Source organism: Amblyomma americanum, chromosome 8 (assembly GCF_052857255.1).
Source record: "Amblyomma americanum isolate KBUSLIRL-KWMA chromosome 8, ASM5285725v1, whole genome shotgun sequence".
In the NCBI taxonomy this organism is placed as follows: Eukaryota; Metazoa; Arthropoda; class Arachnida; order Ixodida; family Ixodidae; genus Amblyomma; species Amblyomma americanum.
In genome coordinates this window covers 24,588,840-24,731,881 of record NC_135504.1, presented here as the reverse complement: position 1 = coordinate 24,731,881, position 143,042 = coordinate 24,588,840, and the positions used below count along the sequence as shown (strand labels likewise).

Sequence of the window (143,042 nt, the reverse complement as noted above, 5' to 3'; positions counted from 1 at the left end):
ATCTGCCCGTGGTTACCGACTCGTATCTCTGTCCACGATAAGCCGCGCCTCGTTGTGACGTGAGCACTACGCCAACACGCTATTTAGGCTGTCGTTTCATGTGGATTAGTGAAATATGGCGAAGGGTGGGTAGGCAGCACCAGGAAGCAGAGGGGAACTCTTAATTGCGGGAGAAAGAAAGCTGGGCGGGAGTGCGAGGATATGTGACATTTATCCTCCAGCTTGATCATAATGCGGCCGAATCTTTAACGTGCACTGACATCGCACAGCACATGGGCACCTTTTCGGTTTTTCGTGCATCGAAACGCGCCCGGCGCGGTCGGGTCTGAACCCGGGTACTCCCGCTCATTGTATATAGTGGGTGCCGGCTCACTCTGGGAACCCTGGAAACGAGGCTGCCGATAAATTGGCCCGAGGTCTGATTTGCCGGGCTCAGGACAGTCTCGATCCAGGATTCTCGAGGAAGCGGGCGCACACCTTTGCGGAGCTCACGCAAATACCCCGTTAGAACCGTCGGACTTACCCTCCCCCCCACCCCTCTTTTACGCACTCCCAACAGATCCTCTTCAGACGCCACCAGACCCGCTCTCTGTCATCCCCTCAGCTTTTATCCCACTATTGCGGCACATCCCCTGCATGCTCCCTATGTGGTGACCCCCACGCCACACTCTCCCATATCCTTTTCGGCTGCCCTGCTGACCCTCCCCCGCGGGGACAGCGCGCCATCTCGAGATGGGAGGACTGGGAGGTCCTACTTATGTCTGCAGACCCGACATCGCAGCTTGCTGCGGTGACTCGGGCTGCCGACGTCATGTCCCGGCATGACCTACTTGATGCAGTGCGGGACCGCGCAGTGGCCCAGGGAGCCAGCTGGGTCTAAAACTCACTTGCTCAATAAAGTTTTTCTGTCTGTCTGTCTGTCTGTATAGAAGAGCGCCTTTACCATTCAGCTACCGCGGCGGGTCTGCTTACGTGGAGGAATGAGAAAGCATCGAACATTTTCGAACGCGCGTATTTTCCAAGACGTGAGTACGTGATATGTTTATATTTCTTATTTTTATTTTTATTTTTTACTTTTAATTTATTTTATTTCGAATTATTTTTATTTTTGCTGTTTTTATTGTTTTATTTTTTACTTTATTTTACTCTCCTCTCCCAGGTGCTATGTCGACGTCTATACGTGTCTATCGCGTCGTCGAAGTGCAATTACCTAATCACAATTAATCAACCAAATGTTTTCCACAGCAAGATCGCATCGCGGAATATCTAGCACAATCAAACTTTTCCACATCCATTTTCACAGAACGACGTAATCGTGCGGATAAAGTTTTGCTGACACGAAAAACGCCACATAACCATCTAATGCTTTCGCATTAATAATAACAAGAACGTCGTGGTATGCCAGATCCGCCCACCGCTACTCCCTCCGGGACTCCTGCGGGTGTCGTACGGATTCCTCGTCCGCCTGTCCACCGCGATGGCCGCGTCGCCCCAGGCGCACAGTTCGAGTACGTTGCTCGGCGCCAGAGGAATAGCGCCCTCAGCCGGGAGAGCAAGACAGCCTCTCCGTCGGCCGTCTGGCCCTTCCAGAAGCACGACCCGCCATCCTGGCGCAGTCCTGCGCATGTGCAGAGAGGGGTTGCCTGCTTCGAAGACACAGCCAGCAGCCGGAATCACGGAGCTTCTCAGTATCACTACCGCAAGACAAAAGAGACGCTGACGTCTGATATCATGCACCTAGGGGACGTCGGGAAATATGAACTCCGTACTAGGTTTGGCTAGTGCTTGGCCGAAGTGATCGAGCCAGCTCCTTAAACACAGCTGCGCTTCGGTGCTCCCGAGAGGGCAGATGAAAATATCTCACTTGCACGTCTTTCAGTCCTTTTATAATTTATTCTGAGCAAAGGTATGGTTTTTTATGAGTGCTTTTAACGTGCCAAAGTAATTAAGGTTATGAGAGACGCCACTGTGAAGGGCTGAGAAAATTTCGACCACCTGGGGTCCTTTAATGTGACCAAAGGTTTGGTACCAGCCGTGCATGGAAATTACCAGCGTATTGCCAGGTGCGTTGTCTCAAGAAGTCTAGTTCTTCCTACTGAATCCTCGTTTTCTCGGCCAGTATCCAGCCAAGAAAAATAAGATGTTTCCCGTACGTTGTGCGATCTACTGCAACGTCATTTTTCACTCTACAGGTTTTCTTGAGAATCTCCGTGATAATAACAATAATAGTAATTAGTTTCGAAGGAAGGAAATGACGCAGTATTTGTCTCATATATCGTTGAACAACTAGCCCGTCCCGTGAAGGATGGGACAAAGGAGGGAGTGAAAGAAGAAAGGAAAAAAGAGATGCCGTAGTGGAGGGCTCCGGAATAATTTCGACCACCTGCGGATCTTTAACATGCACTGAAATTGTACAGCACACGGGCTCTTTAGCGTTATTCGTCCAGTGTGCTGTGCGATGTCAGTGCCCGTTGAAGATCCCCCGGTGGTCGAAATTATTCCGGAGCCCTCCACTACCCTCTGTGCTAATAATAATAATTGGTTTTTGGGAAAAGTAAATGGCGCAGTATCTGTCTCATATATCGTTGCACACCTGAACCGCGCCGTAAGGAAAGGGATAAAGGAGGGAGTGAAAGAAGAAAGGAAGAAAGAGGTGCCGTAGTGCAGGGCTCCGGAATAATTTTGACCACCTGGGGAACTTTAACCTGCACTGACATCGCACAGCACACGGGCGCCCTAGCTTTTTTCTTCCATAAATACGCAGCCGTCGCGGTCGGGTTGGATCCCGGGAACTCCGGATCAGTAGTCGAGCGCCCTAACCACTGAGCCACCGCGGCGTTGAAATCAGCTCTGTGCTCAGAATGCATTTCAGGGTGTACTGAAGGCTATAACTACATACCAGGGCAACATGTATAATGTAACTGGAATGGAGGAGGATCATGTAGGGAGATTAAACCACGGAGCTAGCCTATTGTTAAGCTGCCCAGAGCTGAATCAAGAGCGAGAGAGAGAGAGAGAGGAGGATAGACCACACAAACACACACACACATGCACGCACGCACACACGCACACACGCACACACACGCACGCACGCGCACGCAGAAGCTTCGCTGCAGACATGCCATCTTAACCAGAAGTATAACAAAGGAAAGGGGTTTGCTTTTCAGCTGCATATTGAAGCACGCACGCAAACACACACTCACAGACACACACACGCACTCACACACACAACCACCCACACACACACACACACACACACACACACACACACACACACACACACACACACACACACACACACACACACACACACACACACACACACACACACACACACACACACACACACACACACACACACACACACACACACACACACACACACACACACACACACACACACACACACACACACACACACACACACACACACACACGCACACACACACACACGCACGCACGCACGCACGCACGCACACGCACACACACAAACACACGCATGCACGCACGCACAAGCGTCGCTGCAGACATGCCATCTTAACCAGAAGTATAACAAAGGAAAGGGGTTTCCTTTTCAGCTGCATATTGAAGGTGTCAGGTTACCACCAGACACCAAAAGTCCTCCAAAGGTGAGAAAAGGGTCGTCCTAGCAGTGACTTGGAGATGAAAGGACGCGACAAGTGCTCCCCCAAAGTGTTAGAAAAAAACTGAGTTTCTTGGTTGCTTTTGGCAAAGAACGTTCACTGCGGCGTCCCACATATCTGAATTGTTTTGGGACGTTAAACCCTTTAAACAAGCCAAACAAAGTTTTCTTTTTTTGATGTTAGCAACGCTTGACGATCATGGAACCTCGTTACCGCAGCGTTATGCTCCCGCCACACTCTTCAAAACCGCTTCGGTTCGAATGTCGTGTAGTTCGCATACTGTGAGACCTGATGCCGTAGCGCTGGGCTACGAAAAAATGAGTTTGAAGAAAGAAAACGGCGAAGTAATTGTCTCACTTCTCGGTGGATAATCCGCTTTCAAACCATAGCGTCCGTTGGAAAATAGAAGCGCTGGCACCGCCGTAGCGTTCTGCCACAATAAGATAGTGGTTAGAACTTTATTGCCACAAAATGGAAGCCTGGATTAGTTGGGGCTTGTGCGAGGCAGTGTGACCTCGCTCGGGGGCGGCCTCTCGAGCTCGCGTGATGATGGCCAGCTGCATTGTTTTCTTGAACTGGCCAAGAGCTTGTTCCAATCTTCCGGCGAGGGAGGTGGCAAGAATGTCATCGAAGAGGGTGGGCTATCGCATTCGGGCAGTGAGGGCGCCCTCCGACCAGAATTTCACGAGGGACGGGTTGATCTCATTTCATGACACCACCCATCACTTTAGGCTGGAGAGGCGTGCATATCCCCCTCCCCAAAGATCTTTAACAAAAGCGCAGGAAGTTGCCTGGCGCCGACTGCAAACACGCTCCTTTCTGAATCCGGCAGTGGTTTCCCTCAAGGACCCCGGCCAGTACGACAGAAACTGCCATAAATGTGGTGAAAGGGCCACATACGACCCCATTCTGTCAAACTACGCAAATGATTCGCCTCAGGCGGAGTTGTTACAGCTCGCTTCTTCCGAGGAGTGGGACGCCGTGCTGGTCAGCCCGGATCCCAAGATTCATCATCATCATCATCATCAGCCTTTACTACACCCACTGCATGAGCTAGCGGCCATCTAGTAAGTCGCTCATGCAACCTGCTCTCGACGAAGTAAATGTTTTACGTAATAATAAATATAATTATTTTTGTGGAAAGTAAATCGCGCATTGTCTGTCTCATATATCGCCGGACACCTGAACAGCGCCGTAAGGAAGGGGATAAAGGAGGGAGCGAAAGAAGAAAGGAAGAGAGAGGTGCCGTAGTGGAGGGGTCCGGAATAATTTCGACCACCTGGAGATCTTTAACGTGCACTGACATCGCACAGCACACGGGCGGCTCAGCGTTTTGCCTTCAAAAAACGCAGCCGCCGAAGGATGGAAGGAAAACGTTTATTGAGCTCTAGAGAGTAGGTGAGCAATTTGGCGGAGTCAGATGGTCTCTTGCATCTTCTTAGCAATGTTCGTCTGCCCCTAGTCCAGGGCTCCGCTGGATGCCGTTGCCAGCTGTGCTCGCCGGATTAGCCCAAGTTGTACGTCCTGACGGTCGCTGGAGAGCATTCCTTCCCATTGTTCTGCACTGGGTTTTTTTATTTTTGGTGCCACCGCTATTTTCTGGCAGGCCCACGTTATGTGATAGAGCGTGGGTGGTTCATGGAGCCAAGGGCATTTGTCTGCGTATTGTGTGGGTTGCATTTTGTTGAGTGTACTTAGATTCGGGTATGAGCCCGTCTGTAGCAGCCTCCAGGCGACGGCGTCTTCCCTGGAGAGAGATTTATGTGGTGGGGGGTAACGTTTCCTGCAGCCCTTGTAGTGGTTTAAGATTGCCGAGTAATCTCTATGGTCAGGTTCGGCTTCCTCGAGGTCGCTTGTTGGGGGAGCTCGGTAAAAAGTGTACCCTCGAGCTACCCTGTCGACCGCTTGCCGAGGTCGGCTTAGAACCAGGGAACTCCGGATCAGTTGCCGAGCGCCCTAACCACTGAGCCACCACGGCGGGTAAATGTTTTACGATCCAATCCAAACCATAAAAATTGAAAATTGGCTGTTGGGGAAAGGATATGGTGCAGTATATGTCTCAAATCTCGACAGAAACCTGAACCGCGCCGTAAGAGAGGGAAAAAGGGAAGGACTGAGGGAAGAAAGCAAGAAAGGAAGCGCGTAGTGGAGGGCTCCGGAATAATTTAACCACCTGGGGAATTTTAATGAGCACTGAAATTGCACAGCACAGGGGCTTTATCTCGTGTTCCGGAAAGAAGCGACGCTGGGTCCAATAGTGCTGCCGACCACAGCAACGCCAGCTTCAAGGAAGCGCCACGTGACAACGTTTTCTTCATTTTTTAATGTTAGGAACAATAGAATATGGTGAAACTCCGTTGCCGCTGCGTTAATTTCTTGCTTTAATTTTGACGTCAGGAACGCTACATAAGGGTGGAACTCCAATGGCGCAGCATTGGACTGCCGCAACACCCTTCCAGACCGCTTCTGTTCGAATGTCGTGTAGTTCGCAAAGTGCTGAGACCTTATGCCGCTACGAAAAAATGTTTCTGAAGAAAGAAAACGGTTCCCCTATCCTCTCTTCCTCTCCCTTCACCTCTTTCATTTCATTTTTCAATTCGGCCTGCTATCCATTATTTCCGCCGCCACAGCTCAGGTGCTTCAGTATCGATGGCAGATGCCGGGGCTCGCAAAAATCTGTTCATTCGTTTTTATATTATTTTAATAAAAAACCACTACCACCAGAAAGGAAACGGCGAAGTAATCGTTTTTACGGAGGAAAAACGCTAAGGCGCCCGTGCGCTATGCGATGTCAGTGCACGTTAATGATCCGCAGGTGGTCGAAATTATTCCGGAGCCTACCACTACGTCACCTCTTTTTTCCTTTCTTCTTTCACTCCCTCCTTTATCCCTTCCCTTACGGCGCCGTTCAGGTGTCCAACGTTATATGAGACAGATAATGCGCCATTTCCTTCCCCCTCCCCCCCAAAAAAGCAATTATCATTAAGTAATCGTCTCACTTCTCCGTGGAACAACCCGCTTTCAATCCAGCGTCCATTCGAAAATAGAAGCGTTGGTACCGCCGTAGGGTTGTGCCACAATAAGGTGGTGGTTACAACTTTATTGCCTCAAAATGGACGGGATAAGTTAGGGCTTCGGTGAGCCCAGGGTGGCCGGCAGACGGGGGCGACTTCATGAGCTCACGTGATGAGGGCCAGCTGCGTTGTTTTGCTTGAAGTGGCGAAGAGCTTGACCCATTGCTCCGCCGAGGAGGCAGGCAAGAGTGTCGTCGGAGCGGGTTTGCTAGCGCATTCCCATAATATATGGTCTTGTGTGGCATGCGTCCCGTCACCACAGTGCGGGCATGCAGGGTCCTATTCACCGTTGGTGATTAAACATAATCGGTAGGGGCTAAGAATGGCCTTTGTTAGTAGGCGTCTGAATGTCGTGGCTTGCGCCCTGTCCAAGTCGGGGTGAGGAGCGGGATACATGCAACTTGGCCCGCGATAAAAATTTGTAATCTCCGCGTGCGAGCGAGGCGCCTCTGTGGGGGCGTCCGCTCCCCAGGGGTCTCTCGTCCCCCGGTTGGTTAAACCTACAGTAAGCCACTTTCAACTGTGCGTTTCTTCGAAAGTCTCGCAGTTGCCGCGACACTGTTCAGATTCACTTCTATCATCCTTAGCTTCGAATGCCGCGCTGTTCCCTTTTGGTTTTTCTGTGGATCGCAGGTGTATTGAGGGTTTTCAGCTGTAGTTTTGTGGAGAGCTATCCTTTGCGGAAACGGTGTTGCTGTCGGCGTAATATTGGATAACAGGAAAGTTTCAGACCAGGGAACATCCACATGTCCATGAGCGATAAAGTGACCCGTGGCCCTGGCAAACGGTGCCTCCGAGATCGTTCCTTCTGTGGCCGCATAACCCCGCTATACTATTCTGAATAGGCAGGGTGTCGGTATAGTTAGCGTAGGCTGGGAAAGGGAACGGTTAGATAACACACTCCTCCGTGGCCTATCCGCGCTGTAAGGGAAGGAACGAAAGAGGAAGTGAAAAATAAAGAAGTGCAAAAGAGGCAGCGCAATTGAGGGCTACGCAGTAATTTCGATCGGTTGGCGTTCTTCAAGGAGGACTCATGTTGTGCAGCACACGGGCGTTTTTCGATATAAACAGCCCCTGAGGTGTCTGAAATAAATATAGTTACTCGATTGAGCAGCGTAACAATCCAAGGGGCGCCGATACACTAGATATAAACGCAGCACTACAGTGTTCCAAACGCCCTACGCCACAGCTGTTTCCGGCATTGATAGAGCAGAGATGAAAAGGAGGATCTTTTGCAGATACAGCCGTCGCCGCTTCTGGGGACGCAGTTGATGCAGCGCACCATTTTCCTCTCAGTAGTTTCCCTGACAGCACTCTGAACTGCCCTTTGTTTGCACGCGGCAGTGGTTAGGCATAGCTGGAGCCCGTCGGCAGGCCCGTGCACTTTCCTCTATCATCCTATAATCGCAACAACATGGAAACCTTAGGGAATGTATATCCTCAGACATGGATGTCTGCGATAACCTTACAATACCACCAAACGCCGGCGTCGGAGATCGACAGCGAGACGCGTATTAGTTATTCCGACTGAGCTAAGCCTGGGCTAGCGTCGCCGACTTGATTTTTTTTGTCGTCTCGCACTCAGGGAGACGTAAAAGTGTGGCGGCTTCTATTTATCGAGCGAGTGCTAAGGTTGTGACCGCGAATCGTGCATCGGGGCCTCCTTTGAGAGCAATGGCCACCGCAACGACAGAACCTAAACTCTGAGATTGGCGCCCGTGTGCTGTGCGATGTCAGTGCACGTTAGAGATCCCCAGTTGGTCCAAGTTATTCCGGAGCCCTCCACTGCGGCACGTCTTTCTTCGATGATTCGCTTAGTCCCTGTTATATCCCTTCTCTTACAGCGCGGTTCAGGGGACCGCGGATATGTGAGACAGATACTGCACCGTTTCGTTTCCCCCAAAACCAATTTTTCAGAGTGTCGCCTGGCTTCACTGCGCACCGGACGGCGGCTCGCTGCTGCAGTGTATGCATCTCACCCGCGCTCACGAATGGGCGCGGCGCTGCTCGAGTATGAGCAATTGACCCAAGGCCCAACCCCCCTACGGCTTCTGCGCGCCCTGGCCTGCTGCCTCGGAGGTACAGCGAGAGATCGTCGGCATTGCGGGAAAGCGGAGCACACCCCTCTGTGCTTTGCAGCAGCTGGCCAGAGCCGTCATACACGAGGAGCTCCAGGACCATCTCCTCGTGTACACCGACGGCTCAGTGGCCCGCGACAGCTGCTCCCTTGCTGCGGCGGCCACCATCCCCGCCCTGCGACTGCACAGCCAGCAACACGCAGCCTTCCTGGACTCCTCCACCACGGCGGAGTTGATGGGGATCCGGCTCGGGCTGGACCTGCTGCTCACCATCGGCCCTCCGCCGCCCAGGAGAGCTCTGCTGTGCGACTCCCGCGCCGCCCTCAGCCGCCTGCAATCTAACGGCCGCGGTACCCCACTAGTGCGAGAAATTCGCTTCCGCATCGAGCGCCTCGCGCATAGAGGTTGTGTTGTGCGTGCACAGTGGGTGCCCGGTCACTGCGGCATCGCCGGCAACGATGAAGCTGACGACCTCGCGACCGCTGCACACCAACTACCTGCCAGCGACCTGCCCCTTGCGCTGGAGGACGTGCGTGCGGCCATCCACGACCATCTCCGAAAGCAGCACCCCGACCCACGCATCGCGGGAGGTGAGCGCGTCGACAGTGTCACCGGCTGTCGCGCACTTACACGGTCACAACGTGCAATGATCCTCCGCGCGCGTTTCAATACATCCTTTGATGGCACGTGCCAGTTCTGTGGGGAGGTGTCTGACACCTTCCACATGGTTTGGGCGTGTCAATCTAACCCATCTATCCCCCCCAACCCCAACCCCACCAGAGAGGACTGGGAGGCGGCCCTGCTCGGCTGTCAAGACCTGAGGAGCCAAAAGGCCTTGGTTCAACGGACGCGGGCGGCGTTGCTTGCCAATGGGGCCCGGAATAGGGGCTCCACCTAGTACTGTGAGGGGAAAGGGCCAATAGGGTCCTACCCCAATCACCTTTCTGTAAGAAATTTAATTGCTTATAAATGTTTTTCACCACCACCACTACCGCGCGCGCATTGGCTGCGTGTGGCCCGGTGAACGACGGGTGCGTCACGGAATCGCGACGAGTGATGTGTGTGACGGATGCGGTGCAGCGGAAACACTAGAACACCTGCTCCTTCACTGTGCCGCGTTCGCCGATGCTCGTCGCGATATGCTCGTGGCCTATAGGGCGCAGGGCATACTACCAGACTCCATCAAGACGCTATTGTGGCCGCAGGGCAGTGCGCGCACTCGTGAGCGAACTTTGGTGAGCCTCTGTGCATTCCTCGAACAAACGGGCTTGACGTCCCGTCTGTTCTCAGTCAGGTAGTTACACGCAGTGACCGAACGCTCCGCGAGTTCTACCTTGAACGATTAATAACTGGACGCCCCACTTCAGTTGTAACCAACACAGTGCTGTGTGCGTGTGTGATTTAATTCCTCTAAAATGAACTAATCACGCGCACTACCTGGACACATTTCTTATTGTGTATATAGTTTGTACATATTACTTCTCCCCCTATCCTCTCTTCCTGTCCCCTCACCTCTTTCATTTCATTTCTTCATTCTGCCTGCTGTCCTTTATTTCCGCTGCCCCAGCTCAGGTGCTTCAGTATCGATGGCAGATGCCGGGGCTAGCAAAAATCTTTTCCTTCCTTTTTACTATTATTTTTAAAACCACTACCACCACCAGTGTCGCCTCACATGTGGGCAGTAAAACACATTACTTACTCCGAGACTTAACCACGCTAGCACGAGGGAATAAAATGAATTAAACGGATGCATTAACAAATACATATAGGCATAAATAAAAGCCAGAAATGTTGACAAATCGCTACAGTTTTTTTATTTGCCGCATTCCGGTGGCTCAGTCATGTTGATCTCGGAGCTTAAACCACGGACTTGCACAAAATGGGAAATGAATGCTAACAGCGCTCGTAACTTTTTCTCACTTTGTACGTCCGTGACCTTGGTATGCGCCTCTGTATTTTGCGAACTATACCCTCTCAGCAAAGTAGCTTGTAGGAATAATTGGGTTTCGAAGCGGAGTCACCCTCCACTACTTGTCTTCGACTTCCACAGCGCGCGTGTTCGAGACGCGCCGGGACCTTGGGTTCCCATAAGGAGCAGTGGTAAAGCGTTATCGTACGACAATTCCCTTTGGTTCCATACAGTTTTTTTTCTTTATGCGTTCTTGGAGGCAGAAGCGCCGGCACGCGCATGACGTCTCCAAGCGTAGCCAATGACGGCGGAACACGTGCAGCTCGTGGCGTCGCATATGAGCCAATCGCAGAGCGGAAAAGGCCACTATAAAGGAGAAACAGCGCAGCCATTTTGCCTTTCTCCAGGTGCTCGGCACGCAGTCACGACGTCCGTTCTGGTGATTGCCTTTTGTGTTTGTGGCCTGCTATCTAAATGGGGAAAGGAAAGCGCAAAGACAAGAAAAACGACTCAGCTGCTGGACCTCCAGGTGCGTAGCGAATTTCCTTTCGGTTCTGTGGCCTCCGCCGCAGTCTCGTTTCGGTGCTCGATCCCTTTGTTCATCTGGCGTCACTTGCCGGTCGCTTTAGGCCTAACCTCGTGGGCTAGGATGATTGTGTTCTAAAGCATTAAATTTTTGCGAGAAAGCTCAACGAAATGCACGAGCTTCGTTACCCGTTTGTTCTCGCTATTATGCACCATCGTTTTTATGTGAGCGTGATTGACCGCGACTTGAGAGAAAAAAAAAAATACCTGGTTCGGTTGAGCCGAAGCGACCTCGGCAGCCTTCTAATCGCGTTAAGGTTGGTTCACGTGCAAGCGACTGAGCGAGCAGAGCGATAGAGCGGCGCGTTGCAGCGAAGAATTTGCACATTTATTGAACCTCTTCGCTCTGGCCGTTCGACGCGCCGCGACGTCTCGAAACGGCTTTGTGCGCCGCGGCGGCACAAATTGCTAGTGTTTTCGCTCCTATGTGAAGTGGCCTTTGGACTGCGTGCGACTGCGCGTCTGCCGTCCTCGTGGTTCGTACAATGTCGCGATATGCAACGCCGGTATTGGGCGCGCTGCCCTCAGGCTGCGAAGAGCCTTGCTTTGTTCGAACAAAGCCCGCACTCTTAGTGAAATTGCAACGCCTTCAGCTTGCTCAAGCTCCAACCTGCGTTGTGGACAATGCACTCTTTCGATATCATTAATATTAGTCCCTCTTGTTAGCACAAGCAACGTTTTGCATTAATGCTGCAGTCTCGGGAATACTTGTTGTACGGTAGCATTGCTATACGATGGAATGTATGCGAAATGAACAAAATTACCAAATTCCAGGGATGCTACGAACGTCAGTGCTAACAGGTTATGTGAAGTACCTAACTGAAACGCATAACCCAATACAAAGGATCGCGTCGCTTCGGATCACGTCGTTTTTTTTTTTCTGAGAGGACCTATAAAAAAAGGGGTCCAGCCGAGCCGCGCATTTGTGACCGGCGGCGCGTTCCTGCCGTGAATGCCTTGCCGAACGTTCGCCTTGCGCACGCGCACTGTTCGTCTCGACGCTCCTCGAGCACGCGCTGCTGCGCGCGTCGCCCGTGCGCCTGTGTGTTCCGGCCATGCTGCTGACCTGACACGGGGCGGGTGCTGTGGAACGCTCTTCCGCTTGGTCAGTGCCTTGATCCACGGCACGTTTCCGAGCGCTGCTGTCTCGTTTTAGCCCGTTCTTCTTGGTGCACAGCAATCCCTCTGCAGCTCCGCACAACAATCTCTTCAGCGCATTTACGATTCCTTTATGGTTTATTTGGGTTTAACGTCATAAAGCGACTTAGGCTATGAGGGACGCCGTAGAGAAGGGCTTCGGAAATTTCGACCACCTGGGGTTCTTTAACGTGCGCTGACATCGCACAGAACACAGGCCTCTGAATTTCGCCTCCATCGAAATTCGACCTCCGCGGCTGAGATTGAACCCGCGTCTTTCGGGCATCGTGTTTCAGCGTCCTTACTCTGTTTCCGCCGCATTTTTGGCATGGGCTATCCGCATTACCCGCCGCGGTGGCTCAGTGGTTAGTGCGCTCGGCTACTGATCCGGGGAAACGGGTTCGAACCGGACCGCGTTTCGATGGAGGCGAAACGCAAAGGCGAAAGTGTTCTGCGCTATGTGAGTGCACGTTAAAGATCCCCAGGTGGTCGAAATTATTCCGCAGCCCTCCACTACGGCACCTCTTTCTTCATTTCTTCTTTCACACCCTCCTTTATCCCTTCCCTTCCGGCGTGGTTCAGGTGTAAACCGAGATGTGCGAGATTTTTACTTCGTCATTTTCTTTCCTCAAAAATCAATTTTTTTATTTTCAGCTAATGTCTCTTTCTCCGGATTGTGACCGCTAATTATCGCGACACCGTGTCTTTTGTTTCAAGGTTAGAGTGTGCAACCTATGGGGCTGCCGGGTTAAATCAAGCCGGATTAACAGCTTGGCGTCCCGCTGTGTGGCGCGATGAGTGGCACGGTATTGCTGTTGTTGTTTTGACTGAGGGAATGATGAAAAGTTAACAGGCCCGCCCACTGGTTCCAGCTGATGCACAGTCGCTGCCACGTGCAGATAATCGCTGCCACGTGCAGACAGTAGGAGAGTTAAAAGATATATGAGAGGAAAGTTGGGAAGAAAGGACGCGCGTCTCAACAGCCGCGTCACCTGAAGAAGATGACGACGGTTTAGCAACAGGTACCCCCGGTGGCAAGCAGCCTTCGCCACATATGCGAGAGCCCCTGCATCATTGCTCATTAGGGCCAGGCAGCCACTTCATCGTCCCCTTAACGTGAAGCGAAGGCTTTACTACTACCCTGCGTAGCTGCTTCGCCGTGTACAAGAGTTTGACCTTGAACCGAGGAGAAACCACGTGACAGCTATGACGTCATTCAACCGCCACCGCCGCTTTCATTGTGATCATTGGCATTGGCGCTGCCGATGTTCTGGACTCCGTCGATTTTGAGGAAAAAAAAGGAAATGGAGAAGCGCGTTTCCCGCAACCAGCATGTGCTGACATTCTCCGTGACAGCAAGCGTTATCCGTGGCAAGAAACGTGTATTCTTTACACCCGATATATAAATGAAAAAAAAAAAATTGAAGGCCGATTTCGACAGACGGTAATCCGAAAGTTGAGCGCAGCTCTTCGCATGCCGCCTGCTACCGCTTGGCAGGTGTCGTGTTATGTTGCTAGCCACCCTCCGGAATCGTCCCGTAGCAGCCGCCTTCCGGCTGTCCATTCCTCTCGCGATGGCAGGTGGCGCTTCGCTCTGCTGCTCCCTGCCAACACGTCACCTGTCACACTCCGTAACACGTCACTTGTCGGATAGCATGTTACACCGGCTACGACGCGGAACTCAGGAACGGGCGAGCTGCGCTCTAAAATGAATGAAATGATAGAAGTCACTGCCGTTGAACACGAAGCGAAAAGCTTCACCACGTTTGGTAAAGGAGTCGTCCCATAGGCCGGAGAATAGCCTTGAACGACCTTCAGCCCAACAACTTCAGCCGTGCATGACCGTACGTGGTACAGATACGGGTCGAACTCTTTACCCCTGACCTTGACCCATGACCTTTAGTTGACACCTGATCTTTGGCCTTTGACATTTGGTGAGATTTGGGTTCATCTTTGAGCTTAAAAACATTCGATGGGGGTCTAAGCCCCAGTGATAGTGCGTCTAAGCCACCTGGGCGTGTGGGTATATGCTATAGAACGGCTGTCCATGCAGGCGCTGCCATGGACGAGCCTGAGACACTCATCAAGCGTCCTTGCTTTTCGCTGTATTCCAGGGTTAGCCAAGTTAAATTGAAAATTGTTTTTTTTCTTCTCAAATAGCGAACTATAGGGAAAGCTTGCGCGTGTGTCGCAAATTTATTGAATACGGCGGGGCTTATCGCTTCTTTGTTGCTGTGGGGGAGGGCTGATCCCGTTTGTGTGAAAATTAAGACCATGTGCGCCAGCTAGGGCCGAGCACTCAGTTCTTCAGTGCAAAGGGTTTACGACGCTGTTTGGGGTCGCTGCGGGTTTGGTCGGGTTTAGTCACGGTGCATGCCACTATCGGCTTGCACAGCTGTCTGAGTTGGGACGGCTGTTGCGACATATGCTCTCGACCACTCTATACTGCATTTTCGGTCACTGACCATGTCAAATATGTTAATTGCAGTCAGCTGCGCACTTTAACATGGTCAGTAAACCGAAGACTGATTCTGCTGACCTCTGTGCTGACCTGACCAGACGGCTTTCGATCAAACCATCGACTAAGTACTCTATACCAGCTGTCTTTTCCCGTTGAGCAGACGAGGGAAGGGACAAGAGGTGCTCGTTATGACATGACAGAAGCCAACAGTCACCGAAACCAAGAAACTTAGGGGATGCCTTCTTAAATAATTTGTGGTGTTCATCAGTGGAGGCTTAATAGGGCAATGACTTTTTAAATAGTCTCTTTGCGACTTTAAACCACCATAAAGAAGCGAACCTTTTTAAAGATAATTCATTAGAAAGCAGAAGAAATGCAACCACATGCCGCCGGTGGGATCCGAAACCCACGACCTCTGAATTTCGCGTCCGGTGCTCTACCAACGGAGCTCCGGCGACGGCTGTCCAGTATTCTGCTTTCGGCAGTGTATATATGCGTGTCGTAACGATCGCTATGATCGCAAACGCAGCCGATATATAGAGCCGACGTTAAATATGCATTTTCGGCCCGCAGCGGTGCCTTCGGCCAGCGGTGGCAACCAAGCCACCCCTCCTGCTCCGTCGCCCGCCGGTCCCTCGCGGGTTTCGTTCGCGCAAGCACTCCAGCAGGGCGCCGCGGCCAGCCCGCAGCCGCGCGCCGTCAGCGGCGGCCCGACCACGGCCGCGGAGCCCAGCGCTCAGCCCAGCGCCTCCCGTCCCAGCTACGGGGCCGCCGCCGCCTCGGGTTCCGCCAACGTAGCTGCCAGCAACCCCCGGCCTGCATCCGCAGCAGCCGCCGTGAGTGGCAGTCAGCCGGCAGCAGCTGCCCTACCACCGTCGCCACTATGCACGCCGCCCGTTGCGGTGACACAGCAAACCTCCGAAGCTGGCGACCAGGCCACTCCGGGTGACGATGTCAGGATCAAGGTGCGTACTGTTTCACGGAAAGGGCTTCTTCTTGAGGCATGCCATGTAGCTCGTTTAACCTCGTTATAACGAAGCTGAAAGTTCGTTCCCGGCTTTTGCTTTGTTATATGCAGTGTTGAAGGAGCTCCCGAGGGGAATCGTAATTCGTTCGTTATATCCATTATATCGTTATAAACCATGCTGTGCAGCTAGTTATGCCAGCGGTCCAAATACAGTTGAACCTCTTTACAACGAAGTTGAAGGTTTCCGGCAATTACTTCGTTATAACTGTAGCTTCGTTATAGTCCCTGTTGGCCGAGCTTCCACGTGCAATCATAATTTCTTCGTTATATTAGTTTCGTTATAAACCGCTTCGTTTATAAGTTTATAAGTTATAAGTTAGGTTATAAGTTATAAGTTTGCGACGTAACAACCGCATATAAATGAGTGGTTTGAATCCGACCGCGCTGCTTCATTTCGGTGGAGGCGAAGCGCAAAGGCACCCATGTGCGGTGCGATGTCAGTGTACATTAAAGCTCCCCAGGTGACTGAAATTATTCCGGAGCCCTCCACTACAGCACCTCTTTCTTCCTTTCCTCTTTCACGCCCTCCTTTTTCTCTTCCCTTATGGCGCGTTTCATGTGTCCGCCAATATGTGAGAAAGATACAGCAGCATTTCCTTTCCCTGACAATCAATTTTCAATGTTCACAGTTTCTTCTGTGAGGTTCAGGGCCTCAGTCATGGCCTGGATAAAGGGTGGCTCAAGCAATTGGTGCGTCGTCAGGTTTAGCCATTGGATTCAGTACTTGTACGCCGGCGGCCGAGTGTTGTGTTGCCAGCGTATGAAATATTTGTTTATAAAGCGAAAGCTTTACTGGCCGCAGGTTGCGCAGTTTCGCATGATTCCTGGAGAGCCGTGCTGCGCATGCACGAGGAGCAGTGATGACACACGGCCCATTTTTCTCTCTCGCTCTCTACCCACTACTGCGCATGCGCCACTGGTAGCACCGAGCCACAAGTGTTCCGCCGCTGCGCACCGCCTCGCCTTTCCTCAAAATCCAACTTTCAATTTTGTTTTCGCGTTCCTCTTTGCCTCCCTCCTTTATGCCTTCCTTGTCGGCGCGGTTAGAGTGTCCGCCGAGATATGCGAGATGATTACTGTGCCATTTCCTTCCCTCGAAAAGTAAACAAAACAAGTGAGCCGACGGCGTTCATAGTTCATTGGCGTTGACAACTTGGCAAAGACCGTTTTTTCACGAATGTAAAGGCGCACAACCGACTCTGTGGGTCAGTGGAGAGCTCAATATCGCTTTCGCTTTGTATATTCTGGATTAGCTGGGCTGATCCAACCCGCCGCGGTGGCTCAGTGGTTAGAGCGCTCGGCTACTGATCCGGAGATCCCGAGTTCGAACCCAACCGCGACGGCTGCGTTTTTATGGAGGCAACACGCTAAGGCTCCCGTGTGCTGTGCGATGTCAGTGCAGGTTAAAGGTACCCTGGTGTTATTAATTAATTGGTTTTGGGGGAAAGGAAATGGCGCAGTATCTGTCTCATATATCTTTGGACACCTGAACCACGCCGTAAGGGAAGGGACAAAGGAGGGAGTGAAAGAAGAAAGGAAGAAGAGGTGCCGTAGTGGAGGGCTCCGGAATAATTTCGACCACCTGGGGATCTTTAACGTGCATTGACATCGCACAGCACACGGGCGCCTTAGCGTTTTTCCTCCGTAAAAACGCAGCCGCCGCGGCCGGGTTCGAACCCGGGAACTCCGGATCAGTAGTCGAGCGCCCTAACCACTGAGCCACCGGGGCGGGTGTGCCCTGGTGGTCGAAATTATTCCGGAGCGCTCGACTACATCACCTCTTTCTTCCTTGCTTCTTTCACTCCCTCCTTTATCTCTTCCATTACGGCGCGGTTCAGGTGTCCAACGATATGTGAGACATACTGCGCATTCTTTCCCCAAAACCAATTATTATTATTAATTATTATCGGGCTCATCCACATTAATTTTTTCCGGGGTGGGGGGGGGAGGAAATGGCGCAGTACCTGTCTCACATATCGGTGGATATCCGTAATCCGTCATAAGGGAAGGGACAAAGGGGGGGTGAAAGAAGTGAAGTAGTGCCGTAGTGGAGGGCTACGGGACAATTTTGACCGCCTGGGGATTTTTAACGTGTACTGGAAACGAACAGCAAACGGGCGCCTTAGCGTATTCTCTCTCCAAAGAACCGCAGCCGGTGTGGTCGGGTTCGAACCTGGGAAACCGGATCAGCATCCGAGCGTTCTAACCAGTGAGCCATCGCGGTGAGTGTATTGTCTTTTTCAGTCACTCGTTAAATAAGCTTTTACTCCAAGCTAAATGAGCCATCGTCGAGTCCAAACATCCACTCTGGCAAACTGATGTTTCCTTGGGCCGTAGCTGTTTATTTTTATAAATTATGCTTCTGCACATTCTCTTTTCAAGGAAAGAGTCCCGTATGTTGCTCATCTTTCGCTGTTAATGAGCGGCTGGCGCGTCCTTCCGACCTCCACGAATGCCGAAATTTCCACGGTAGTTCCTTTTGCCGAGCTTCGCCGCCGGGCGCTGGTTTTGTTTCATGAGGATTAAATGTTTCTAATTTTGTCGCCCCAATCGCGACGAGTGTGTGAGTGAGTGAATAAACTTTAGTGCTGTAATAAAGGAGTCTTGCTGCTTGCTCGAAGATTGCCGATGTCTTCCAGGTTGAGCGTGGTTGGCGCTCCTAGTCCAAGGCACCACTGTACCTGGCCATCCGGCATGCGTGGCTCACTAGGTCTCTTAGGACCTTGAGCTGGCTGCTGGTTAGCCGGTTCCCACTGCTCCACACTTCGCTCTTTATTACCTCGGAAAGCTACATTGTGTATGCATTCCCGTGTGATATGATACAGCGTGGGGGTTGCCCCGCACCACGGACATGCATCACTATACTGCTCCGGATACATCTTATGTAGAATGTGAAGGTTGTGGAAGGCTCCTGTTTGGAGTCTTCTCCAACATGTCGCTTCATGTTGTGTTAGCAGAGGATGTGGCGGGGGTATTTGCGTCTTCTGCCTTTGATGAGGTTGAGGATAGCTGCGTACGTGAGCTCTACCGTCATCTCCGGGCCGTCCGAGGCATTTGACGCACCAGCTCGGATAGTCAGCTCGCGAGCTAGCTTGTCCGCCTTCAGATTGCTTTCGATTCCGGCGTGTCCCGGCACCCAGTAGATCCTATGTTGATCTTTTCGTTGGTTCGCTGCGTTTTCAAGAAAATTCTTAGTGTTTTCTTGTTGATTCTTCCTACCATGTAGCGTCTGCACGCTTCTTGGGAATCTGTTGTGATTGTGAGAGATTTGTTGGTGCGATAAGCCTCGGCTGCCGCTAGAGCTACGGCTATCTCCTCTGCTTTAATTATCGTCCCATCTCTCGTGGATGCGCCGCTGATGAGGCAAACCTCCTTTGTTGTGACAACCGATACCGTTTTCTTGATGTTTTGGCTACGAGTCCACGGGTACAGAGTGGCGTTAGTGTAGACTACCTGATCTTGTGTGGCTATCTTCGCCTCTACATATGCAGCTCTTGCCTGTCTTCTGGCTGCGTGTAGATTTGGATCCATATTCCTGGGTATTGGGCTAACCTCGTAGGTTCGACGTATTTCGTCTGGGATGTCTGCCGATCTATCCTCGATGTCGTGGACCTCCTTATAGTTCAACCTCCGTAGGAGCTCCCTCCCTGTTGCCGAGTTCCTTAGCCTTTGTATCTCTGACATGACTTGTACCCTGCTTAACTCGTCGAACGTGTTTTGCAGCCCCAGTTCTGCCAGCTTGTCGTTCGACGTGTTTCTGGGTAGGCCCAAAGCTGTCTTGTAGGCTCCTTTGATTAGGACCTCTGCCTGATTTTCTTCACTTTTCAGCATGCTGTGATATGGAAGAAAGTAAGTTATTCTGCTGATGACTAGGCTGTTCACCAGCTTCAGCGTGTCGCCTTCCTTCCACAGAAATAGGGAAGATTTCTGTGGGCGACAATGTACTGTGACGTCACCAGCTGCATGCCCCTCGATATTTTCTTGGAGTTTGCTCAAGAAAAAAAAAAATAAGACCTCTTTCTATGGTCACTTCACACAAACAGTGGTCGGTCGCTTATGGTCTCCAGTTTATTCAGTCAACGCGCCGAGAGGTTCTGTGACAGTATGCATGACGACAAGCTTCTGTCTCGATGTCACACTTTAAGGGAAACCCAGTTTTAGTTTCGGCGTTCTTTGTTTTTGCTGTTTTAAAGGGCTTCTACTGAGGATTTTGAAAAACGGTTTCTGAGGCACGGAGAAAGGTCTTAAGAAATGTGATGCATAGTGGAACACAATGCCACGTCTAAAAACATTCAAAACCGCCCACAGTTGAACTTTGAGTGGTTTATAATCCTTGCAAGAAATGCTTCTACAGCTCTTGCGCCACCATGGCCTTGGTTCCCTGAATAAATAAGTTAAGGCAGGGAAAAAACTAGTAATTACTGTCTCGATTTTGATGAACACACCGACCACGCAGTGCGGTTCCTTGATTTTGCAATCGTCACGATCGTCCATGTCATATGTGCGCAAGATAGCACAAGGATCTGAAATATATTCTGAGGAAAGTGCAGGGTCGGTCAAAAGTTCCCAGGCCACAGGGACTGTTTTTGAGCTGTATAATAAGGCAGACATGACACCCTCAAATACTCAAAATATCCATTGAGGGCGGAAGAGGCTTTTGTTTTCTGCGAACCTTGATAGCTTTATTCGCGTCTTAAATGCCATGATATACTGCTCAAAAGAAGCAAGCCCTGTGGCCCGGAGACTTTTGACCAGCCGTGTATATAACCTAGCTCAACCACTATGTTCTCTCGTCATAAACACCTGAACCATATATTTCTACATTGAGCACAGAAGCCACAATCCCGAGCGAAGGTTGGCGAGCTTTTTTCAGAGACTTTTTCACGCACGCGCATTTCTACGCCTCGCGCTGCTGCGTATTTTTTTTTCAGATTTGTCTGTCAGTTAGATTCAAAAGTAAGGCAGCTGCTATGGCCACTGCGAGTAATAAGCGTCGCTTCGGCGGTTCAGGAGGCCCCCCCCCCCCGACCCCATTCTACAGGGGATAACTACCGAACTCGTCGGCAGCCGGCGGTGGGGCCGATTGGGTAGGGCTGGATGAAGAGCGCCGACCTGTGAGCATGAAAAGAGTGATGAAAAGATATAGGAAGTCTCGAATATGCTGAAATTTAGATATTGACTGCAGATAGCTTCGCTTGCACGAAACATTTAAAACATTCTCACTGGAGCATATCAATGATCAAGCGCCGTCCTTTAATGGGCTCGCTACAACGCACGGGGTGCAGGAGGCTTTTTTCATTAAGACTCACCGGAACCGGTCCTGCAGTGTAGTGTAGATCGAAGACCATTCGGTCAAAGTTAAGTGACGCTCAACACACGAGACAGTGCGTGCATCCTTAATTGTTCATGCTCTGCTCTAATTGCCACCAATCACGGCGCAGGAGCTCGAGCGAACCCTGCCCTCTCACTTCCCGCGGCGGCCCGCCCACGGCCAGCTGGGTCGGACCATACAACTTCTTGCCAACCACTTCAGCATTGAGATACCGACTGGCAGCGTCTATCACTATGACGTCGAGATCTCCTCTGAGACTGCCCAGGAGACCAAGGTTCCTGAGCAGAAAAAGTACCGATGTCTCAGCACGAAGATCAACAGGATTGTCATCGAGCTCCTAGTAAAGAAGTACCGGCAAGACCTGGCCAACTGCATCCCGGCTTTCGATGGCCGCAAGAACCTGTACACGCGCCGCCAGCTCAACTTCCGCGAGCGCACATTCACAGTCGACCTCGAGGAAGACCAAAGATCCCAGAAGTTTATAATCAAGATCCAGTACGCGGCCACAGTGAACCTGGACGCCCTGCATGGTGTCTTCCAAAAGCGCGTACAAACTGTGCCGCAGGAAGTCCTCCAGGCCATCGACATCGTCTTGAGGCACAGCCCTTCGATCAACCTTGCACCGGTTGGACGCTCGTTCTTCAGACCGCCTGGACCCAACGAGAACAATGACCTCGGAGGAGGCCGGGAGGTGTGGTTTGGCTACTACACGAGTGTTCGACCCGCCCAATGGAAGCCCATGCTTAACGTCGACATGTCAGCAACAGCATTCTACGAGTCGCTTCCACTGGTCGACTTCATGTGCAGGTTCCTAAGCGACAGCCGTCGTGTGTTGACGCCCGCGGACTTCCGGTCATTGCGCGAGAACCAGTATGTGCGCCTGAATAGGGAGCTCAAGGGACTCCGTGTCAAAGTGACGCACCTTCCGTACCCGCGCAAGTACAAAGTGGTCAAGATCACGAGAGAACCTGCTAAGGAAATCTATTTTGAATCAGAAGGTAGTCAGATCTCCGTCGCAGACTACTTCCAGAGCCGCTACAGACGCTTGTCGTACCCGAACTTCCCTTGCGTGCAGAGTGGTAGCCCGACGCATCCGGTCTACATTCCTCTGGAGGTGTGCGAGCTGGCCGAAGGCCAGCACTGTCGGAAGAAGCTCGACGAGAGTCAGACCGCCGAGATGATCAAGCGCACGGCCCAGCCGCCAGCCAAGCGCTTCCAGGAGATTCGTCAGTCTGTGCGCGACATGGTCAGCAGCTCGGACAAGTACCTACGAGAGTTCGGCGTCAAGATCAACACTGAACCCACTCAGGTTGTGGGCAGAGTGCTCGACCCGCCATATCTGGTTTTTGAGAACAACACCATGTGCAAGCCGCGCAACGGTACGTGGGATCTCCGAGGGCAGCGCTTCTGCGAGGCGATGTCCATGACAAAGTGGATTGTTCTCAACGTGAGCCGCTTCGCGCACAAGGATTCCCTGGAAAACTTCGTCAGGATGCTCATCCGTATCGGCCAAGAACTGGGCATGCGCATTGCGCAGCCGCTTGCGGTCATCACGTTCGACACAAACCGCAAGCTCATGCGGACCGTTCTCACGGAGCAGCGCCAGCAGCACCCGCAGTTGGAGATGGTTGTGGCTGTGATAACAAAAGACACGAACTACGCTGAGATCAAGCAGGTGGCAGAGACTGAGCTCTCCCTGCGCACACAATGCATATTGGACAACAACGTGGTTCAAAAGTGCAACGCAGCGCTCATCCAAAACCTGTGCCAGAAGATCAACGCCAAGATGGGCGGTATCAACAATAGTCTCCTGATGCAGGAGAAGCCGAAGCTGTTCCATAGCCCCGTGATCGTCATCGGAGCAGACGTGTCGCATCCATCGCCTGGAGACAAGGTCAGGCCATCCATCGCTGCGTGCGTCGGAAGCCTAGACGCTGTACCGTCCAAGTTTCACGCCACCATTCGGGTACAGATTGAACACTCCGAGGCTAAGGCGCGTGTGGAAATCATCAGAGACCTGAAGGACATGATCAAAGAATTGCTACTGGCTTTCTACCGCGCCACCAGGCACAAGCCCGAGCGGATCGTCTTCTACAGGGACGGAGTGAGCGAGGGGCAGTTCTTGGAAGTCCGTAACCATGAGGTAAGCAACTGCGCCTACTACAATAGTGTGCCCACTAAACGCTCATCTCGTTAAGACAGTTTTTCCCGCATTCAATGTCACTCGTGTCATTGGATAACCTTTGTCTTTTGAGAAGGGGACAAGCTGTGCATATACGTTAAAGACACCGAATTGATCTCCACAGGGTTATAATTTCAGGACATCCAGGATATTCATTTCTGGAGACGTCTTCTCGGCGTTAGTTGACCTTAGGTTGATCGCTTCTCTTCAAAAGGTGGTAAACATCCAAGACTGAGGCCTCTGGCGCGGTTTTGTACGTATCCGCTCTGCCTCTCACCCTTCTTACACACGGGTGATTATAACTGCTGCGCAGTTGACCGTCCGTTGAACTGAACGACAGCTCGAGGTGTTATACCCGTGCCACACGGTCAAGTTTTATGTCATTAATTACTTAGTAAATCAATTTTTAACGCAATTGGCGCGGTGCCACGCACTCGTATTTAATGACATTAGACAGACTAACTGGCTTTTGCGACCTTCTGAGTTCGCCACAACTCATTCGCCCGAGCACTGTATACTCTTTTCCCCATTCCGCATACAGGAAAACATTTTTTTTTGTGTGAAGTTACTATACAGAGGATAATGGTTTATTCAAAAAGAACAATATTTTTACCAGCAATTCATATGTACTGTTATCATTTGAGCTGACACACGAGTTCTACTTTTACACTATTGTCAAGCAAGAACAGTGGCCTATTCTACAAATTAATTTTTAAATTATATCTGAATAGCATTGCTGGGATATTGGCTCATTAACACTGTTTATGTTCAGGGTTTTTTTTACTGCCTTGAAGGCGGTATCTTCACCGTGAATAATAAATTATTTATTTACTTATATAGAGATACCTTATAGGCCTCTGGAGAGGCATTGTGTAAGGGGTCGATACAGAAGTTAGTGAGAAATAGGCCAGAAATCCAAAAATCATATTAAATGTACAGCAAAACAGACAAATAAGAGGTGAGTTCAGATAAGATATCGCAATTCATTAACAGGGATAAAAGTAAAAAAAAACACTCTGCGTCATGAAACAAAACAGGAGAAATGCACGAAGATTTATACAAAAGCCAAAGAAAACATATCAGGCATAAATGAGCAAAGCTGCGCATCCACGAAACCAAAGAGGCAATAGTCTCAAGCTGCTGAAAACGAAGTTGTACGAATCCTGAGTATTTAAATGACATGCTAACCGTTATCAACGAAGTATTTGGGTAGATGTTTGCAAAATGTGTCTTGATTGCCCTGCAGGGCGATGCAGTCCGGAAGATCATTCCAGAGACGAATGGCACGCGGGAGTGACGAGAAGTTGAAATCATGTGTGTTGCCATAAATTCGGCTAAGCTGTAGTTATTATATAATCTATGTTATAAGTAGGAGGGACGTCGTAGATGTGCTTGCGGTGAATCAGTGGCATGGACGCATTTGTGAAAGATAGATAAAAGGGCAGTCTCGCGACGAATTTGCAAAGGATGCTTGGAGCGAAAGTTTGATATTCAGTTTGGTTGCACTGGACTGATAACTGTAATTTTGAGAAATGAGACGACAAGCCCGATTCTGGACAGCTTCCAACTTCTCTATTAGATATTTCTGATAAGGTGACCAGATGGATGAAGCGTACTCTAGCTGCGGTGCTACAAAAATAATGTAGGCTTGTTTATGCACGTGAGGGGTAGTGCATTGCAGGTTACGGCGAAGGAAAACTAGTGACCGGGAAGCATTGGCGAAAGTGGTGGTTGTGTGTTCAGCCCTAGAAAAGTTTGATGAAATATGGACGCCTAGATGCTTATACTGCGTAGTCCGAGCCAATGTATCGTTATTATTGTGGTATGAAAAATTGGAAGTCACTAATTTTCGGCTAAAAGTAATTATCTTACACTTAGAAAAGCTTAAAGTCATTAGATACGTTTTACACCAGTCGTTTATGCAATCGAGGTCACTTTAAAGTTCAAGGCGGCCATTAGTAAATTTTATTGGCCAATAATTAATGCAGTCGTCAGCAAATGTGTGTATCTAAGATGAGATTGTTGCTGGCAGGTCATTAATGTAAATTAAGAACAGTAATGGACCGAGGAGGCTTCCTTGCGCCGCGTCCGATGTAACATCGGAAACAGGAAATTAATAATTGTTAACAACGTCGAGCTGCTGGCGATTAGAAAGAAAACTACGGGCCCATGACAGAGTTAAAGAATCTAATTTAAGCGCATAAAGCTTAGATATTTGTCGGCAATGTTCTACCCGATAAAATGCTTTGGCAAAGTCCAAAAAGGTGCAAGTGGGCAGTTTTCGTGCGAGTGTTTGTTGCCACTTTTGAAAACCGGTACAACATTTCCTATTTTCCAATCGGTGGAAACCTCACCTGTAGATATTGTCTGCTTAAAGTTATGAAGAAAGATGATGCTGGAGACAGAAATGGCATTTCTTTAGTATTTTGAATTGATTTCATCAACACCAGGAAAGGAGGGTACTTGGTTATTTATCAGGAGTACTAAGCCATCAAGTGTAATGTCAACCGGTGCCATGTACGGGTAACCAAAATCAGGTATATACGAGATGTTAGGATTATATTCTTGGGTGAAAATATATGCGAAAAACGAGTTAAATGCTTTAGGACATTCGGCATCGAAGTAGGGGAGCTGTGAACGTCATGCATTGATATATCATTACTGACACTGTTCGGACGTATTGTTTTGAATGACTTGCTTTTATTGTTCTTAAGTAGCGCAGTAAGGGCTTTTTTTCGTCACAAAGGCCAGGACAAAACAGCTTTAGGTTGGTTTTATATTTACCCCGCGCGCAGGGCGAACATTCTTGCTTTGTATTTTTGTACAACCGTTTTTTCTTATTTCTCATGCGTTGATGCTTTCATGTAAAGCAAGGGTTAGGTTTATGATTTGATAGCGTGATAAGCGGGACATGTTTGGCTACTATTTCTGCGAGCTTGTCTCTAAATTGAACCCGCGGTTATCTTCTTCTGACCTATATTGAAAAGAGGGTGTCAGAATATTATCAGAAAACATTTTAATATCGTAATTTATTGGATTGTAATCTCCTCTGTTTAGTCGCGAATCTGTAATGTCAATAAATCTGCCAATAAATGATAATGTCGTTAAATCTGGACGTGTAGCGCCAGCTCCGAAAATAATGGCATAGGCAAACTTAAGCCTACAATCATCTGCGGTTATTTCTAGTGCGCGTGTGGCACGGGTAATAAAAGGCAGCGCCACCTGCTGTTGAGATCTCAGCTCAGTAGAGATATGCAGTTGGACCAGTCTACTGACCCTCTGAATCGCCCAAGTCGGCGGCATTTCCGGCTGCCACATCTTGCTATCCTGGCTAATATAAGTACAACTACAACTTCCATTATAGTCGGATACAACTCAAGAACCGAGCGGCTTTTCCCCCTGAATGGACTATCTTGCAGCCAATGGCGTAGACCAATTCTCATGAGCCTGCTTGGGTAACCACGTAGGGAGTTGTAGATGAAAGGGGTTAGTCTCCCCCCTCACAGGGAAGACTATTGTCACTGTCACGGCGCTCACCGCATTGTCAGCCTTGAGGGTTCGTGATAATAAGCCGAAGCCATTGGCTGGAACGGGGTCCTTTTACGGAGAAAAGCGGCTTCATTCTTGAGTGTATCCGACTATATTCGGATTAGTGCATCCAGAAAAAGAATACCGCGAAGTGGCACAAGGAAAACAACGGCTGAGCGGTGAAGCCGGACGTTCCTATACTGAATTTTCTTAGCTCTGTGTGCTTGTTCACTTTAGGCATACTCAAACACCAAGCTTGCACAGAAATTTTAGTTCAGTGAAGTCAACTATAGGGAGTCAATGCCCAGAGTTATGTACAAACCGATCACGTGATCCAGAATGTGGACCGCGTGAACTAAATTTAGCGGAGTATGCCGAGTAACTGCAGCCGACTGTTATTCATTTCAGCGTCAGTTGGAAAATCTGCACTTCCGTTGAACTGAACGGTAGCTTAAACGGCTCACTTAACCAGAGTACAACCGATAATAGCATTGCTAAAAAAAAACGCTGCTCTTCGCCGTACACTTTTTGTCAAACGACAATTGTATAAGGTACGACAGCATAGTTCGTGAACGTCCAAACTGTTTGGTTTACATTCTGAACTAGGTAGATATCGTGATGATTCGAATGGCCTTTCAGCCTTGACCGACATTTTTGTTTCGGCTCTCAAATCTCGCAGGTGAGCGCCATCCGGCTAGCGTGCAAGGAACTGTCTCCCAACGAGACCTACGAGCCACCACTGACGTTCATCGTGGTCCAGAAGCGGCATCACACGAGGTTCATGCCCGCCAACGACCGCGACGGTGTGGGCAAGTGTCGCAACGTCCCACCAGGCACGACCGTAGACTCGGTGGTCACGCACCCGCTGGACTTCGACTTCTTCCTCTGCAGCCACTTCGGCATCCAGGTAGGCGACGTCTTCTCCGCACTTGTTGCTATTGTAAGAGGGAACAAATGGTCGGCGGTGTTTTCGTTTATGAATTTGCGGAGGAAATAGTCCGCTCCCCGGCGTCTCCACAGCCGCGTCGCGTCGTTAGTGCGCTGCAAATACCAGGAGCGGCTGCGGTGTAGGCCTTCCACATCTTGAGGAAACGGAAGCATGGCCTTCGAGATCACCTACGCGCGAGACTGTGACGGCAGCTTTCCGCTTTACGTTGTGGCCACCTGGAGCGCTGTGTGTGACTGTGACGTCATTGTTCGACTTTGGGGAAGCGGTACGGAAGTTGCGCATGGGGGACCTCTAGGGCCAGTGCAGGGTGATGCTGTCGTGTGAATGTGGGCATTGGTTTTTATTCTCGAGGTGGCGTCTACTGAGACAATGAATGCATAAGGTTGGGTGAAAAGAGAAGCGCTTGATGTTTAGCTCGTACGTTAAAGCGGGAAGCGGCTTTGAAGTCTCAAAAAACGGTCAAAATTGATTTTTTGTTTAAATAGTCGTGTCGGCTTGTATGCCTCGATTTTTATCGGGACAGCGACATAGACGACGATGACCGACGAATGCGCTGATGACAGTCAGCCAGGAAATAACAGTTATTCACTGTATTTATTGGCGCGAGGGCATCTAAGGCCAGATAAAGCCAGAAACATGTTGTGCATGCAGCATTAGGAGCAGGGCAAGCGCATGTTGTGCTCATGGGCACTGCCGGTTTTTGTATATTGCGTTTAAACACTCATTCCCACGTAATGGCGCATTTAAACCGCAAACACCACGCCACATCACACCACAAGCAGGACGACGCCGCACCACCACATACCACGACACGACGCGACACAACATGACACGGCCCTTGGAATTCTCGCATGTGAATAAGTGTACTCCTCGGCGCACCCGCAGGGCACCAGCCGGCCGGCCCACTACTATATCGTGTGGGATGACTCCAAGTTCAGCGCGGACGACCTGCAGAAGCTCAGCTTCTACCTGTGCCACACATACTCCCGGTGTGCAAGGAGCGTGAGCATCCCGGCCCCTGTGTACTACGCGCACCTGGCAGCCTTCCGCGCAAAACAGCACATCGCCAGCAAGCTGGAGACGTCTGGTGTTGTCAGGGAGCCGCCTGAGGGCGGCGGGGACGCCGTGTTGACCACTGCCCAATATGTGGAGGCCGTCAAGGTGCTGCAGGCACTGCAAGCCTCCATGTACTTCGCGTAATGGAGGAGGTTCTCCGCTGCCCCTGCATTCCGGTTACGGTGAGCCTGGAGGCGTACCACTGACGTCATACCCAAAAGTTCTGGAAAAAGCCTCTTCCAACGGGAAAACGTTTAAAGGCCTTTGCAGGGAGGGTGTTTCATAGGGTATAGGGAGGGTATTATGAGCGCAGTGTTCCTCATATATTGTAAGATTCTACTACAACGATCAATATATCCCCAACCTCCCGCCTGCAGGCTTGCATTTTTTGCTATTAACGTTTTTGCTACAGTCCAAAGCGTTCCTCATTGATTTTCTATTAGAGTCATAACTGCTCGATGCGAGCAATGGAAACAATATAAAAGGAAGGTTTTTCCAGATATCGGAAGAATGGACCTTAAACATTTCTATACCAGTATCTTACAGTTTCACAATTTTCAAAATATTTGTCCAAGAATGTTGGAGATCTGCGCAACACGTAGAGGACAAGATATACGTTTCACGCAGTGGACATCTTCTCCCGTCCCTCTTGGCGTTGCACTGTCGTGTGTTCAAGGCGCAGGTGAAGCGGTATGCATGGGATAGACGATAAAGATCGCCGCTTCACGAATGCCGTATAGGAAAATTTTTTTAATGCGTCTTGTTGTAATGAGAGACGACTTAACTGTCAAGTGCTGCTCGGCCCGCATTCAGGGCCGCTGCTTCGAATCCCTCCACGAAGAAAAAAAAAATTGTAGGTTGTAAATTCAAGAAGTTTACCACCACACGAAATTAAAAACTAGAGAATTTGATCCAAATTTTGTGACCGAAATTTAAGGATGTTATATTGTGGTTCATTCTAAGCTACACATCACAAAGGCGCAACTGAACAGGGACAAGAACACACAGCGCCTGCCCTGTGTTGTTTGACTTTCACGTGCTTGTTTAATTGCGATTAGTTCATCTGTGCATCTTCTATGAGCGCACAACCAAAATTTTGCGTACAATGTAAATGCGCCTAATATGCTTTTTTTTTGTTTGTCTAGTCCTGACGAAATGGTATTGACCACTGTCCGGCGATATTTTCTTTTTTTTTTCTCGCTGCCTGGTCCCCGGCTTGCTATACTCATATATGCTGCTGTATATAGGGAAAGCAGAGAAGAATATGAACTAAATTTAACTGGATTTGTGCTGCTTGACAGCATTTCGTAGCTGCACAAAAATGCAATCCAGCTTAGTAAACTGTAGCCTTCGCGACGTTCAACTGCATAGCCGTCAGATAGTTGTCAAGCCCTGCGGGTGTCCCTTTGCGATAGAGAGGGGAAGCCCTTTAATTTTAACCATAGATTTTAGCTGGCATTCTACACTCTAAACACAAACAAACGCCTATATGGGAGTAAAGAAGAGAGTATGCTGCCTTAGCTATAGCGCACAGGACAGATTACTCTCCTTTCTTACTCCCTTTTTAATCCTTTCTGTTTACAGTATACTTTGCATGGGGAAGGGAATTGGGGCGACAAAGTCGCAAAGAGAGAAGCGCGGAAAATGTTTCTATTGAAGTAAAAGAATTGAAAAAAATCATTAAATACGATCAGGTCATAAATGGGCAGTTAATTTGGGCTGAGGAGCATGGACAAGCAACGCTACAAGATATTAAATGGTGAAGCGCAGTATATCCTACAAAGGGGCTGACAGTGTTCACTGCATGAATTGTGCATAATGGTTAAACTTCATAGCTGTGAGTTATTTTCTATTTGCCTATTTAGACGACATTGGCCTTTTCGAGCGGAAGCATGGATGTCAGAGTCCTTTCTGTGAGATCCCTGTATGTTTCACTTGTCTCTGTTTTGCAGCACTCTATATAGGCACCAATGTGATGAACATGGAGATCAAAAGCCATTTCTTGCGAACTAAAACAAACGCAAACAATCGGAAACAATGAAATAAGGTCATTATTTTCTTGCAAGAGATGCATGATCAGTATGTTTCAATTGTAGCTCCGCGAACATGGCATGAGCAGTTATTAATCGGTGGTGTTCGTTGTAAGAGGCTCGGGATGCCTTTGATTCAAATTCGACGGAACAATTTTCAGGTTAGCGTAAGTCAGCCAAGCCGTCACTAATTGCCCCTTTTCTTTTCTTGCAGGCCCCCTAGGCGAAGGATTTTTTGGTTTTGTTCTTTCATGGGCTGTACGAAGAGTGCGGGCGCCAACGTTGTTGTTTATTGTTTGTGTGCCTTGAAATTTTTTAAGTTGCAATAAAAAAAATTGACCAAAAAAGTTTTCCGTTACATGAGGTTTCCTTGTTCTGCAGTCACTGGCGCTTGCATTGGCTATAAGTTGGCCTCAGCCCGTCTTTTCTACTACAACACATGCTAAAAAAGTGATAGGGTATTGAAACGTTGTTAAACCGAGTAGACGTGCGAAAGCATGTGTTATGCTTGGTTGGCTCATGGCTTTGCTTTCCTGTATGGGTTTTGCTTTGCTGTGATATTGGACTCAGGTTAAGCTCTGATCGAGGTTAAGCTGATCTGATCTGTTCGCGCCGCAGATGGAAGTTGATATAGACGACGATGTGCAATGCACAGCACGAGTGTGTGTGGCTTTTTGACCCGAGGCGTGATCGGCTGCGGAGATAGCACAGTGCTCTCGTTCAGTGGCGAGCGAATCTGATCTGTTCGGGTCTCCGAGGGTTCATCGCCCAGTCGCAACAATTCTTACATTTTATTTCTTCATGCGCCAAGGTTCACACTCAAAGTCAAACTCCGCGCAAACTGGGTCAGCTGATTAGACTTCGTGAACTAGCCCGATCTCAAGCAGCGCAGGTAATCGGGCCAATTTCGGGAATGACTGGTTTCACTCTGGTCATATAAATTTGCCAGTATATTCCCAATATTGGGCCGATTAGTTGTGCCGCTGGGTGTCACTACTTCGCGCACCTTTGTGTGCGCACCGTGACACCCTTAGAGCGTGTGGGGCTAGTGGTCTCGGTCCCAAAAGAGATGCCCTTGACTCAATGTGGCAAGCTCAGCAGGAGACCAGCTACCAAGTGACAAGGGGGTTGGTCGTTTGGTGCCCACCTTTCGCCGGTCGCAAGCCAGAGAATGTGTCGGAGCCAAAGGTTCACAAAACAAAACAAAGATTATATAGCAAAAAGACGATACAGGGGATATCACAACCATTCGTACGAGCACATACAAAGTGATTTACAATTACAGTGCAACTCATGCAAAGTAACAATCGAAAGAGATTACAATTCAACAGAATCTTTGCATTTAAAGTGCACTAACACAGAGAGAGACAAACAAACAAAACACAATTTGTTCCCTGGGCACTGTGACAGTCGACGACCTGAGGAGCACGAAAAGGCCGATCCGCAGACTGGCGCATGTTGCCTCGCTGGTCCGTGGCTGGTCGAGTGGTGTTCTCCCGGGCGTCGAGCGGGCGCGCATGTCAGAAGCTTAAACGGCGGCTCGGGCTAACAGACAGCGGTTAAAGCCCTCATTTGTAGGTGCGGTCCGCGTGTGTTCCTTCTTTGCCTCAAGGCAGGCGCGCACATACAAGCGGTAATAGCTGCACAATATCCTTCACATTCTCGCGCCGGGCGCACGACCCCCTTTGTCGAGCGCAGAAACCGCCTTCCAGAAAACTCTGGGCCCTTCTCGCGATGCGAAGAGGCCGGCGCGAGAGCGGAGGAGATAGGATATCACTGTAGCGCGGTCAAGGTTACGCCTCGGCAATGAGCAGAAACTACTCGGACATTCATTCGGTCCACTCGCAGCCGCGCTGAGAGCTTTGTAGTATAGTCTTCTTTTTACGCTCCTACGTTGATGTGATAAGGGCAGATATGATAAATACGACTGATAATTTGATAACGGTCGCTCAGACCGACGGCAGTCTCAGTTGAGTGTGCGCCGGATGTTCCCTTTCAGGATACTTGGCTACACGCCTCCAGACATAGCGCCTGCATGCATGCACAGTGTTCGGTTTCGGAACCAGCCTCGATCGGCGGCCCTCGTTGTTCTTGAACCCTTTCCCTTCGAGCAAAGTGTGCAGTCTCATCTCTGCTTTGGCGGCAAAGTTGCCATGCTGGCACTCCGTATGCCAGCCCTGCTACGACGGCGCCACTGCTAAGCGCAGCCACTGCCCACTGGACAAAGAGCCTTTCCAGGAGGATGACATGGCGTGGACACCCATCAGCAGGGGCAACGTTCTCGGCCGAAAGGTACGCAGCTGGAACTCTGAGCACAGCTGCGATGCCGATTGCGTGCCGTCCGCCATGTTGGAACACTTCGCCAACACCTTCCAGTTCCACACCGTGACCTTCCCCAGATGCAGCGAGATGGTCCTGCACCAGGACATTGCGGAACATCCGGAGCGCGACTGTGTACCAGCCCGCGCACGCGAACGAGACGATATCTTTGGCAACGTAGTCATGCAAGTAAAAGAAGCGTTAGGAAATATACAGGAAGGAAATGCTGCCCGGCGCATGAAACTGGATTCATTCGAGCAGTTCCTGTGCCCTGCAGGCAATGCTCGCCAGTGCAGTGACAGACGCTCTAGAAAACATTATTTCGGGGCTTAAGACCCTGGCCGAGACGGCATTAGCTGAACACAGGCGCGGATTCGCGTCGGAAATCCGCGACGCAGTGGCTGGAAACGAGAGGGTCATGAAACAGGTAGTCAGGCCGGAGTATGAGCGGACAGCGCTGTTTATGAAGGACAGGGTCGTAGACGCCTTGTGTGAAGATCGCACGCTGGGAGATGCCGGATCTTCAGCTTCGGCGGCGTCTGCAGGAAAACAGGCTGGGTCAGTAGACGATGAGGCCAAAGCTGTGGAACAGCTGGCCACCGCTTCCCTGAACATCGGTGGTGACTTCCTGGACAAGTCCGTTCCGTTAGAATGAACCGTAGATGACTGGGATAAATTTCTCGCCCAAGCACGTTTCTCGACATTCCGCACAAGCAGCGATGGCCAGTCTGCTACCAGTATGGATACCTTATAGTTCCGTGCCTATGTTTTGACGGCCTCCGTGCTTGGCTTCGTGTTTACACACTCAAGGGCTTGTTCGACAAATTTCCGAATTGACCCATGGATAAGAAGGTTAAACTAGTTCTCATCGATCCTAGCTACTGCACGAGGCAATTAACTGTAAGGGGCGCAATTCGACGAGTCGGAAAATATGGCTTTCCAAAGTTGGGTAAGCAAGTTGTGTTTGCGGGATGCGCGGATCCTGTATACATCGGGGCATCGAGAAACACGAATTGTCCGGAAGCAGCGAGCTCTGCCTTCGGCTGAAATTGGAACCGTAGCTTAGCGCTCTATTGCTGCGGTTCTGTTCGGGGCTTCTTACTCTGTTGATTCCCGATGTCTTGATTTGCTGTGCGGCGTAAGCATGGGCATCCGGATTTTGTTGTGTGTGACCCATTGATAACGTGTTTTTATTCTTGCATGCAGTTTGAATATCGAAGAATGTTAGCGAAAAAGTGAAGGTGTTACTTTCATTCTTGATTTTTTTTCGTTGATTGTATCTTGCACATTGTGCGAGACAGCATGCGCTAATGCTGTTCCCTGGGCACAGGGACACCGTTATTCCATAGGAATCGGGGTGGCTCTAATCACATGAGATATGATGAGAACAAAACTTAGGAGCGCTACATGGCCGTATAACTGCTCTCTGTGCTCCCATGAGGATCAGTGTTGCGCAGTAGTGGGCCACGTTGTTCTGTGAAAAGTGCAAGCGATGAGAAAAACACCAGGAGGGGCTCTTCCTCTGCGCAGTGATTGAAGAGGAAGCTTCTAAACCTTTGGCGCATCGTGAGCTAGGATGCGCAAATCTAAGCATGCTGTCTTAGCGCCATTGGAACATACGTAACCGCTCTCCTTGTTCTTTGCATCACGCCGAATGTAAAGACCTTCTTATAAAAACCGAAACATCCTCCTCTTATAATAGCACTGCGAGTTGGGCTGGTTGCAGACAGTGCACAAATAAATTTTTACAGTCCCACTAAACGTGAAAGCAGTGAAAAGGGAGTAAGCCGTTTTCTGGCACACTCCCTTTAAGGGGCAGGGTACGCTCACCAAATCCTGGGTTAGATTTTTGTCACTAAAAATAGCAACTACTAGCGGTTTGGAGAAGAAACAAATTGCTTCTTTAAAAACACAAGCGAATTTCTAGCACTTACGAAGATTTTAACCGAGAAGTTTCAATCGGCTGTATTTAGAATCCTAAGGGCCTCCGCCGCTGCACTTGTATGCCACCTGCATTTGCCAACTGCATCAAGTTACCGTGTTTTGCAGTGAGAATATACTAGCGTTGCGAAGAGTATGCATTCCGTTAATTTAATGACCGAAGTCTGCTACGGAGCTTCGTCAAAATACCCTGCCCCTAAATGTGAGCGCTCTAGAGGACAGCTTACTCTGCTTTTACACCTACATAGGCTTAATCGTGTTTTTTTTTATAGTGGGAGCTGTATATGGCACATCTTTGGGGTTATCGACAGGGGCGTATTTATGGGAGTAAATGGAGTCCCTTCCCCTCACCCCAGCCCGGCTGGAACCCACTATGTGGACGAAAAAAAGTCCAAGAAATACGCGGTTTAAATGCGACCAGCATTTCCAAGAGTAACACATGAATCTGCCCGTGGTTACCGACTCGTATCTCTGTCCACGATAAGCCGCGCCTCGTTGTGACGTGAGCACTACGCCAACACGCTTTTTAGGCTGTCGTTTCATGTGGATTAGTGAAATATGGCGAAGGGTGGGTAGGCAGCACCAGGAAGCAGAGGGGAACTCTTAATTGCGGGAGAAAGAAAGCTGGGCGGGAGTGCGAGGATATGTGACATTTATCCTCCAGCTTGATCATAATGCGGCCGAATATTTAACGTGCACTGACATCGCACAGCACATGGGCACCTTTTCGGTTTTTCGTCCATCGAAACGCGCCCGGCGCGGTCGGGTCCGAACCCGGGTACTCCCGCTCATTGTATATAGTGGGTGCCGGCTCACTCTGGGAACCCTGGAAACGAGGCTGCCGATAAATTGGCCCGAGGTCTGATTTGCCGGGCTCAGGACAGTCTCGATCCAGGATTCTCGAGGGAGCGGGCGCACACCTTTGCGGAGCTCACGCAAATAACCCGTTTGGACCGTCGGACTTACCATCCTCCCCACCCGTCTCTTACGCACTCCCAACAGATCCTCTTCAGACGCCTCAAGACCCGCTCTCTGTCATCCCCTCAGCTTTTATCCCACTATTGCGGCACATCCCCTGCATGCTCCCTATGTGGTGGCCCCCACGCCACACTCTTCCATATCCTTTTCGGCTGCCCTGCTGACCCTCCCCCGCGGGGACAGCACGCCATCTCGAGATGGGAGGACTGGGAGGTCCGGCTTATGTCTGCAGACCCGACATCGCAGCTTCCTGCGGTGACTCGGGCTGCCGACGTCATGTCCCGGCATGACCTACTTGATGCAGTGCGGGACCGCGCAGTGGCCCAGGGACCAAGCTGGGTCTAAAACTCACTTGCTGAATAGTTTTTCTGTCTGTCCGTCTGTCTGTATAGAAGAGCGCCTTTACCATTCAGCTACCGCGGCGGGTCTGCTTACGTGGAGGAATGAGAAAGCATCGAACATTTTCGAACGCGCGTATTTTCCAAGACGTGAGTACGTGATATGTTTATATTTCTTATTTTTTTTTTATTTTTATTTTTTACTTTTAATTTATTTTATTTTGAATTATTTTTATTTTTGCTGTTTTTATTGTTTTTTTTTACTTTATTTTACTCTCCTCTCCCAGGTGCTATGTCGACGTCTATACGTGTCTATCGCGTCGTCGAAGTGCAATTACCTAATCACAATTAATCAACCAATTGTTTTCCACAGCAAGATCGCATCGCGGACTATCTAGCACAATCAAACTTTTCCACATCCATTTTCACAGAACGACGTAATCGTGCGGATAAAGTTTTGCTGACACGAAACACGCCACATAACCATCAAATGCTCTCGCATTAATAATAACAAGAACGCTGTGGCATACCAGATCCACCCACCGCTACTCCCTCCGGGACTCCTGCGGGTGTCGTTCGTATTCCTCGTCCGCCTGTCCACCGCGTTGGCTGCGTCGCCCCAGGCGCACAGTTCGAGTACGTTGCTTGGCGCCAGAGGAATAGCGCCCTCAGCCGGGAGACCAAGACAGCCTCTCCGTCGGCCGTCTGGCCCTTCCAGAAGCACGACCCGCCATCCTGAGCAGGCCTGCCTGTGTGCAGAGAGGATTTGCCTGCTTCCAAGACACAGCCAGCAGCCGAAATCACGGAGCTTCTCAGTATCACTACCGTAAGAGAAAAGAGACGCTGACGTCTGATAACATCCACCTAGGGGACGTCGGGAAATATGAACTCCGTACTAGGCTTGGCTAGTGCTTGGCCGAAGTGATCGAGCCAGCTCCTTAAACACAGCTGCGCTTCGGTGCTCCCGAGAGGGCAGATGAAAATATCTCACTTGCACGTCTTTCAGTCCTTTTATAATTTATTCTGAGCAAAGGTATGGTTTTTTATGAGTGCTTTTAACGTGCCAAAGTAATTAAGGTTATGAGAGACGCCACTGTGAAGGGCTGAGAAAATTTCGACCACCTGGGGTCCTTTAATGTGACCAAAGGTTTGGTACCAGCCGTGCATGGAAATTATCAGCGTATTGCCAGGTGCGTTGTCTCAAGAAGTCTAGTTCTTCCTACTGAATCCTCGTTTTCTCGGCCAGTATCCAGCCAAGAAAAATACGATGTTTCCTGTACGTTGTGCGATCTACCGCAACGCCATTTTTGACTCTACAGGTATTCTTGAGAATCTCTGCGATAATAATAATAATAATAATAATAATAATAATAATAATAATAATAATAATAATAATAATAATAATAATAATAATAATAATAATAATAATATTAATAATAATAATAATAATAATAATAATAATAATAATAATAATAATAATAATAATAATAATAATGATAATAATAATAATAATAATAATAATTGGTTTTGGGGGAAGGAAATAGCGCAGCATCTGTCTCATATGTCGTTGAACAACTGAACCACGCCTGAAAGAAAGGGATAACGGAGGGAGTGAAAGAAGAAAGGAAAAAAGAGGTTCCGTAGTGGAGGGCTCCGGAATAATTTCGACCACCTGGGGATCTTAAACGTGCACTGACATTGCACACCACACGGGGGCTTTAGCGGTTTTACTCCAGTGTGCTGTGCGTTGTCAGTGCCCGTTGAAGATCCCCCGGTGGCCGAATTTATTCCGGAGCCCTCCACTACTCTCTGTGCTCATCTCTGTGCTAATAATAATAATTGGTTTTGGGCGAAAGGAAATGGCGCAGTATCTGTCTCATATATCGTTGGACACCTGAACAGCGCTGTAAGAGAAGGGATAAGGAGGGAGTGACAGAAGAAAGGAAGAATGAGGTGCTGTACTGTAGGGCTCCGGAATGATTTCGACCACCTGTGGATCTTTAACATGCACTGACATCGCACAGCACACGGGCGCCCTAGCGTTTTTCCTCCATAAATACGCAGCCGTCGCGGTCGGGTTCGATCCCGGGAACTCCGGATCAGTAGTCGAGCGCCCTAACCACTGAGCCACCGCGGCGTTGAAATCATCTCTGTGCTCAGAATGCATTTCAAGGTGTACTGAAGGCTATAACTACTTGCATGGCCAACATGTATAATGCAACTGGAATGGAGGAGGATCTGGCATTTAGATTAAACCACGGAGCTAGCCTATTGTTAAGCTCCCCAGAGCCGAATCAAGAGCGAGAAAGAGAGAGAGAGAGAGGAGTATAGACCACACACACACACACGCGCGCGCGCACACACAAATACACACGCACGCACACACGCACGCACGCACAAGCGTCGCTGCAGACATGCCATCTTAACCAGAAGTATAACAAAGGAAAGGGGTTTGCTTTTCAGCTGTATATTGAAGCTCTCAGGCTACCACCAGACACCTAAAGTCCTCAAAAGGTGAGAAAAGGGTCGTCCTAGCACTGACTTGGAGATGAAAGGACGCGACAAGTGCTCCCCCCAAGTGTTAGAAAAAAACTGAGTTTCTTGGTTGCTTTTGGCAAAGAACGTTCACTGCGGCGTCCCACATATCTGAATTGTTTTGGGACGTCAAAACCTTTAAACAAGCCAAACAAAGTTTTCTTTCTTTTTTGATGTTAGCAACGCTTGACGATCATGGAACCTCTTTACCGCAGCGTTATGCTCCCGCCACACTCTTCAAAACCGCTTCGGTTCGAATGTCGTGTAGTTCGCATACTGTGCGACCTCATGCCGTAGCGCTGGGCTATGAAAAAATGAGTTTGAAGAGAGAAACCGGCGAAGTAATTGTCTCACTTCTCAGTGGAACAATCCGCTTTCCAACCATAGCGTCCGTTCGAAAATAGAAGCGCTGGCACCGCCGTAGCGTTCTGCCACAATAAGATGGTGGTTACAACTTTATTGCCACAAAATGGAAGCCTGGATTAGTTGGGGCTGGTGCGAGGCAGTGTGGCCTACACTCGGGGCGGCCTCTCGAGCTAGCGTGATGATGGCCAGCTGCGTTGTTTTCTTGAACTAGTCAAGAGCTTGTCCCATTCCTCCGCCGAGGGAGGTTGCAATAATGTCATCGAAGAGGGTGGACTATCGCATTCGGGCAGTGGGGACGCCCTACGACCAGAATTCTTGAACTAGCCAAGCTTGTCCCATTCCTCCGCCGAGGGAGGTTGCAATAATGTCATCGAAGAGGGTGGACTATCGCATTCGGGCAGTGGGGACGCCCTACGACCAGAATTTCACGAGGGACGGGTTGATCTCCTTTCATGACACCACCCATCACTTTAGGCTGGAGAGGCGCGCATATCTGGCGCCTGGCGCATGCCTGGCGCCGACTGCAAACATGCTCCCTTCAGAATCCGGCAGTGCTTTCCCTCAAGGACCCCAGCCAGTACGACCCATACTGCCATAAATATGGTGAAAGGACCGAATACGCCCCCATTCTGTGAAACTGTGCAAATGATACGCTTCAGGCGGAGTTGATACAGCTCGCTTCTACCGAGCGGTGGGACGCCGTGCTGGTCAGCTCGGATCCCAAGATTCAAGTACGGGCAATCGAACGGGTCAATGAGGTCGCCGCCAGCCATGAGATAGCGGACATCTAGTATGTGTCTCCTGCAATCTGCCCTCGACGCAATAAATCTTTTACATATTAATAATAACAATAATAATAATTGGTTTTTGGAGAAATGAAATAGCGCAGTATCTGTCTCATATATCGGCGGACACCTGAACAGCGCCGTAAGAGAGGGGATAAAGGAAGGAGTGAAAGTAGAAAGGAAGAGAGAGGTGCCGTAGTGGAGGGCTCCGGATTAATTTTGACCACCTGGGGATCTTTAACGTGCACTGACATCGCACAGCACATGGGCGCCTCAGCGTTTTGCCTCCACAAAAACGTAGCCGCCGCGGTAGAGTTCGAACCCGGGAACTCCGGACCAGTAGCCAAGCGCCCTAACTACTGAGCCACCGCGGCGGGTAAATGTTTTACAATCCAATCCAATCCATTAAAATTGAAAATTGGCTGTTGAGGAAAGGAAATGGTGCAGTATGTATCAAATCTCGGCGGAAACCTGAACCGCTCCTTAAGCGAAGGGATAAAGGAGGGACTGAGAAAAGAAAGCAAAGAAAGCCCGTAGTGGAGGTCTCCGGAATAATTTCAACCAACTGGTGATCTTTAACGAGCAATGAAATTTCACAGCACACGGGCGTTACCTCGTGTTCGGGAAAGAGGCGACGCTGGGTCCAATACTGCTACCGACCACAGCAACGCCGCCTTCAAGGAAGCGCCATGGGCAACCTTTTCTTTATTTTTTAAATATGTTAGGAACGATAGATTATGGTGGGACTCCTGTCCGCAGCGCTGATTTCTTGCTTTAAGTTTGACATGAGGAACGCTACATAAGGGTGGAACTCCAATGGCGCAGCATTGGGCTGCCACAACAACCACAACAACCTTACAGACCGCTTCTGTTCGAATAGTGCTGAGACCCTATGCCGCTATGAAAAATTTTCTTCAGAAATAGCCGGAGAAGCGGCAATCGCCTTGGCGTTGACAAACCCGCGAGCAGAAGTGATCATCAGGGATTCAAAAGCAGCCATTGGCAATTTCGCCAAGGGCAGAATATCTCCCATCTCCTTGGGAATTCTCAGGAATTACCAGGAAGACAGGACAGACGTGTGATTGGTTTGGGTACCGGCTCACTCGTCAAACCCGGGGAACGAGGCAGCCCACGATAAAGCTCGAGAATCTATCAGCCGAGCTGTGGACGCTAACTCGGACGTCGAAATGACGAGAGATGGTCTTAATACTTAACATGAGATTACTCAGCATTATAGACTAGAAAGGCTAACCTTCCCTGCTCCGCATAAAAGCCTAAACAAAGAACAGGAGGCACTGTGGAGACAACTTCAAACAAAAACTCTCCCTAATCCAGCTGTCCTAAGCCATGTGTACCTGGATAGATATAAGCCGGAGTGAAGCAAATCCGGCGACAAAGCCACCGTAGACCACATCTTCTGGGACTGTCCGAGAGATCCCCAACCAATATCGCTCAAGAGGCTCGCGCTCCTGGGCCCGTGGGAGACCTTGTTGCTCAGCTCTAACCTGGAAACCCAAGTACCGGTGGTGACGAGAGCAGAAGAGGTCGCCGCCAGCCTCCACTGACGGCCATCTAACAAGATCAACAAACCGATTTATAACTCAAGACGATAATAAACGTTTTTCAATTCAATCCAAAATTTTAGAATGGAAACGGTCCCCCTATCCTCTCTTCCTCTCCCCTCACCTTTTTCATTTTCAATTCCTCCTAATATCCTTTACTTCCGTAGCCTCAGCTAAGGTGCTTCAGTATCGATGGCAGATGTCGGGGCTAGCAAAAATCTTTTCCTTCCTTTTTACTATTATTTTAATAAAAAAAACGACTACTACCAGAAAGGAAATGGCGAAGTAATCGTTTTTATGGAGGAAAAACGCTAAGGCGCCCGTGTGCTGTGCGATGTTAGTGCACGTTATTGATCCCCAGGTGGTCGAAATTATTCCGGAGCCCTCCACTGCGGCACCACTTTCTTCCTTTCTCCTTTCACTCTCTCATTTATCCCTTCTTTTACGGCGCGGTTCAGGTGTCCAACGATATATGAGACAGATACTGCGCCATTTCCTTCCCCCAAAACCAATTATAATTATCAGCACAGAGAGCAGTGGAGGGCTCCGGAATAATTTCGACCACCGGGGGATCTTCAACGGGCACTGACATCGAAAAAGCACACTGGAGGAAAAACGCTAAATCGCCCGTGTGCTATGCAATGTCAGTGCACGTTAGAGATCCGCAGGTGGTCGAAATTAGCTCGCAGGCTCGGCCGCTCGTTTTCGGGAAAGAGATGAAGCTTGATCCAACACTCGTGCCTACCACAGCAACGCCAGCTTCAAGGAAGCGCCACGTGGCGAAGTTTTCTTTAGTTTTAAATGTTAGGAAACATAGATTATGGTGGAACATCATTGCCGCAGTGTTGATTTCTTGCTTTAATTTTGACGTTAGGAACGCTACATAAGGGTGGAACTCCAATGGCGCTGCATTGTGCTGCCGCAACACCCTTCCAGACGGTTCCTGTTCGAATGTCGTGTAGTTCGCAAGGTGCTGAGACCCTATGCCGCTATGAAAAATTGTTTTTGACGATAGGAAACGGTCCCCCTATACTCTCTTCCTCTCCCCTCACCTCTTTTATTTCATTTTTCAATTCGCCCTGCTATCCATTATTTCCGCCGCCACAGCTCTGGTGCTTCAGTATCGATGGCAGATGCCGGGGCTGGCAAAAATCTGTTCCTTCGTTTTTATATTATTTTATAAAAAACCACTACCACCACAAAGGAAATGGCGAAGTAATCGTTTTTATGGAGGAAAAACGCTAAGGCGCCCGTGCGCTATGCGATGTCAGTGCACGTTAATGATCCGCAGGTGGTCGAAATTATTCCGGAGCCCTCCACTACGGCACCTCTTTCTTCCTTTCGTCTTTCACTCCCTCCTTTATCCCTTCCCTTACGGCGCAGTACATTTTTCTAACGACATAAGCGACAGATAATGCACAATTTCCTCCTCCCCCCCCCCCCAAAAAAAAAAAGCAACTGTTATTCAGGAATCATCTCACTTCTCGGTGGAACAACCCGCTTTCAATCCAGCGTCCATTCGAAACTAGAAGCATTGGTACCGTTGGAAGCGTTGGTTCTACAACAATAAGGTGGTGGTTACAACTTTATTGCCACAAAATGGAAGGGATTAGTTGGGGCAGGCGCGAACCCAGGGTGGCAGCAAGCCGGGGGCGACCTCTTGAGCTCGCGTGATGAGGGCCAGCTGCGTTGTTTTTCCTGAACTGGTCAAGAGTTTGTCCCATTCATCCGCCGAGGAGGCAGGCAAGAGTGTCGTCGGAGCGGGGTTGCTAGCGCATTCCCATAATATATGGTCTTGTGTGGCATGCGTCCCGTCGCCACAGTGCGGGCATGCAGGGTCATATTCACCGTTGGTGATTAAACGTAATCGGTAGGGGCTAAGAATGGCCTTTGTTTGTAGGCGTCTGAGTGTCGTTGCTTGCGCCCTGTCCAGGTCGGGGTGAAGAGCGGGATACGTGCAACTTAGCTCGCGATGAAAGTTTGTAATCTCCGCGTACGGCGAGGCGCCTCGGCGGGGGCGTCCGCTCCCGAGAGGTCTCCCGTCCCCCGGTTCGTTAAACCTACAGTACGCCACTTTCAACTGTGCGTTTCTTCGAATCTCTCGCAGTAGCCGCAACACTGTTCAGATTCTATTCTACCCGTCATCCCTAGCTTCGAATGCCGTGCTGTTCCCTCTTGGTTTTTCTCTGGATCACATGTGTGGTGGGTGTTTTCAGCTGTAGATTTGTGGAGGGCTATCCTTTGCGCAAACGGTGTTGCTGTCGGCGCAATATTGGATAACAGGAAAGTTGCAGACCAGGGAAAATCAACATGTCCTTGAGCGATAAAGTGACCCGTGGCCCTGGCAAACGTTGCCTCCGAGATTGTAACTTCTGTGGCCGCATAACCCCGCTATACTATTCTGAACAGGCAGGGTGTCGGTATAGTTGGCGTAGGCTGGGAAAGGGAACGGTTAGATAACACACTCCTCCGTGGCTTCTCCGCGCTGTAAGGGAAGGAACGAAAGAGGAAACGAAAAATAAAGAAGTGCAAAAGAGGCAGCGCAATTGAGGGCTACGCAGTAATTTCGATCGGTTGGCGTTCTTCAACGAGGACTCATGTTGTGCAGCACACGGGCGTTTTTCGATATAAACAGCCCCTGAGGTGTCTGAAATAAGTATAGTTACTCGATTGAACAGCGTAACAATCCAAGGGGCGCCGATACAGTAGATACAAACGCAGCACTACAGTGTTCCAAACGCCCTACGCCACAGCTGTTTCCGGCATTGAAGAGCAGGGATGAAAAGGGGGATCTTTTGCAGATACAGCCGTTGCCGCTCTGGGGACGCAGTTGATGCAGCGCACCATTTTCCTCTCAGTAGTTTCCCTGACAGCACTCTGAACTGCCCTTTGTTTGCACGCGGCAGTGGTTAGGCATAGCTGGAGCCCGTCGGCAGGCCCGTGCACTTTCCTCTATCATCCTGTAATCGCAAAAACATGGAAACCTTAGGGAATGTATATCCTCAGACATGGATGTCTGCGATAATCTTACAATACCACCAAACGCCGGCGTCGGAGATCACCAGCGAGACGCGAATTAGTTATTCCGACTGAGCTAAGCCTGGGCTAGCGTCGCCGACTTGATTTTTTTTGTCGTCTCGCACTCAGGGAGACGTCAAAGTGTGGCGGCTTCTCTTTATCGAGCGAGTGCTAAGGTTGTGACCGCGAATCGTGCATCGGGGCCTCCTTTGAGAGCAATGGCCACCGCAACGACAGGACATAAACTCTGAGATTGGCGCCCATGTGCTGGGCGATGTCAGTGCACGTTAGAGATCCCCAGTTGGTCCAAGTTATTCCGGAGCCCTCCACTGCGGCACCTCTTTCTTCGATGATTCGCTTAGTCCCTGTTTTATCCCTTCTCTTACGGCGCGGTTCAGGGGACCGCGGATATGTGAGACAGATACTGCGCCATTTCGTTTCCCCCCAAAAAAATTTTTCAGTGTCGCCTGGCTTTACCGCGCACCGGACGGAGGCTTGCTGCTGCAGTGTATGCGCTCGCACCCGCGCTCACGAATGGGCGCGGCGCTGCTCGAGTATGAGCAATTGACCCAAGGCCCACCCCCCTACGGCTTCTGCGTACCCTGGCCTGCTGCCTCGGAGGTACAGCGAGAGATCGTCGGCCTTGCGGGAAAGCGGAGCACACCCCTCTGTGCTTTGCAGCAGCTGGCCAGAGACGTCATACACGAGGAGCTCCAGGACCATCTCCTCGTGTACACCGACGGCTCAGTGGCCCGCGACAGCTGCTCCCTTGCTGCTGCGGCCACCATCCCCGCCTTGCGACTGCACAGCCAGCAACACGCAGCCTTCCTGGGCTCCTCGACCACGGCGGAGTTGATGGGGATCCGGCTCGGGCTGGACCTGCTGCTCATCATCGGCCCTCCGCCGCCCAGGAGTGCTCTGCTGTGCGACTCCCGCGCCGCCCTCAGCCGCCGGCAATCTAACGGCCGCGGTACCCTACTAGTGCGAGAAAATCGCTTGTGCATCGAGCGCCTTGCGCAGAGAGGTTGTGTTGTGCGTGCACAGTGTGTGCCCGGTCACTGCGGCATCGCCGGCAACGAAGAAGCTGACGACCTCGCGACCGCTGCACACCAACTGCCTGCCAGCGATATGCCCCTTGCGCTGGAGGACGTGCGTGCGGCCATCCACGACCATCTCCGAAAGCAGCACCCCGACCCACGCATCGCGGGAGGTGAGCGCATCGACAGTGTCACCGGCTGTCGCGCACTTACACGGTCACAACGTGCAATGATCCTCCGCGCGCGCATTGGCTGCGTGTGGCCCGGGGAACGACGGGTGCGTCACAGAGTCGCGACGAGTGATGTGTGTGACGGATGCGGTGCTAACACTAGAACACCTGCTCCTTCACTGTGCCGCGTTCGCCGATGCTCGTCGCGATATGCTCGCGGCCTATAGGGCGCAGGGCATACTACCAGACTCCATCAAGACGCTATTTTGGCCGCAGGGCAGTGCGCGCACTCGTGAGCGAACTTTGGTGAGCCTCTGTGCATTCCTCGAACACACGGGCTTGACGTCCCGTCTGTTCTCCGTCAGGTAGTTACACGAAGTGACCGAACGCTCCGCGAGTTCTACCTTGAACGACTAATAACTGGACGCCCCACTCCAGTTGTAACCAACACAGTGCTGTGCGCGTGTGTGATTTAATTCCTCTAAAATGAACTAATCACGCGCACAACCTGGACACATTTCTTATTGTGTATATAGTTTGTACATATTACTTCTCCCCCTATCCTCTCTTCCTGTCCCCTCACCTCTTTAATTTCATTCCTTCATTCTGCCTGCTGTCCTTTATTTCCGCTGCCCCAGCTCAGGTGCTTCTGTATCGATGGCAGATGCCGGGGCTAGCAAAAATCTTTTCCTTCCTTTTTACTATTATTTTTAATAAAACCACTACCACCCCCCCCCCCCCCCTCTGAGCGAAGTAGCTTCTAGGAATAATTGGTTTCGAAGCGGAGTCACCCTCCACTTGTTGTCTTCGACTTCCACAGCGCGCGTGTTCGAGACGCGCCGGGACCTTGCGTTCCCATAAGGAGCAGTGGTTATGCGTTATCGTACGACAATTCCCATTGGTTCCATACAGTCTTTTTTTCTTTATGCGTTCATGGAGGCAGAAGCGCCGGCACGCGCATGACGTCTCCAAGCGTAGCCAATGACGGCGGAACACGTGCAGCTCGTGGTGTCGCATATGAGCCAATCGCAGAGCGGAACAGGCCACTATAAAGGAGAAACAGCGCAGCCATTTTGCCTTTCTCTAGGGGCTCGACAGGCACTCAAGACGTCCGTTCCGTTGATTGCCATTTGTGTTTGTGGCCTGCTATCTGAATGGGGAAAGGAAAGCGCAAAGACAAGAAGAAAAACGACTCAGCTGCTGGACCTCCAGGTGCGTAGCGAATTTCCTTTCGGTTCTGTGGCCTCCGCCGCAGTCTCGTTTGGGTGCTCGATCCCTTTGTTCATCTGGCGTCACTTGCTGGTCGCTTTAGGCCTAACCTCGTGGGCTGGGATGATTGTGTTCTAAACGATAGTTTTGCGAGAAGGCTGAACGAAATGCACGAGCTTCATTACCCGTTTGTTTTCGCTATTATGCACCATCGTTTTTACGTGAGCGTGAGTGACCGTGACTTGAGAGAAAAAAAGAACCTGGTTCGGTTGAGCCGAAGCGACCTCGGCAGCCTTCTAATCGCGTTAAGGTGGGTTGACGTGCAAGCAAATGAGCGAATACAGCGATTTTTTTCTGAGAGGACCTATAAAAAAGGGGGTCCAGCCGAGCCGCGCATTTGTGACCGGCGGCGCGTTCCTGCCGTGAATGCCTTGCCGAACGTTCGCCTTGCGCACGCGCACTGTTCGTCTCGCCGCTCCTCGAGCACGTTCTGCTGCACGCGTCGCCCGTTCGCCTGTGTGTTCCGGCCATGCTGCTGACCTGACACGGAGCAGGTGCTGTGGAACGTTCTTCCGCTTGGTCAGTGCCTTGATCCACGGCACGTTTCCGACCGCTGCTGTCTCGTTTTAGCCCGTTCTTCTTGGTGCACAGCAACCTCTCTGCAGCGCCGCACCCCAGTCCCCTCAGCGCATTTACGATTCCTTTATGGTTTATTTGAGTTTAACGTCCCAAAGAGACTTAGGCTATGAGGGACGCTGTGGTGAAGGGCTCCGGAAATTTCGACCACCTGGGGGTTCTTTAACGTGCGCTGACTTCGCACAGAACACGGGCCTTATGAATTTCGCCTCGATCGAAATTCGACCGCCGCGGCCATCGAACCCGCGTCTTTCGGGTATCGTGTTTCTGCTTCATTACTCTGTTACCGCTTCATTTTTGGCTTGGGCTATCCGCATTACCCGTCACAGTGGCTCAGTGATTAGGGCGCTCGGCTACTGTTCCGGAGTACCCGGGTTCGAACCCGACCGCGGCGGCCGCGTTTCGATGGAGGCGAAACGCAAAGGCGCCCGAGTGTTGTGCGATGTCAGTGCAGGTTAAAGATCTCCTGGTGGTCAAAACTTTTTCGGAGACCCCACTACGGCACCTCTTTCTTCCTTCCTTTTTTAACTCGCTCCTTCTATCCCTTACCTTCCGGCGTGGTACAGGTGTCCACCGAGATATGCAAGACGGTTACTGCGTTATTTTCTTTACTCAAAAGCCAATTTTCAAAAAATACCTCTCCCCGGATTGTGGTCGCTATTTTTCGCGACTGCGTGTTTTTTTTGTTTTAGTGTGGGGGGGGGGGGGGGGGGGGCTGCCAGGTGAAGTCAAGGCGGCTTAACAGCTTGACGAGTTTGACCTTGAACCGAGGAGAAACCACGTGAGAGCTATGACGTCACTCAGCCGCCACCGTCGCGTTCATTGTGATCATTGGCATTGGCGTTCACCATGTTGTGGACTCCGTCGATTTTGAGGAAAGGAAGGGAATTTGGGAAGCGCGTTTCCCACAACCAGCATGTGCTGACATTCTCCGTGACAGCAAGCGTTTTCCGCGGTAAGAAAGGTGCATACATTACGCCCGATATATAAATGAAAAAAATTGAATGCTGATTCGACGGACGGTAATTCGAAAGTTCAGCCCAGGTCTTCGCAAGCCGCCGCTACCGCTTGGCAGGTCTCGTGTTACGTTGCTAGCCCCCCTCCGGCATCGTCCCGTAGCAGCCGCCTTCCGGCTGTCCATTCCTCTCGCCGTGTCAGGTGGCGCTTCGCTCTGCTACTACGTGCCAACACGTCACCTGTCACACTCCGTAACACGTCATCTGTCAGGTAGCATGTTACAGCGACTACGATGCGGAACGCAGGAACGGGCGAGCTGCGCCCTAAACGGAATGAAACTGAAGAAGTCACTGCAGTTGAACACGAAGCGAAAAGTTTCACCACGTTTGGTAAAGCATTCATCGCATAGGCCGGAGAATAACATTGGGCGACCTTCAGCCCAACCACGTTAGCCGTGTATGACCATACGTGGTACAGTTATGGCGTTGCTCTTGACCCTTTACCCATGACCTTTAGTTGACCTCTGATCTTTGACCTTGGGTGATACTACGTCTAAGCCATGTCGTGTGTGTATATACTATAGAACAGCCGTGAATGCAGGCGCTGCCATGGACGAGCCTGAGGCACTTTGCAAGCGTCCTTGCTTTTCGCTGAATTCCAGGGTTAGCCAAGTTGTTTTTTTTTGTTGTTTTAGAAAATTGTTTTTTATTCTCACGTATACAGCTAGACGAAAAGCGTGCGCGTGAGTCTCAAGTATATTGAATGCGCGTCGGGGCTTGTCGTTTGCCACTTCTTCGTTGCTGTGGGGGGAGGGCTGATCACATTTGTGTGAAAATTAAGACCCTGCGCGACAGCTATTGCCTCGCACTAAGTTCTTCAGTGCAAGGGCTATACGACGCTCTTTGGGGGAGCTGCATGTTTAGTCGCGTTTAGTCACGGAGCATGCCATTATCGGCTTACACAGCTGTCTGAGTTGGGACGGCTGTTCCGACCTGTTCTCTCGACCACAGTATACTGAGTTTTCGGTCACTGACCATGTCAACTATGTTAACTGCAGTCAGCTGACCACTTTCACATGGTGAGTAAACCGAAGATTCATTCTTGCGACCTGACCAGACGGCATTCCATCAAACCATCGACTAAGTACTCTATACCAGCTGTCTTTTCCCGTTGAGCAGACGAGGGAAGGGACAAGAGGTGCTCGTTATGATATGACGGAAGCCAACAGTCACCGAAACCAAGAAACTTAGGGGATGCTTTCTTAAATAATTTGTGGTGTTCATCAGAGGAGGCCTAATAGGGCAATGACTTTTTAAATAGTCTCTTTGCGACTTTAAACCACCATAAAGAAGCGAACCTTTTTAAAGATTATTCATTAGAAAGCAGAAGAAAAGCAACCACATGCCGCCGGTGGGGTCTGAAACCCACGACCTCTGAATTTCGCGTCCGGTGCTCTACCAACGGAGCTCCGGCGACGGCTGTCCAGTCTTCTGCTTTCGGCAGTGTATATATGCGTGTCGTAACGATCGATATGATCGCAAACGCAGCCGATATATAGAGCCGGCGTTAAATGGGCATTTTCGGCTCGCAGCAGTGCCTTCGGCCAGCGGTGGCAACCAAGCCACACCTCCTGCTCCGTCGCCCGCCGGTCCCTCGCGGGTTTCGTTCGCGCAAGCACTCCAGCAGGGCGCCGCGGCCAGCCCGCAGCCGCGCGCCGTCAGTGGCGGCCCGACCACGGCCGCGGAGCCCAGCGCTCAGCCCAGCGCCTCCCGTCCCAGCTACGGGGCCGCCGCCGCCGCGGGTTCCGCCAAGGTAGCTTCCAGCAGCCCCCGGCCTGCATCCGCAGCAGCCGCCGTGAGTGGTACTCAGCCGGCAGCAGCTGCCCTACCACCGTCGCCACCATGCACGCCGCCCGTCGCGGTGACACAGCAGACCCCCGCAGCTGGCGACCAGGCTACTCCGGGCGACGATGTCAGGATCAAGGTGCGTACTGTTTGCCGAAAAGGGCTTCATCTTCAGCCATGCCATGTAGCTCGTTTAACCACGTTATAAGGAAGCTGAAAGTTCGTTTCCGGCTGTTGCTTCGTTATATGCACTGTTGAAAGAGCTCCCGAGGGGAATCGTAATTCCTTCGTTATATCCATTATTTCGTTATAAACCATGCTGTGCATCTCGTTATACCAGCGGTCCAAATACAGTTGAACCTCTTTACAACGAAGTTGAAGGTTTCCGGCGGTTACTTCGTTATAGCTGTAGCTTCGTTATAGCCCCTGATGGCCGATCTTCCACGTGCAATCATAATTTCTTCGTTATATAAATTGTTTCGTATTAAACCGCTTCGTTACAAAGAGGTTCAGCTGTTAGCTTCAAGGCAAGAGGAAACCTCACCTCTCCAAAACATCGACTTAAACGGATGGTACGAGAACCAAACTCCGGTATAATACAACTCAAGAAAGAAGCGGCATGTGCCTCTCGAAAGAGGCCCTCCAGCCAATGGCGTCGACTGGTTCCCATGACATCATGGTTACTCAATCCTCTTGGACCTGTGTGACATCTCAGGGAGTGGCATATGAAAGGAGATGAACCACCGCTTGATCAGATTGACAGCGGCGCCCGGAGAATCAGCCGACGCCGTAGGCTGCAAGGCGTCCTTTGAAGTGCATCCGTCGCTTCTTTCTGGAGTTCCAGCCGACTACAGGGCTTAGTTTTTACTGCTGAAAAGTGTTGTGGGTAGCAAGCATCGTGGTAGTGCATGACGTATAGGGCGCTCTGGAAGTGAAACATAAGATTTAGCTGCTGACAATGCCTAGATCGAGAACAACGTTTCGGAACCGCTACGGGTTCCTTGGTCAACAATGAGGAGGACAAGGCGAGTGGCTGAAATTTAAAACCGAAGTTTGTGACGTAAAGACCGTATTTAAATGAGTGGTTCGAATCCGACCGCGCAGCTGCAATACATTTCGATCGAGGCGAAGCGCTAAGGCACCCCTGTGCTTTGCGATGTCAGTGTACAATAAAGATCCCCAGGTGATTGAAATTATTCCGGAGCCCTCCACTACAGCACCTCTTTCTTCCTTTCCTCTTTCATCCTTTCCTTTTTCACTCCCTCCGTTTTCCCTTCCCTTAGAGGGTGTTTCATGTGTCTGCCAATATGTGAGAAAGATACAGCGCCATTTCCTTTCCCCAAAAATCAACTTTCAATTTTCACAGTTTCTTCTGTGAGGTTCAGGGCCTTAGTCTCACCTGGATAAAGGGTGGCTCAAGCAATTGGTGCGTCGTCAGGTTTAGCCTTGGAGTTCACTACTTATACGCCGGCGGCCGAGTGTTGTGTTGCCAGCGTTTGAAATATTGTTTTTAAAGTGAAAGCTTTACTGGCCACAGGTTGAGCAATTTTGCATGATTCTTGGAGAGCACGTGGAGCAGTGATGACACATGGCATTTCTCTCTCTTTCGCTCCCTACCCACTACTGTGCATGCCCCACTAGTAGCACTGAGCCACAGGTGTTCCACCTGCCTTTCCTCAAAATCCAACTTTCAATTTTGTTTTCTCTTTCCTCTTTCCCTCCCTCCTTTATCACTTCCTTCTTGGGGTGGTTCGGGTGTCCACTGAGATATGTGAGATGGGTACTGTGCGATTTCCTTTCCTCAAAAACCAAAGAAAACAAGTTAGTGGAAGGACTTGGTAGAGTACATTGAAGTTGACAACTTTACAAAGACCATTCATTTTCACGAAAGGAAAGGCGCACAACCAGGAAAGGCGCACAACCGGCTCTGTGGGACAGTGGAGAGCTCAATCTCGCTTCCCCTTTGTATATCCTGGATTAGCTGGGCTAATCCAACCCGCCGCGGTGGCTCAGTGGTTAGGGCGCTCTGCTACAGATCTGGAGTTCCCGGGTTCGAACCCGACCGCGGCAGCTGCGTTTTTATGGAGTCAAAACACTAAGGCGCCCATGTGCTGTGCGATGTCAGTGCAGGTTAAAGATCCTCAGGTGGTCGAAATTATTCCGGAGCCCTCCACTACGGAACCTCTTTCTTCCTTTCTTCTTTCACTCCCTCTATCCCTTCTTTTATAGCGCGGTTAAGGTGTGCAGGGATATATGAGACAGATGGTGCATCATTTCCTTATCCCAAAAAGCAATTATTATTATTATTCCTATTATATTATTATTGGGCTAATCGACATTAACTTTTCTGGCGGGAGGGGGGGGGGCGGAAGGAAATGGTGCAGTGCCCCCTTCCGCCCCCGTAAGCGAAGGGACAAGGGTGGGGGGAGTGAAAGAAGAAACGAATTAGTGCCGTAGTGGAGGGCTGAGGAATAATTTCGACCTCCTGGGGATCTTTAATGTGCACTGACATCGAACAGTACACGGGCGCCTTTCGCCTCCATCAAAACGCAGCCGCCGCGGTCGGGTTCAATCCTGCGAACACCGGGCCAGCAGCCGAGCGCACTAAGCACTGATCCACCGCAGTGAGTGCATTGTCTTTTTTATTCACGCGTTAAATGCGCTTTTACTCCAAGCGAAATGTTGCACTGTCGAGCCCAAACTTCCACTCTGGCAAACTGATGTTTCCTTGGGCTGTAGCTGTTGATTCTTATAAATTACGCGTCTGCACATTCTCAATTCATAGAAAGATTCCCGTATGTTGCTCATCTTTCACTGTTAATGAGCGGCTGGTGCGTCTTTCCGACCTCCACGAATGCCGAAATTTCCACTGTAGTTCCTTGTGCCGAGCTTCGGTGCCGGGCGCCGGTTTGTTTCATCATGAATAATTAAATTTTTCCAATTTTTTCACCACAATCGGGACCATTTCTGTGGGCGACCTTGGACATGTGACGTCACCAGCTGCATGCCCGTCGATATTTGCTCGGAGTTTGGTCAAGAAGAAAAACAAATAAGATCTTTGTTTTTGGCCATTTAACACAAACAGTGGTCTGTCGCTTACAGTCTCCAGTTTAGTCAGTCAACGCACCGAGAGGTTCTGTGACAGTATGCATGACGACAAGCCTCGATCTCGGCGTCATACTTGGGGAGAAACCGAGTTTTGGTTTCGGCGTTCTTTGTTTTTGCTGTTTAAAAGAGCTTCTACTCAGGACTCTGAAAAACGGTTTTTGAGGCACAGAGAAGGGACTCTTAATAAATGTGATGCGAATGGGAACACAATACCACGTCTAAACATATTCAAAATAGCCCACATTTTCCCTTTGAGTGGTTCAGAAACCTTGCAAGAAATGCTTCTACAGCTGTGACACTACCGTGGCCTTGGTTCACTGTATAAATAATTTAAGGCAGAAAAAGAACAAGTAATTACTGTCTCGCTTTTGATGAACACCGCGACTACGCAGTGCGGTTCCTTGATTTTGCAATCGTCCCGATCGTCCCTGTCATATGCGCTCAAGATAGCACAAGGCTCTGAAATATAATCCGAGGAAAGTACAGGGTCGGTTAAAAGTTCTCAGGCCAAAGGGTCTGCTTTTGAGCTGTATTATCAGGCAGACATGACACCACCAGACTCAAAATATCCGTAGAAAGCGGAAGAGGTATCGTTCTGTGCTCTGCGAACCTTGATAGCTTTATTCGCGTCTTAAATGCCATGATATACCGAAGAAACAAGCAAGCCTTCTGGCCCCGAAACTTTTGACCAACCGGGTACAGAACCTCGCTCAATCACTACGTTCTCTCGTCATAAACATCGGAACCAAATATTCAGAACCCACAATCCCGAGCGAAGGTTGGCGAGCTCTTTCCAGTGACTTTTTCACGCCCGCGCATTTCTCCGCCTCGCGCTCCTGCGTATTTTTGTTCAGATGTGTCTGTCGGTTAGATTCAGAAGTAAGGCAGCTGCTATGGCCGCTGCGAGTAATAAGCGTCGCTTCGGCGGTTCAGGAAGCCCCCAACCCCATTCTACAGGGGGGGAATTCCCGAACCGCATAGGCAGCCGGCGGTGGGGCCGAGTGGGTAGGGCTGGCTGAACAGCGCCGACCTGTGAGCATGAAAAGAGTGATGAAAAGATATAGAAAGGCTCGAAGACGCTGAAATTTAAATTTTGACTGCACATAACTTTGCTTGCACAAAATATTTAAACATTGTCACTGGAGGATAATCTTGTTCAAGCGCTGACCTTTAAAGGGCTCGCTATAATGCACGGGGTGCAGGAGGCTTTTTCCATTAAGACTCACCGGAACCGGTCCTGCGCTGTAGTGTAGATCGAAGACCATTTGGCCAAACTTATGTGACGCTCAACACACGAAACAGTGCGTCCATACTTAATTGTTCATGCTCTGCTCTAATTACCTCCAAACACGGCGCAGGAGCTCGAGCGAACCCTACCCTCTCACTTCCCACGGCGGCCTGCCCACGGCCAGCTGGGCCGGACCATACAACTTCTTGCCAACCACTTCAGCATCGAGATACCGACTGGCAGCGTCTACCACTACGACGTCGACATCTCCTCGGAAACTGCCAAGGAGACCAAGGTTCCTGAGCAGAAAAAGTACCGATGCCTCAGTACAAAGATCAACAGGATAGTCATCGAGCTCCTAGTAAAGAAGTACCGGCAAGACCTGGCCAACTGCATCCCGGCTTTCGATGGCCGCAAAAACCTGTACACGCGCCGCCAGCTCAACTTCCGCGAGCGGACATTCACAGTCGACCTCGAGGAAGACCAAAGATCCCAGAAGTTTATAATCAAGATCCAGTACGCGGCCACAGTGAACCTGGACGCCCTGCATGGCGTCTTCCAAAAGCGCGTACAAACTGTGCCCCAGGAAGTCCTCCAGGCCATAGACATCGTCTTGAGGCACAGCCCCTCGATCAACCTTGCACCGGTTGGACGCTCGTTTTTCAGACCGCCGGGACCCAACGAGCACAATGACCTCGGAGGAGGCCGGGAGGTGTGGTTTGGCTACTACACGAGTGTTCGACCCGCCCAATGGAAGCCCATGCTTAACGTCGACATGTCAGCAACAGCATTCTACGAGTCGCTTCCACTGGTCGACTTCATGTGCAGGTTCTTAAGCGAAAGCCGTCGTGTGTTGACGCCCGCAGACTTCCGGTCATTGCGCGACAACCAGTACGTGCGCCTGAATAGGGAGCTCAAGGGACTCCGTGTCAAAGTGACGCACCTTCCGTACCCGCGAAAGTACAAAGTGGTCAAGATCACGAGGGAACCTGCGAAGGAAATCTATTTTGAATCAGAAGGTAGTCAGATCTCCGTCGCCGACTACTTCCAGAGCCGCTACAGGCGCTTGTCGTACCCGAACTTCCCTTGCGTGCAGAGTGGCAGCCCGACGCATCCGGTCTACATTCCTCTGGAGGTGTGCGAGCTGGCCGAAGGCCAGCACTGTCGGAAGAAGCTCGACGAGAGTCAGACCGCCGAGATGATCAAGCGCACGGCCAAGCCGCCAGCCAAGCGCTTCCAGGAGATTCGTCAGTCTGTGCGCGATATGGTCAGCAGCTCGGACAAGTACCTGCGAGAGTTCGGCGTCAAGATCAACACTGAGCCGACTCAGGTTGTGGGCAGAGTGCTCGACCCGCCATCTCTGGTTTTTGAGAACTACACCATGTGCAAGCCGCGCGACGGTACGTGGGATCTCCGAGGGCAGCGCTTCTACAAGGCGATGTCCATGACAAAGTGGATTGTTCTCAACGTGAGCCGCTTCGCGCACAAGGATTCCCTGGAAAACTTCATCAGGATGTTGATCCGCATCGGCCAAGAACTGGGCATGCGCATTGCGCAGCCGCTTGCGGTCATCACGTTCGACACAAACCGCCAGCCCATGCGGACCATTCTCACGGAGCAGCGCAAGCAGTACCCGCAGTTGGAGATGGTTGTGGCTGTGATAACAAAAGCCACGAACTACGCTGAGATCAAGCAGGTGGCAGAGACTGAGCTCTCCCTGCGCACACAATGCATCTTGGACAACAACGTGGTCCAAAAGTGCAACGCAGCGCTCATCCAAAACCTGTGCCAGAAGATCAACGCTAAGATGGGCGGTATAAACAATAGTCTCCTGATGCAGGAGAAGCCGACGCTGTTCCATAGGCCCGTGATCGTCATCGGAGCAGACGTGTCGCACCCATCGCCTGGAGACAAGGTCAGGCCATCCATCGCCGCGTGCGTCGGAAGCCTAGACCGTGTACCGTCCAAGTTTCACGCCACCATTCGGGTACAGATTGAAGACTCCGAGGCTAAGGCGCGTGTGGAAATCATTAGAGACCTGAAGGACATGATCAAAGAATTGCTACTGGCTTTCCACCGCGCCACCAGGCAGAAGCCCGAGCGGATCGTCTTCTACAGGGACGGAGTGAGCGAGGGGCAGTTCATGGAAGTCCGTAACCATGAGGTAAGTAACTGCGCCTACTACAATACTGTGCCCACTAAACGCTCATCTTGTTAAGACAGTTTTTCCCGCATTCAATGTCACTAGTGTCATTGGATAACCTTTGTCTTTGGAGAAGCCGACTAGCTGTGCATATACGTAACGACACCGAATTGATCTCCACAGGGATATAATTTGAGGACATCCAGGATATTCATTTCTGGAGACGTCTTCTCGGCATTAGTTGACCTCAGCTTGATCTTTTCTCTTCAAAAGGTGGCAAACATCCAAGACTGAGGCCTCTAGCGCGGTTTTGTACGTATCCGCTCCGCCTCTCACCCTTCTTACACACGGGCGATTATAACTTCTGTGCAGTTGACCGTCCGTTGAGCTGAACGACAGTTCGAGGTGTTATACCCGTGCCACACGGTCAAGTTTTATGTCATTAATTACATAGTAAAGCAATTTTTAACGCAATTGGCGCGGTGCCACACACTTGTATTTAATGACATTAGACAGGCTAACTGGCGTTTGCGACCTTCTGAGTTCGCCACAACTCATTCGCCCGAGCACTGTATACTCTTTTCCCCATTCCGCATACAGGAAAACATTTTTTTTGTGTGAAGTTACTATCCAGAGGATAATGGTTTATTCAAAAAGAACACTACTTTTACCAGCAATTCATATGTACTGTTATCATTTCAGCTGACACACGGGTTCTACTTTTACACACTTGTCAAGCAAGAAGAGTGGCCTATTCTACAAATTAATTTTTATATTATATCTGAATAGCATTGCTGGGATATTGGCTCATTAACACTGTTTATATTCAGGGTTTTTTTTTACTGCCTTGAAGGCGGTATCGTCACCGTGACTAGTGTAAGGGGGCGATACAGAAGTTAGTGAGAAATAGGCCAGAAATCCAAAAATCATATTAAAATAACAGCAAAACACACAAAAAACAGGTGAGTTCAGATAAGATGTCGCAATTAATTAACAGGGATAAAAGTAAAAAAAACCACTCTGCGTCATGAAACAAAAACAGGAGAAATGCACGAAGATTTATACAAAAGCCAAAGAAAACATATAAGGTATAAATAAGCAAAGCTGTGCATCCACGGAACCAAAGAGGCAATACTCTCAAGCTGCTGAAAACAAAGTTAAACGGATCCTGAGTATATAAATGACGTGCTAACCGTTATCAACGAAGTGTTTGGGTAGATGTTCGCGAAAGGGGTCTTGATTAGCCTGCAGGGCGGTGCAGTCCGGAAGATCGTTCCAGAGACGAATGGCACGCGGGAGTGACGAGAAGTTGAAATCATGTGTGTTGCCATAAATTCGGCATAGCTGCAGTTATAAGTAGGAGGGTCGTTGTAGATGTGCTGGCGGTGAATCAGTGGCATGGACGTATTTGTGAAAGATAGATAAAAGGGCAGTCTCGCGACGAATTTGCAATGGATGCATGGAGCGAAAGTTTGATCTTCAGTTGAGTTGCACTGGACTGATAACTGTAATTTTGGGAAATGAGACGACAAGCCCGATTCTGAACAGCTTCCAACTTCTCTATTAGATATTTCTGATAAGGTGACCAGATGGATGAAGCGTACTCTAGCTGCGGTGTTACAAAAGTAATGTAGGCTTGTTTACGCATGTCAGGGGTAGTGCATTGCAGGTTACGGCGAAAGAAAACTAGTGACCGGGAAGCATTAGCGAAAGTGGTGGATGTGTGTTCAGCCCGAGAAAAGTTTGGTGAAATATGGACGCCTAGATTCTTATACTGCGTATTCCGAGCCAATGTATCGTTATTATTGTGGTATGGAAATTTCGAAGTTGCGCGTTTTCGGCTAAAAGTAATTATATTACACTTACAAATGTTTAGTCATTAAACACGTTTTACACCAGTCGTTTATGCAATCGAGGTGACTTTGAAGTTCAAGGTGGCCATTAGTAAATTTTATTGGTCAATGAATAATGCAGACGTCAGGAAATATGTGTATCTAAGATGAGATTGTTGCTGGCAGGTTATTAATGTAAATTATTAATAGTAATGGACACAGGAGGCTTCCTTGCGCCGCGCCCGATGTAACATCGCAAACAGGAAATTAATAATTGTTAACAACGGTGTACTGCTGGCAATTAGAAAGAAAACTACGGACCAATGACAAAGTTAAAGAATGTAATTTAAGCGCACAAAGCTTAGATATTTGTCGGCAATGTTCTACCCGATAAAATGCTTTGGCAAAGTCCAAAAAGGTGCAAGTGGGCAGTTTTCGTGCGAGTGTTTGTTGCCACTTTTGAAAACCGGTACAACCTTTCCTATTTTTCAACCGTTGGAAACCTTGCCTGTAGATATTGACTGCTTAAAGATATGAAGGAAGATGATTTTGGAGACAGAAATGGCATTTCTTGAGTATTTTGAATTGATTTCATCAACACCAGAAAAAGAGGGTACTAGGTTATTTATCAGGTGTACTAAGCCATCAAGTGTACTGTCAAGCGGCGCCATGTACGGGTAACCAAAATCAGGTACATACGAGATGTTAGGATTATCTTCTTGGGTGAAAATATATGCGAAAAACGAGTTAAATGCTTTAGGACTTTCAGCATCGAAGTAGGGTGTGCTGTCAATATCATGTATTGATATATCATTACTGACACTGTTCGGACGTATTGTTTTGAAGGACTTGCTTTTTATGTTCTTAAGTAGCGCAGGAAGGGCTTTTTGAAAAAAAAAAATTTTCTTCACAAAGGCCAGAAAAACAGCTTTAGGTAGGTTTTATATTTACCCGGCGCGCAGGGCGAACATTCGTGCTTTGTATTTTTGTACAACCGTTTTTTTTTCTTATTTCTCATGCATTGATGCTTTCTTGTAAAGCAAGTGTTAGGTTTATGATTTGATAGCGTGATAAGCGGGACATATTTGGCTACTATTTCGGCGAGCTTGTCTCTAAATTGAACCCGCGGTTATCTTCTCTGACCTATATTGAAAAGTGGGTGTCAGAATATTATCAGAAAATATTTGAATTTCGTCATTTATTGGATTGTAATCTCCTCTGTTTAGTCGCGAATCTGTAATGTCAATAAATCTGCCAATAAATGATAATGTCGTTAAATCTGGACGTGTAGCGCTAGCTCCGTAAATAATGGCATAGGCAAACTTAAGGCTACAAACATCTGCGGTTATTTCTAGTGGGCGTGTGGCACGGGTAATAAAAGGCAGCGCCACCTGCTGCTGAAATCTCTGCTCAGTGGAGATACGCAGTTGGACCAGTCTACTGACCCGCTGCATCGGCCGAGTCGGCGGCATTTCCGGCTGCCACATCTTGCTATCCTGGCTAATATAAGTACAACTACAACTTCCATTATAGTCGGATACAACTCAAGAACCCAGCAGCTTTTCCCCCTGAATGGACTATCTTGCAGCCAATGGCGTAGACCAATTCTCATGAGCCTGCTTGGGTAACCGCGTAGGGAGTTGCAGATGAAAGGGGTTAGTCTCCCCCCTTACAGGGAAGACTATTGTCACTGTCACGGCGCTCACCGCATTGTCAGCCTTGAGGGTTCGTGATGATAAGCCGAAGCCATTGGCTGGAAGGGGGTCCTTTTACGGAGAAAATCGGCTTCAGTCTTGAGTGTATCCGACTATATTGGGATTAGTGTAGCCAGAAAAAAAAGCCCGCGAAGTGGCACCAGTAAAACAACGGCTGAGCGGTGAAGCCGGACGTTCCTGTACTGATTTTTTTTTGGCTCTGTGTGGTTGTTCACTACAGGCATACTGAAACGCCAAGCTTGCACAGAAATTTTTGTTGAGTGAAGTCAACTAGGTGGTCAATGCGCAGAGATATGTGCAAACCGATCACGTGATCCGGAATGTGGACCACGTGAACTCAATTTAGAGGAGTATGGCGAGTAACTGCAGCCGAGTGTTATTCATTTAAGCGTCAGTTGCAAAAGCTGCACTTCCGTTGAACTGAACGGTAGCTGAAACGGCTCGTTTAAGCAGAGTACAACCGATAATAGCATTGCTTAAAAAAACGGTGATCTTCGCCGTACACTCTTTTTGAAACGACAATTGTATAAGATACGACAGCATAGTTCGTGAACATCCGAATTGTTTGGTTTACATTCTGAACTAGGTAGATATCGTGATGATCCGAATGGCCTTTCAGCCTTGACCGACATTTTTTGTTTCGGCTCTCAAATCTCGCAGGTGAGCGCCATCCGGCTAGCGTGCAAGGAACTGTCTCCCAACGAGACCTACGAGCCACCACTGACGTTCATCGTGGTCCAGAAGCGGCATCACACGAGGTTCATGCCCGCCAACGACCGCGACGGTGTGGGCAAGTGTCGCAACGTCCCACCAGGCACGACCGTAGACTCGGTGCTCACGCACCCGCTGGACTTCGACTTCTTCCTTTGCAGCCACTTCGGCATCCAGGTAGGCGACGTCTTCTCCGCTCTTGTTGCTATTGTAAGAGGGAACAGATGGTCGGCGGTGTTTTCGTTTATGAATTTGCGGAGGAAATAGTCCGGGTGCCGGCATCGCCAAAGTCGTGTCGCGTCGTTAATGCGCTACAAATTCCAGGAGCGCCTGCGGTGTAGGCCTTCCACATCTTGAGGAAACGGAAGCATGGCCTTCGAGATCACCTACGCGCGAGACTGTGACGGAAGCTTTCCGCTTTACGTTGAAGCCATCAGGAGCGCTGTGTGTGACTGTAACGTCATCGTTCACCTTTGGGGAAGCGGTATCGGAAGTTGCGCATGGGGGGCCTCTATGGCCAGTGCTCAGTGATGCTGTCATGTGGATGTGGTCATTGGTTTTTATTCTCGAGGTGGCGTCTACTGAGACGTGATTGCAGAAGGTTGGGTGAAAAGAGAAGCGCTTGATGTTTAGCTCGTACGCTAAAGCGGGAAGCGGCTTTGAAGTCTCAAAAAACGGTCAAAAATTGATTTTTCTTTAAATAGTCGTGTCGGCTTGTATGCCTCGGTTTTTATGCTGTCCCGAGGTCGGGACAGCGACATAGATGACGATGACCGACCAATGCGCTGATGACAGCCAGCCAGGAAATAATAGTTATTCACTGTATTTATTGGCGCGAGGGCATCTAAGGCCAGATAAAGCCAGAAACATGTTGTGCATGCAGCATTAGGGGCAGGGCAAGTGCATGGGTTGCTCATGGGCACTGCCGGTTTTTGTATATTGCGTTTAAACACTGTCCTTCCCACGTAATGGCGCATTTAAACCGCAAAAACCACGCCACACCACATCGCCCCACAAGCAGGACCACACCGCACCACCACATACCACGACACGACGCGACACAACATGACACGGCCCTTGAAATTTTCGCATGTGAATAAGTGTACTCCTCGGCGCACCCGCAGGGCACCAGCCGGCCGGCCCACTACTATGTCGTGTGGGATGACTCCAAGTTCAGCGCGGACGACCTGCAGAAGCTCAGCTTCTACCTGTGCCACACATACTCCCGGTGTGCAAGGAGCGTGAGCATCCCGGCCCCTGTGTACTACGCGCACCTGGCCGCCTTCCGCGCAAAACAGCACATCGCCAGCAAGCTGGAGGCGTCAGGCGCGGTCAGCCAGTCGTCTGAGGGCGGCGGGGACGCAGTGTTGACCACTGCCCAATACGTGGAGGCCGTCAAGGTGCTGCAGGAACTGCAGGCCTCCATGTACTTCGTGTAATGGAGGAGGTTCTCCGCTGCCCCCGCATTCCGGTTACGGTGAGCCTGGAGGCGTACCACTGACTCATACCCAACAGTTCTGGAGAAAGCCTCTTCCAACGGGAAAGCGTTTAAAGGCCTTTGCAGGGAGGGTGTTACATAGGGTATAGGGAGGGTATTATGAGCGCAGTTTTCTTCATATATTGTAAGATTCTACTACAATGATCAATATATCCGCAACCTCTCGCCTACAGGCTTGCATTTTTTTTGCTATTAACATTTTTGTTACTGTCCAAAGCGTTTCTCACTGGTTTTCTATTACAGACTTAAATGCTAGATGCAAGCGATGGAAACACTATAAAAGGAAGGTTTTCCGCATATCGGGAGAATCTTTCTTGAATATTTCTATGCCAGTATTTTAGTTTCCACATTTTCATAATGTTTGTCCAAGAATGTTGGACATGTGCGCAACACGTAGATTACAAGATATACATGACACGAAGTGGACATCTTCTCTCGTCCCTCTTGGCGTCGCAGTGTCGTGTGTTCAACGCGCAGGTGAAGCGGTATGCATTGGATGGATGTTAAAGGGCGCCGCTTCACGAATGCCCTACGGCAAAATTTTTTAATGCGTTTTGTTTCCTTGCATTCGAAAGCGATTGCAAACAATCGGAAACAATGAAATAAGGGCTTTATTTTTTTGGAAGAAATACATGATCAGTTTATTTCAGTTGTAGCTCCGCGAGCCTGTTATAACCAATTACAAATATGGTCTTCGTTGTTAGACGCTCGGACTGCATTTGATTGAAATTCGACGAAACAATTTTCAGGTAAACATAAGTCTGTCAAGCCGCCACTAATTCTAACTTTTGTTTTATTGCAGGCTCGCAAGGCGAAGGATTTTCTTGTTTTTGTTGCTTCAAGGGCTGTTCGAAGAGTGCGGGCCCCAAACATTGTTGTTTGTGTGCCTTGGAACTAAGTTGCAATAAAAACATTGGCTAATAAAGATGGCCGTTACATGAGGTTTCCTTGTTTTGCTGTCACTGGCGCTTACATCGGCCGAAGTCAGTCTGTTCTACTACAACACATACTAAAAAAGTAGTAGGGTTTTAAAACTTAGTTAAACCGAGTAGACGCGCGAAAGCATGTGTTTAGCCTTGTTGGCTCATGGTTTTGCTTTCTTGGATCGGTTTTGCTTTGCTGGGATATTGGACTCAGGTTAAGCTCTGATCGAGGTTAAGCTGATCTGATCTGTTCACGCCGCAGATGGAAGTTGGTATAGACGACAACGTGCAATGCACAGCACGAGTGTGTGTGGCTTTTTTGACACGAGGCGTGATCGGTTGCGGCGATGGCACAGTGTGCTCTCTTGCAGTGGCCAGCGAATCTGATCTGTTCGCCCACCGCCGGTCAACGCCCAGTCTCGGCATTACTTGTATTTGATTTCTTCATGCGCCAAGATTACCCTCAAGGTCAAGCTGCGCACAAACTCGGTCAGCCGATTACATTTCGTGAACTAGTGCCTTCTCAAGCAGCGCAGGCGATCGGGCCACTCTTGGGAATGACTCGATTCACTCTGGTTCCAATATTATGCCAATGTATTCCCAATATTGGGTCGATTGGTGGTGCTGCTGAGGTTTGCACTAAAACGCTGCTAGTTGCTGCAAGTGGGAATTTTCACGAGCAAAATCCTGACTGCCGTTGCATTATCCGCCTTGGCGGTTATTCGAACTGTAATGTGTGGATATGAAAGATATATATATATATATATATATATATATATATATATATATATATATATATATATATATATATATATATATATATATATATATATATATATATATATATGGTAAATTCTAGTATGTTGGCGCTATGCAGCTAATATGGTCATGCGCTAGACAAAAGGTAAAAACGCGCCATGTTCACTAAAATGTCAACGTGTGGATACTTATCCGGCTGTGCGGGTTCGCCGAGCTGACCGGAAGCGGCTGCTGGATGCGCATGCTCAGGTCCTGGACGCTGCGGATCAGCATCTTGATGTAGTTGATGTAGCTGTGCTTGTGTGCAAACCGGCTCAGGTTGAGAACCTGTGGAGGGTTAACCACATTTATTGGACGTCCCGGTAGCCGCTGCTGGTGAGCCGGCGGAGCGGGTTGTTGACGTGTCTGGCTAGCTGGTTGCCGAAATCGTTCTCTAGTGCGCGAGGCAGATCTTGTTCATCAGCGCCGCTACAAACCCACCAGCGGGTCGTGGTAGCTGCCTTGTAGAAACGCTGGCCCTGGAGTTCCCACGTGCCTACGTGCGGCTTCATCATGAAGTTACCATACACTGGAGATGGAGGTTCGAGCACTGTGCCCGTGAGCTGCGTCGGTTCGGTGTTGATCCTGATGCCGAAGTCTCGCAGCTACTCGCAGCCTGAACGACTGTTTATGCTAGTTGATGCAGCACTTTGAGCAAGCACACACAGCGGATAGCCCTGAATAAATTTCCACCACCTGGGGTTCTTTAACACGCACTCGTCCAGATGCATAAACAGAAAATATATCGAGTGCATGCATCAGTATACATTCTCCATGGTGGCCGCCGCGTGGGTTCAGTGGCTATGGCGCTCGACTGCTGGCCCGAAAGCCGCGGGTTCGATCCCGGCCGCGGCGGTCGATTTTTCGGTGGAGGCGAAATTCTAGAGGCCCATGTACTGTGGGATGTCAGTGCGCGTTAAAAATATACAGGCAGTCGAAATTATCCGGAGCCCTTCACTACGGCGTCCCTCTTAGCATGAGTCGCTTTCGGATTTTGAACCCCATAAGCCAAACCATTAAGTGCATAGTACAAGATGCTGGTGGTCGCCAAGAAAGCTACTGAGCCGTTCCTTTCCTCGATGCCAACTTTCACTTTCCGTATGAGGCGCGTTGTCGCAGTGGGCGACGAGTGAATGAACTGTGCCATGCCGTGTGGACCGGGCATGGCGTTCAAGAATTGCGCTAGTGGCTCCTGCGCTGAGCTGAAGTGCGGTCGCCGGAGCCTCCCGCCGGCCTGCACCGAGGACGCGCCGCACCTGGTGCTTCTGCAAGCCGGGCCTGTACCGGAGCCGCGGCGGCCGCTGCGTGCTATGGGAGCAGTGCCTGCCTTCCACTGCAGCAGCCTTCCTCAGGATGATCGGCCGAGAATGACTGCGGTGCTTCTGGGCGCACCCAGCAAACGGATCGATGGCCTTGCCTCAATGACGCTTCGAGACCACGCGGTCATTCCCGGCCGGAAATAGAGAGCGCAACCCGCAAACAGCTACCGTGATCGTCTTCCGTCAGGCGCCACTGCGCGTACGCAAAACGCCCTGAGGGCGCCAGATGGCGCCACGTGTCTGTCAGCTGCGTGCGCACCTGCCGCATCGGGACCAATCAGCTCGTAAGCAGCGGAGCCCTGCCGAAGCGCATCACGCTACGCTAAAGCTCTCTAATATTCAGAACGATGTGTTTCCGCGAGCTATAGACCAGGCTTTTCAGAGTCGCTTCCGTCTGTTAGTGGTCTGTAATTCCACATGAATAAAGAGGCGTGTCGCAGCTGCGCTCAAAGAAATCAGAGGCGCAGCTGGTGTGGTGTGACATCATCGAAGACGAATGCTAAGACAGTGGTCACTTCATCCGACGATTTACCCGTCACGGTGCCGCTGTGGTTGGGCGTTCTGCCGCTGTACACATGGTTGCGGGATCGTCTCTTGGCCGCATTTCGATAGCCGCAGTACGGCGAAATTAAAGATCTCAGGTGTGCTGTTCGACGTCAGAGTATGCCAAAGATCTCCAGGTGGTCGAAATTAATCTGAATCCCGCCGCTACGGCGTCCCTCAGAGCCCAGCTGCAGCTTCAAGAGATAACGCATACAGTACCGTGCCATCCATATCTCCCTTAGACACTCAAACTAGTTATAACCGACAAGATGACTGGCGCCATAATTTAATCATCAACCAAGAGTTTATACGGCACCTTCTCCTGACACCCCCGTCCCCCTCCACCATAATGCTTAGTGCAGCACAAGCTGCGGATCATGAAAAAGTTCAGATGATTGGGCCATTTCCCTATCGAAAAATCCCATATGATTTCATATGTGTGTCGTATGAATTCATATGTCTTACATGCGGTCTATACGCGTCCCAAATGTATCTCGTATGAACTGATATGGGCATCATATGAGTTATAAGAGTCAAGATATATGCCTGGTATGAACACATATATGCTTCATACGAGGTCATATGTGTCAGAAATGTGTCTCCTACGAACAAATATGACATATAGGTGTCGAGAAACGTGGCTCGCATGAACACGTTTCATTAGTGTTCATATGTATCATTGATGTGCCTCGTATGAGCTCATATGGGCTCAATACCAGCTCGTACGCGTTGCGAATGTCTCCGGTGAACACGTATGTCTCGAGTGAACACACGTACGCGGCACTCGCGAGCAGGCAGGAGCTACGATGCGCATCGTATCAGACTACATCTACATCCTGGAAACTTTGTCGTTCATGAGTGCCTCGCATAAAGCCACGTGTGGTTCGTGAAACGCGCGGAAATGTAGCGACCAAAAGCAAACAACAAATCCGAGTGAGAGCATAAAAAAAGCAAAAAAATTTGCCTGGCCTATTTCACACAATATTCTCCTTGTTTCTCTGTTTGTGCCCTCTATCTTGCTCTGAACACTGGTTACCCAAGCTGTCTCTGGTTCGGCGTTTTCAACGTAGTTGTATACACGTTTAGTTGGCGGGTAAATATGGCATTCCCTGCTTTGTTGAGCCGCTGTAAAGCTACGCAACGAATAACAGGTATATTTATTTGGAAGAATTCTAGATGAAGGAAAAATAAAATACTTATCCAGTGAGGAAAACCTGTTTCAATGCTTATCGCAGCACACATCAAGATTTACAATATCAGTGGAAGACCACTTCTCTAGTTTCATTCTTTAAAACAGGCAAATAACCACTACTCCTCATGTCTTACACACCAGCTGCAAAGTAATGGAAAGGACAGCGTGAGTTTTGTCATACAAAAATAACACAGCAGTTCAAAGTGGCAGTCATTGATTAGTGGATCAATAAAGAAAACCATGTCGTGGAGTAGTGGTTATTGTATTGCAATACGGATGTGTGGAGGATGGTGGTACGAGTCCCGTTCATAATGATAGTTTTATTTTTTGCCCCGTACATTTTTTTGCAATTTTAGTTTCCTACATTGTACGGCAGCTATTTAATGATTTCCATCTTTTCAATTGCAGCCCAGCGTTTCTCTGTCCCAACAGATTTACACACGAAAAACCCATGACACGTATGACATATGGGCACGTACCGCATATGTGGGCACGTATTACACATATTCCATAATCTCGTATAGGCTAGACAGATATGACACGTATATACTAGATTTTTCGATAGGGGTGTCACAGATCTTAAACAAACGATTCCGAAGCTTTGCCAATGTGCTCTTTAATGTTGTGTAACCTTGCAGCTGAGCGGCCAGATTTGGACTGGCTCGTAGTGTGATGGAACGGTTTCCCCTTTTCTTCCATCGGTTGTGCATAGTACTGCCAACTTAGTGTTTTTTTTCGTCCAGGGGTTTAGAAAATATGTTAATGATTCCTAATAAAAATCACGGCGAAATTTCCGAAACGATACAGAAGAAATGATTTACCACCTCTAACAACAAGAATAAAAAATGGTTGCTTGCTTCGAATTCATGCAATCCCTACATTCTAGCACCGGTAGGTGTCAGATCACTTGCCAGTATTGGTGGTGGGAGGTCTGAGACCCCCCGAAACGGCCCTGCCTTTAAGCACTGATTCGCGATCAGGTGACCACGTCCCGTGCCACGCGCAGCCTTTGTTGTCATTAAGGAGCAATGGTGGGGACGGTGAAAACATTTTTTTAGGAAGAGTGACTCTGAAATTAGACGTCGTCACAAGGGTCCTCAGTCCAGGACTCCGACAGCTTCTGCTACCCTGTTGGCCCGCGCGATCAGCCGTTGCTGATCGCTCAGGCTAGAGCTGGACATGGCAGCTTGCCATGAGGAGATATAATGAGGTTGGGCATGAGGCGTGCAGTCACAAGAAAGTGGCTAGACACCTGCACCATAACGCAGCGTAGCTTAAATGGGTTCTGAAATGATACTGATGGTATAGATTATAATGCCAAAAATCTCTAGAAGTGTTTTTTGTGGGTATTTGAGTCAAATTTAAAAGCTCATCATGATCTCCGTAATTTACAAATAACATAGAAAACGGAGACACAAAAGCATTAGTTCTGTTAGCATTGTTCTCTGTTCTGTTCTTTGAGTCTTCCGTTGCTTTTTGCGCTGCGTACGGTCCTCGCAGTCTTGAAGCGAAAACTGCTAAAGGAATGCCTCTAGGTTCAGGGTAGTTGGCGTCAGCGTATAACACTGCGAGTCTGCGACAAACTGATTATCCAATCTTGAATGAAGTACTGCAAGACGTGAATGCAACGCGCCACGCAGAGTGGCCTGACCAGAGAGATGTCACGCGCACTGTACCAGAGTATACCAAGACAAATAAAAATGAATTGATTAGTTGAAAGCCCTTATATTAAGCCGGATGGCTCAGTGGCCCAGTTATTAGGAGAGGAGGTTGGGAGGGAGGTCACTTTTGGCGGTCGACGCCGATAGCGCGCGCAAAGGCCCACAAGGATAGTGGCGTGTCGTTGGCCCGGCCAGAGTTCCGGTTCGTAATCCAGTCCTTTAGGCAGTGAATACCCGGGATAATGTGCTGTGCGCGGATACGTTGTAGTCCGACACACACCCATAATATGTGACAGATGATAGCGCTCGAGCCTGTGTCGCATGTAGAACGGGACACTTGTGGCAAATGCGAGGCATCATGATGCGCATTAGGCAGTCGCCTTCTCTTGGCAGTGTGGCTTCTCCACTTAGCAAGACTTCCTGCAGTGAAGGCCGCTTTGGCGCGCGCATTGAGAAAGAGGACTTGCGCGCCTCGAGGAAGCCCGCTGGCAGGGGTGCAGGGTTGACTGGGGTAATAATAATGAACAGTTAAAATATTATGCGTCAGAAAGGTATTACGAAACCGTCATGCATGGACGCCTGTCACTCAGGACGCCAAGGTGAGCATCCCATAGAAAAAAAAAAATCCCGATTTTCGTACGTGCTGTTAATATAACAAAACGAAAAATCTGTGTATAAGCAAGAGGTCATCCACAGCCTGAATACACCGACTCCAGGACAAAAGCATCTCCCATGTCTCTGCGATTAACCCTTTCCTGTGCCAGGTGCGGACAACGCGTGTCCCTGCAAACCTCTTAATCTCGTAGGGCCCACCTAATCTTCTGCCGCTCCCTGCTACGCTTGCCTTTTCTTGGAATCCACTCCGTTACCCTTAAAAACCAGTGGTTATCTTGCCTTCGCATTACATGCCCCGATTCAACCTATTTGTTTCTCTTGAATTTGATTAGGATGTCATTAACCCACGCTTGTTCCCTGACCCACTCTGCCCGCTTCCGGTCTCTTAACGTTACACCTATCATTTTTCTTTTCATAGCTTTCTGCGTTGTCCTTAACATAAGCTGAACCCTTTTCGTTAGCCTCAACGTTTCTGCCCCATAGGTGAGTACCGGTAAGATACAGCTCTTGTATACTTTTTCTCTTGAGGGATATTGGTAACCGGCCATTCATGATCTGAGAGAACCTGACATATGCGCTCCACCCCATTCTCATTCTTCTAGCTATTTCCCTCGCATGATCCGGATCTGCGGTCACTGTCCGCCCTTAGTAGACTTATTCCCTTGCCACTTCCAGCACCTCGCTACCAACTGTGAACTTCTGTTCCATTCCGAGAGTGCTGAACGTTACTTTGGTTTCCTGCAAGCAAGACATACCGGAGTTTTAGCAAGACGTGTTATGTAGAGCGTGGCAGATAGCTAGGTGGGCGGATGAGGTTAGAAATTTTACGGTGACAGACTGGCCACAGGAGAGGATTAAATGGAAGAATATGGGAAAGGCCTTTACCGTGTAATGGGCGTAATCAGGCTGATGATTATTGGGGTATGTTTTATTGCGCCGTTTTTATTAGTTCAATTCGCCTCTCGAATGGCATAGCCTTAACAGCATCGCCCCAGATTTCATCGGCACAGGAGGCCGCCAAAGCCATATGCGTATATTTTATAGCCACATAGTTTATGGGCTGTCGTGGGGGGAACTGTAGATGATTTTTAAATTTCATTGGAGGCCACTGACTCATGATCATGGTCACGTCCAATGAACACGAAGGACTAAACTTCCTTTCGCTCTTTCCTCTCATCCCACCTTTTTATTCCCTTTCCTATGTGTAGGGTATTCAGTTGGGCGTTGACCCTATAGGTAGCTTACTGCTTGTCTTCAACCCAATGAACGCTAAACTCCAAAGGACGTCCCGCGGACATATAGGACGTCCTGCGGACGTACTACACAACTTCAGGATGTCCAACGAAATTGCAGTACCCAATGGGTTCTTTGTTTAATTCTTCTATGGGCGAATTTAGCAAATGATAAAAAATGTCTCCCCAGGAATATGAGAGACTAAGATATGCTGACACAAAATCCGAACAGTCCAAGTAGACGCCATGCGCACGGACAGGTCTTGTAAAAAATACCTTGCCCACCATGCACGTGACGGGCCGAGCAGTTCTTGGGCTGCAGCGTCCGGTTCCTGCAACGCCTTGAAAGAGCGTGGCAAAGGTTAAGTGAACTGGTTCAGTCCTCCTTCGTATTCAGCGGGATGAAGAAACAGTGGATTTTGAGCGGATGGTCAGTGCGTGCTTGTGACTGTCCCAAAACTAAATTAATGGCAGCGCAGGGACCTATGGCAAGGAAAGCATTTCCAACACTCTTTGGCAAAAATTTTGAATTTTAGAAAATTGTAAGGTACTGCTACGGAAATTTTGAAGGTAAAGGTCCATTCTTCTGATCTCTAGCAAAATCTTTCTGTTAAGATTTTTCCATCGCTCGCGTCAAATAGTTAAGACTGCACCGAAAACCAATGGGGTACGCTTTTGACGACAGCAAAAACGTTAATTAACGGCAAAAAATGCAAGCCTGCCGACAGACGATCAGCGGATATATTGATTGTTATGAGGAATCTTACAATTCCGAAAAAAATGCGTTCATAAACTTTTTGCCCTTCAAAAATGCTCTTGTCCTGAATTGTTGGGTATGTTAGGGTGTACAAATTGTAGTTAATATACCTCAGCTTAAATCAAGAAGAAATGGACATGGGAATGGCATGTGATTCGAAGGAACAACACTGATAATTTTTAAGGGAAGCGGAGCTACTTCCAAGTGAAGGCAAGCACAGTAAGGGGTGTCAGAAAGTCAGGCGGGCGAATGAGATATTGAGGTTAGCGTGGATAAGGTGACCATAGTAGGCACAGGACTGGGTTGATTGTAGGACGATGGGGAAATGTCTTTGTCCAGCAGAGGACATAGGAGGATGATGCTGTTTTAGCATCTACTTTGAAGTCTTTTGACAGCAAGTCCCTCTCGGAGGATTTGATCCTAGGCGTTTGGCCGGAAAGTTCTAAAACTTCTCAGGCAACGTGGGCGCTCTCATGCTTTTTAAGCGACACTGGCCTTGACTCGCGTTTGTTGTTGTTGTTTGTAATGTTAGAAAGTGTGCCTTGTCTCTTTTGATCTGCCTTTTTCCATCATCATCATCATCATCCCCCATCGTGATCCTCTTTTTTTGTCCCCTTCCCCAGTGCAGAGTAGCAGGCCAGATATTCATTTTTCCGGCCAACCTCTCTGCCTTTCCCGTCAATAAACCATCTCTCTCTCTCTCTCTCTTGAGATGCTTAGGAGCTTTTGAGTCAGCGGCACGCCGCGAAGCGGTTAGCGATGTTGAGTTTCGCAGACAAGAAGATAACGACGACGTGCTGCACGCGCATCAACCTGAGCGTGCTCTCCGCGTTCAGCGAGGTAGACCCCGTTCCTGGTCCGACATCTCCGCTTCCTTCGACTAGTTCCCGGTGCCGTTGCCTGATTCACTTTTCAAGTCGACTCGGTGAGTCATTTGCCATTGGCTCCTTCGCGCATACCCATTCTACGTACATCAACCTGTTTCGCTTGGCGTACGACAGACGCGACGCAGTGCTGCCAGCAACTGGGGCCGCATTCTATGAGCTGTCCTTTTTACGTTGTCCTTTGTTTTCCGTGGTCCTTAAGGGTAACGGAGTGGATTCCAAGAGAAGGGAAGCGTAGCAGGGGGCGGAAGAAAATTAGGTGGGCTGATGAGATTAAGAAGTTTGCGGAGATACGGTGGCCGCAGCTGGCAAAGGACAGGGTTAACTGAAGAGACACGAGAGAGGCATTTGCCCTGCAGTGGGCGTAGTCAGGCTGGTGATGATGATGATCTCGCGTCCATTCGTTCCTCTGCCAGTTATCCTCAGGCATACCCACGGCGTTCAAGCGTGTGTGGCAAGCGACCCGGCCATTGGGTGGTTGGCGACCAGTTCTTATTATTGGCTGGAAATGGATGCAATATGCAGCCAATGACATTCTAGTCAACATCATGAAGAAATGGGCGTGGGCAGGGCATGTAATGCGAAGGCGAGATAACCACTGGTCTTTAAGGGTAATGGAGTAGATTCCAAGAGAAGGCAATCGTTGCAGGGAGCGACAGAAAGTTAGGTGGGCGGATGAGATTAAGAAGTTCGCGGGGATACGGTGGCCTTAGCTGGCACAGGACCGGGTTAATTGGAAATATATGGGAGAAGCTTTTGCGCTGCTGTGGGCGTAATCAGCCTGATGATGATGATTGTCAGGCGCATCGAAGTTCTCTGTAAGTAGCAGGTGACAGGACCTGACCATTGCTGCCATATGCAGCCAATGGGGAGGTCTGGTTCCCAACAACCCAGTGGCCGGGTCGCTTGCCACGGACCCTTGAAAGCCGCCGGTAAATCTGAGTTACCACTCAACAGGACCGATTGGACTCGAAAAGGGCAACCGAAAACAGGCAGCTTATTAAATTCGGTCCCTGGCCGAAACGGTGAAACAGCATTCGTACGGACTGCGCAGCGTAAAAACGTCGGGGAAAAGAGTTGAGGACGAGTGACGCCTTCCTTCTCAAAACCTGCTCTTTCTCTCAGAGAGTCGATTCAACACGCATTCTGTCGCATTCGTGTAAATGAGGCTTGAGCATCGCTTTTTCTTGAACGCAGAGCTACAAGAACGATCGCTTTCAATGCACTCAAGGCCACGTATGTTATGAACTGTCGAAACCGACGGTGTGACGCGCCGGGAGTGCAAGGCAGTGAAGGCCTCCTTTCTTGTTCCCTATTCGCGGCATTAGGACCAATACTTATCACTTCCAGGTTGGTCGTATCCTGTCCAACATGTCTGCCTACTACGAACCCTCGGCTTTCACCCAAGCCTACGGCCAGTACGGCTACGACCAGACTGCGTACGGACAGACTACGTATGATTATACGCAAGCCACCACACAGGCCCTCACGTCAAAACCCGAAGGTGAGTATGGGAGCGGCCCTCTCCACCTTCCAAAAGGCGAGCTTCCGGGATACGAGACAAGTTCGCCATCTGTGGTTGACACGCCGTAGGCCTAGCATACCTAAAGTACCTCTATGCTCTGTGGAGTAATGCATGCCTGAACCAGCAGAGGGCGCCACGATTATCAAAACGCCATAGGCGAACTTCCCCAGGGAAGGGGGGCGGGAGCTACCGTTGCCAAGGGAACTACTATTCGGTGCCCTGTAATATAAAGATAAATATTTAGAGCCAAAGCACTATTGGCCTCATAACCTGGAGAATTCCGATGTGTGGTAAAGCCTCTGAACTTAGTCACGTGATGCGGGGAATGGCGGGAAACAAACGAGACCTTGAATGAGGATGACCTTGGCTAACCTGGAGAAATAAAATAAATATTCCCGCCACTGGATTTTGAACCCACGGCGGCGCGGACAGATCAGCTTCGCTCGCCCTTGCACGAGAGCACTATGCATTTGCCGCAACCAATCCCGACTCGTGTTAGTGTTGAACTGCAACACACTCTCGCGCTGTGCATTGCACGTCGTCATGTTCATTTTCATCAACTTCCATCTGTGCGCAAGTCACGAAAGGAAAAGAAACGCGCTTTCAATCTCGCTTTCAGGTACCCCCAACTCCCCCCCCCCCCCCCCCGTCAAAAATACACAGGAAAAATGGTTTGCTTGCGAAGCCTTCCGCGTGCCTATTTATGCATGCACAGTGACCCTAATCTCTCCCAACTACAAATGGCTTCGAGCCCTCAGTCCTCTCAAGCTTTAGACTGCCAGATGTTCTAGGGAGCCTCGCTAAACAGCTCATAAGCGAACCCCTTGGGCTGCATACTTATGCCGGAGGCTGTACGTGGCGTTGGTGTCACCCTGAAAAAACCTGCTTCCGCACAATATTTCATGGTTAGCGATGCCAAACTGCCAGCAATTTTTTTATCATACAGCCTAGTACCAAATTATGGATTAATTACTCATTAACGTGTACCTGAACGCAGTCGTACGGATACAAAAGAAAAGCTATACAGCTTCATCGGGAAATTGGAATCTGGAGAAAAATTTCTGTCAGTTCGAGGAGCAGGACAGCAGGAATTCCCAGACGGGAAGGAATTTTTCGACAACTGCGAAGCTTGAGAGAAAGCTGCATATCTTTCCTTGGTAACTGTGTGGCTCCGTTGAGGCGTATGCCAATGAGTAACGTTGATTCCGCCTTGGGGGGGCTTCCCCTAAATACATGGGACTAACAGACGGCTGCCCACTTGCCTTTCTTGGCCGATTCGTTGCCAGAATTTTCAGTACCTGCGTCGCGAGTTTAAATTTTGTATAAAGTGCCTCAGATAATGTTTCGAAATTTTGTTCGTGAATACTGGTATTTACGCACGTAGACATAAATCGCGACGAACGTACGAACCCACGTGAAATAATCGACGTGCGTGATGTTGATAGCGGTGTTGTGTTTAAACGTGTTTTTTTCTTCATAAATTTTCTAAGCAACCTATCGATACATCTTTTTCATGTCGTTCTGTTCTTCAGACACCAAGCCTACGTCGTAAGTAACCTTTTATTTTAAAGTGACTAGTGTCAGACATCCGCAGTTGCTTTTGTCGTGACTAGGGGCAACTATAGAATGCCATTTATTTTGCCATGCTAAGTGCAGAACAGAGAATTATAAACACAAAGAAAACGACAATAAAAGAACACTGGTGGACCTAGCCTAGCGCGATAAAGAATGGGGCAAACGTTTTAAGCATTATTAACGATTCCTGAGAGAACGCTAGTGGCTTCACTGTTATATAAGTGTTCATAGAGGGGCTTCTGTTTCCCTTGTATTCGCTGATGACGTAGCAGCTTAAACGATCTCCGGAAGAGGCTTTTCCCTAATTATAGTATAATATCAAAACCTTTGTTGATCCTCTGCTTTTGTTCCTGTAAAGGCCATTGGAAATACTTAACGTCAGTACTAGTCATCCTACCACGCCTCAGTAATTTCGTCGTTTAAAAATAGATTAAAGTTATACACCCGAATTCGGCGGACGCATGTCCAGCAATTTCGGATGAAAATTTTGAAATTCAAAAATTTAAGATACATTTAGCGTTACATTGAAAGTAATAGTCCATTCTTATGATATGCTGCAAAATCTTTCCTTTGAAGTGTTTCCATCGGTCGCATCGAATAGTTAAGACTCCCATAGAAAAAAGTTAATAGAAAAAAAATTATTAGTGCCGTCCGGTGATCTCTACATATTTTGGTTGTTATAGTGAAATGTTACATTATATAAAAAAATTGCGTTCATAAATCGTCTGTCGCTAAAAAATGCTATTGTCCTAATTGCTGGGTGTGAGAATAAGGACATCTGAAAATGTGCGACAGCTGAGATCCTTACTCTATTCTCAGCAGCGTGTTTAGCTTTCAAACATGTCTATACGAGTACCTCTTCGTAGGTTCTATGCTGTGTATGAATATCTTTTCCTCTTGTGTAGAAACTTACACAACCCATAAGTTGCTATTTCAGAGAATTTGCGGGAGAAGAAAACACCGACACCAGGTTGCATTGAGCGCACATAGCCTAGAAACATTTAGACGCCTTAACGTTGATTCTTAGTCTTTGGACCATAAAGAAACAACCTTCGCGACCTTGCCTTTAAACGCCATATTTGGCGGAGTGTATGCTGCGCTTTGGCATGTTCAACAATCCACGGTGGTGTTGCCTTGGCGGAAAACTCTCTAATGCTGCAGCATCTATTCTTTTATCAAAACGCTGAGTTGCGCTAGTTGGTGTAGGTTCACGGTATAGGTTCCTAGGTTCATCGTCTATTCCTCGTCACTCTTGTGCTCCTAACATGAGTTCTACCGTGGTGCTTAAGCCCTTCCGTTATGTTTGGTGCTCTGCTGTCCTGCATAGGCAGATACATTAAGGGCTTTGACTCCTCGCAATCCATTCTCTCAACGGTACAGTGACGCAGCTTCCGGTTAAACAGCGTCACCTAACGCAAAATAGGAATTTTTTTATGAGATAACAAAAGGGCACAATTAAGAGCGGTTATTCCCATTGATTCTATGCCGCTATCCCATATAGCTATTTTTTACTTGCAAGTGAGCAATGAAAACTAAAAAGCCCGCAAATTCTTTACAACTATATGTCCTGGGGGTGTATTACTGTAAGATTGCGTTTTGTGATAGTTTTAAGCCAAATTCAACGTTTAAACTGCTGCGAGACGCGCCATTGAGGCGAAACCGGAAGCCGGGATAGTTACCGTTTAGACCACGGAATGACGCTTTTGAACACTCTTATAGAGCGTTGGTTATCTCTAGAATTGTTATCTAACTAGCTCTGTTTTCTTTAATGCAGGCAGTACCGCATGACTTCGACCATGGTAATCACATGCATCTTGGCCATCGTCATTGCCCTTGTAGCCTTCATTGCGCTGCTGGTGCTGGTATTAGGTAAGCTCTGGCACAGCTCAAGATTTGTTACTGCCCTCTCTAAACGACTCCTCATCCCTATTATTGTGCTTCTTTTCCACATATTTCTCCCCTTCGTCCCTCATGCACTTTTGGGACCACCATTAACTCCTGCTTACCATACGATATGGCACTGTATATAGCTGCTATACCACACCCACCATGTCGTGTCGTACCATACCACGTCGCACCACCACACACCACACCACATAGCGCACCGGCCGCAACGGTGGCTCAGTGGTAATGGAGCTCGCCTGCTGGCCCGAAAGCCGCGGGCTCGATCCCGGCCACGGCGGTCGAATTTCAATGGAGGCGAAATTCTAGAGGCCCGTGTACTGTGCAATGTCAGTGCACGTTAAAGAACCCCAGGTGGTCGAAATTTCCGGAGCCCTTCACTACGGCGTCCCTCATAGCCTGAATCGCTTCGGGACGTTAAACCCTTATAAACCGAACTATACAAAGCGCACCGCACCGCACCATATTGCACTATACACTATAGCCCTCCGTAGCCCCTATGCTTAACATAACCGGGGGTTCACCTGAAACACAGCCTACTACTCAGAAGGATAACGCAGTGTTTCAGACCACGGAGTTCACCGATGTTGACGCAGTACCACGCGTCCGCGGAGGAAGCCGCGTGTACATCAATTTCTGCACACGTGACTAACCACCCCACTGCAACCCACGTACCAGGCACAGGGTTTGGAATCGGCGCCGAGACCGACGTTCCCGAGGACATGGACAGGCCCCCTCTGCCATCCGTCTACCCCGTGGTACGGGTGCCGATCCCTTCTTCCGTGATGACGACAACGGCGACAGATACCAGCATCACGCCGACAGCGTCCACCCAGTCACCCCGGACAGGTCAGTGTACCGGCCGCAGTCCACCCCCGTACCGGTATAAAAGGCTGCTGTTAATTACAACGGGCTTAACCGAGCCCTCGGTTGACTCAGTCCGACGGTTTAGTCCTGGTTCATATCTCTCCCTGTGTCTTGTCTCTCCCGCGCTATATCTCTTCGCTGTGCCACAGAAACTAGCCCAAAGTGCTAAATTTGTGAAAGGACTCTCTTTTATTCAAGCTCCGCAATATTCAAACTAATCTTCTGTCTCTTTCGAGGTCAAATTATGAGAGTCGACTGCGGATCATGCTCAACACCACTCTGTGAGGTCCGATGACCTGATTTAGACTTACGTGTGCCCCTAGCCGCCGTACCATGGCTGAAATAGGGCTGTACAGTTACGCTGCTGGAGAAATAATTTGTCTATTGCACGTTTCTCATCCATCTACATTCATTTTTTTAGATTTGGGGCAGTATACTACAGTCCACTCGTACAGTTTAAAAGCATAGACTTGATATCGTTACCTTGTGCACACCGAACACATTTGCCATGATGCTCATTGCCCAAATTCGCCGCGGTGGCTCAGTAGTTATGCTGCTCGGCTACTGACTCGAAAAACACGGGTTTGAACTAGAGGGTGTTGGGCGGTCGCGTTTCGATGTAGGCTAAATGCTAGAGCCCCCGTCTACTGTGCGATGTCAGTGCACGTTAAAAGGTAGTCGAAATTATCCACAGCTCTCCACTACGGCGTGCCTCATAGCCTCAGTCGCTTCGGCTAGTTATACCCCAAAGAACCAAACCAAGCGCTTTGACCGGGCTGTCCTACTCGCCGATAACATTAAATCTTTGCTTCCAATAGAAATCTCGCGCGAAGGCTTCGTGGTGCTCAGCGGCCGAGTCTAAATGGCTGCGAAAGCGTAACAACAATTGACGGTTTTTTCTTCTTGACAAAGCAGTGCTCTTTGCGGCGGCATAGATAAGATAAAAGGTGACAACGTTGCCAGACATGTTTGGCAACATTACGTTTGCTGAAGACAGAATCGGCATTTGAACTAGTTGGTATTGCATCTTTTAAAAATATATAAAGCGCACTCAGGACAACGGACAAGGAAGACCAAACAACACAAGCGCGTTTGTGGTTGTTTGTGGTTTTTTCTCTCTTTTTGTGTGTTTCTTGAATAAACGCCCAGTTGCGAGTACGCGCTTGCGTTGTTTGGTCTTCCTTGTTCGTTGTCCTGTGTGCGTTTTATATATTTTTAGAACATGCTTATGACAGGTGGTGCAACTTTATAAAGTGATATCAAAGCATTGAAGGACTCTGGTGAAGTCAGGAAAATAATGTAGAGGCTGAAGACAAGTGGACACAGATGAAGCTCCGAGTGTCTGCCCCTGCACCCTCACTGTTCTTTGTTTTGGCGTTACGTATTTGTGACGTCATTTAGGGAGCGCGTGCATCCAAAGACGTCCGCTCACTTCGTTTCCATGTCTTTTAGTGAAGTGGCCACAAGGGTTCACAAGCACGAGCACTTGCTAGAGGCCTGCTGCACACTGGTGGGCTCGCGTAACACAAATGCGTTAAGATGACAAGAGCTGCCTTCGTCTCTTGCAGTCATGGACCAGCAGCCCCTGGTCTGCACCATGGGCTCCAGGACGAGCTTCTTGCAGATGTTCCCACCGGATGGCCTATGCGAGTACATCTTCTTTGACTCAGTCGAGAAGGGCAATCGCAACCAACTTGCCTTCCCTAAGCGGTGGGGTAACGACCTGCGCATCTTCATTGCGGCCTACGCCCGATACAACACGACGGCGTTTGGCATCGGCTTCGCCTACGAGTGAGTGGCGGCCATCTTGAGCCATCACACTGCACGAATCCCCGCTTGTACCGAATGCCCTGATTCTGCAGTTGCAAGGTGCCATGAATCGTTTGAACTATACCACCTTCGCTCCATCCCGTGCTCAAATTTCGACCACCTGGGGTTCTTTACCGAGCACTGACATCGCACAGTTAGGCCCGTGTACATTCAGTGCACGTTAAATAACTCCAGGTGGTAGACAGTTCCGGAGCCCTTCACTACGGCGTCCCTCATAGCCTGAGTCACTTTGGGACGTTACACCGCATAAACCAAACAAACCCAAACCAAAATTGACAAGTCTAAGTTTTCTTTATTTTGTGCCTTCCGAAAAGTAACTTCAACAACAGCTTTCGTAATTTTCACCAGTTGATCACGAGTTGTTGCTTCATTGCAGAGTTCCTAAAGAAATCGAAATCGTGACGGAAGAATTTCACGTTGGCAGAGTTCTGCAATAGGTCGGTGTGGTCGGGGTTATTTGCTTAGATGAAAAGTTTGGCCCCGTGCTTCAATCCTGCATCCAAGCAGCGTAGCCAGAAGACCTGGCGTAGCCAGAAGACTAATCGTTTCGTTACGTGACTAATGAACACGAGGGCAAAGGAATGTTATTTCAGTTCCGCGCTTTATAAGCAAAGCAGAAAGTTTTTTTCTGTCTCGCAGGCCCAATTCTGCGCCAGGCAGCTGCATTAAATATCTGTTTGTGAATTTAGGGTAACCTACGTTACCTCGATTTACTACTTAAGCTCTGCAGCGCTTCATTGGCGGGTTAGCTGCGTATTATTCTTCATGTACAGCCTTTGGCAAAACTAACCAGGCTGCATGGTTTGCTTCTCCTTCGAACAGGGGAGCCAATTACGGCTTTCCCAAACATCAAAAAGTTCTCGAAAGGTGAGGACAAGGGTTCTTCTTACCATACAGAGATTTAGAGCTTGAGGGCTGGCATAATAACTTCAATATACGACTGAGAAGCAAATCATCCAGACTGGTTACTTTTGGCAAAGTCTGTACATTTTTTACGCTGACCCAGACGAAGACAAGCACTCCTGTCGAAACGTTGCCTAAAGAACCGAGGCTCTCATTGTGACCATCCTGTTCATTTTGTTTTGTGTTATCTAACGTTTAAATCTTCTTAAGTTTTTGTTTACGTTTTGCTGCTGAGCGTTCCACTTAAAGTACACGTCCTGACACCGGTATTGGACCACTGAATTAACACCGGTAATCAGCGTGGCGTTATCGGGAAAAGCAGCGCAAAAGTTATCATTATTGTGTTAGCGCCCATCCTGCCCACTTGTGTGGCTCCTCGTTTTGTTTATCGCGCTGCTATTAATTGTCGTTATCAGGATTGCGCTGCTGGAAAAACCGCCTCGTATATTTAAAAGCGGATGAAGGTATGACGAAGGATAATGGCAATACGGAGGAGGTTGAAGAACACCGCAGTCGACGAGGAGATGCTTTTATCTGGGGTACTGTGGAAGTGTAAGCTGTTTTTGTTTTGAAAAGGAAAACCATACTTTTAGTTGGACTGCGTACCCATTCTTGTCTTTGATATTTCTCATCATTTGCAGGAAATGGAATATAATAGGACGTTTATATTAGTGTGGGCCACATGTGACGGCAAATATGTGTGCACAATTTTCCGCTGCTCCCGAAAGAACGCCAGGGTACACACGGCGTAGCAGAGCGCTGGGCGCGTGCTTTCTTCACGGGCAGTCAGTAGAAATGTATGCGTTGCTGAGACGCTTATTAAGTGCCCGGTTACAAGCTTACGGTTTATGGTTTTTGGGGTTTTAACGTCCCAAAGCGATTCAGGCTATGAGGGACGCCGTAGTGAAGGGCTCCGGAGATTTTGGACCACCTGGGGATCTTTAACGTGCACTAACATCGCACAGTACACAGAACTCTAGAATTTCGCCTCCATCTGAATACGACCGCCGCGGCCGGGATCGAACCCGCGTTTTTCGGGTCAGCAGCCGAGCGCCATAACCACTCGGCCACCGCGGCGGCCTCCATGTTACAAGTGATGAAAAAGAATCTCCTCCTGCGTAATCGTTGCAGCGATAAATTCCACTTAGTTTTTGGGTCACATTATAAAAATTACCGCTGCAGGTATCTCATGCTCTGTGGCTAAAGCAAATGACGTCATCAGAGGCTGAGTACATATTTCTAGGGAAGAGCTTGCATGCATATTTCAACGCGCGAACGACAAGGGACGAAGAAAGAAACAGACAGGACGGAGCACGCTAAGGCGCCCGTGTGCTGTGCGATGTCAATGCACGTTAAAGATCCCCATGTGGTCGACATTATTCCGGAGCCCTCCACAACGGCACCTCTTTCTTCCTTTCTTATTTCACTCCCTCCTTTATCCCTTCCCTTACGGCGCGGTTCAGGTGTCCAACAGTATATGAGACAGATACTGCGCCATTTCCTTTCCCCAAAACCAATTATTATTTCTGGACGGAGCGCGGAACTTAGTTGAGTTTTACTTCGCAGACGTCATATTTATGCATTCGCAGTAATCACACCTGGAAACTGGCCGCAGCGCTGACTCAGTGATTATGGCGCTCGGCTGCTGACCCGAAAGACGCGGGTTCGATCCCTGCCTGCCTCGGCGGTCGAATTTCGATGGAGGCGAAATTATAGGGGTCCGTGTGGTGTGCGATGCCACTGCACGTTAAAGAACCCCACGTGGTCGAAATTTCCGGAGCCCTTCACTACGGCATCCCACAAACCTGGGTCGATTTTGGACATTAAACCCTGTAAACCAAACCAACACCTGGAAACCAAAAATAACGATCAAAAAACAGTGTTTTGTGAATGAATTCAATTAAGAATGCGGATTGCGTTATATTTTCTTGAAAGTGTCGATTGACCCATAAAAATAAGTATGGTCAGACTGAGTAGCGACAAAACGGTGAGAATTTGCATTCGGCGGTCATGCGTGCTACGAATAATTTTGGAGAAGGCAGTTTTGACAAGCAACACGTTCGACTTCGTTAAAAAAAGAAAACTCTCTAGTGCCTCTTGTGCTAATAATTCACTCGCTTCCTACGGCCCAATGTGTTTCTAGCTCTTGTAGCGTCATTGTAACTGCACTTACTTGGAGCTGAAAAATTCGAATGGTGCAGGAAGGCGTCCACGCTAGTGCGACAGCTGAACACAACCAGTTCTTCGCTGCTGGAGCCCTTCTGGCGCAAGAACATTTTCCACTTCGGGATCGTGGACACGGCCACGAGGAACGCGAGGGAACCTGACGTGGAACTGGCCCTGAACGTCTTGAAGGCAAGCAGTGCGCCTACAAAAACGACTCGACTTTTGAATACACCGCACACACTAACCCCGGCGTTGGCCCGTCGCGGTGCAGTGACTGAAGAGAGCGGTTATATACGACGCTCTGTGCACTCAGGTTATAGATTGGAGGGGGGGGGGGGGGAGGCGACGTTTACAAAAAACATTTAGAGGGTCTATAGACGATCCACAGACTCCTGTAACTGCATAAGTAAGTCGATAGACTTTCTGTGTCTTGTCGTGTTTGCACGAAAAAGATGAATACTTCGTCTATAAACCCGTCGCGGTGGCTTAGTGGTTAAGGCACTGAGTTACTGATCCGGAGTTCCCGGGTTCGTACCCAGCCGCGGCGGCTGCGTTTTTAAGGAGAAAAACGCTAAGGCGCCCGTGTGCTGTGCGATGTCAGTGCACGTTAAAGATCTCCAGGTGGTCGAAATTATTCCGGAGGCCTCCACTACGGCGCACCTCTTTCTTCATTTCTTCTTTCACTCCCTCCTTTATCCCTTCCCTTAGAGCGCGGTTCAGCTGTCAGCCGATATGTGAGACAGATGACCTTTCCCCGAAAACCAATTTTCGTCGTCTATATTGTCTGTAGTCATTCTATAAACAAATCCTATACACAAGTCCAGAGGCAATACAGATCCCATAGACAGTCTGTATACAATCTCTTTATGGCCATATACTTTTAGAAGAATTTTTGTATAGACTGTCTATGGTCTATGAATAGGCAAATGAATTATCCATGGAAGACAGTAGAGTATGTAATGAGTCTATAGAAAAGCTATATTCCATTCTTTATAAGTGAAGATAAAAGAGTACGCTCGGAAGGAAAAAAAATAGCCAGGCTTAGCTTGGTTAAGCCAAGGAGGCGTTGCATAACTGCTTTACCCGTGGGCGGCATCTGGCTGTAATACTGTCCCGGCGAAGAAGCGCAGCTCTTTTATACATATGCCGTGACGTCAATCATAGCGCAGCGCCCCTAGCGGGAGGAGCGGGAGTCAGGTGGTGGCTGCGGCCGCGCGCGACAGCGCCAGTTGGGGCCCAGCTTTTCCTCTATGACGTCACGCGCCGGCGCAGCGCCCCCAGCGGGAGGAACGGGAGTCAGATGGTGGCTGCGGCCGCACGCGACCGCGCGAGTTGGGGCCCAGCTTTTCCTCCGGCTGTCGTGACGTCACGTCACGTGGTTGCGCTAAAGGTCAATGGTGGCTGCCCGGCCGCGCCCAAGGGCTGAACTGGAGTGATTGCAATACGCAACGCATAAAAGGAAGGTGCAAAGGAGGAAAAATTCGATGGGGCACTGATTGCGTGGGACAATGCGAAAGCATAGAGCCTCGCAGTTGGCCCTTGTTCACTGCCACGTCGCAGGCATTGCAGGGAGACTGCAAGTTGCATGTAATTTCATAGACGCCAATGCATGAGTTGGTAGACGGTTCGATTCCCGATTGAAGGTTGACTCAAGTAGCGACTAGCAGTTCTGTGCTAGATCTCAGACAGATTCAAATGAAACAAGTCCCGCACTTGTGTAACGAGCGATATATGTCCATAATCTTAGCGCCAGAAACGCCTGCCCGGGTGCGTCCTTTTTGTGGTATACACATATGCAAAGATTTGATTATACCGGTTGGCAAACCGCGCTCGAACTAATTGAAAATTGAATTTTATTCCGATTCTACTCTTGCATTTCACACCACGACTGGTGAAACATGGGGAATCCTTTAAAGTGTGACGACGGCGGACGCCCGGATTTCTCTTTGAACCGCATAATTACGAGGAGTAACATTTGCGCTGCGTTAGCGGAGGCTCGATTATACGCAGTACTGGCCGTCTGATGCACAGAGCCCCTTATTCAAACCGGCATACGCTGAGGAGTGTGCCAAATCAAGTTAAAAGGGCCTACAAGAGTTACCAAAATCTTCAAGAAAAACTCAACTTAATCCGTACGAACCTGGATATTTTTCCTCGGAGAAATGCTTCCGAAACGACCCTGTTATTCCCGTCGCCTCATTTTGCGGCCCGTTGTGGATTTCGAAGGATGCCCCGCGGGTCCCGAGTTGTGGTCCTGCCTTTCTGTTGATAAAAAAATGCACGAGAATCTGTGTTAAATTTCGTGTTTCCGTCGTCTAAAGCTTTTGTGCATAGCAGAAGGAAGCCAAGTACGTACGCCCCATCGTTTTAAAAAAAATTGGCTGGGGCTTAGCTAAGGTTAAGACTGGACATCTCGAAGCGAAAAGGTTCGGTGATGCTTATTGTTTAACTTATGGTTATGCTTTGCTGCGTCGTTTAGCGAGACGTTCTTCTCGTTGTTCGGGTGTCTCGGACGCTCGCTGAGCTGTCAGCCTTTCATTTCTTCGCTCCTTTTCAGCCAGCTCCCGTGGTAGCACTTCTGTATCGGTAGTATCACTCTTTGCTCCTTCCATGTTGACTGCGCACGCCTATTCTCTGGCCAGCGGTTATATAGTCGGCCTCCGCGATAAACATGCGCTTGTGGCGAACGTCAAACGATGACGCATAGCGCGTGGCAGTGGCCACCTGCGCCATGCGTGACGTCACGCGCAGCAGCGGCCACCTGCGCCGTGCGTGACGTCACTCGTGCTCCGACATACGCCGGCTCACGCGAAGCGCGGTGTTGATTAGCGTAGTGAAGCTTTACGCTTCAAAACATTAGCATTCGATGAGGTTCAGAGAAGTGCACTTCAAATTACGGGTAGTAAGTTTTGGTAGTGCTTTTTAAATGCTTATGCACGGCACACAGCCCGACTGAAGCAAACCTAACGCTGGTGCATGCGAGATGGTTCTGCAATGCTCGCTGAACTGACTTCGGCCACGAATTCCTTTCAGGCGCTCAACACGCACGCCGAGACGCAAAGGCGGCAGGGCAACCCGTCTTTTATTTTCTTCGCCGGAGTAGTTTTTAATCAAAACTGGACCAACTTCTACAACGACAAATTCACGTAAGCAGCCCCGAAACACAATTCTATTCATAGTATGCCCACTAAAGTCTAGTTCGAGACCAGGGCTATTGATGGGGGCCCTACAGCTTACGCCGACTGCCAGGAATGGTGAGTCTTATGTGATTTCTAAGCATTCCGAGACACTCATTACATCGCCCTACTTGACCCACAGCTGTAGCCAGCAGACCTTTCATTGTGGATCATTAAAGCGCTGTATTTAACCGCGTTAGCGATAAGCAGCTCGTGTCATTGACCATGAGAGAAAAATCTACGATAAATCTGCAGCGAAGCAACCTAGGATGCATGTGGGCCACCTAGGTCACGTGACCTTGTGGCGTGATCGCAACCTGCCCATCGGAGAGTGAGATAACTGCCCACCGTGGCAGGTGGCAGTTAAATTAATGGTTGGTCACTCGAAAAGAGCAACCTGGATCGCATAAGACACACAGGTGGCAGCACCTGCTATCGCAGGGCAATGGCTTATCACTTAACCGCTGCACTACAGAGCGTCAGAACTGGTACGAGGGCTCCCAGGGATCTATGAATGTGACGTAAAGAATGACCAATTCTGCGTATATGTGAATTAACCCGTTACGCTATCGCGTCATACCGTTATGGCGGAGCTTAAGTACAAGTATAATGAACGCAGATCCGGACTACGAACATTAAATTGCTAGAAGAATAAGAATGTGGTGCAGTGCCTTTGGCAGGTATTTTTTTCAGGTAGCCATTATACGCTTGTTAAGATTTGTCTGTCCTAAGTAACTACGCAAGTAGACAATAGACAGCCGTGTTTAAAGCCCAGAGGCGTTGGCATCCAGGCCAGAGGCTAAATGCGAAAGGTCAAAGCTGGAAAGGCAGCAGGCAACCACAGCTGAGGGGGCTCAGCACGAGTGAATGCCAGACACGACTCTGCTTAAGTATGCAGTGCAGTAATGAGAGGTGTCTATCCTGTAAGCAATCTCCACCAATATTTTTTCTAAGGTGAGCCGAAGTGCGCGTGCTTTCTCGTGGTCAAGATGACATGTGATAGAACCGTCCCTTACAAAAATTTCTTTAGACAGTCTGTACAGTGTCCATAAAACTCTGTCTATAAAGTCTATAAACTATCTACAGACAAACCATAGAGAACAGTATATAGGCAATACAAATCCTATAGGCACTCTATAGACAATGTATAGATTCATGGTCCTACACTTTTGTCTATAGAAAGCCTATAGACTATGAATGAACAAAAATAAATATCTATAGGAAGACAACATAGTTTAAAGAAGTTTAAAGACTGCCTATAGACCATTTTTGGAAGGGGTGATAAAAAATATGGCGATTCTGGCTTGATTACCAAGATTGGAGTGCGATAAACTTCGCCTTATACTCAATCTTGGATATGGTTAACCGACTCCTACACCAGGCAGGCCAAAATACTGGCGAAACACATGATTTAATTGTACGTAGGCGCAGCATGTTGTCGCAGCAAGTCAGTGCACTGTTCTTGAGCGTATTGCCAAACTGCGATATTGTGCGGGAAGGCGCTGATTGAATTGGTAGGCGTGTCCTCTCCTGTTCAGGTATTTATTTGGGACTCCGGCTATGGCAAGCGTAAACACCCGACATGCTTTTGCAGGAACATCTACAAACCGCACCTGTTCATCGCCCAGGGCCATTTCTTCTACGGCGACAACACGTTCAACGACTGTCGCGTGATGCCGCCTACAGCGCTCACCAGACCGCAGGGGCTTGGCGATAGTTACCAGCACGACTTGGTGAGAACTTAGTGCTTGGACACTCTGATACACAAAGTTTCCAGTGGCTTTTTCAATGCACAAGTCATTGCAGTATATCTTAGCGCATATCATAGAGGCAACTAGGAAGTGCAAATGGATACGTAACGCGTAGTTTAGTCAGCTGATGGCTGGACTAGGATACAAAATGGATTCGATGTCAAATAGTGGTGGTATGCGAACATGTGCAGTCTTTGTCAAATGTGTACATACAGCCCAAGGGGTAAGCTTACGAGCTCTGCAGCGCGGCCCCTCTTGCATATTCAGGGACTACAATCTTAGAAGGTGAGATGAGCTTCAGTCCCCAACCGTTCCAAGCTTAGGACTGTCAAACTTGCTTAAAAGCCCCGCTACACGGCTTGAATTAACGCAAACACCTTAGGCTGTACATTTCTGACAGACTACTTTTTCATAACTGATCCGAATTCAAACGGGTACAGCTTTTCCACCGAATCGAATCGAATAATTTAGGCTAACATCGAATCGAATACGAATGAAAATTTTTTAGTTATGGGCAGAAGCGCCGAATATTCGCACAGCGAATAATAGCGCAAAACTGCGAAGCATTATATCGGAGGCATAGCGCTATAAATTATGGAGTCATAGGTATACAGGGTGTTTCTCCTAATACGTTACGCAGTTCTTAATGGAGGGTTATACCGTCATCCGCTTCTGCGAGGCACCACTGCGCATGCACAAATCGCCCTGTCAACGCCAGATGGCGCCACGTGCCCGTCAGATGCGCGCGTGCCAGCCGCGTCAGGGCCAATAAGCGTGTACGCAGCGGTCCCTCGCGGTAGCGGATCGCGCTATGCTATAACCCTCTATTTTTTTAGTTAGATCGCGCTATGCTATAACCCTCTATTTTTTTAGTTAGAAGAGCGCTTATTTCGGCATTGCGTTGTCCGTGTAGTACATCAGAACACAGCTAAGATGTGCTAACTTGCGGGCTGGTTAACTAACATTGAATATTTACCCTTTTAACTATTACTGTTAGGCTCCTTAATTTTCGTAAGCAATATCCATATCAGTTTTTTAGAATTTCGGAAACGCGGTTACCCTCTCCGCTTCCATCTGGCTGCGCACTGCAAAAATGCCACGCGGAACCATCTTGCCATCCCTTGTTCGATGAGACGATCACTTTGTATCGACACCGCAACGAACTTAAAAGGGAAATTATAGAAGCTGTCGAGAGAGCTCGGGCAGGAGATAAATGTGTCAGTAGGCCGTCTGTGGCATTATCAAGGAAAGAGCTTGATTTCTTGGCTTAGCACGTGGCCTGGCTGTTTGTCAGCAATTTTTTCGTGTTTTTTTGTTTTGTGGTGGTTCCCTTCGACTGATATAGAAAGGGTATGCGTGCTCATTTCCGCAATAAAGGCTGCGTTTGAAAGTTAGCGCTTTTCCTGTCTCGTCATCGCCCTTCGTCTTTTTGTTCATATGCGCTATGTTTCTTCGGTTACGAGCAACTCTCCTGAGGCTATTCACTTCTAAAGCAACTTCTTCAGGGAACGTAATTCGTCTAAATAGCCAGAATTTGTTGGGTCGCAGCGCTGAGGATAATCGCGTTTTCGAATTTCTGAAAACTGACTCCTAAAAATTGCTTATGGTGGGCTGCACGCCTCTCAATAATTAAGGACACTAAGATTAATATTAAAAATTTATCTATTCGATGTTAATTAACCAGCCTGCTGGTTAGCACGTCTTAGCTGTGTTCTGATGTAGTACGCCGCTGACAATGCTAAGTAGGAAAAAGCGCTATTCTAACTTAAAAAGCCTGTTTTTAAACTTTCTGTAAACTTTTATGTGAAACACACTGTATATTTTGTCAAAAGACGCAACAATGACCTCCGCCAGTGGCTAGCAACACAACGTCACCGTGTAAACCCAGTAACCACCCCGTCACATGCATAGAAAAATTACTATGTTGTAGGGATGACAACAAGGCAAAAAAATAGGGACACCTAACTCATTATGGGTTATCACCGTGGTGGTTCAGTGGTTATGGCGCTCGGCTTCTGTCCCGAAAGACGCCGGTTCGATCCCGGCCGCTGCGGTCGAGGCAAAATTATAGGGGCCTGCGTGCTGTACGCTATCAGTGCACATTAAAGAACCACAGGTGGTCGAAATTTCCGGAGCCCTTCACTACGGCGTCCCTCATAGCCTAAGCCACTTCGGGATATTAAACGCCCATAAATCATAAACCAATCATTATGCGTTGGCTATGCGATAGTATTCGAAGCTCTAGATAGCCTTGTCGGACGGAATTGGTGGGGCTTGGGAGACCCAAGTTTTTATTCCCCAGCTCTACCGTACACACCTGCCACGGTACACAACCTACGTGATTGGCCGTGGCAGCTCACGTCAACCATGTTGGCACTTGTCCGCTTGATCCAAGCGTACAAATTATGTCTTAATTTAACATTACTAAAGTCTCTCTCTCTCACACAAGACATGACAGATACCAGCGCCACCATCTGTAGTCTGTACCGCCAGTATCAAGGCACGGCTGGCCTCACGCCCGCGGTGGAATGAGCGGCTATAATTATACACGGAAAGTTTGTACGCGAGTAACGGAAAGCTTTTATTTGCAATCGCGCATCCTGAAGAAACTTTCGATTTCGCGCAGACCCTGGCAGCTGACAGCTTCAGCAAGTTGTCATCGCGTGGACTGTCGATAATCGGGGCACTATCGATAACCATGAAAGGCCGCTGGACGAGGACCCTCCCCGTGCAAGGGCCGAGCGACTTCCTCTCGGGCTGTGTGCACAACACGAGCGCCCCCTCCTTCGGCAGATATTCAGAGGTGAGCCGCCATCCTTGCACTCTGTGGAAACGAAAGGACTTAAGGACTTCGCGTCTCGGTATACACCTCCTTCACGCCGCGACGTCACAAAGAAGCGGTGGCGCTGGTGTCGGTAGCGACGTTCGTACGGTAGGCAAAACAGGTTGCGCCTGACCGTGCCTACCGCAGCATCGCTCCCGCGTGGTGCGCAGGCAGCGTGCATCGAGCAGCTGCGTCACTGTGGGATGCAAGTATTGTAGATTAAAAGGGAAATTAAACAAGCCTGCGATGGGTTTCTCGTAAAAAAATACAAGATAGCAAAGGGCCGCGCAGAAAAAAAAAATACGTAAAGTCTCGACGCTGTTTGGCTGTTATGCGGCTAAGATTTCGTAACACGGATGCTGCAACGCTTATTTGCCGGTACATAATCTTAGTTTAACGTTGTAGATTCCAAGATAAGGCTAGTGTAATAAGGGGCGGTAGAAGGTTAGGTGGGCGGATGAGATTAAGAAGCTCGCAGGCATAGGGTGAGCGCAGCTGGCAAAGGACAGGGTTAAGTGGACCGACACGGGAGAAGCCTTTGCCCTGCAGTGGGCGCGGTCAGGTTGGTGATGATGACGATGAATCGTAGTGTGTTTAAAACTGCGAGGGAAAAAACATTTAGCGGTGCACGAAATTTTCGCCATGCTGCTACAGTGCGAATGATGGAGACCAAGATACCCAACAATAGTGGACAAAATCATTTTTGAGCGGGAAACCGTTTGTTAACGAAATTTTTGCATATGATGTAACTTTTCACTAACTATCCATAGTTCTCACGTATCATTTTGCGACTGTTCGATCCTCTGTCTAATTTCTATTGGGCCGTGAGAGAACATGTCTAATTTCTATTGGGCCGTGAGAGAACATGAAATCAGTTTTTTTCAATCACTGTCATCCGATTACGAGAAATTAAACCTTTTAAATCGATGCACGCAATTTCTGTGCAATCGTTTTGTGTTCTCGCAATGTTGCAGATTTGCAGAAACCCGAAGTACCGTCAGCGCAGCTACAGCCAGACGCATGATGCCATTCTGGCCGTGCACGACACCGATAACGTGCTCTTCGCTTACGACAACGAAGTAGGCCTCTGCAAGAAGGTGAGCCCACGGGAAACGCTGTAGCGCAGTGTGTGGGAAATACGTGTGTAACGACTTATAAGCACGCTGCTTACCAATGAGGGCTGCGTTCTTTTATTCATTTCAAGATACTGCAGGCCGATGTGGTCCGAGCAGGAGAGGCATATAACATGACAATCACACCTTGATTTAGGCATAATCGCAAAGTGAACAAGGAGGGGAAATCATCTGGGTTCTTACCAGCTGTTCCAGAAGAGTATATGTCTTCGTCTGGGCAAAGCGTTCCTCATTGGCGGTAGTTCAAATGGGGTCTTTACACCGAGGAAAAAGGCCCGGTGAGGGGGAGGAGCCTTTCCGGGCCTTCACCGGGCCTTCACCGCATTTAACTCCTGCCAATGATGAACGTTTTGCCCAGACGAATACAAGTGTCTTGTCGGAATTTTGGGAAGCACGTTAAGGCTTTCCTCTTCTTGTTCACTTCGTGATTATCGAGAACCATCTGACCAACTTCTCTTTACCACTGATTTAGGTGTGTAAAACAATACAACACACCGCAAGAAGAGTTGAGGAAAAACAAATAAAAAATAATAGAACAGGATACAATCTAACCAATTAAGTACGCTTACAATGTTTTAAAGAAATTATCTGTTTGGAAAAGTGATTCTATAAGTGAATTCCAATCGGAGATGGTTTGGGGAAGGAACTGCACTTGAATGAATTTGTTCGGGCAAAGGTTAGCTGCAGCTTGTGTTTTCTATGGGGTGTCGTGTTCTCCTGGTAGTTGATGGTTAAATAAAGTTATGCATTGGAATATTTCCTTCGTGTGCGAGAATTCTGCGAAGGAACAACATTCGGTTTATTTTGCGGCGGACTGAAAGAAGCGGAATTTTTTTTTCAACCGTAAGCTTAGTGGCAAGGATAATAAAATGTGCTGTATTTGCGAAAATAAACCTGACTGCTTTCCTTTGTATTAGTTGTGTCCTAGGCTCCAGGGTCCAGTGAAAATAATTTGGTTGCTATGCCGCAAGCTCTCGCGAGATGAAAATGTGATTCAGATGATGCAGAATGCATAGCGGATAATTTTTTTAGTCAGGTATAAAATGTGGAAAGATAAAAAAAAAACACCGGGCTTATTTGAACCATCCACATAGACGTGTGACAAACATGACTGCAGAATGCCATAATTTGGAGACGACGCGGAAATGTAAGACAGCCAAGATGTTGCTGTGGGCAAAAATTGATGGCGAAAAATACAAGAAAAGTGGGCAATGTATGCTGGGATTTTATTCATCAAACTATAGGCTCGCTCCTTGCCAACGCTTTGCATATCACGCAAAAAATTAGTAGTATTCACACCGGGCACACAGGCAGGAAGTTTAAATGAGTACATTTCAGCGCATGTTGCTGGCAATTGCCATTTCATGAGATAACTGTTCTAGGACATGCAGATTCCTCTAACTCAACACTTTGGCTTCATGTCCTGTTTTATACTCTTTTTCTGCAGCTTGATTTCAGTCGTATTTCTAAATTTTATTGACTTACTTATATTGGTTTTTGGTTTGCGTAGCTAAGATTTAGGTCGTATGGCTTTTAGTACAGAAGCGAAAGCTCACCAGAAAGCGTTAGTTTCAGGTTTGTTTCTCTTTTGGGCTACAGCGCAGATCTCTTAAAACACTTGAACATTGTCTGTTTAGGTTTGAAAACGCAATGAATGCTCTGAACAGTTCATTACCTTAAAATTTTGAATGACACTATATACCTTGGATGTTTATACATAAACACTTGTACATTTCTTGACGTTTCTGCAAGGGACCGGCCTCTTTCAGACTGTTGCATTTGGGTTGCAAGCCCCAAGGGTAGCGTTGGCCTGGCGGCCTGGGGCAAAGCTGGAAACATCCGAAGGTCCCGGCAAAGGATGAGTCGACTGGCAACAGAACAACTTGTTTATTCTGGCATCGCAAAAGAGCAGCCGGTCAGGGCGACCACGTTACTCGAAGGAAGGAATCGAAGTCTCCTCGGCGTCCGGGGCAGCTGCTTTTTTTATACCCTCGGAGTCGAGGGCAAGAAGGAACGGCTTGGGAGGAGGCGTCCGACACGGCGACGCTTGAACATGTCCAGACGTGACGGGCGCGTCCGCCAGGCCGGCGCCGGTCAGACCTCCTCGCCTCCCAGTTGGGGAGCTCCTCTCCCCGGCTGCCGCGCTTTGACAAGCGTGGGCAAAACATGCACACACACACACACGCACGCACGCACGACGACACGTGGCACTGAAACCTGTCTGGACGCGCTCGGCGGGAGGCGTTGCGGCAGCGATGAACGGGTCCAAATGACCGCCGCTTTGAACAAAGCCGCGGCGTCCGTTGCATCCGCGCCGGCTATACCGCGCGTTGTAGGCGAGACGTAACAGACCGCCCCGCCGGGAGAAGGAGATCCCGATGGTCAGGGGACTGCATCCGCTGTCCAGAGGGATGTCGCTCGATGATGCTCGTAATCGAAACCGGTCGTCCCTCGTCCTCGACGTTGCTTGAGCGCAGCGCACAGAGAAGGCCTCGTTCTCGGGTTCAGGATCACATAGGACACTGCAAAGTCACTTCGGGAGAGTTGCCATTTTTGTGCTCGTTCCCAGCAAGCGTTAGAACTACGCCGAAACGCAACCGCTCAGTCAGCAAGCACGAGACAACCCTCACTAAGCTCTGCCAGGCTCTTTCCCCTTTTATACTACTGCCTAGTTCCTTACAGTAGTCAAGCAGCACTCAGAACGCGTCCACAAATTGGAAAATTGCACTAGAAAGCACATAATCACTTTGAAACACTAAACAAAAGCAATATGTTAAAAATCCTGCCTCAGGAAGAAAACATCAGTAACCAACAACTTTGAGGCGGATTCCTACGTTAGGGGCTTCGACTTAAGCCATCGGCGTTACCGTTGAGACTCCCCTTTTTGTAACGCACCTCAAAAGAATATTGTTGCAAAGCGAGGCTCCAGCGCAGGAGGCGGCCATTTTTGGGAGATATGGTCTGCAGCCATTGGAGAGGGCAATGATCCGTCTCAATGATAAACCTCGAGCCGGCTAGGTAGCATGACAATTTCTGAACGGCCCACACGAGACACGCACACTCTTTCTCGGTGGCGCTGTACGCCTGCTCACGACAGGTCAGCTTACGACTAGCATACAGGACGGGGTGTTCCACTTCTCCATTGTCCCTTTGGCACAGTACAACGCCCATGCCTCGCTCACTAGCATCGCACTGAACAACGAACCCTTTTGTGTAGTCTGGCGATCGTAGCACTGGCTGGCTTGTTAGGGCGCTCTTTAGGGCGCTAAAAGCTCTTTCCTTTGTCTCGCTCCAGACGACTGTTTGGGGCTCTGCTTTTCTTAGAGCATCCGTCAGGGGAGCCGCGATATCGGAGTACCTGGGGATGTACCTCTGATAGTAGCCGGCGACACCTAAGAACGACCGAATATCGGTCTTCGTGCGCGGTTGCGGGAAGTCTCGCACAGCGGCCACCTTTATTTCAGAGGGGCGGCGACGACCCTGTCCAATCACGTGACCGAGGTATACAACCTCGGCCTGTGCTAATTGGCACTTGGGAGCTTTGACTGTCAAGCCCGCTTCGCGCAGGCGGGTTAGCACTGCCCGCAAGTGTGCCATATGCTCAGACCAGGATGCGGAGGATATCGCTACGTCGTCTAAATACGGTAAAGCGAATTCTTCCTGTCCCCGCAACACTTTGTCCATGAGGCTTGAAAAGCAGTATGGCGCGTTCTTCAAACCAAAACTCAAAACTTTAGGACGGAATGTTCCCATTGGTGAAATGAACGCCGCATACCTACTAGCCTCTTCTGTAAGTGGAACCTGCCAATAACCCCTGACAAGATCTAGGGTGGAAATAAACTGAGCTCTACTAACTTTCTCAAGGCGCTCCTCGATGTTAGGGATCGGATAAATTTGATCCTTAGTAATGGAATTAAGCCTGCGGTAGTCGACGCAAGGACGAGGTTCCTTGCCCGGTACCTCAACTAAAATCAAAGGGGAGGTATAATCACTCTCACCCGCCTCAATAACACCAAGCTGTAGCATTTTCTTTACCTCAGCCTCCATAATATCGCGCTGGCGGGGTGACACCCGGTACGCCTTGGATCGTACTGGCTCTGGGGAGGTAAGTTCTATATCATGAGTAAGGACAGAAGTCCTACCAGGCCTCTCAGAGAACTGACCTTGAAACTCTTGTAAGAGTTGGTGTAGTTCGGTTTTCTGCTCAGGCGACAGCGGTGCTTTACTGAGTAAGTCACTAATGACCTGATCAGTGTCTTCCCTGTTCGTCACTGAGCCTAGTCCTGGAAGCTCGACCGGAAGCTCTTCTAACTTTCCCTTGTCGGGCATTTCCTCTCCAGTACCTGGTGCCTTCAATGCTACAGGCTCAATTTTATCCAGTTCTGACGTGCTCGGAATATCAGCTTGCTGCGCCTCCGACCCTTTTTCATTGTTCGACAACGTCGGCCCCGCAACCACCGCCTTTGCAGCGAGCTCCCGAACTCTCGGTCTGGTTAAGGCCTGAACGCTAGCCTCACCAAACAAAAGCCCCTTCTCGCGCAGGAGGTGATCGGACCTGTTCGAAAAAAGGTACGGGTACTGGGGGGGCAGCCTAGATGACACTACGGCCTCCGTCTCAAGTGCTCCGAAAGGTCCTTCAATAAGCACTTTTGCTACGGGCAGACACACGCTATGAGCTTCCACTGCTTGCTTGATCCATGCGCACTCGCCCGTGAACATATCGGGTTCTACGTAAGAGGGGGGAACTACATCCATTGTAGCTGCGGAATCACGAAGCACTCGGCACTCTTTCCCGTTCACGAGGAAGTCTCGCATGTAAGGCTCGAGAAGCTTCATGTTCTCGTCAGTGCTACATAATGACAAACACACGACTTCTCTTTTTGTTTCTGGACACTGCGCCGAAAAGTGACCCGGCTTCTGGCACGTATAACACACGCGCGCTTGCCTCCTCTCGAACCGCTTTCTGCGTTCGGCTTCGGCTGCCGCCGTCTCCTTACGTTCGGTCGGACTGCTTTCACTCGCATCCGCACTACGCGTGTCCCCCCATGCTCTCATGGGTGTGAACTTCGGCCTCTCAGACTTGGAGCCAAATTCACCCTTTTGACCGTCCTTAGCTCCGCGAGCCCGACGCGTCACAAACTCCTCGGCTAGCTCGGCGGCTTTAGCCACTGTACTAACGTCTGGCCTATCCAAGACCCAGTACCGCACGTTCTCAGGTAACCGACTATAAAACTGTTCCAGCCCGAAACACTGCAGAATTTTCTCGTGGTCACCAAACGCTTTCTCTTCTTTGAGCCACTCCTGCATGTTTGACATAAGCCTGTAGGCAAACTCTGTATATGACTCATTTCTGCCTTTTTCATTTTCCCGAAACTTCCGACGGAACGCCTCCGCTGACAGCCTGTACTTTTTTAGCAGACTCGATTTCACTTGGTCGAAATCCTCTGCCTCCTCTCTCTTCAAGCGAGCGACTACGTCGGCCGCCTCGCCGGGTAACAAAGTGAGCAAGCGCTGTGGCCACGTTTCCCGAGAGAACCCCTGCTTCTCGCACGTTCGCTCAAAGTTAACCAGGAACAAACCAATGTCCTCTCCAAGCTTAAACGGCCGCATCAGGTCAGTCATTTTGAACGATACCCGTTCTCCTGCACCGTGTGCCTGACTTCCATTACGAGCGCGTTCCATCTCTACCTCGAGACGCTTCATTTCCAAAGCGTGTTGACGGTCGCGCTCTTCTTTCTCTTTATCTTTTTGCTCTTTACGTTCGCGCTCCTCTTTCTCTTTTTGTTCTTTACGTTCGCGCTCGTTTTTCTCTTTTTCTTTTTGTTCCCTCTCCTCAATCGTCTCAAGGCATTCCGACAGCTCGTCATCCTCAGCCTCCAACTCAAGAATAGCCCTTAGCAGTTCTGGTTTTCTGAGTTTGTCTGAGACATCCAGACCCAACTCTCTTGCAAGCTCCAGCAATTTCGGTTTGCGCAACGACTTCAAATCCATGGCTGCTCCGAATGCTGCTTTCTCTACTGCCTACTATTGTCTTGCCGCAAACTAACCCGGCAGCAACGACAACACAATTACCAGCTCTGTTTCTGACACTAACAAAAGCCTGGCAAAACTCAGAAGAAGAAAGTCCCGCACTCACCAAACCTCGCAGCCAAGAATTCAGCGCAGTCGTTCCGCTGCAGGCAACCAGTCATCACACAGGGCTCGTTGCACTGCTCCCGGATGGTCGTTGAGCTGCTCAGCATACAGTTGACCGCATATCTTCGCTGCTGGCCTCCGTTGTCGGGATCTCACCGCTGGCAACCAGTTGTTGCATTTGGGTTGCAAGCCCCAAGGGTAGCGTTGGCCTGGCGGCCTGGGGCAAAGCTGGAAACATCCGAAGGTCCCGGCAAAGGATGAGTCGACTGGCAACAGAACAACTTGTTTATTCTGGCATCGCAAAAGAGCAGCCGGTCAGGGCGACCACGTTACTCGAAGGAAGGAATCGAAGTCTCCTCGGCGTCCGGGGCAGCTGCTTTTTTTATACCCTCGGAGTCGAGGGCAAGAAGGAACGGCTTGGGAGGAGGCGTCCGACACGGCGACGCTTGAACATGTCCAGACGTGACGGGCGCGTCCGCCAGGCCGGCGCCGGTCAGACCTCCTCGCCTCCCAGTTGGGGAGCTCCTCTCCCCGGCTGCCGCGCTTTGACAAGCGTGCGCAAAACATGCACACACACACACACGCACGCACGCACGACGACACGTGGCACTGAAACCTGTCTGGACGCGCTCGGCGGGAGGCGTTGCGGCAGCGATGAACGGGTCCAAATGACCGCCGCTTTGAACAAAGCCGCGGCGTCCGTTGCATCCGCGCCGGCTATACCGCGCGTTGTAGGCGAGACGTAACAAGACGAAGACAGGTTGCCGGCCGAAACGTCAAGAAAGGTACAAGTGTTTTTTCGCCACTTCTGTCTTCAAGTGTACTACCAACCTAGCCCTGGAGGCCTTTTTCGGCCTATATATGTTCCATAAATTGATTGTAGCTTCGGTAGTTTGAAAAGACAAGCGCATAGTTTCGAATTCCTGCGGAGTGCGGTTGTTTTCGACATTGTTTAGAGTTATTCGCTGTCTGAAATAGCTCCTCATGAAAGTGACTTTTCTAATCAACAAAACCGTGCAAAGACAGTAGCATAGCCGTATTTTTAACCTGGATATGCTCGTAAAGGAGGATATAAATTTACTAACGTTTCGACTGGGCCCCAGTCCTCACGTTCTTTCGTTGCGAGTACCATAACTTATGGCACTTGTGCTCCAGCCTGAGAATTTCTTTGAAAAACATGGTCGTCTACTTCCTTTCCCCGACAGTTATGTGCAGTGAAGGGTCAGCATTCGGGAGTGCGTTTCGGCATCGCCGTGTACGACCTGGAGTACGAAGACTTCTCCAACGCGTGCGGGGCGTTCAACAAGTACGGCGCCTTCTCGCGGCTGCACGCAATCCGGGGAATCCTCAACTACTTCAGGTCGAGGTTTCATAGTGCTCCAGACGCGGTTGGCTGCCGGGAGCTCATCACATGACATCTTCGTTGGAACTGCTGCCAGTGGTGTGGGGTTCACAAGTGTAATTAAAAAGTGGTACCTGTAGCGATGATTGCTTGTTATTATTAAAGCGAAAGAATTAGATGGCTCGGTCTTAAAATCACGTCCGCAGAAAAGTTTGCGCAAGAAATGGCACCTTGTGACGTCACGAGCCGAATCACGTGAACATGATGCAATTTTAATTAATGGTGATTAACATTTAAATAACGCTAATTACCTAATCAGAGAACTTCCAAGACTAATTCGTATGATTAGTGATGACATCACATGAGTGTGACGTCATACATAGTCAGCGTCAACTGTTCGGGCTAGTTGGTTTTCCATGGTGTTTTACGAGCGCAAGAAGACGCGGACGAAGGAATACACAACAAAGACAAACGAGCGATCGTTTGCCTCGTTTGACGTTGTTCTGTGTTCCTTCGTAACTGCGCCATTTCCTTTCCCCAAAAACCAATTTTCGAAAAACCAATTTTTTTCGAAAATTGGTTTTTGGGGAAAGGAAACGTTAAAGATCCCCAGGTGGTCGAAATTATTCCGGAGCCCTCCACTACGGCACCTAATTCTTCCCTTCTTCTTTCACTCCCTCTCTTATCCCTTCCCTTACGGCGCGGTTCAGGTGTCCAACGATATATGAGACATACTGCGCCATTTCCTTTCCCAAAAAAAAACAATTATTATTATTAAAAACCAATTGTAAATTTTGCAATCACTGGGTGACCTCAATATGATGGCAGTATTGCCGACTAGATTCACATTCAAACTTTCAGCAGCCGTTCATGGTACAGTAGTCCGGGTGGTGTCATATTTATTTTTGCAAAAAGATGGAGGTTAGCTTGCGACAGGGGTTCTAACCGATGACATATGCATCTTCGGTTGTATGCTTCAAGGCGCGGTTGAGGTGTCCACCAAGATGTCGGGATGTGAGCACTATTGCGCCCTTTCCGTTCTGCAAAAACTTTTCCTTTCTTCAAAACACATGCTTTCGCATTCCTCCACGTAAGGTGCCTTCAGAATTTGTCATGATAGAAACAGACGAAAGAAAACGACGAACAAGGGGAATAACAAAATCTAAACTTAACAGCTGAGCAAAAATAACGAACTAAAATTAGTGCTTAATAAATGAGTATGAAATATGAAGTAAATACAGTGGACTGATTTTTAGCCGCTGGCTGGGGTGACCACCTAATTTGTTTGAAGTGTTTGAATTTTGCTTCCAAAGCACTACCCGCCGCGGTGGCTCAGTGGTTAGGGCGCCTGGCTACTGATCCGGAGTTCCCGGGTTCCACCCGACCGTGGCGGCAGCGTTTCGATGGAGGCGAAACGCTAAGGAACCCGTGTGCTGTGCGATGTCAGTGCACGTTAAAGATCCCCAGGTGGTCGAAATTATTCCGGGGCCCTCCATTACGGCACCTATTTCTTCTTTGACTCTCTCCTTTATCCTTTCCCTTACGGCGCGGTTCAGGTGTCCGCCGAAATGTGACAGATACTGCGCCATTTCTTTTCTTCAAAAGCCAATATTCCGATATTCTTCCAAAGCACGCGTGGCCGGGAAATGAATCGACGTCAGTAGGTACACAAGTTGCGCCAGTGCTCAGTGGAGACTACGGCAGACAATGCGTGGCTAAGACGTGGTTTAGGTTGGTAGTGGACCATCGAAGCCAAGATTACATATATCTCCCCTTCCTATCGCTTCCCATCGGTTGCAGACTACCCTATACTGGTTCTGCAGTGTTTTACCACTATCCAAACGATAAGCTGGTTGCTAGTACAGTTACTAGTGGCTAGGTTAATAGTGGCTAGTGGCTAGCTGAAGACAACGTATTCAGCTGAGCCTTTGTTCTTCCTACGAGCGGTGATCAACGCGTTCACGGCTCTCGACACCGGGTAATTTCATCGACGTATGCTTCTTGCTAAGAATCAACATGTTACGCAATCCATCGCAGACGAGCTGGATTTAAATAGTTTTACGCGCGCTGTCACCGAGTCATCTCGACAGCCGTCTAGATTCTCCCGTTCTCGTGCTTTTGAGGGTCAGCTAGCGCGACTGTCAGCTTACCGCAATTCGAACGGAACCTAAAGGTCTACTGTTCATACTTTTATTGAGTTTCGGCTTCAGTAACCGAGGCGCATGGATCGCGTTTCGTATTCCGCTGCAGGCGTCGACGTAGTACACGTCATGCTGCCTCATTGGTTTCAGCAATTTTCATACTTCCTCAACCAGTATACGGCTGGCTCTGCGCATACGTATGTGTGCTACTCCTTCAATGTTATCGTTGTTTGTAGCAGCCTCATAGGTAGATAACATGACTAGCATTTCCAGTAGTTTCTCTGTTCTTTGACAGCGACCCGCCGCGGTGGCTTAGTATAGTTAGGGCTATCGGCTACCGATCCGGCTATCGGCTACCGAACTTACATTCGAGTCGATTTAGTCATGTAAATAGAGTAATTGCTTTTAAGATCGGTACAACTACCTGCTCTCAAAGCTTACACACCAGGCCGGTGGTCGACTGCAGGCACTGCAAATCCGCCGCGGTGGCTCAGTGGTTAGGGCGCCCGGCTACTGATTCGGAGTTCCCGAGTTCGATCTCGCCCGCGGCGGAGGCGTTTCACCGGAGGCGAAACGCTAAGGGCGCCCATGTGCTGTGCGAGGTCAGTGCACGTTAAAGATCCTCAGGTGGTCAAAATTTTTCTGGAGCCCTCCAGTAAGGCACCTCTATTTCCTTTTTTCTTCATTAATTGTTTTTTAGGGAATGGAAATGGCGCAGTGTCTTTCTCATATATCGTTGGACCTCCAGTACAGCACCTCTTTCTTCCTATCTTCTTTCAGTGCCTCCTTTATTCCTTCCCTTACAGCACGGTTCAGGTGTGTGCCCCGATGTGAGACAGATGCAGCGCCATTTCCTTTCCCCAATGGCCAATTTAATAATTTACAGCGTTATAACCCGACCGCGGCGGCTGCGTTTTATGGAGGAAAAACGCTAAGGCGCCCGTGTGCTGTACGATGTCAGTGCACGTTAAAGATCCCCAGGTGGTCGAAATTATTCCTGAGCCCTCCACTACGGCACCTCTTCTCCCCTTCTTCTTTCGCTTCCTCCTTTATCCCTTCCCTTACGGCGCGGTTCAGGTGTCCAACGATATATGAGACAGATACTGCGCCATTTCCTTTCTCCGAAAACCAATTATTATTATTATTATTATTATTATTAATATTATTATTATTATTATTATTATTATTATTATTAGCTCTGCGGGTGACGTTTCTAGCCTCCGAGTTAAAGGCGGTTCACATGCAAGCGAATTAGCGAACAGAGCGAACAGCGGCGCGGCGCTGCGAAGCGGTTCGCGAGCTTTCGTTTCACGTGCATCGCCGCTGCGCGTTTCCCACCGCTGCGAAAACCAATAATGCTTGCAAAAGATATGCGCTTGCAATCGGTTTTGGTGACCTGCAAACACAAAAAAGCGTATGATATAAAAACATTATTTTGGCATTTCTTTTCACAATTTATTTAAATAAATATAATTCTTGCTTTTTAAGCATATTACGGCACTTTATACAATTTCTTTTTTTAAACAAAAGTTCTTACGTGCGGCGTACAAACTCGCGTGGCAACGCCGGGCCGTCATTGGTTGAGATGCGGTGCTGCCGCGTCACCGGCGCAAGAATTTTCAACTTGCCCGAACCTCGCCGCTCCAGCCACTGGAGCTTCCTCCGCCGCTTGAGAGAGGGTGTATTCGCCGCGGCGGCGGAATTCGCGAGCGGTTCGCTTGCATGTGAAACAGGCTTTATGCTGATTACATGGATTAAATCCACGATGGCGGCTTCCATAGCAACGACATCGTATACCTTTCGTTTCCATGTTTGGTTACGTAATGGAATAAAATTATAACAGGCGGCACCACCCCTCTGCTTCGCTTGCCTTCTCTTGGAGTCCACTCCGTTACCTTGAAGGACCAGCGGGCATGCTCGATTCTCTCCATATCAGGCTTCTTCATGTCGGCTACCTTGCGCTTAATTTCGCTGATAGCTCAATCACTTTGTCTCTCCCCTCAACGCGTTTGAGGTGTCCACCGAGAAGGGAGACAGCTACCACGACTTTAAGGTCCACAAAATTCGAAATTCATCTTAGTAAACTTTACTAGGGCAATTCAAGATAAAATATATTCGCGTTTTGAGCAACGAAATGTACACAATGCATATTAGACAGTATCTCACGGGATTAGGCGAATAGCGATCAATAAGTTGCAAACTGAGCCGGAGCCCCATAGCGCGTTTTCTAGAATGGCTTTCAGGCACCTGCGCATAGATTACCCGGTTTCCATTGCAGTCAGCCTCTCCAACCGATGTTTCGAGTTACGTTGCCTCCAACGACAAGTACATTTGATTAAGAGAGAGACAATACTTTATCCTGCGAAGCAATTCGGGCCATGCCCCTGTGTGACCGCGGCGGCTGCGTTTTTTATGGAGGAAAAACGCTAAGGCGCCCGCGTGCTGTGCGATGTCAGTGCACGTTAAAGATCCCCAGGTGGTAGAAATTATTCTGGAGCCCTCCACTGCAGCGGTTCTGGTGTCCAACGATATATGAGACAGATACTGCGCCATTTCCTTTCCCCCCAACACCAATTATTATTATTATGCCCCTGAGTCCCCGCACGACCCCACTGCACTCGAGTGTTTGTGTTCCAAAGGTCAACGACTGTGGCTGACCGGGTCCTCCGAGGTCTTAAGGCGCTCTAGGCCCCGCGGGGAGGACCTGTAGGGAAGAGGCGAAAAGTTATTGGCATAGGGTGCAGTCAGGACTGTGGAAGGAGGGATGACAGTGGGATAGGGGTCACAGAAGGCTGTGTGTTTGTTGTCCCCGCCAGAGAGATGCGTGTTATTTAGGGAGCGGTCTGGTGGGCGGTAGAACTGGCGCGAGGCTCTGTAGGCCTGCGTCAGCTAGCTGAATGAGTGCCAGCACTCTTTCGTGAATCCCCGATCCGTGGCCACCTGCACCCGGTTCAAGGAACCTCGGGCTAAAAGGTTGGAGGCCTCGTTTCCGGTATTCCCGGAGTGCGCAGGCACCCATATGAGCTCCTCTTGGCGGGGTGGGGGTGCATCGGGCGATCCCAGTATGCTAACAGCAGGGACATGGACTCTCATTCACGTAAAAGTCAGAATCGCAGTAGTGGCCGCGTTTCTATGGAGGCGAAACGCAAAAGGCGCCCGTTTATTGTGCGATGTCAGTGCGCATAAAGATCCCCAGGTGGTCGAAATTATACGGGACACCTCCACAATGGCATCTCTTTGTTCCTTTCTCCTTTCACTCCCTCCTTTGTTTCTTCCTTTATGGCGCGGTTCAGGTGTCCACCGAGATATCTGAGACAGTTACTGCGCCATTTCCTTTCCTCAAAACCAGTTTTCAATTTTCAAATGTTTAGTGTCTGTTAAAAATACCGGGATTCCGTGCGGGTGATGGCATTTGCAACAGTGGCTTCCTCTGCAGCCTCTGGTTGGAGAGGTAGTGTGAGGAGCGCGGATAAAGAGTTCACCACTGCTGCGGTCGCTTCATCACCCGTGCAGGCAGCGTCCACCCACACGGCGTCAGGCGATCGGAGCCATACTCTGGGTGGCGTGCCTTTGCACGGGCTCTGCGGCGCTGCTCATGGTGGGACGGTTTGCATATTTCCTCCGAGCGCGGGCGGCCGCGGTGCCGATTCCTGGGGCCGCCGGAGCAAAAAATAACCTGCGCTGGGTTCACTGCTCTTTTCTGTCCTGAGCCTAATGAAAGCGACGATCGCCTGGCTCTGCTCCTGCTGTCATTGCTCTTTCTTACCGCGAAAGCAGTAAGGAACCCGTCCAGCGGAGAAATTTCCGTAGGTGTTAGCGATGGCGTGTCCAGAAAATCGGGATTGGTCGAGAGGGTCGTGGCGTCAAAACCACGTGATCTCAAGCGGGCAATTCAAACACCCCACAACGATCGCGCTGTACCACAGGGATGACGTCACTACACAATTCCTCATTGGTCGACAGGCAGGGCAACGACGCGGCTTCGCCACCATTACGTAGTGTCCTTGAATAAAGAAAAGCAACTGCGCTGAAAAGTAAAATGGTTAAGACGGGACTCGGACAGCTGCCCCTTGGACTGCGAAGTGGGCGCGGTACCTCTGCACCATTGAGAAACGTCTTTCGAATTTGTTAAAGGGACTATGCAAAGAATTCAAAGTCGCTTGTAAATGTTTTCTATGTTTAGAAATGATACTAATGAGCATTCACACCAAGCATGTCTTCGGAAATGAGCGGGCAATTTATTATAAATTAAAAAAACCGTGTTTATCAAAATTCGCGGGCCGATTGGTGTGCTCGTAGTGACCGATTTTGGAACTAAAATCGTGGAAGAAAGACGTCACTGTACCATGACGTCGCCAGGCTACTATACGCTGTCATTTGCTGGAGCCACGGCAGCCACGACGTCACGGGCACACTTCTGGTAGCCGTGAAAATCGTCTGCTCGTGCCGCCGCGCGACCTTCTCGGGCAAGCGCGGGCCAGGGCATTGCCTTCGCGCATGGTTTAAATTTTCCTCTGCCGCCTCCTTCTGTCGGGAGTTCCGGAGCCACTCGCAGGGCTCTTCGTGGGCACACATAGGGCTCGATGCCCGTCACGGCCGTAAGAGCGAGCAGTCGCACCTCGAGGTCCGGGTTTATTACTGCTAACTGCAACAGACGACAAGCAAAGAAACCCGACGCGCGCCGCAATCCAGGAAGGCGCAGAGACCGGAGAGATGCCGCCACGCCGCCGACGCTGCTGCTGGGGGGCTAGGAGCGACAACCGGAAGTTGCAAAGCGAACGTCATCTGATGACGTATTCAAATGCGGGGCCCAGTCCCAGACCTGTTTTCTTTATTTTTGTCTGGTGCCCCGCGTGTACGAGTTTGAGGGGGGAGAGGAGGAGCGTAATTTTCAATCGTCTATATCTTCGTTGTTATTGATGCTAGCTTAGAAATCCTTGCGTTGGGGTGACGAGTGATGCAATGCCTATCTCTCGTCTGCTTTGTGTAATCTCAATTAATTTATTGCATAGTCCCTTTAAACGGAGGCTTTGTGTGTAGTGCGTAAATGAAAATAAAAGCAAAAATGAAACAATAAGTTTAGGAAAAATAAACAACACTGTCCCTGTCTGCACACTGAGATGCACCACAGCCACGGAAGGCACCCATTAATACGATCGCGTCATACCCTTCAGGTGAAGCTTAAGTGCGCCTCGAATTTTTTTGCGACAGCATGTCTTTAGCATAAAGTAGTGTTATGCAGCTATTTATACACGCCAGATTTGCGAAGGAAGTCCAGTCAGGTGCGGCGTGGGCCCAGGGAACCAATGCTCAACACCTGGTGGTCAACCTCGCTGGAAGCGGTCCACATCGGAGCCAGTGTTCGTGTCTGAGGGCGTGCAGAGAGAGGCAGGCCCGCACCAACGGTTCCGAGTTGACCCCGCAGACAGGGGTGGAACTGAAGAGAGGGTCGGAGTCGCCGAAAGGGGCACGCAACTGTGGTAGCCTCGACTGGTGTACGGCAGGGCTGAGGGCGATTCGGAGGCGTAATCTTCAAAGCAAGAGCTCTGCTCTGAGCTCAAGGCCACCAGGGAGGTCGGGGCCACGCCTTGGGAGAAGTGCTCGCGTAACGTGGGGGAATGTTTTCATTTAAAGTGAAAACTTTACTGGCCTAGTCAAGCCTAGGTCATCGGCGCCGCAATTCGACCTTCAAGTGGAGGAGCGGTAGAGGTGTGGCAGCCACATGACATACCACGCCACTCACTGCAGCTGCAACAGCGCGCCGACCGCCGCCTTGGCAGCTGCGGCCACGTGACTAACCACGTGACTCGCCATTTGCTGGAAAAAGGAGCCGGCGCCCTCTCGCGGCATTCGCATTGCAGTTCCCGCCATAGACGGAGGGAGTCAGCCGGAGCCGTTTACGTCGTCGGGACGATTCCGCTAAACCACGCTTAGCTGAGCTGAACAGCAACCATTTTTTTTTATTCGAGGTGTCTTGCCTCAGGAGAGGTTGGGGCCGATTAAAGGGGTTCAGTTGCGGCTTGCTCCATCGACCAATGATTATGTGGGGTATAGCCTTTGTAAAAGGTATACAGCCCAAGGAACTTTCTTCTGGGCCCGCTGCGTGGCTTGCTTTCATCCGCAATAATTTTAATATTTTAAAGGTGGGAGCATCTCGCGACCTCAGCCCTCGCTAACTTAAGACTTCCAAATGCGTTAGAGAGCCCTGCCGGATGAGTTAAAAGCAAACAGATCTGGCTGTACATATTTAAGAAAGGCTCCATAATTTTGGAATTTAGATGGATGAATCCTTCCCGTACTACGACGGAAAATTTGTCAAGTATGCCCTGAATCACCTGTGAAAAAAAAAAAGTGGAGTTTTGAACATGCCGCACAATGCGGATGAAGCTAAGGATTCTGTCAGGATGTCATATTGTGGCTTCTAGCGGACAAAAGAAGCGGAAAAAGGACAGATCACGTGTCGCGAATGGCCAATAGCCCCGACTGTGTCTGCGGCCAGAAGGCCAATCGTCTGAGGAGGTTACTAATTCTGTGCACATATAGCGGCAGCCGTGTGTCATGTGACCTTCAGTCACATTAACCTGGACATATGCCATATGACGCCCGAGAGAGTTATCGCTCGGAGAGGAGGCCCCATCCTCCACAACACTAGGCCACTAAGGAAATGGTGGTGGTAGTGGTTTTATAAAAATAATAGTAAAAAGGAAGGAAAAGATTTTTGCTAGCCCCGGCATCTCCCATCGATACTGAAGCACCTGAGCTGGGGCAGCGGAAATAAAGGATAGCAGGCAGAAGGTGGCCAAAGGATCATATCTGTATTGTCCGTAACTTTCTCACAAAGCCACGATGCTCGTTGAGGGCATGAATCTACTAGCGACACAGAGCCGTCTTCCGCCATATACCTTGCAAGAGTTTGCGGCTTCAGGGATAGGATGGAATAGGTTGGCGGCGGTGGTAGATCATTTCGACAAGTGTTTTTCATTGCGGTTTGTTGCGGAGGGCGTGACTGGTAGTAATTAATGGCAAGTGATCCCCCACTGCGCGTGTCGTGGGATAGAATTGGGCTTCGTATTTGAATTTTAGCTGCAAAACAGAACGTATGATGTGGCGTGCGACGAAGAATATGGCGCCACCTGGCTTTTGAGAAATTCGGCGTGTGAGGTGCAGCATCTGGGACACCTTCTGTCGTCCTGTGCAAAGCCAAGGGCTGGCGAGCCGGAATCATACAGCTCAAGGCAGGGGACTTGCGCGTGAGCTGAGGACCGCAATTCTGCTTCCGTGCAAAAAAAAAAAAGTACGTTAAAGATTGTGCTATACGCATGGCAACAACGAACACGGCGACGGGATGTAAAGTCGTCTTTTGAGACGACGGCGCGAGTCCTACAATAACATCATTAATCTATGTTTGTCAGAACAAGCAGAAAACTGCACATGTATGTTTGTGGATGAGTTGATGAAACAGACTGAAATGTTGTTCCCATCAGTGAGTGTGTGCAAGTCAGATATACAGCCCAAGCGTCATGGAAAAGGGCAGGAGGTTAACGCTGAAAAGCAGGAAGTCTAGCACCGACGCTTGGTGTGCTACATAATGTGGCCGAAAGGATCTGGAATTTCTTTGTTAATGGAGACGGTGAATTATCGAGACGCAAGGACAGGTGCGAATAAAGTGGCAGATGTGGGCAGGTAAGTGAATGCAGTGTATTACATCAACGAGGGCCGCGTGATTGAGTTGGACGTATATGTCATTTGAACATCGATGCCGAGAATGGACCGGGCTAACCGGCCACCGGTCAGAATCATGAAGGATAAGTGATCTAGTGATATATATGTCTAGCCACCACAGGAGAAGGGTAACCACCATGCATTCGAACAATTGCTGGAAACAAGTGGGAGTTATGTTTGCAGTGGCTGACTGTTTAGGAAAGAAAAAAGTTGGGAAGATGCTGGCCAGAGCAATGCCCCCTAGGGGGCATTGGCTAGAGTCGAATTTGCCTCGAGCACCAAATTTTCTGTGCGTCGCATTTAGAGAGATATTGCTGCGTTGCTATTTTACTCTGTGTTCTTTGATTCTTTGTATGAATGAAAAAAGAATGCAATTTAAAAGTCTCTCTATTACTTTTCGAAAGCAATTCTAATCTAATGTTCTTGTTTCTGTGAGAAGTAACAGTAAATGTCATTTATTTTGTTTTGCCTGGTTTCAAAAGGCATTTGTTAATGCATTTAAATTGCTTTCAAAAGTAATCTCGTCTTTGGTGGCGCCATGCCACAAACTTAGGTGCTGCACGTTAAAAATATAACGGCGTCTTTCAGTCCTTGTAAAACGTCCTTCGGCGTGTAGTACGTTCTTCAGTCCTAATAGGCCATGCGCTCCATAAAGTAGCGGCAGCATTAAAAAATCCGTCTGCACACCAACGACAAGCTGGACAGGGCACACGCGGTCCCCCTCAGACAACTACAGACGCTCACGTACCCCAACCCGGCACAATACCACCGACTCTACCCCGGAACATACCCGACAAATATATGCAAGGTCTGCCACACTGCTATAGAAACTTTACCCCACATGCTCTGGGACTGTAGCAAAAACCATGACGGATCTAACACCGGAACCTTCCCGCCGCGGTGGGCCGCTGCCTTGCGCAGCCTCAGCCTCGGTGACCAACTCTGGGCCGTCCAGCAGGCCCGCGAGGAGACGGCGAGGCAACACCTCGACGTCCCCACGTGGGAGACCTAAGGCCCCGCCGGCGAAAGCTCTGCAGGAATTTTAAATAAAGTTGTTACCAACCAACCAACACAAGAAAAGAACAACACCCATTTTCTCAGAGCGATGATCGCAAGGAAGAAGGTGACAACGACGACGAATTATCGTGCGGCGTGTTCCTCGCGCATCGCTCCTCACGAGCCTAGGGCCCTGTCCGCGCTCACCCAAAGCTGCGACGTCATCAGCCGCAACGGTCTACGCTTCTGTCTCCTCCAGTCTCTCGGAACGCTCGTTTCCACCCCAGCCTGTTGTGCCTCCTTGCCAGCGGCGTTTACGACGAGACCGACCTTGTCCACGGCCGCCCCTTCTGTCGCGTCGACCAACCCGGTGCCACCTATTTCCCTGCTCCTTACCCTGCAACGAAGCAGCCATGGCAGGTAAGCGCTGGCAGTAAGCCGACTGCATGACTGTATCCTCGTACAAATGAACCCGAAGCGAGGCGTCGGCAGGGATCCTCGTTGTTCAGCTTCACCATTTGGACGAGGCTATTGCGCTGGCAGACGGCGAAATAGCCGGCAGTGAAAGGTGTCGGCAGTTGCACCCCGTTGGCGGATTCCGATCACATCGGGACACAAAGCCAATGAAACGACACTACCGAAATTCTCTTTTTCCAGCTGTTTTGCGGGCAGAATACCCTGCACAAAAAGCTGCCGGCAGCCCGGCAATCAAACCTGACATAAAGAATCTCAGAATGCTACCTAAAGGCGACACATTCCCAGAGAAAACAAATATTGATTGGTCCTGTTTTCGTTTTTCACTTATAAAAACAAAAACAAAAAATACATCCTCCTTACCGTCGCCCTGTTCTTGTGCACGTCACATGACTACAGCTAGCCAGCATGAGGAAACTGCCGGCATTCTGTTTTTCGGGCTATCCTCATTAAGGGCGATGACAACCACGCCATACTGTTTCATTGGCTCACTTTCAAATGGGCCGCAATAGTATTCCAAAAAGGCTGGCTTTTCGGTTGTGCTAGCCACGAGGATATCCAGTACACCTACCAGGCATGCAAATCTTATTTTCGACAAAATTTAAGGTGTGCTTGCCCATGCCAGAGGTCTACGCTTATCCTTCAAAAACAAAATGGCGTCTTCCAACCGTAAGACTATTCTTACCACCTTCGCGCTAGTACGGAGGCATCTCATAGGCGTCGGGCCACCCCAACTCCTCGACTGCGCGTTCTCACGTACTTATCTCGGCGTGAACCCAGTCCAGCGCAAACAGTGACGTTCAGCGTCGAACATAGCTAGTACGAGCATTCAAAGACTGCGTCTGAAGTTTGTACGGCCAGCTTCACGTCTCGGACTTTTTCGCCCAGTGGAGGCCGATGAGTGTGGGAGTGTTTGTGTGTGTGTGTTGCTGACGGCACTCTGCGGGAGACACCACGCAACACGTTTCTATTCTCTCAGTGTCTGCATTTATCGTTTCAGAGTTCGGTGCAGTCAGCGGAAGTAAGTACAAACTGCGCTCCAGCCACGCTTCGATTTGTCACCACAACAGTCGATTCGGCTGCACAGCTTTCAGAGAAACTTAGAAGTTGGAAACAAATTCGTCCTGTCCGGGGGATCGAACCGAGGACCGCTGCCTGTTCGGAGAAATCATTGTACTAACTAAGCCACTGTCCTGTATGCTATTCCTTGATGTGCTGAGAACACTTTCGGAGTTTTATACAGCCCTGTTCTTCGCCTTAACACTTCGTCTGGATTTACTTTTTTTGTCGGCAAACAGCAGTTAACTAATAGATTTACTCTGTTGCATATGTACGCGGTGTTAGAGGAAACTCGGGAGATGACGGCTCACCGGCTTGAAGCCTTCTTGGTCATGCAGATGACTCGCTATAACATGGCAGCATAGTTCATAATTTATTCTGCGCACACTCAATTAAACCCTTCCCAAAAATATTCGTTGCCGCTTCATATACCTGGGAAGAAGTTTGCGGTTACAGTCCACTGTCACGGGACTAATGTTAAGACGGCCCAACCATCTGTTTTGTCAAGCCCACCTCGTAGCAGCCTCGTCTAACGCTAAGCGTCTTGTGTACCTTGCCAACAGACTGATAGATACTTCTCGTTTCATATTTTGTAGAACTGCCGATTACTTCATTTAACGCCCCGCAATTTTCATTCATACGATATTGCCGGCTTCTTGTGAAATCTAGGTTTAATATTGTAGCATTGAACGTAGCATTAGGCAACTTTAATCTGCCGCCCACGCACAACGTATATTGAGAACGACGGCTCTCTTTCATTGGTGTTCAGATATGGTATACTCTTCCACAAGAAATAAAATACGCTCAAACTTTTGCACCTACAGCTAAAAAATTCTTTCACCGCATGCATTCAATATGTTAAATTACTTCTCTGCTGTTCGCATCCGATATGTTATGGTAATTTAGCATGCACGATGTTTTTAAATTAACGTGACTGTTCCTTGTTGCGCATTCCTTTGTCATTTGTATTTTGTATATATCTCTGTCTCCACTTTTCGAAGTTTTTATTGTGCATGTCACGAAGTGTCTGTATTATAGCCGTAGCCTACGGCTACGGGTCCAAACAGTGCTGGACACACTTTTATTTTGTTTTCAAGGATAAATAAAGAATTTGAATTTGAATTTGAAACTGTAATAGGTCCGCACTGTCAAGTATGATCTCCATTGTTGGTATCAAGGGTGGGTACGTGGAATTCACCTCCCCTAACCGACACATGGGCTATGAGGGATGTTATATTAGACGTCTCCGAAATAACGTATACCACCTGGGATTATTCCACGTTCATAAAATCGCACAACACACCTGATTTTCTCCGTTTCTCTGTCAACGTAATGCGGCCGCCCCGGCCAAAACTCGACTAAGCGGCCTTGGGACCAGGAGGCGGACATCGAAGCCACTACAACAGCGCGGCTTATATTTATCGGTATCAAGTCGCGGATCTGATGAGGCTTTTGTAGCCAGTATAGCCCACAGCGGCATCTTGCAGAGCTTGAGACACTTTTCTATCGACGTGTGTATATTTCCTGCTAAATGCTGCCAGCTGCAGTCTTTTGGTGATGAATCGAGGGTAGTATTGAATGCAACGCCTTTGTCTGTGTGTTTCAGTTGATGCATATGAGCAGCCCGCCACAGGTAAGCATTTAAGACCATCGTAGTGCTTCCAGCATTCTTCAGAGTTTTAACTTTAACGGGACTGGACATAAACGTTTTTTTTATGATGAAGCAAAGGACATTGTGACCCTTTCCAAATACAAAGGCAGTGTAATGCTTTCTTATTATTCAGTTTTTTTTCACCTCGTTGGAAAACCACACCATCACGTTCCCATTCTTGCACTGCATAAGAGAAAATATTACAGCCTACGATGCTGTGTTTGACTACGGAGCGGTTTCAGCATGTTAAAGGGAGTGGACAGCTCCGCATAATACCTGTCACCTAGGCCCTCTCAAAAGTACTTCCGGCCCGCGCTAAGCGTTTTTCTGAAGAATTCGTGACAGGATTCGAACTCGTTACCTCGTTCTACGCAGCACTGAGGAATTTGAGTAGGTTTCACTATAGGTATCAGTTGCGAACTAAACGTCACTCTCTGCTCACTTCTTTTCATGCTATCTTCGACATCAACCCGCAAAGACTCTGAAGCGTGTAAGTATAGCTGCGAAATCGCAGCCAAGCTTTGTTTGGAGTTGTTTATTTTTAGTCGGATTCAGTGCACAGCATTCTCTTACAAGAATATCATATCACTTCTGCAATCGCAACTTAGCATCCAAACAGCGTCCGTTTGTCCCTTAGAAATGATGGTCACCATCAAGATCAGCGTCACCTGTGCAGCTGTGACGTGTTGAGAGTATTGTTTTTCAGCAGCGCAGGGGACAAAGGACGAGACAAGTGCACAGACACGGCGCCGTGTCTGTGCACTTGTTTTGTTTTTTGTCCCCTGTGCTGCTGAAAGACAATGTCACACCAACCTGCCCAAGCTTCTACAGTACCAGTGTTGAAAGTAATCCCCGCGAACCTTCAAAGCCCCACTGCATCAAAATTTTACTTCGTCAAGAATGTGCGAGTATGATGGGTGCATCATAAAACTAACCAACCTTGACATTGTTATGCGCTACTTAGAGAGCCGGCTTTGTTGGTAAAAACGTTCAAAGAGCTCTATAGGAGGCGACGCATACACCTGGCGGTGTAACGCGCAGTTACCCAACTTAACGAACTAACAGGACCCACTGGCAATGAACGAATTAAGCTCGGCTTGCATTGAAAGATTAGTATGGCTTATACGTTGGTTTGCAGTCCTGCGGTGGAACTTAAAAAAATGTTTCGAAATTTTAGACTATATTACCACACAGATGGCCTGTGCAGATGTTAGACATGAACGCGCACTGCACACACGAGCACTCACACCACATGCGTTTCCTATGCACGGCAAAGAGCGAGCATTGTGCTGCATACGGTGATGTCTTTCTCTTAGTCACGGCGTTCTGGTAGGTCCCTTGTCTGGATTGGGCTGTACTAATCGGAAGTGCGGATCGTGTTTCGCGATTCTGACCGAAAAAAAAGAGACTGTTTGGGAAAGGTGTACTAGCAGTGCTATGTGTCCTCTCTGAGAGAAGGATGAAATCAGACACCCTGGTAACTAAAGAATTGATCTCCGCTTTCGTGTGTTCGCAGTGCATTAAATTCTTACAGCATGGCAGGGCGTAAAAGCATAATACGTAGGCTGACCAGTTTTGGCCGTGGATGTGTATTTTTTCCCCACCGCTTCCTTTGTAGAAACTGTCTATAGACTGTCTATGAATTTTTTATAGGCTCTATTGCCTCTTAATAGATATTTCCGTTTGTCTAATTTAAAGTCATTAGCTCGTCTATGGAAGAATTCTATAAAAGTGTATGGCCATAAATCTATAGATTGTCTACTTATGGACTAGCCTATAGTATTTGTCCATACAAAGTCTATAGACTTTATATGGCAAAAGTCGATGCACAGTCTATAGACGGCCTACAGAAATTTTTGCACGAGCTAAGCCTAAACGGTCACCTAAACGGCCACTTTCTCTCCCTCCCGAACAGCGACTAAGGAGTAAGTAGTCCGGAACTTTGCCCACGTCCCGACGCCATTAGTGTATTCTCTTAGTAGGATGCCACAATTGACGACAAGCAGGATTTTTTGATGTAGGCTACCTGCAGTGGCCACGCGGTGCTGAAATTTTTCAACTGCGCGCCTGAAAACGCCTGTCGTCAGCCGCTTGGGCCGCTGCAAACACGAGGCCGCAGTGCGAACGATTAAGGGCACGCGTTTCGCTACTAACCGTTCCGTGCCTATAGCTTTTATGTATGTAGCCTCAGTTAGGTGACGCTCATCACGTGTGGCCTGGACCGAGCGCTGAAGCTCATGCCTGTAAACACAAGCAGTTCCGCGTAAAAACATTACGGGTGCGCAAATAAAATTGACAGAGTTTTAACGCCGTCGAACCGAGTATGACGTGCGGAAGCACTTGGTTTCTAGTTAGCTTGACTATTGCCTTGTCCTTCGAATTCGCCCGACTCTTGCCTAGACAGTGCCTTACATTGTCCTCTAAAGCAATTTTAAACGTTTGCGCCAAGCGTAAGCAAGTCATTTCATCTCAAAGGTCAAAGGTCGAGGGTCAAAAATCCACGTTTCAGGAACCCTTCGGCGTTTTCAGCATTGCTATTGAAGTAGTGTTTTCCGACTAAAAGCTTCTTGCTCCTCTCTCTAGATTCTATATATTACTGCGCTGAGATCGCTGCAATGAACCTGAATTCAGGTTGCCTGTGATTGTGTTGGTAGAGCCCTTCAGTAGTGTGTTTCAGGGAACAATTTGCACGAACCGACTTACGACAGCACTGCCAGAGATCGACAGAAAATGGAAAGATAAATGGCTACCTTCATTACAATAGGCAGTAAGAAAGCCGGCATATGGTTAACAGCCTAGAACAAACACCGATGAACCGTAGTTGGTGACTTCAAAGAATTGATTTTGGGAGGAATTCAGATTTGGAAGAAGCGCAGCCGCCGCGGTCGGGTTCGAAGCCGACCGCGGCTGCTGCGTTTCGATGGAGGCGTTCGACGCTAAGGCGCCCGTGTGCTGTGCGATGTCAGTGCACGTTAAAGATCCCCAGGTGGGCGAAATTGTTCCGGAGCCCTCCACTACGGAACCTCTTTCTTCCTTTCATCTTTCACTCCCTCCTTTCTCCCTTCCCTTACGGCGCGGTTCAGGTGTCCAACGATATATGAGCCAGATACTGTGCCATTTCCTTTCCCCCAAAACCAATTAATTTTTTTTTTTAAAGAAACTCTAACAGAGCAGATGTCCAGGAGAGGAAACGTAGTTCTGAACAACAAAGAGAACGGTTGATGACTTTTGAAGGTAAAATCAATACCCTAATGTGCTCTCTCATAAAGCGGACCAAACCCAACTGGTCTTGAGTCATCGGTGACAGCGGCGGCGCCCGCAAGTGAAGGAGCAGTAGTGGGGAACGAGGGCGTGGTGCGGATAAGAAACCGGCACGCTAACTCGGTGGCCGTGGCTCGAAATTGAAATGATAATTGGAGAGCGCTGCTAACTATCTTGTTCCTAAAACCAGATTAGTTAATAAGTTGACGGCATTCATGAGACCTTGAGGGTTTTGCAGGTCCCTAGCTTTCACCAGAGTTGCTTTATAGTTGGGTCTTTTTATGTTCCTCTTGGAGTGGTTGCTGTATTGCAGCGCGTTGGTCTGGTGATCAGCAGCGCTGCTGCCCCCTTGCCAGTTATAACTTCAACACGATGCTTCCTTTACCTGGTGTCGGTGGGGCCATGTGTGCATTCAATAAGACCTTGTCTTGAATTGATCCTGTGCCGCCCAGATAAGACGGTGGCGCCACATCGCGGACACCTCACAGGGCGTACAGACCTCCCCAGCTTTCCCCTAAATTTGCATACAACAGGTCAAAAGGACCCACCGCGGTGGCTCAGTGGTTAGAGCGTTCTGTAACTGAGCCGGAGTACCCTGGTTCGAACCCGACCGCGGTGGCTGCGTTTCGATGGAGGCGAAATGTAAAAGGCGCCCGTGTGCTGTGCGATGTCAGTGCACGTTTAAAGATCCCCAGGAGGTTGAAATTATTCCAGGGAGACCTCCACTACAGCAACTCTTACCTCCTTTCTTCTTTCACCCCGTCCTTTATTCCTTCCCTTACGGCGCGGTTCAGGTCTCCGCCGAGATGTGAGACAGGCACTACGCCATTTCGTTTCCCCAAACCAATTTCAATGGGTCAAAAAACCCTGGTTTTATTTCCGCTCTGGGTTTCAGCCTGGGCATGTAAGTATTCCGTACACTTCGCAGGCATGAAGAAGTAAAGCAGCGCACGGGAGTTCTTCTTTGCTGCTCCTTTGTCTTCCTGGTGTTGGCCTTCCTGGCCATGTTTTTCATCTACTCCAGCGGTGAGAACGACGTCATGCATCGCACACGTTATCCAGTGTCGCATTTCGAAGGACTTTCACGACCGTTGAGATATGCCGCTCAAGTGTGGCAGTAGTGCACGCCTGAATCATGAATATTCGACACCTTTAGCACACCGTGTACCGTGTTATCGTTACCGGTACCGGAGTATCGTGATCCCACGCACAGCCAATGCGCATGCGCAAATTGCCTTGACGGCGCCAGATGGCGCCAGGCACCCGGTAGCTGCGCGCGCACCCACAGCATCGGTACCAATCAGCGCGTGCTCACCGGCGGTAGGCGGGCTCCCGACGCCCCGGTAACGGTAACACGGTATACGCTATGCTAAAGGTGTCTATTATATGCCAGTAGCACCCGATAGTACAGCAAGAAAAGGACAACAGCGCTGTTGTTCTTGGGAGGTGAAATGCCCAGGGAGCCAGGCTTTAGTATTTCCTGATATGCGGCGTAGTCCCGATACAATGCAATGTTAAGGCGAAAAAATCAGCAGTCCTCAGCGAAAGAAAGATATGACGTTTCGGATCCCGCACGGGAGCCTTGTTCACAAGGTTGTGAACCAAAGTGTCCTGCAGCTGCGGTCGTTCCTGTTAAATGCATAATGACAAAATAACGTAATAGACGAACATAATTAAACGAAGAAAGAGCATGCTATAGCAAATCTGAACAAACAAAGTAGCCTCAGCAAAAGCTTGGCTGAAGGATAATAATAACAGACTGATGGTTTACTTAGTGTTAATAAGCTGTTCTTCAAAAGCAGCTGTCCTTGTGTAGGCCCTCATAAAACAGCTGATGAAGCTCGTCTTAACAAGGCGCATTACCTGTAGGCAAAGCCAGCACTCGCTAGTGGCCCTAAAATGGTCTACTGACTACTCCTTAAGCAACAAAAAGTGGCACCCAGTGTTGTCACTTGCCGATTCGTATGGAAAGCATCGCAAAAACAGAGCAAGAGGAGAGAAAGGACACTATTTCGTGGTTCTGGCTTGATTATTGGAAATTAATCAGAGCAGACCAGTTCAGCTCTCCATCGTGATAATCTTTGCTGTACTGTCATATTCATTTGAGCCTGTCTATTAAAGACGCGCGTTGTCTCGGTATGCAGAAAGAGCATTAGAACTGATAAACCCCTTCTGGGAGCGAGCCGGCTACGTGGTTTATGTCAGCAAGAGAATAGCGGCGCGGCTAAGACGGCACAAGAAAAAACAAATTGCGGTGCTTTTCCTCGCAGTGTACAGAAAATCGCCCAACAATCTGCTACTCGGAAGAGGCTGTACGAGCATTTCTGTTAGTCTCAGAGTTGTGCCTACGTATATTAATGCTGCTCTGTGATGCGAATTAAGCCGCTACTACCGCAAAAGAAAAACTAGAAACATCGAGCTGCTGTTTGCGCCTCTTTTTGTATCACTTGTTTGGAGAGCGGTAAAATTGCGCGGGTTGTTCTCGGGTATTCGTGAATTAGACTGTTGTAGCACTCCACTATAAGACAGCAATGACTTGTAACTTTCTGCCAAGACGAAGAAATGGGATTCCTATAAAATAAAAATAGAAAAGTATTAGGCGCGAAGCGTGTTTGTCAAGGCCATGGAGGAAGGTTTTTGGCTTCCTCCATTGACAAGGCTAAGCGCGTCCCTGCAGTTTCGCCTCTCGCCGCCAGGGGAGAGACGAGGCGCTGCTGTGTTGCAGCCCAACTAGAGCTTGGGCTTCTTAATAACACAGTAGCATTGGTTCGAGGAGACATCAATCCCAGGCATACCGTTTGTATTCGTTGCTTGTCCTCTCAGCGTAACCATTCGAACCGCTATTTACTACAGTGTGCGGTGGACTGTGATTTAATTCACCACCCTCTCTCGAAAGCCACTCAAGGCAGCGCGAAAAAGACCCGCGTTGCGGTATACCGCGCTTAGTCACTCCGTCTAGGATTTGACGATCCGTAAGCGTTTAGATTTAAACAAGCATCCGCGCACCGATATAGACAGCATTTTTTTGTCAGCGGCACCCTGATACACTCTAAGCAAACAGGAGTAAAAATGAGGTAAGCTGTCCTCTAGGGCACTCACTCTTTTATAAAAGGCATAGAGTTTCTTACTATTAACTAGAGGGAAAGCTGGCGCCCCGCCTATGGGGAGTTTGCATGGAGCTTCCTCGAGACCACCTGTACCACCATGGGCGCTCTAAGCATCATGGGGCGGAGAGCTATCGACTGCAAAACTACAACTTGCGGCCAAAAAGTAATGAAAAAAGAAACGTTCAATATGTCGTCTATACATTGCAATAAACGAGCAGAAAAGCATGTAAATGTAAAGTTTGCCCAAAATCAGCGAAGGCTTGCTCTCCTATTGTCCAAGCATTGCAGACTACAAAAGCCAATATATCGTGCTTAACAGGCGCACTTTCAAAAAGAAATGTTTTAAAAATTTCTTCGCATAAACAATTTAAGAGGTTTTTTTCACGGCATTTCGAAAAATGGAAACCTTTTATTGGCGTCGTGTGCTGTTGCGTTCTCGCTGCTATGGCTTTTGCGAAGTCGTCTGCAGAGCTTTTTTACTATTAATAGTAATATTACTATTAATAGAAAGAAACTCTATGGCGCGCGGAGCGCGCCGTGGATACGGAATGGGACATCTCTGTAACGCCACTCTGTGTTCCTGAAAAAAAAAAAACCTACTGTCCCGCACCAAGTAGCTCATCGCCCCATGATGCTTTGCGCGCCCATGGAGGTAGAGGTGCAGTGGCACCATCTTTCCCTCTAGTTAATTGTAAGAAACTCTATGACAAAAGGGAGTGTGCTAGATGACAGATTACTCCCTTTTTACACCCATATAGGCATACTGGTGTTTAGATTGTAGCAGCGAGTTGACGTTGCTGATCCTCCGTCGTTTGCGCCGCAGTCGAGGAACCGCAGCAGCCTGCCGAATCGTCGACGTCCGTGTATATAGCTACCCCAGGCGGGCACCCACCGGCACCCCCACAAACCCCCGCGCCCACAGAGCCCACCACTGCACCGTCCACTACCACCGGCTCTACGACTACAAGTGAGCCCCAAATCGCACTGGACACAAGTAAATGCATAGATGCACACTAAACAATTTCGCACATATAAGAGTCCAAATGAGCTCGACCCCCGACGAACACCAATTGCTAACCCAATGGCTAAACCAATGGCTAAACCAATGGCTAAACCAATGGCTAACACCAATGGCTAAAAAAGGGTGCGTAGTACGGAAGGGTGTACCTCTAGAGGGTTTAATTGTAGCACCCCCGTTAAAGGGTGCTAGTTTTTCATAACACCTCTACGAATGCATGTTGGAGGGGTGTTCCACTGTGATTCAGCCATGAAGCAAGAATCTGTATTGACGCACACGCTCTAAACTTTAATGCGGTGCACCCTTCCTGAAGGGTGCTGATCTCTGCACCCTTTCAGAGCACCCACTAGATGATAATGGGTGTTCGTCTGGGGACAAGCTGATTTGCACCCTTATAGGTGCGAAACTGTTTAGTGTGCACACTGTCCGGTACTCCGCTTCACAAGTTGACAGGCTGTGGAATCTGCAGTTACGCCGCATGCCCGCGCATGTGTGGGTATGCGATCACGTAATGAAGAGCTGTCACGTGACCAGACATGCTCTACGATCGCCGGCGAGGCGAAATCGACGCTCGCTACCCAATTTCTCTCCGAGCCCATTCCTGGCGAAGAGGCGGAAGCTGGTTGTGGTTAACCCTCTACGAAGATATTAGAAACTGGCTGAATGCTTGTACAGAAACAGACAAAAAAAAACTGCTGCCATGAGGATCACCGAAATCTGCTTATTAGGTGTGTCTTCTCACTTGTGAGCTGCGTGATCTCAGACTTTCCGTAAATCCTGTCACAGCGACAATCAAGGTAGAGATTAGAATCACGTAATACGACACGTCCAACACTTCTGGACAAAAATTTTGCATATTAGAAAACTAAGGTACTGGTATAGAGACATTGAAGGTAATGGGGTCAGTCTTCCAATATGCAGCAAAATCTTTTCCTTTATAATGTTTCTATCCATCGCATCAACCAGCTAAGACTGCCATAAAAACAATGGGGAATGCTTTTGACGATAACAAGAAACGTTAATAGCAAAAAAAATTGAAGCCTGACGACGGGAGATGTGCGGATATATTAATTGTCATAGTGAAATCTTAATATAAAAAAATTGCGCTCATAAACTATGTCCCGTTCAAAAATTCTTTGGTCCAGTATTTTAGGTATCAATTACTGTTGGTTTAAGATGAGTGAGCCAAGAATGATATCCGCAGTACAACGCCGGGCTATCAAGACGCGTTATAAAGGTCGCAAGCTCCGATTGCAACAATGTGGAGAATTTGCATTTCCGCTCTAGACTCTGTGGGCTTGTTCTGTGTTGCCCGTCCCTTGGTTCTAGCACAACCGGAAAGCCAGCTTTACAGGAACAGCTATGGCTCATTAAGGAAAACCATCGCATCGTTGGCATTGAGGTGCTGCCCCCCTTTCGCCAGGTGGGATCGAGGGTCCCCCACCCCGCACCACAACCCACTTGGTGCCACCACCACCCTTCATTCGCATTACAACGCACCATGCGTTGGTAGTTCGCACCACCGGAGCTGTCGCTGAAATTCGTATTACGTACAGCCGCGGTAAATTCCGTGATTTTTTTAACACAGCGGCTATGGTGAAATTTGGCGCTGGCACGATCAAGTGTGCCCTGAGAAGTTAATAACAATAATTGGTTTTTGGGGAAAGTAAATGGCGCAGTATTTGTCTCATATATCGGCGGACACCTGAACCGCGCCGTAAGGGAAGGGATAAAGGAGGGAGTGAAAGAAGAAAGGAAGAAGGAGGTGCCGTAGTGGAGGGCTCCGGAATAATTTCGACCACCTGGGGATCTTTAACGCGCACTGACATCGCACAGCTCACTGGCGCCTTAGCGTTTTTCCTCCATAAAAACGCAGCCGCCGCGGTCGGGTTCGAACCCGGGAACTCCGGATCAGTAGCCGAGCGCGCTAACCACTGAGCCACCGCGGCGGGTTGCCCTGAGGAGGCCGGCGTGTCTTTCTTGGGTGCAGGGCGGACGTACACCTACACGCCTTTTATCTGCACGGTGACCGAAGACGCGAAGCCTTCGTTCCGCTACCCGCCGGACGGACTGTGCGAGCTGATCTACTTTCAGATGACCTACCACTACGATCGCCACCACTTCAAGGATCCCCTGACCGAGCCCATCCGCTTGTTCGCCGAGCACGCCAAGCAGCACACCAACAGGACGCGCTTCGGCATCGGGATCTCGCTGCTGTGCGTGTTTCTTAATAATAATAGTTGGTTTTTGGGGAAAGGAAATGGCGCAGTATCTGTCTCATATAGCGTTGGACACCTGAACTGCGCCGTAAGAGAAGGGATAAAGGAGGGAGTGAAAGTAGAGAGGAAGAAGAGGTGCCGTAGTGGAGGGCTCCGGAATAATTTCGGCCACCTGGGGATCTTTAACGTGCACTGACAACGCACAGCACACGGGCGCCTTAGCGTTTTTCCTCCGTAAAAACGCAGCCGCCGCGGTCGGGTTCGAACCCGGGAACTCCGGATCAGTAGTCGAGTGCCCTAACCACTGAGCCACCACGGCGGGGTCATGCGTGTTTCTTTCTTTCTTTTTTTGCGTGTTTCTTTCTTTCTTTTTTTAAGGCGAAAGCATGCAATGGCTCATCGTTGTCCGTCCGTCCGCGAAATCTGTCACACTGTGACGTCACCAATAGCAGAATTGCTATAACCCATATACTCCTAGCAGTTGCAAAGTAGTGGATGATTAAGAATTAGTTATTAATTTGTAATTTGGAATTAATGAGTAAATAATAAATTAAATAAATAAATCAAAAGTAAAAACAAACAATAAATAAATTTCTAACACAAAATTAATAAGCAATAAAAATAAAAACATTAGGGAAATTAAACGAACGAAAAACTGAAAATTGAAAATATTAACGACTTAATAGAACTTACAAATGAATAAAATTAAAAGCTAAAAGAAAGAAAATATCAAATACAAAATAAATAAAAAAATAAGAGAAGCGTCCAAAGTGGGCGATGAAAGGCTTCCGCCTCGCGCACTTTACATCACTAAAGTGCCCCCTGAATATATTTTTAATGACGATTTTCCTTATGTCTTCCTCCTGGCCGAGGTTCCCAGCTTTCGAGCAGGAAATTTTCGAAAAGTGTTTCCGCTATTAGAACAAATATGGCATCCAAATAATATTTGTAATGCCTTCCCTTTCTCTCCTTCTCTGCAAAGTGTGCCGGATAAAACACCGCGGAAGACTAGCAGCAAAAGAGGGGAGCGCAAGCGTAGCGGCGCCCTTCCCTCTCAGCTATTATTATCACTTGTTTGTGATAGCGAGAGCTTGTCTTGTTTGTGGGGATAGGGTGGCCGCAGCTCACAAAGGACAGGGTTAATTGGCGGGTAATGGGAGAGGTCTTTGCCCTGCAGTGCGCGTAGTCAGGCTGATGATAATGATGATGATGCATTGGATGCTAAACTAGGCATACATCAATTTTATAAATTCAATAAAGGCCGCGTTTGGTCGAGTTGGTTTTCCATGCTTAACGTAAAAGCGCAAGAAATAAGGACATAGAGTAAGACAGACAACACGAGCGCTCGTGTTGTCTGTCTTATTCTTTGTCCTTGTTTCTTGCGATTTTACGTTCAGCATTTATAAATTCATCGACCGGTTAATTCCCTGACTTTGAAGTAATTAGGCTGAATTTTATTTTTACAAGCAATGTTGGTATTGCGTCAGGGAATAAAAGGACAGGTAATAATCGATGACGACGATGATAAGCAATCCTTTCTTAAATTAATTAGGTTCACATATTATTCTCTTTCTAATTAACAGGAGGATTGATTCGCCTAGAAATTGATTAATAAATTTGGAATTGACGGCATCGCCAAATATTTCAAAAATAAACGGATGGCTTATTGTTTGACCAATTATTTTCCGCAAGTGTGATTACTACATGTGAAAGATTGACGCTTCTTATTTCTTGTTCTGAGTTTGTAAGCTAGGTGTCAAATTCCGCACGGATGTTGTCCCCTGTTCGTCAGTTTCCCTAAAAGCTGTAACTAATTTTTTTTTCTTAACATGCGTGGCAAAATGTTGCACTTGCAATTTCTGTATTCCAGCCCCTTGACTAAAACAACCATAAATTGTGCTGATACCTCTGAATGCCCTTCAGGTAGTAAAAAGAGCTCAACTGATCTGCCGCTGGCACATCTCGGTTGCGCTGTTTGCAGAAACATCACCGTAGCGCAAGACGAGTTCGCCGAGAAAGGCGACGTCGGGAAGCGCGTCCGTGATCGGCTGGACTACTTCGCTGATCACAAGACCAACAGCTACGGCGTGGTGGATATGGAGTGCATGGCCTACGCCCTAGATCAAGCATACGTCGTAAACGTCTTCAATATTTTCAATGTAAGTCGCTACTTTGCAAAACTTATCACGTATAATGCTTCAGCGGCTGCCGATCCGTATACTTACTCGGCTGCAGCTGGAACAGCGCGGTCTTAGATTATACGACGGCCGGGACTCGTTATGTCTCGCGCATGCACCCCATGCCGAGCCCTTGACTTCCTTTGAAATTTTAATGGCTTTTATCTTCTTCTTGGTTTCGTCCCCCTACTGCGCCACGAAAGATTGCATTCCACGACTGCCATGTTGCCTATAGTATACGACCGCCGAGGAACGGACAGCAACGAAGGTACCATTAGACACCTTTAGCATATCGTGCACCGCCTTACCGCTACCGGTACCGCAGTACCGCGAGCCCGCGGTCAGCCAATGCGCATGCGCAAATCACCTTGACGGCGCCAGATGGCGCCACGTACCCGGAAGTTGCGTGCGTGTGCCTGCCGCATCGGGACCACTCACCGCGTGCTCACCGGTGGTGGGCGGCCTTCCGGTACTTCAGTAACGGTAACACGGTATGCTAAAGATGTCTAAGAACGATAGATTCTGTGGAGGCTGCCTATAGCCTGCAATGCGCACCGTGTTCCAGCGCTGGCTGGAGTGGATGCGCTTTACTAACACTACGCTCGAAATGCTGAACTGGCTGTGAACCAGGCAAAAAAAAAACGCTTATTTATTGCAAATGCGGGCGTGAATCGCGATAACGCTTCCGGATTCGCGTAGCATATGTCTTGGTGATGAATTCCCTCCGGTGCGATCCGGTATATTATTCGTTTCTCGCTAAAAAAATTCGCTATAGAGACGGAAAAGAAAGCGACTACCTACAGTAGCTCAATGTGCACAACGTTATTTCCATTACTAACCGATTACCTATGCAATCCGCGGCTAAAGCATCCTCCAAGGTGATTACGTCACATCTATCAACGTTCACGACGCTTGAAACGGAATAGCCTTCACTTTTCATTCTCGACCACATATTCCAGGCCACCCATTTACAAACCCTGGACGTCAGAGCCCACGACTGCAGCGCCGCAATGACAGCGACAATTTCAAGAATAATCGGCATATCAAATCAGGTCCCAACAACCCTACTCTTAAACGCAGATATGCAGCAGCTGCTTTGGTCGCGGCGTCCTGCTAATTCGACCCCCAGTTGTGTGATGTTAGGATTCTTATTGGAAATAAAAAAAAGGTTACTTAAACAGCAGTCAAAAGCTGCTTCCCTGGATCGAAGGCATCGCCGTTTACGGTCGAATCAGGAGTGCGAGAAGAAATGAGAGGAGGAAAATTAAGTGGCGCCTTCTGTGAGCAGTGGCGCCAATTATAGTGGTTGCTGCGATCGACGCTCCAGGGTTTAGTGGCGTCCTATGTAAAGTCCCTTGATCGGTCCTATGTGCGGATCCGCGCCGTCTAGTGTTTGGTCTCGGCAATTTTACCTAGTGGTGCCAAACTAAATATATTAGCTGCAGCACTATACGACCCGTGAAGCAATGCAGCTCACATTTAAAGAAACGCGGCCACAACAAAAATTTGGAGGACGCTTAAGCTTCGAAAGAGCAGGACTCGACAGCGTGTTGCAGCATTGCCATGAAATCCACGGAAAGGAAACATATCTTGATGGACACTCGAACCACGCCGTAAAGCAAGGAAAGTGAAAATAAAATTGTTTAAGGAAATGAAAGGACGCCTGTCTCACATATCTCGGTGGGCACCCGAACCGGGCCGCAAGGGAAGGAAATTGAAATGAAAATTGGTCTTACCCTTAGGCCCGGTTCGGGTGTCCGCCGAGATATGTGAGACAGGCGTCCTTTCCTTTCCTTAAGAGAAGAGAATTGAAATGAAAACTGGTCTTAGGGCGCTCGGCTACTGATCCGGAGTTCCCGGGTTCGAACCAGACCGCGGCGGCTGCTTTTATGGTGGCAAAACGCTAAGGCGCATGTGTGCTGTGCGATGTCAGTGCACGTTAAAGATCCCCAGGTTGTCGAAATTATTCTGGAGCCCTCCACTACGCACCTCTTTCTTCCTTTCTTCTTTCAATCCCTCCTTTATCCCTTCCCTTACGACGCGGTTCAGGTGTCCGCTGATATATGAGACAGATACCTAGCCGTTTCCTTTTAAAAAAAAACAATTATTATTATTGGTCATAAGGAAAAGAAATGACTCCTGTCTCACAATTCTCGCTGGACACCCGTGCCGCGCCGTATGGGAAGGAAAATCTCTTCCCCTACGGCGCGGTTCAGGTGTCCAGCGAGATGCGCCATTTTTGGCCCACGGCAAAAGATGCCTACGAAAACGGCTTTTCCGCGACAGGAGCTCCTGAACGCTGTCGTGTTAAAAAAGTAATGCAAATTGCACCAATAAACGCTAACACGTCAGCAGCAACCACGAATGAAGATATGTTAACCACCATGAGCTGCTGCTGCACAGTGCCGCGTTACTCAGGCGTGGTAACGGTCAGCTATTTTTTATATTTACTGCTTTTTCGGGGAGATTGAGGACACCAAACTTCTGAACTGGCATCGCGGGTTGTCGACTATTCTTCAAGTAAACTTCAATATGCACATATGCCGGTTTACTCAACCAGCCGAGCTTTAAATGTACGTCAAGGAAAACTCAAACTAGTTATAATTCTCAGTAAATTTCGGTATTTGTCTTTTCCTGGGTATATTAACACTTCTTGGGCGGTAAAATAAATAAATGCTGAAAAACTGGGTGTTAAATTTTACGTCAATTTGATACAAATGTTTCATGTCCAAAGCGGCACCGAGTGGTTGACGCCGTTTTGGATTGAATCCGCCTTTTTCGCAAGATGTGTCGTCCTCTGGGAAGCTATGAAAATTCGTCTGCTGCTGGTTTAAAGCAAATTAACCTGGGTAACGCAAGCGCGATCTGGTTCCACGAGGGGGCAGCTATGCCTGCTAATTGGAAAGTGTGTGTGCTTGGCAGCTGCCGCCATCTGTCGCATGCGCCTGTGACTAACATGAACTGCACATGTGTAAATGTTTTTTTAACCAGTGAAGCTGGAGAAGTACAGTAAGGAGAAGAGAATCGCATGCTCACAGCGGCTGCCTGAAAAAGGCTGATTAAGTTGTAGAATAGCCTCTGGTATTTGCAACAAGAAAAAAAACGATGTCGACGCGTGAAGTCTACTCGCGAAATCGGCCAGTTATGGCGACATCTATATTGTGTTTCTTGAACTTTCGTGGCTTAAAAAAATCTTGTTTTAAGTGAGAGTTGTGTCTGTCGTTACACTCCAAAGAAAAAGGAGCAAAAACAGAGTAAGCTGTCTTCTAGCGCTCTCCCGTTTATAAAAGAGAGTGCGCTGGAAGACGGGTTACTCCCTTTTCACTCCTACGTGATGCTGCACACCAATCTGATCAATCTGATCACATGACCGGCCACCATGTTGAAATCTCGGACGGACACGGAACGTTCGAATGTGAGTAGCAAGAGCTAACGCTCTTAAAATGTCGTCGCTGCTCACGGTCGCAGCGCCGTTAACGCCAAGTGATAACGACGTGGCGAGCTTTTTAAAAGGTGCGGCTGTTTCCTTCTGCGCAGGCATTTGTTGGATACCACAAGCTGAAGGGACACAGGCTGGGAATCAACATGATGGCCAGCATGTATTCCAACAGCGCCATCTCTGCTGAATGGGATCGAGACAAAAGTTACAAAATCTACAATATGTTTAGGTAAGCCAACATTTGTTTCCTCTCATCTCGTACCTCATAGTCGTAAAACAGAACAGAGCATTTTCTGTCTTCAAAGCAGACTTCCTGTAATGTTTTTTTTTGCCCATGAGCTTGTTGGAACACGGTTGTAGTTTCTGCAGAATATATTACTACAGAACTACTGCCTACACAAAAGTAGTATAGAAAAAATAGTACTATAGCTTAAGACTACAGAACAGAAGAGTCTGTCGTTACGACAAAGCATGGTCTTATTTTGATACGCCCTTACAAAATTTTTTTAGACAGTCTATAGATTGTCCATAGATTCCTGTCTATAAAGTCTACAGACTTGCTGTAGAAAACCCTACAGAACAGTCTATAGGCAATACAAATCCTATAGACAGCCTATAGATTTTGGCCATACACTTTTAGCGGACTTTTTGTCTATAGTGTATACGTTATGAATAGACAAAAGGAAATATTTATAGGCAAGCAATAAAGTCTAAAAGAAGTCTATAGACTGTCTATAGGCCATTTTTGTAAGGGCGGTTTTGTTCCGCATTTTATTGAGTACTGCTTTCGCCGTACAGCCTCCTCGGACTTATCGTGGCCTTCAGATTACACGAATGTAAACCACGTGTGACGCGCAAAGGGTCAGGCGCCGCAGACTGACAGCGATAGCTGTAATGCGCCTTCTGCTAAACGGGCACCACTGATGAGAGCGCACGTTTGTGAGCCCCTCTACACTCCAGTAATCACGGAGTCGTCTTCACTGACGTCACAAGTTTTAGTCAACTAGTTGTAGAGGATCTTGCATTTAAATAACGTTTCTCCTACTGCCGAACAAACACCAACGTAGCCCTGACGGGCCAAACAATTTTTACTTGCAGCAAAAGTTTTCCTGAGTTGTACGCACTCTTTGTTTAACAGCTGACGCAGCAACCCGTACCACAGGACGTCCACGCCAATTTAACCTTTGGCGTTTCTCTGCACAGGCCGAACAACACCCCGAGTCCCGAGAACGTGCACAGATTCGTGTACCTCACCCACGTCCCGTACAGCGAGATGTTGGAGGGCAGAGACTGCGTCATCCAAACGCCACAGGTCCTGTTCCGGCTCAACACTACCTATCAATACCATCGTGAGCCGACAAGTATAGTGAGTATTACCGTTTCCCCGGAAACTGTCACACGTGGCCTCTCCACGCGGCCGCTCAACGAGGCCACGTGCGTGTGGCCACGTGGCCGCTGTGGAAGCGCACTTCCTCCCATTTAGCCTTCCGTACCTGTGAACTACCCGCAAGCTTGTTCCGCGCGTGCATTACTGTTTCCCCGGAAACTGTCTAACGTGGCCACTCCACGTGGCCACGTGCATACGGCCACGTGGCCGCTCAAGGAGGCCACGTGCGTGTGGCCACGTGGCCGCTGTGAAAGCATCCTTCCTCTCATCTACCCTTTCCGTACCTGTGAACTACCGGCAAGCTTGTACCGCGCGTGCCCAGCTTGTGTTGTTGACGGGTGAGGGCGCCAGATGCTACAGCTGGAAGCACAAACATTCCACCTCGTAAGCGCATTTCACACTTGGTGGAAGTGGGTGCCTGGGACACCCATTTGAGTTTGTTTTCAACCAGTTTGTTGCGTTTCAATGCAACCTTCGCTCACTCCATAGAGGGCGCCGCTTCCTATTGAAGAGGCTAATTGGTAGCGTTCGACGAACGTGAGCCCTTTTTGTAGGGAGCTGAAATTCGGGCGACCAAACTGATGATTGTTTGATGTATACGAGGTGTTTCACCTGAGACTTTACACAATTTTAAACATAGGCTTTTTGAGTTAGATGAGCGCTTTTTTCGACACAGCGTTACTCTCGGCGCTGTGGCCGAACAAATTTTAGCTACATACAATTTCTACATTCTGTATTTGTACATAGTGTATATAACTCTCTATCCCTATCCGTTATTACTATCGCCCTCCTCTCCCTTCCCCTCTCCCTGTCCTCTCCTTGTCGTTTTTTTCACGCTAGCCGCAGCTCTGGTGCTTCAGGTTTCGATGGCAGGTGCAGCGGCTAGCAACATCATCTTTCATTTCCGTTGTTATTTTTATTCTTTTAATTAATAAATAGCCACTAACAACAACATCAACAAAAACATCGTCATCATCATCATCAACAACAACAACAGAAATACATGCGCTTTCGAGAAGCTTGCAGGCAATGCAGCCTCTCCAGTGCACCTAACTCGTTGAAATAGCCAAAATTTGTTGCAGCATTTCTAAGCTAGAAAACACCAAAAATAAGATGCAGATGCCGCTTTCAGCGGCCGGCATTGCAAGTAAAAATAAAAATGCCGCTATCAAAGGGCAGGTTCGAAAAAAACTCCACTCAACCGCTCTGTTTTTAGTCTGTCCTCAGTTGCTAGGCTACCCCACCGTTCCCTTCAAAACAACACCCACAGAGTACTTTTCGGTGCACACGTCACGAGTCTGCTACCGGACGAAGTAAACGTGGCCAGAAGGGGCCCTGTTTTTCTTCATTAGCAAGTACGAAAAGAGGAGGAAATTGTCCTTAGCCTCCCTTCAAAGGGCAACTGCATAGGTTCTACAAATGGACGAGTTTAAAGGGGTCGAATGTGTGAAACTTGAAAGTCAAGCATGCGAAGTTCCTTTAGGCTAGCATTTGAAATGATGTAATCGCCGATTCAAATCGAGGCGGCCATCAAGCTTCTCCGCAGCGCACAGCTCCAAGTGGGGGGCGCATCATGACGTTACCGAAGATATCGGTACATTTCCAATGCATAAACGCTTGCTTTTTGTTGTAGCGGCGGGTACCGCTCAAGTACATGAACTGCTAGCAACAAAAACCATCCCGGTTTATTTCCACATACAGTCATATATATATACATAGCGACACTGGTGCCTCTGGCGGCAGGTGATCCCCAAACCGAAACCGAAACCACATATACAACATATTCCCTTCCTTATAAAAAAAAGACAGCTACATGGGTTAGTGATTTAGTAGTGGTAGTACGTTAGTACTCTTTTACAGGATTATATTTACAGTAACAACAATGTGCTTGTCTTATGCACTTAATACAATAATATAAAACAAAAAGAGGAAAACAAGATACAACTCTATGTCCATATTTCACAACGTCAGCAAACTCAACACTCGTGCAGATTGTGACACGTTCACGTTCACTGCAAAACGTGTCTTTCTGTACTTAGTGTCCATAGCGGTCTGGAGGTCGTCTATTCCTTGATGGCTGTACCCTACGCTGAGGTCCCGATGCTTCTGAGAAACCACTGGCGGCAGGCGAAGTTTCTTCCGGCTCACAGCCGGTCACTTGGAACATAGGCGGCTGCTTCGCAGCAGCCACAGCTGAAGTTCCGGTTGGCGCTTCTGAAACGGGTCTCTCCAAGGTAGGCGGTGAGCTGCTTTCCCTAGCGGTGTCATTTGTATCACTCCTTTCCCCCCACCCACAGATAAATGCAGAAGCTCGTGGCATCCTTGACAACTTTGAAGCGTTCCACGTTTTTCCATCATCAAGTTGGAAGGACGATTGCCCCTGTTTTCTTATCACTTTTCTTGGACGGCTAAAAGCCAGGTCACCTTTAAAAGCAGTTTGTCTGCGTACTCGTACAAGGTCACCAACATTCACTTTGGTTTCCCCTGCGGCCCTGCGAGCGTCTGTGTATAGTTTACTGGATTGCTGCTTTTGCTTCACCCGCTCGCGTAGGCGGTGGAGCTCTGAAGTAGGGTCGGATGCAAATATTGCTGACGGATACCCAACGACATCGAGCCGAGTCCTTGGTAGACGTCCATGCAGGAGAAGTGCTGGAGCAACTGCAGTTGTGGCATGCGGCGTACAACGGTAAATGCCCAAGTATTCTGTTACCGTTTGGCGTAAGGGACGCTGCTCGAGTGTAGCCACTTGAACAAAGCTTTTAAAAACTCTGTTGAACCGTTCTACCTGTCCGTTTGCTTGCGGGTAGTATACGGACGAATGCCGCAAGCGGATGCCGCGATCCTGCAGAAAAGCTTGGAACTCTCGAGATGAAAACTGTGGCCCGTTATCGCAAACAATTTCCTCTGGGTAACATTCACGTGCGAACACTGACACCAAGAAGCCTGTTACTGTGCGTGTTGTGACTTGGTTGCAAAAGTATACTTCGGGCCACTTAGAAAAGTAGTCGACCAGCGTGATCGCATATCGACAATCGTGTGGTGCTCTCTCAAATGGGCCAACAATGTCCATGCCAAGCTTTAGCCACGGTTCCTTTGGTAAGGGGACCGGGTTCAATGGTGCAGCCATAACCTTCGTGCTCTTGTCCGCTGCCTGGCATATACTACACGTTTGAATAGCTAGCTCGACTTGCCTGTCCATGGCTGGCCACCAAAAGTTTTCTCGCAGACGTGCTTTCGTTCGTACAATTCCAGGGTGAGCTTCATGAGCAGCGGTAATTATCCGCGCTGTAAGTGAGGCGGGAACCACAAGGCGTTCGCTACGCAAAATAAAATTGTCCACCACTGACAGTTCATCGCGAAGTTTGAGGAAAGGTTGAAGCTCACCCGGCAGAGATTTTTGCGCAGGCCAGGACGATTCAATGTAGGCCTTGATTCGTTGCAGTGTGCTGTCTTCCGACTGGGCCTGTTCAAACTCTTCCCTGGTAATGCAAGAAGATATAAGGGCAACTGATACAGTTTCGTCTGGTAAAGTCTCTTCTTCCTGAGGAGGTGACGCAGGGAGGCGAGAGAGCGCATCTGCTACTCGATTTTGCGAACCCTTCCGGTACTTTACTGTATAGTTGTACTGCAGTAGGCGCTCCGCCCACCGTGCTATCCGCAAAGGACGCCTTCCTGGCCCTTGAGTAGACAGCAATGCGACCAAGGCTTGATGGTCAGTAAGCAACGTGAAATGGCGTCCCCACAAGTAAACATGCCACTTCTCGCACGCCCAAACACCCGCAAGCGCTTCGCGTTCTCCTACTGAATATCTCCTCTCTGCAGATGAAAGCGCTCGTGAAGCAAAGGCGACAGTGTGTAGTTTCTCTCCCTCCACCTGTTGGAGAACCGCTCCAAGCCCACAGTCTGAAGCGTCAGTGGAAACAACAACTGGAAGAGATGCATCGAACATCCGCAGGACTATGTTGGACGCAAGTGCCTCTTTGGTCTTTCGAAAACTGGAGTCTACCTCGCCAGACCAAACAAATGGTTGCCCCTTTCGAAGCAGAACGCGCATCGGTTCAACCATATCGGCAAAGTTGGGAATGAACCTAGAGTAGTATTCGGCCAGTCCCAGGAACGATCGAAGGCTGGCTGTATTGGTGGGTATCGGTGTATCCTTGATGGAAGCAACCTTTTCCTCCAGCGGAACAATACCACTTGCTGTGATCCTGTGACACAAAAATGAAAGTTCCTGCGTATCGAAGATACATTTGCTGTTCAGTTTGAGTCCTGCCTCTTTAATGCGTTGAAGTACTGCTGCAAGGTTATCTATGTGCTCCTGCCGGCCCCGCCCGAATACTATAATGTCATCTATATAGAAGAGCACGCCCTTACATCCTTGCAGGACTTTGGACATCATACTCTGAAATGCAGAAGGCGCGGAAGCCAGTCCGAAGCACACTCGTTTAAAACGAAAGAGGCCTTCGTGAGTTATAAATGCGGTCAAATCGCGACTCGCAGGGTGAAGCATGACCTGGTGGTAAGCTGATGCGAGTTCTAGCTTAGAAAAATTTGTAGCCCCCACTAAACTATGCAATAGCTCTTCTGTATGAGGAAGGGGAAAGCTGTCTATTACGACAGCTATGTTTGCTTGTCGAAGGTCTACACAGAGGCGAATACCTCCCTCTTTCTTCTTAACGACCACAATGGGTGACACCCATTCAGATGCCTCCACCCTCTCTATCACGTCCAGATTTTCCAACCGATGGAGCTCTTCCGAGACCAATGGTCGTAGCGAGAGCGGAAGGCGCCGAAGTTTAGATTGCACTGGCTGCACCGTGGATCGCGTTTTGACGTGATGCACAAAACCTTTCGCGAGGCCAAGGCCTGGATCAAAAAGAGATCCAAACTCGCCAACTAATTCCTTTGGGAGGTTAATATCCTGCACGGATTTCGTCGGGTCAGGGCGCTGTTCCCTTCGAGAATTAGAAGTTAGCGTCGTTTCAAGGCATTACAGAGATGACCCATGAATCTGTAGACCGAGGGCCTTGATGGCATCGATACCCAAGAGTGAGGTGCCTTGTTCTACGACGTAGAAAAGAAGGCTTGTTGTGCTAGCTTTGTACGTAACGTCAGCGAAGAAACAGCCACGAACCGGAATTGGCTGTTTTGAATAGTCCAGTAACCGAACAGTCGGGGCCAAAAGTACTTTGCCTTCAAAATACTGCTTAAAAAGATCGTGTGCAACAATGGAAACTGACGACCCAGAATCTACAAGAAAAGTTATGTCCGCGCGGTCAATCGAAACTGTGACGTAAACAGCGGAGCGAGCGGCCGTCGTCACAGCTAGAATGCTCAAAACTTCCTCGCTAGGAGAGTCTTGGCTGTCTACCTCACGCACCGGAGCGGAGCCTCGTTTCTGGCAAACTGAGCGGAAGTGACCCATGACACCGCAATGGTGACAACGCTTGCTTTTGGCTGGACAGCGAACTGATGCTGCATTGTGCCGAGATGAACCGCAGCGATAACAACGATACTGGCGGTTGTGCGACCACTTCAAGCTCTCGTCGGATTCTGGTGTACGCGTAGGCGTATATCCACGAGTATTTATGCGTCCAACATCTACAGAAGGAGATTCTTGCAGATCATTGTACGCCAGCTCAAACTGCCTTGCCAGTAGTACTGCTTTAGCGAACGAGAGAGACGATCCTTCAAGCAGAAGACGCTCGCGCAAGCTCCGAGACGAAATACCAGCAACGAACTGGTCACGCAGCGAATCTTCTTAGGCAGGAAAAGAGCATGTAGCAGAAAGCTCCCGCAATGCAGTGATGTACTCATTCACTGATTCACCAGCTTGCTGAACTCGCCTACTGAAACGATGCCGTTCGGCAACAACATTGCTTGTTGCCGAAAAATGAGCATGCAGAGCGGCGACTGCGATATCGTACGACGATACTTCAGGCCTTGTGTCGCCTGTGCCCTTGCTATCTTCCGACGTTTTCTCAGTAGCAGTTTGCTCACCGAGCTTGACGTTGTCCAACGATGGAAGTGGTAATGTTTAAAATATGCGCTGACCTTCTACGCCGAGGCTGTGAAGAAGTAGTGCTTTGCGACGATCCGGCGTGCAGTCAGAGGCCCCCGAAGCAAGCACGTAGTTCTCGAAGATGCGGAACCATTGCGGCCACGCAACAGCAGGTCGACCAGGCACAGGCAGGAACGGGGGCGGCGGCGCGAGTCCAGAAATGCTCATGGCGCCTGAAAGCAAGCGGCGAAAGTCACGCCCCCCGAAATTATCCCGTCCTCGTCGCCAATGTTGTAGCGGAGGGTGCCGCTCAAGTACACGAACTGCTAGCAACCAAAACCATCCCGGTTTATTTCCACATACAGTCATATATATACACATAGCGACACTGGTGCCTCTGGCGGCAGGTGATCCCCAAACCGAAACCGAAACCACATATACAACACTTTTAACGAAAAAGAAGGGAAGGCACCGAAGGCAAAGGCTTTCAAGCGTTGTTTGGTAGCATCCAACCAGGCATGGCGGGGCGTGGTTGGCGGCAGCGGAAGTTGGAGATCTCACCTTCCGTGCCGTCACATTGAGCTTTTCCGCACTCCTCTAATGCATTGAGGCGAAGCGTCAAACATTCATCCGCATTGCTTTGGTGCTTTGAGGAGAAGCATCAAAATTGTATCGTCGATTACGTCATTATTCTAAGCGCTAGAGCAAAAATACTTGGCATCGTTTACCTGCAGCCTATATAAATGTGAATCCTTGAATAGTGCGGAATTCTCAAAATGTGGCTCTCCTTTCCAGCTCGCAGCCTCCGTGTACAACCGGATCGTCGAGTACGTTCCTTACATGGACCGCTACAACAGGCTGATCAGCATCACATTGAGGCTGGTCAACAAGGTGCCCTGGGACAAGGACAAGAACGTGCCTGCCATCGGAAACTTCGGCTGGAACAAGCGATGCGACGCCCACGGGGACATCACGGATAACCGCTACCGGAGGCCGAACTTGACAGGGTGGATCCCGTGGACAACTTACTCCGAGGCAAGGAAATCGCCTAAAAAGGAGTGTCCACTGTTTTTTTTTTTAAACGAAAGCATCACTACGCTAGGTAAAGCCAATTTCGCCGTTTATTGCTGGTTGCGCTTCAAGTGAGCCAGAGGTCATGTGTGGCTATAGGCCTTACCATATTTGGTCCACCATGGTGTCGCACCACTTGACCTTTGACCTTTCGATTCGCCGGTAGAGGGCGGTAGAATAGGCCGCAGCGTTCGTTGGGTGACCAGCCTCGCACAACCAACCTTTTACTGCCACCTGCCAGGGTGGCAGGGTGGGCGCGCTGACTATCCAGTGTGCGGAACACACTTTACAGAGGCCAAGCCGCGTCTACTTGCCCGATGCACCACAACTTTCGCTCACTAACCAGGTTCAGCAGAAGTTAAGTGCACAGGGTAAGGTAAAATTAGAAAAAAATCGTTTTTTTTTCTTTTGGAATTTTAGAAGTTCAATTCTTTCTACACATGTTCCATGATCGCACTTTCCTCAGAAAGCCATATTTACGGCTGAAAAACGCTTTTTCCGAAACCAAGTAGTGAGTGGCCACGCCCCCTTTCAGGATTAACGTCAATTTTTTCAACCAAAAAGTCCACCACCTGATTTCAAAACTTGTCTAAAATCAGCTACATATAAAAAATTGTCTGGAAACTATTGTACAGCTCCTCTTTTTTAGCCAAGACAATCCTGAGACGCTTTGCACGTTTTTTCCGCGTTTCTGCAACCTTCATGCAGCTGCGTCCGAGTGCTATCCCTTTCGATCAGTATTGTAAATTGGGCCAGTGTTGGTTGCTGCTGATATGTTGAGATGCCCAGGGCAAAGAAGGCCTTCGTCAGGCGTGAATTTCACGGCAACCGCTACGCTCATCGTGAAAAAGCAAAAGGATGTCCACGACCGAATGAGATCCCGAACGCCGAACGCGCCAGCTCCTCGACATCGAAGCTTTCAAGATTTTCTCTGCTTCCAGGAAGAGGATGTGCTACAGAGCAGCAGCCAATATGCCTTAATGGACATGGACGGCATTTTTGCCGCAATTACACAGATTTGTGTGTGCAGAGAGTGCGGTGGAAGTGTTGAGCTCATCGAAATTGTGACAAAACGGGTAGGTGTTGCAAGCGTTTACAGTTTGAACTGTGAAGTGTGTAGTGCCGCACAATGATTTGAGACGTCGAAGAAAACTACTTCTGGCCTCCATGAAGCCAACCTCAGGTTAGTGTATGCCTTGAGGTCCATTGGTAAGGGAATGGCTGCAGGAAATATACTCTGTGCTATGCTAAACCTTCCTAAGCCGCCGACAAAGTTTGCGAAATACAATCAAGAGCTTCTAGGTCACATCGAAGCTGCTGCTCAGGAGTCTATGAAAAGGGCAGCTGACGAAGCTGTGCAGCTGAATGAGGGCGATAAAGACATCGCAGTTGCTCTTGATGGAAGCTGGCAGAAGCGAGGCCATACTTCCAATAACGGCACAGTCTCTGCGACCAGTGTAGACAGGGAAAGTGCTGGATGTGGAGGTTTTGTCTAAACGTTGTCCAAAGTGCAGCATCAAGAGTACAAACAGTGACCCCCTTCATAGAGAGGTGTGCCAAAGCAACTACCAAGGCACCAGCGGTGGAATGGAAGTCGCAGGAGCACTGAAAAGTTTCGGCAGGAGTGAGGAGCTTCACGGCGTTCGATACGTCAAATACCTTGGGGATGGTGACAGCAAGGCTTTTATGGCTGTGAAGGCACAAATGCCATATGGTGATTCCGTTAACATATCCAAGGTTGAGTGCATAGGGCACGTGCAAAAAAGGATGGGCACAAGGTTACGAAGGCTAAAAAAAGCAAACAAAGCAGGAAAACTCTCTGATGGAAAGAGCCTCTCGGGCCGAGGCCGACTGACTGATGCAGTAATAGACAAGCTCCAGACGTACTATGGTTTGCCCATCAGAAGAAATGTAGAAAACCTGGATGAAATGCGAAAGGCCGTTTGGGCAACCTTCTTCCACTTATCGGCCACAGACGATGACCCATGCCATAGACTTTGCCCAAAGGGACCTGATACGTGGTGTGCCTTCAACAGAAGTCAGTCAGAGGGCAAGCCATTTTTCCACAAGGAGAGTTTGCCTGCATCTGTCTTGGAGGCTGTCAAACCCATTTATAGGAAGCTATCGAAGGCTGAGCTCCTAGAGAAGTGCCTGCATGGGCGAACTCAAAATGCAAATGAGTCGTTCAACCATGTTGTTTGGGAACGCGCGCCGAAGAATGTGTTTGTTTGGCTTCGGACCCTACGGATGGCAACACTGGATGCTGTTCTTTCATTTAATGATGGTAGCATCGCACGGGCCAACGTTTTGAAGGCGTGTGGATTGAACCAAGGGAGCAACACCATCAAGTGGCTGAGGGAAGCTGACCATAAGCGCATGTACTTTGCGGACCGAGCAACACGACAGCTTACAAAAGAGGCCCGACAGTCAAAACGACAAGCCGAAAAGCGCAAAAATGACGGCGACAGTGACTACGAAGCAGCGGGCTATTAAACCAATTACTATGGAGGCGTTTCTGCGAATAAAAAATGGTTTTTCACATCTTTTTTTCTCTTTACGCTCTATTATCTCAAAACAGTGTTTTTTCTTACAAAGGTACCATTATTTCCAATGCCTTTCAAGACAGACGGCTGTTTTTTTTTTGCAATCATCTACATAAGTGTTGCCAACTACTGAACTAGTATTAAGCAATTTCACTGAGCAGTTATTCTGTTATGAATTTTGAAATGCGCAAAGAAAGGCCAGATTTGTGTACTACCGGAAAAATTTTATTAAAAATCGAATTTTCAACACATTTCAAATATTCTAGATCAGTAAAAAGAGCACAAAAAGTGGCAAACAATGATATATGTATTATTAGGCTACTGTTATTAGTTAGTGAGAAACATGTACCTCAACATGGCCTAAAATGCATAGGAAGTATAGGTCTTACCCTGTGCCCTTAAACCGCAGCTAATTTTTGTCACGCATGCTAGGCGGGAACTGCACACTACCGCCAATGGACGTCTTTGGAGGCGATGACCACTTCTGGATTGAAAGTCATTTGTTGTAAATTGGTCAGCTGTCTAATATCTGTAATCTAAGAATAAAAAAAATGCAGTGGCGTAGAAAGAGAATAAAGTGGCATATGAAATTAGGTAGTTTGCAGATACAGGCCGGTCGCACCTGTCGCAGGGCAGGGTTAATTGCGGATCAGTGCGAAGGAACTTCGCCTTGCAGTGGACATGTAACCGAGCTCGTCATGTGATCTTCCCCGGATCACTTGGCCCGTCGGCAACAGTGGAATATGAGACCAGTGAGAGGGCGGCGTGATCCTAATTAGCGTGCATTGAGCGATCGGAAAGAACCACAACTATCGACTGCCCCTATGACATCGGTGAATGCTGAAGCTTGCGGCTTGTCATTCAATGAGCCGAAACGGATGACGCAAATATACGAAACAGAATTTTCCGCCAGCACACTGCCTAGTAACCTTTTTTTTTTCTCAGAGTGAGCTGAGAGTGCTTGTGCTCGAATGTGCAAGCTCTGTTTTCCACACCGTTTATCGCAGATCTGCAACGACCCGGTGTACAGCAGGAACTTAGATTGCGCACCCAAGGGCCTTGACGAAGGGTGCATCACCTACAACAAGCAGAAGGAGCTCTCCATCGTCTGGGACGACGCCGTCAGCCTCAGGAGGAAGGTGGGGGTGCCGCGTGTTATGTAGGGGCCCACCTGGGCGTCTTGCTCTCTCTCAAGAGAGATCACAGATTCTCTAAAGAGCCACGGTAGCTTCATAAGGTCATAAGTGGCTAAAAAAACCCTCCTCATAAGCAGGCCCCCTGGCCTTAGGATTTTCGACAAGTCCTGTGCACACATATTCTGCAGAGAGTAACAAGAGAGATTCTCGACGAGTTGCTGATACGTTGCGGTCTGTAGCGCAAGCCCAGTGTATTCGTCATATTTCCTTTTCTTGTGTTATTTGATAACGTTCGTATGAGGTCCATAGGCGTACCAAAGGGGGGTATGTCATCATGTTATCGAGGAGAGCTTAGTATAAGGGGTACATTCTTAGTCAAAATTGTACAGCCAAAGGGGTCTGCTTCTGAGCACTGCAGCGCGGCACCTCTTGCATACTCAACGACCCTAATCTCACGAAGCCCGGAGGAACTGAAGTCCTCAACTATCCCAAGCTTAGGACTCTAAAATGGGCTTAAGATCCCCGCTACACGACTTGGAAGGAAATCTCTTTGGCTGTATATTATTGACAGACTGTAAGTACATACGTTTGACGAAAAAGAACACGGCCTTAAAAATAGCCTCGATACAATGCAAGGGCTTCGCGGAAACTCGGTGGGGATGAGTTTCATAAAGCACCCAACCTTTCACAAATGTGTCCAACCAAGGAATTTGTCGCGGCTGCCAGGATTCGTGAGCCTCGACTCCTCTGTGACCTTTCGCGCTCTCCACCTTTCGTCCCGCCAGATCTGCGTGGCCAGGACCAACCTGACGTACCTGTTCAGCTTCGCCGTGTACGCAATCGACTACGACGACTCGGACTACGCCTGCCCCCGGCTCAGCCCCTACGGCCCGTACAGCCGACTGCGCATGCTGTACCAGCTGCGCAACTACCTGAGCCGCCACTACTTGAACGAGTCTGACGAGCCCGGTTGCCACAAGGTGCAGCCAAAGTTCATCACTCCGGAAGACTTCTGGAAGATCGAGAGCTGGCCAAACGAGGGCGTCTGAGACGCCACCTTTACCGCATTGAGGGAGGGGGGGGGGGGCGTCAACGAGGTGTTCCTCAGCGCAACACGGCGTTGATTTTTTTTTTTTGGGGGGGGGGGGTGTGCCGTGGGAGGGGAGGCAGGGAAGAGGAGAAAAGTGTTACGGCCGCTGCAGAACTACCGCTTTCGTTTCCAGGGCTGCAAAGAAGGACGTGGTCTCAGCGACGTCTTTCGCTGACATCCCAAGTTTGATCGACAGGAATAAAGCAGCCATCGTTCACAATGCCCATCTAAATGGGATACATGAGTGAACAGCTCGGCCGTTTAAGGGTTATATACATGAGCGCCCTAGTGGTGGCTTTTTCTGGAGGGCACAAATGCGCCTGACAGCGACCATTGCCGATATTCGCGTTCAAACTTTGAGCACTTCGATTTCGTGCCCTTGTCGAGACAGACGAAGTCGCTACCGCATTTACTCGCGTATAAGTACAAATCGCGCTGTCCAAACTAGCGAGTCGACTGATACGCCAGTCAGACATGGCGAGGCGCAAATTCTGCTAAAAACTAAAGGTAAATAAGTGTAACGCCAATCACGCAAATGACAAAAAAACAACCGACTCTGACTTCATTCATTTTTT

At 49.0% G+C, this 143,042-nt stretch overlaps 4 protein-coding genes and 1 long non-coding RNA gene across 5 annotated transcripts; all 5 read left to right on the top strand.

Moving 5' to 3' along the window:
• The first annotated feature begins 11,170 nt into the window (after positions 1–11,170).
• LOC144102231 (protein argonaute-2-like) lies at positions 11,171–63,848 on the top strand. Its single transcript, XM_077635541.1, has 10 exons — positions 11,171–11,234; positions 15,462–15,853; positions 21,357–23,390; positions 27,637–27,864; positions 28,792–29,067; positions 33,168–33,500; positions 33,589–33,951; positions 61,374–61,601; positions 62,549–62,901; positions 63,725–63,848. Exons 1-9 carry the CDS (start codon positions 11,180–11,182, stop codon positions 62,861–62,863), a joined length of 4,224 nt encoding a protein of 1,407 aa, XP_077491667.1. The 5' UTR covers positions 11,171–11,179; the 3' UTR covers positions 62,864–62,901; positions 63,725–63,848.
• A 13,886-nt stretch (positions 63,849–77,734) lies between these two features.
• On the top strand, positions 77,735–86,570 carry LOC144102230 (uncharacterized). The gene is made up of 5 exons (XM_077635540.1): positions 77,735–77,815; positions 78,527–78,697; positions 80,284–80,506; positions 83,650–83,803; positions 86,562–86,570. Exons 1-5 carry the CDS (start codon positions 77,743–77,745, stop codon positions 86,568–86,570), a joined length of 630 nt encoding a protein of 209 aa, XP_077491666.1. The 5' UTR covers positions 77,735–77,742.
• Positions 86,571–86,608: 38 nt separating this feature from the next.
• Positions 86,609–100,071, top strand: LOC144102229 (uncharacterized). Its single transcript, XM_077635539.1, has 5 exons — positions 86,609–86,760; positions 88,385–88,523; positions 91,168–91,344; positions 92,340–92,462; positions 99,839–100,071. Exons 1-5 carry the CDS (start codon positions 86,609–86,611, stop codon positions 100,046–100,048), a joined length of 801 nt encoding a protein of 266 aa, XP_077491665.1. The 3' UTR covers positions 100,049–100,071.
• Positions 100,072–111,027: 10,956 nt separating this feature from the next.
• On the top strand, positions 111,028–114,000 carry LOC144100155 (uncharacterized). Its single transcript, XR_013307535.1, has 3 exons — positions 111,028–111,254; positions 112,309–112,329; positions 113,974–114,000. It is a non-coding gene; the product is annotated as an uncharacterized LOC144100155 (long non-coding RNA).
• A 4,213-nt stretch (positions 114,001–118,213) lies between these two features.
• On the top strand, positions 118,214–142,447 carry LOC144100154 (uncharacterized). Its single transcript, XM_077633180.1, has 9 exons — positions 118,214–118,305; positions 121,210–121,353; positions 123,395–123,620; positions 125,605–125,782; positions 129,338–129,468; positions 130,443–130,605; positions 137,423–137,662; positions 141,249–141,380; positions 142,163–142,447. Exons 1-9 carry the CDS (start codon positions 118,284–118,286, stop codon positions 142,424–142,426), a joined length of 1,500 nt encoding a protein of 499 aa, XP_077489306.1. The 5' UTR covers positions 118,214–118,283; the 3' UTR covers positions 142,427–142,447.
• Positions 142,448–143,042: the final 595 nt, after the last annotated feature.

What these genes read in the sequence shown, in the direction of transcription:
- LOC144100154 (XM_077633180.1), top strand. Translation starts at nt 118,284, where the DNA reads ATGTTTTTCATCTACTCCAGCG. An exon ending in GTTTTTCATCTACTCCAGCG is followed by an intron (nt 118,306 to 121,209) that starts GTGAGAACGACG and finishes TTTGCGCCGCAG; the next exon opens with TCGAGGAACCGCAGCAGCCT. An exon ending in GGCATCGGGATCTCGCTGCT is followed by an intron (nt 123,621 to 125,604) that starts GTGCGTGTTTCT and finishes CGCTGTTTGCAG; the next exon opens with AAACATCACCGTAGCGCAAG.
- LOC144102231 (XM_077635541.1), top strand. Translation starts at nt 11,180, where the DNA reads ATGGGGAAAGGAAAGCGCAAAGACAAGAAAAACGACTCAGCTGCTGGA. An exon ending in GTGACGATGTCAGGATCAAG is followed by an intron (nt 15,854 to 21,356) that starts GTGCGTACTGTT and finishes ATCACGGCGCAG; the next exon opens with GAGCTCGAGCGAACCCTGCC. An exon ending in TTGGCAACGTAGTCATGCAA is followed by an intron (nt 33,501 to 33,588) that starts GTAAAAGAAGCG and finishes TGTGCCCTGCAG; the next exon opens with GCAATGCTCGCCAGTGCAGT.
- LOC144102229 (XM_077635539.1), top strand. Translation starts at nt 86,609, where the DNA reads ATGCTCGCTGAACTGACTTCGGCCACGAATTCCTTTCAGGCGCTCAAC. An exon ending in TTCTACAACGACAAATTCAC is followed by an intron (nt 86,761 to 88,384) that starts GTAAGCAGCCCC and finishes ATGCTTTTGCAG; the next exon opens with GAACATCTACAAACCGCACC. An exon ending in ATAGTTACCAGCACGACTTG is followed by an intron (nt 88,524 to 91,167) that starts GTGAGAACTTAG and finishes GATTTCGCGCAG; the next exon opens with ACCCTGGCAGCTGACAGCTT.
- LOC144102230 (XM_077635540.1), top strand. Translation starts at nt 77,743, where the DNA reads ATGGTAATCACATGCATCTTGGCCATCGTCATTGCCCTTGTAGCCTTC. An exon ending in GCTGCTGGTGCTGGTATTAG is followed by an intron (nt 77,816 to 78,526) that starts GTAAGCTCTGGC and finishes CCCACGTACCAG; the next exon opens with GCACAGGGTTTGGAATCGGC. An exon ending in GGCATCGGCTTCGCCTACGA is followed by an intron (nt 80,507 to 83,649) that starts GTGAGTGGCGGC and finishes CGAATGGTGCAG; the next exon opens with GAAGGCGTCCACGCTAGTGC.